General features: G+C 34.1%; 12 protein-coding genes, 2 long non-coding RNA genes and 2 pseudogenes across 16 annotated transcripts; 9 read left to right on the top strand and 7 right to left on the bottom strand.

Annotated features, from left to right (window-relative positions):
- Positions 1-8441: 8441 nt before the first annotated feature.
- LOC130655965 (coadhesin-like) lies at positions 8442-10715 on the bottom strand (annotated as a pseudogene).
- Positions 10716-14070: 3355 nt separating this feature from the next.
- LOC130653667 (uncharacterized protein K02A2.6-like) lies at positions 14071-18171 on the top strand. Its single transcript, XM_057456186.1, has one exon. The coding sequence runs from the start codon at positions 14071-14073 to the stop codon at positions 18169-18171; it is 4101 nt and encodes a 1366-aa protein (XP_057312169.1).
- Positions 18172-20987: 2816 nt separating this feature from the next.
- On the bottom strand, positions 20988-23599 carry LOC130655964 (SCO-spondin-like). Its single transcript, XM_057458789.1, has 7 exons — positions 23367-23599; positions 22920-23208; positions 22523-22707; positions 22103-22279; positions 21856-22032; positions 21488-21764; positions 20988-21404 (listed from the first exon to the last, which is right to left on the bottom strand). The coding sequence occupies exons 1-7, from the start codon at positions 23425-23427 to the stop codon at positions 21110-21112; spliced, it is 1461 nt and encodes a 486-aa protein (XP_057314772.1). The 5' UTR covers positions 23428-23599; the 3' UTR covers positions 20988-21109.
- An 879-nt stretch (positions 23600-24478) lies between these two features.
- Positions 24479-28050, bottom strand: LOC130653666 (uncharacterized; annotated as a pseudogene).
- A 716-nt stretch (positions 28051-28766) lies between these two features.
- On the bottom strand, positions 28767-36999 carry LOC130655966 (uncharacterized). The gene is made up of 3 exons (XR_008984799.1): positions 36851-36999; positions 29184-29509; positions 28767-29097 (listed from the first exon to the last, which is right to left on the bottom strand). It is a non-coding gene; the product is annotated as an uncharacterized LOC130655966 (long non-coding RNA).
- LOC130655963 (SH2 domain-containing protein 4B-like) lies at positions 35113-44624 on the top strand. The gene is made up of 7 exons (XM_057458788.1): positions 35113-35344; positions 38905-39152; positions 39426-39509; positions 41040-41269; positions 42008-42513; positions 42630-42955; positions 43322-44624. The coding sequence occupies exons 2-7, from the start codon at positions 38978-38980 to the stop codon at positions 43651-43653; spliced, it is 1653 nt and encodes a 550-aa protein (XP_057314771.1). The 5' UTR covers positions 35113-35344; positions 38905-38977; the 3' UTR covers positions 43654-44624.
- Positions 44625-45740: 1116 nt separating this feature from the next.
- LOC130655583 (ubiquitin-like modifier-activating enzyme ATG7) lies at positions 45741-60933 on the top strand. Of its 2 annotated transcripts, none has more exons than XM_057458349.1 (19): positions 45741-45929; positions 46025-46082; positions 50327-50444; positions 51727-51804; positions 52123-52236; positions 52459-52510; positions 53343-53434; positions 53529-53617; positions 53948-54072; positions 54557-54792; positions 55041-55199; positions 55483-55540; positions 55908-56038; positions 56197-56370; positions 56687-56802; positions 56988-57072; positions 58338-58418; positions 59634-59753; positions 60350-60933. In XM_057458349.1, exons 1-19 carry the CDS (start codon positions 45782-45784, stop codon positions 60395-60397), a joined length of 2082 nt encoding a protein of 693 aa, XP_057314332.1. In that variant the 5' UTR covers positions 45741-45781; the 3' UTR covers positions 60398-60933. The 2 variants fall into 2 exon arrangements, with proteins under 2 accessions (XP_057314332.1, XP_057314331.1); XM_057458348.1 differs by having other exon boundaries at positions 45742-45929; positions 60243-60933.
- Positions 60934-61169: 236 nt separating this feature from the next.
- On the top strand, positions 61170-61772 carry LOC130655584 (uncharacterized). The gene has a single exon (XM_057458350.1). It carries the CDS (start codon positions 61207-61209, stop codon positions 61714-61716), a length of 510 nt encoding a protein of 169 aa, XP_057314333.1. The 5' UTR covers positions 61170-61206; the 3' UTR covers positions 61717-61772.
- Positions 61773-63168: 1396 nt separating this feature from the next.
- LOC130655582 (protocadherin Fat 4-like) lies at positions 63169-79053 on the top strand. Its single transcript, XM_057458347.1, has 6 exons — positions 63169-67731; positions 67842-75238; positions 75333-75391; positions 75572-75864; positions 76371-76576; positions 76777-79053. Exons 1-6 carry the CDS (start codon positions 63228-63230, stop codon positions 78478-78480), a joined length of 14163 nt encoding a protein of 4720 aa, XP_057314330.1. The 5' UTR covers positions 63169-63227; the 3' UTR covers positions 78481-79053.
- An 840-nt stretch (positions 79054-79893) lies between these two features.
- LOC130655435 (vesicular inhibitory amino acid transporter-like) lies at positions 79894-83482 on the top strand. The gene is made up of 2 exons (XM_057458191.1): positions 79894-80371; positions 81304-83482. Exons 1-2 carry the CDS (start codon positions 80028-80030, stop codon positions 82352-82354), a joined length of 1395 nt encoding a protein of 464 aa, XP_057314174.1. The 5' UTR covers positions 79894-80027; the 3' UTR covers positions 82355-83482.
- On the top strand, positions 82651-87312 carry LOC130653665 (mediator of DNA damage checkpoint protein 1-like). Its single transcript, XM_057456185.1, has 8 exons — positions 82651-82661; positions 82990-83254; positions 83604-83675; positions 84558-84587; positions 84751-84817; positions 84947-85030; positions 85312-85446; positions 85559-87312. The coding sequence occupies exons 1-8, from the start codon at positions 82651-82653 to the stop codon at positions 87295-87297; spliced, it is 2403 nt and encodes an 800-aa protein (XP_057312168.1). The 3' UTR covers positions 87298-87312.
- A 4710-nt stretch (positions 87313-92022) lies between these two features.
- On the top strand, positions 92023-99104 carry LOC130655597 (solute carrier family 17 member 9-like). The gene is made up of 9 exons (XM_057458367.1): positions 92023-92311; positions 92842-93055; positions 93840-93939; positions 94055-94267; positions 94624-94720; positions 94850-94937; positions 95744-95778; positions 97036-97237; positions 97880-99104. Exons 1-9 carry the CDS (start codon positions 92051-92053, stop codon positions 98017-98019), a joined length of 1350 nt encoding a protein of 449 aa, XP_057314350.1. The 5' UTR covers positions 92023-92050; the 3' UTR covers positions 98020-99104.
- Positions 95558-96897, bottom strand: LOC130655602 (uncharacterized). The gene has a single exon (XM_057458371.1). The coding sequence runs from the start codon at positions 96645-96647 to the stop codon at positions 95790-95792; it is 858 nt and encodes a 285-aa protein (XP_057314354.1). The 5' UTR covers positions 96648-96897; the 3' UTR covers positions 95558-95789.
- Positions 99053-105238, bottom strand: LOC130655603 (syntaxin-12-like). The gene is made up of 11 exons (XM_057458372.1): positions 105086-105238; positions 104295-104354; positions 103404-103473; positions 102988-103099; positions 102828-102905; positions 102355-102408; positions 101245-101315; positions 101007-101082; positions 100852-100924; positions 99917-99999; positions 99053-99555 (listed from the first exon to the last, which is right to left on the bottom strand). The coding sequence occupies exons 1-11, from the start codon at positions 105168-105170 to the stop codon at positions 99463-99465; spliced, it is 855 nt and encodes a 284-aa protein (XP_057314355.1). The 5' UTR covers positions 105171-105238; the 3' UTR covers positions 99053-99462.
- Positions 105239-105550: 312 nt separating this feature from the next.
- Positions 105551-111020, bottom strand: LOC130655605 (uncharacterized). The gene is made up of 2 exons (XR_008984700.1): positions 110525-111020; positions 105551-106144 (listed from the first exon to the last, which is right to left on the bottom strand). It is a non-coding gene; the product is annotated as an uncharacterized LOC130655605 (long non-coding RNA).
- Positions 111021-112734: 1714 nt separating this feature from the next.
- LOC130655591 (focal adhesion kinase 1-like) lies at positions 112735-137708 on the top strand. Of its 2 annotated transcripts, XM_057458355.1 has the most exons (28): positions 112737-112980; positions 113468-113643; positions 113717-113804; positions 117476-117618; positions 117749-117803; positions 118296-118436; positions 118554-118631; positions 118710-118817; positions 120126-120243; positions 120336-120378; positions 121945-122030; positions 122137-122202; positions 122388-122485; positions 123469-123571; positions 123678-123778; positions 123874-123989; positions 124194-124297; positions 124478-124772; positions 124872-124951; positions 126118-126146; positions 127066-127105; positions 127260-127417; positions 133571-133780; positions 134553-134655; positions 134760-134821; positions 135060-135509; positions 135803-135883; positions 136347-137708. In XM_057458355.1, the coding sequence occupies exons 1-28, from the start codon at positions 112819-112821 to the stop codon at positions 136614-136616; spliced, it is 3564 nt and encodes a 1187-aa protein (XP_057314338.1). In that variant the 5' UTR covers positions 112737-112818; the 3' UTR covers positions 136617-137708. The 2 variants fall into 2 exon arrangements, with proteins under 2 accessions (XP_057314339.1, XP_057314338.1); XM_057458356.1 differs by lacking the exons at positions 127066-127105; positions 127260-127417 and having other exon boundaries at positions 112735-112980.
- The last annotated feature ends 3993 nt before the right edge of the window (positions 137709-141701 follow it).

The following is a 141701-nucleotide window of genomic DNA, read 5'->3' as shown; positions in this document are numbered from 1 at the left end:
TTATTTGATAGAGAGTCTTAGGAATCAAGGTTGTAGCATTAATAACACTTGAGAAATTATATTGGAAAATGGGGAAAATGCTGTACCTTACGCATGTGTAACGTCATTTCCGATCTTTGTGACGTCTTTAAAAGACTTTTTTACCTGGAGTGAGTTTTATCACTTAATTATAAGTAGTTTGGGATTTTTGCCGTAGCAGTAAAAAAAGTTCGGGTATAATAAGGTTAGTAAATTGCATATGCTTAGCAGGCGCGTAGGTGAAAGAGCGCTTTGGAGTCAAGGTTGTAAGAGCTCCTGAATATTTTTTTTGTACTTAACGTTTCCAATATGTTGTTCCTATATTAACAAGACTCCTTAAACAAAACAATTCGTCGTACCGCAGAGATTGATCAGGAACCAGTTCTTTACTCACAGTGAGCATTAAATTGACGTCTTTGATAAAAAAAGAAGGTAGCTTGCAATCCCTTATAGCATTGCGTAGAAAGTTTAGAGTATCTTTAGCCCATCTAATCGATACATTATTTGGTGTTACGTCGGTGGCCTTTCTAAAGACGTCTTCATCTTCTGTGATTGCCTTTTCGAGGACATGAAGAAAACATGTTTTTAATACATACGTTGTTAGAAAGCGCTCAATCAAACTATCATAGCATTTGCAATATACTTGTGGAAAATATAAGGTATCTGTTAGTGATTTCAACATAATGTATTCTCTTCTCACTTCCACTGGTATGCCCTGCATAATTTCTCTTTCACAATCAGACATTCGAAATAATTTATTCCAATCTGCATAAAGACGAGCAGGAAGTGTTTTAAACACTATACTCTGTTCAATATTCTGTGCGAATTTCTTGGCTAGTTTATTATCAAGATCTCTTAAATTTGAAAACCAATTTGGAAAATTGATAATTGGGACAATGTCCACATCAATTAAGAGGTCTTTGTAGTATGCACCAACCCATCGGAAACTGAGATTGCTTATGGATTCTATATCTATTGGTAACTCCCCCTTCGTACGTAGAGACAGATATCTTCATTTAAATCCATACTATAATTTGCTAAAGAGAGTTTTTTGTCAAGACAAAACTCTAAAAATCAAATGTACCTCCTGTTACGTCGTAAGGATTCATTTCGCATTGTAAGGACGAACTTCGAAACGTCACTGTGGATGGAGATTCTACTACAGTAGAGTACAGAAATGCAGATCCCAGTCTTCCTATTATCAAACTGCAGGTTTTTGCAACAACAAGAGAGTATGTTCTATTCCGGCAACAAATAAAGTGTATGGCAACCCGTGTTTTAGAAGTCAAGTACTCCTTCGAGTAAGTGAATAAACCTTTTGAGAAAAAAAGGTTCGGTTTAGCCCATATCGTCCCATATTTTAGCCCATATTTTAGAAAATGAAAGTATATTTTATCAAAATATTCCTTTTTTCCTTTTAAATGTATCTTTATTGCATTTATTTTAGGCCCAAACCAACTGGTCTTCGCCACAAACGAGTATGCCAAGACAAAACCATGACTATCAAGTGTGGAAGAAAGAGAATTCATATGAAAAGTGCAAGTTATGGTTGCAATTCAAGAAGATACTGCGGTTACAAATTATTTCACCGGTCGAACTGCCACGCCAAATCATCCTTGCGTGATGTGAAAATAAGAAACAATGCATTGTGAAAGCATCAAACAAAGTTTTTGGTAATCCATGCTTTCTCACATCGAAGTACTTGGAAGTGTCGTATACTTGCAAATAACATGTTTGTTGCTGCAAAATAAACATTTTGCTGTTGCTTGTAAAATCAATGTGGAGTAAATTGTATAATGGTTTCAAAGAGACAAAACTTCATATTTTTATGTGACTCATAAATATATATTTATGAGTGTTTAAATGCACACATATATAGATCTTCTTCCTACAGTACTCTGGTTTGTATTGCCCATAGTTAGTTCACCATTTACCTATGTGCCTTTTCTGGTCAGCAGCATATTTTTTGGTCAGCAGTCTTGCTAGTATTTAAGCTGCAGTTGCCTCATGGTTTTCCTTTTCAGTTCTAGCAGTTTTTCTTATGCTTATGTCTGCTGCTTATTAATCCACTTAAATCTAATCAATCAATTTGCAATCAAACCAATCTTTGGCTAATTAAACATGTATTTATCACCTATATGGATGCTGTTATATTTTATCTCACCTACTCAAACGCCAGATGGCTCAGAAGATGAAGATTCAACTTCTCAAACCTTCCAATCTGCTGCAATGTCTGTCGCTCTTGAGGAATCGTCCACACTCAAAAAGAAACGTATCCCAAAATGTCCTGGCTGCAAGGCACTTCTGGCTCTACACGACTTTGGTATTCCCAGTCGTCACTGTCCAGGTCGTCGTTCTAGCGCTACCAACACTGTCACATCAGCTGCTTCAGCACTTTCCTCAACTATCGCTAATAACCCAATGTCTTCAATCCAAAGATCTTCGCCTCTGCAGTCTCACCTAAACAACCCAAACAAATCTTCTTCACCGTCTCAGCTAGCTGCTCTTCGAAATCAGCTGGCTGTCTTAGAACAGGAAGAGCTATCCCTAAGGGAAAGTTTACAAACAGAAGAGCAACACCTTCTCAATCAGATTGCTGCTCGACAATCAGAATTAGCTAGGCTTCGCTCAGCTTCTTCCAGAAATGACTGCCCAGCACAAATTTTAAGCACTTCCCCGTTGCATCAAACTGTAAATCCAACCAATCGTGTCCAAGACAATCTCCGCCCTTCACCCCTTGACGTACAACCGCCATCTTGTTTTGCTTCCTTGCTTGCTCCGCAACAGTCCGCCAATTTGTTGACCAATCGCACTGTCTTGTCACAACAACAAACACGCTCCCTATCGGATGTTTTTCGCCAGCAAGAAGACCGTAGTTCAGAATTGTTTCTGCGCCCTGCACTTTCTTCAAACACTGGAAATGGTAAGCCACTTCGTATAGTCGATTTTGTGTCTCGGCTTCGTCCTGTGGAGCAGGAGAAAGTTATTTCTACTGATCCTGGTTCTCAAACTACGCTAATGTTGGCCATTGGAAATAAGAAGCCAAGACTGGAATCTCTTTCCATGGAACAATATAACATAGCTAATTTGAGAATTTTTTATGAATTATTGTCTTCTGCCAGATTGCCAACCTCGTCCGATTTACGTGACTATTTGTCTTATTCCATTAAGATCTTAGAGTTGGCTAGAAAGTACACCTGGGAGTCTGTGCTAAAGTATGACGATGAATATCGAATTCTTCAGCACACATATGGCTATCCATGGAGCTTTGACAATAGCCATTTGCATGAAGTGATGCTTATACCTCGTTGGGCCTCCCCTCCTGTCTGTAACCCTTCCAGTACCTTAAGTAAGGGAAATTCAGGTTCACCTGCCTCAGGATCGTCTTCAGGGTTTCCTACACATACTTCTTCCGGTGTGGAAATATGTCGTAATTTTAACCGCCAAAAAGGTTGCCAGAAAACAGAATGTAAATTCACCCACGTCTGCAACCGCAAAATTGGTAATCAGGCTTGTGGCAAACCTCATTCTGGACAAAACCACAATTCTGACAATTGACTACCTTCAGAATTTCGCACTCCTCTTAATGTTGACTTATGGACCAATGAACTGGCTGAAGACCCAGATCGTGACTTCCTCCTTAATGGAATTCACTGTGGTTTTCAGCTTCTTCCTAAGGACTCTGATTTATTGCCTGCCGAAATGAATAACTACTTTTCTGTTACCAGTCCTACAGCTCATATGAAAGTAGAAGCTACTCTGCTGGATGAACTTAAAACTGGTAACTATGTTCTTACTCAATGTAAACCTACCATTGTCAGTGCTCTTGGGGCTGTCCCCAAACCTGACTCTGATGAGTTACGCATTATACATGACTGTTCCATGCCAGTTGGAAAGGGTGTCAATACATACATTGATATTGAAAAACAAAAATTTCAAACTATTGATGATGCCTGTGCTATGATCAAACAGGGATATTTTATGGCCAAGGTTGATTTACGCCATGCATATCGGTCAGTACCTGTTCATCCATCAAACTATGCTGCGCTTGGTCTAAAATGGCGGTTTTCTGGAAGCACTCGATACTCATATCTTGTCGATACTCGACTTCCTTTTGGAGGTCGAAGTGCTCCTGGAATATTTCATCGCCTTACACAATCTGTTCGTCGTATGATGCTAAGACGAGGTTTTCCTCTCGTTATTGTCTACCTAGATGATTTTCTTGTTATTGGCCGAACACAGACTGAATGTTATGAGGCCTATAACACACTCTGTAAATTACTTGTTGCACTAGGGTTTCAGCTTAGCCCTGCTAAGTTGGTCCCTCCATGCCAGCAACTTACTTTTCTTGGAATTCTGCTTGACACTGTGTCACTTACCCTTTCTCTTCCACCTGCTAAACTGGATGCATTGAGGGAAGTAGTGTCACATTTTTTAACCAAGCAGAGAGCCTCTAAGAAAGAGTTGCAACGTCTTGCTGGTCGCCTAAATTGGGCTTGTAAAGTCGTGTATGGTGGTAGAACGTTCTTGAGACGTGTCCTGGATCTGATGAACACCTTGTCTTCCTCTGCCTCGAAGTGTCGCTTGACGCTCGAATTTCACAGGGATATAGCTTGGTGGGATCAGTTCTTGGGTGTGTTTAATGGACAATGCGATTTCTATGACCAAAGACCTATTACCAGTCTGCAAACTGATGCTTGCTCTGACGCTGTTGGTGCCTTTTTTGAGGGTGATTGGTTCTATTCTCATCTAAGGGTAGACCATTCCCCTCTTGCCTCTTTGCATATTAATTTTAAGGAAGCCCTGTGTGTAGTTCTTTCTGCTATTCGCTGGGCTCCCACTTGGCAGAACAAAACTATCCATGTCTTCTGCGATAATACTGCTGCTGTTGCTATGCTTAATAAAGGAACTACCCATCACCCTGTTATGATGGACTATTTACGTCAGTTGTTTTGGTTATCGGCTACCTTCAATTTTCGTTTGAAGGCTTTCCATGTAGCTGGTGCTCAGAATGTCCTTGCTGACGACATATCACGTCTTCATTCAAGACAACACTTATTATCATTTTTGCACTTTTTGCAGCTCAACTCACTAACTTCAGTCTGTGATATGGTTGCCATCAATCATATGTCTGCCTATTCATATTATTTTCTCATTGGTAAGTATACCATCTGTGGTAGCTAATTTTTGTATTCTCCTTCCTCTAGAGTTGCCCCCCTTCGTTTCGGAGTTGGTTCACGACGTTGTCCTTTTTCGGCAGGCCACCTATGCTGAGAATACAAAAAAGAGCTATCGCACGCATCGCAAGGCTTATGAATGTTTTTGTAGCCAGATGTCTTCGCCACTTGTGCCTGCCTCCACAGATTTTTTATGCCTATATATTGCCCATCTGGCTAGGTTTTTACTACCACAATCAGTTTGTATGTATCTAAATTTTGTTGGCCTTCTACATCTTGAGATGGGATATGCTAATCCTCTAACCAACAATTGGACACTATCCACAGTTTTAAAAGGTATGAAGCGTATGCTTGGTGTTCCGGCCAAGCCACGTCTTCCTATTACCACTGCTCTTCTTTTTGGTATTCGTTCTCGCCTTAACCTAAATTGTAGCTTTCATGCTTCATTTTGGGCTGTTTGTTTAGTTTCATTTTTTGGTCTGTTCCGTAAGTCACATTTATTGCCGGCATCTTCTACGATATTTAATCCCCTCAAACAACTAGTTCGGTCTGATTTTACTTTTCATGATGACCATATTCTCGTTCTAGTTAGATGGAGTAAGACCATCCAACTGGGACAGCGCACAATTACTGTTCCACTGGTGGCTATTCCTTCTTCTCCTCTTTGTCCAGTTCGGGCTATTTTGCATGCTTTTTCTCTCACTCCAGGTGTTCTGCCTGATGCTCAAGCCTTTTGTTGGCGCAAATCCTCGATGCTACCCAACTCTATATTGACATATCGGACTTTCATGTCCGTTATGAAAAAAGTGTTGACAGAGTTAGGGTGTTCTACCTCCCAATATGGTACCCACTCGTTTCGCCGTGGGGGGGCCACCTTTGCTTTAGAGGCAGGCGTTCCCCTGGATGTCATATCCTTATTGGGGGACTGGAAATCTGATAGTATGTTTCTTTACCTTCACATGCCCCTTGCTCAGCGGTTTTCTGCCCAACGACTTATGGCATCACACCTTGCATGACATATTTTATTTTATTTTATTTTCTACTACTACTTTGGATTTGGACTCTATGTTTTCACATATTTTACGTTGTGAGCTATGCTATGTATATATATATTTTGTTCACGCTTATTAATATTATATAGAGATGTGTTATTACCTTGGCTTTGTTGTTGCTTATATTATATATGTGTTCTACTTTCATTTCATGCTTGTATATATTTTCAGCTATTACTATATATAAATGTTTTGTAACTTTTGTCCTATCTACAGCAATAGAACTGTACTCTACAATGATGAGTTTTTATGTGTGAGTTTAAGTGACTCATAAATATATATTTATGAGTGTTTAAATGCACACATATATAGATCTTCTTCCTACAGTACTCTGGTTTGTATTGCCCATAGTTAGTTCACCATTTACCTATGTGCCTTTTCTGGTCAGCAGCATATTTTTTGGTCAGCAGTCTTGCTAGTATTTAAGCTGCAGTTGCCTCATGGTTTTCCTTTTCAGTTCTAGCAGTTTTTCTTCCTCCTCCCTCCCTGCTGCTATTATATATACCTCTATGTTTTCACATATTTTACGTTGTGAGCTATGCTATGTATATATATATTTTGTTCACGCTTATTAATATTATATAGAGATGTGTTATTACCTTGGCTTTGTTGTTGCTTATATTATATATGTGTTCTACTTTCATTTCATGCTTGTATATATTTTCAGCTATTACTATATATAAATGTTTTGTAACTTTTGTCCTATCTACAGCAATAGAACTGTACTCTACAATGATGAGTTTTTATGTGTGAGTTTAAACTATCATTAAAATTGTAATTCTGGGGTCGGGTCGTTTTATTAGAAAAAAATCTTTTCTCAAATATTCTCATTTCAATGTGCCGGTATAGTACCGGGTTTGCCTCGAATACCCGAATAGGAATCTACAGGCTTAACATAATTATACTAGATTGGTGTGGACCAAATGCTGATCTTGTTGTTAAGCGATTAAGTCCAGTACGAAAGTTCATGGGTGCAACCTCGGTGGTGTCATATCAGACTATAAAATGTATTAGAATGACAATGCTAGTAAAAAATGAGGAGATATGTTGTGTAAATAATCGTACCAATAATAAACCTCATCAAAGATTAAAACGGAGAACTATTAGATTGTCATTAATTCATAATTTTTGACAAAAATTCTATTTTACAGTTTTGTCCTGCCTTTTACTCTAAGATACATGTATTGCAAAGTCGACATTGCAAAGTAATCCACATTTTTTAAAAGTGAACAAGATTTTCTGGGATGGATTAATGTGAAAACAGTTTCAGTTATATTAAATTTTAAGTTATCTTAAACTTTTAAATCTGTATTGTTTCCGCGTGAAAACCAAGTGGTGCTACGAAAGGCACGAAATATGTAAAAAAATAAACGAATATTTACGCAACATGTATGTACCACGGACGGATTCCGGTGGATTTTACAACGAAAGAACCTGTGGTAACTGCGCCGTATTTTTTGATTTTATTTAAAAGATTCTACAAAAAAACATTTCAGTTCATTCAGAGAACTACTTTTTATTAGATGTCTTTGGTATCCTAAGATGGTTACTTCTCATCCTCAGTCCATAATACCAACTATAACAACACATCAATTGCAAAATGAGAAATTGCTTTTTGCTAAACATTTTGCAGCAGAAACCAGCAAAAATTTAACGCCTTCGGCAAAAATTTAGACAATTTCATCCTAATAACTCATACCACTTAATTTTATAACATTTTTTCCGAAGGTTTATGTTCTGATTATGGAAGTCTGAAGAGATCAAAAATTTTAAAGGTCGAAAAATTAGAAAATAACAAGGGTCCCCCGTACTGACGCTCATTCTGGTAACTATCACCCTACAAATCACTAAATTCAGGTGTTAGATAACACAGCATCGAAATCCTATATAAAGGGATGAATTGAAGGATGCGGTAGTAGGTTTCTTCTTATTCCGGTAGTCGTTATCTTAGAAAGATGGTAAATATGCCATTATCATTCGTGGTTCTTTTCATTGTATTTATGTACATGAACTCTGGTGAGACTTCATTCTTGTCTTAACCTGGAACAATAATTTTTAACACAGTTTTCTGTGTTTCTTTATCAGCAACAAAATTTTTAAGGGAGTAAAATTTGATACCTGATTTTAAGAATTAAAAATGTCTAACTGGCCCATTCATGAGGCAATGCTTGAACCGTTAAATTAGAAACCTGCAAATAATTATCTAATCCAATGAGAACGAAGTAATGAGTAAATGCTGACATTTGTCATGGTTTTGTCCTGGCATACCCGTTTGAGTTGAAGAACAATCGTCTTAGGCCTGAAAGTAACACAAGATTTGAGCTGGTAAAATATTGATCTACACAAAAAAATAGCACGTTTCTTGATTATCAATCCACTTCGCAAAAGTACTTGACTTCTAAATATTTATGAGTTCCAAAACACGGGTTGCCATACACTTTATTTGTTGCGGGAACAGAACATGTTCTCTTGTTATTACACATATTCGCAGTTTGAGATAATGAAAAATGAGATCTGCACCTCCTGCTGTAGTTGGATCTCCATTGGCAGTATGCTTGATGCGGCCGTACAGTGGATCATAAATTCTGACCATGTAGCCGGGTGCACATTTGATTTTTAGAGTTTCATCTTGGCATACTCTCTTCACCGAAACTACGAAAAATAATGTGTATTAGAGCATGTAAACAAGGAAAAAATTTGCTGGTAAAAAAAACTTCAAGGATAATTGGTACTTTAAGCGCTTACTTGGACAGGTATGTTGATTACAAGCTCGTGTAGTTGAATTAGGTCCAAGTCGTGTACAATCTAATCCTCCATATCGAGGAGAAGGATTTGTACACATTCTTCTACGTGACTGTATTCCCCCTCCACATTTAACAGAGCAAGCGCCATACTTTCCCCATTTGCTGTAACCACCGTTGACTAAAATATTAATATAGAATGGAAATATGGTGGTAAAAAACAGAACAATGCTAGTAAAATTATATTTACTTGGACAGGCATGTTGATTGCAAGCACGTGTAGATGAAGAAGGTCCAAGTCGGCACAATCTAATCCTCCGTACCGAGGAGTAGGATTTGTACACGTAATGACTGCATTCCACCTCCACATTTAACAGAGCAAGCGCCATCCTTTTTCCATTTGCTGTAACCACCGTTGACTAAGTATAAAAAACAGGCGAAAGATAAATGTCTGTTGTTTTAAATAATTATTATCAGTTCTATTAAGGTTTGGCTGTCAAATTATCAGGCTTGTCCAGTTGGCCATTTCTTTAATTTCTAAGATTGGCTTTAAATTTTTACTCCCTTAGAAATTCTGTTGCTGATAAAAACGGGTACAACCACAACTACAATTCACTGCAATTTTTTTAGTCGAAAGAGATTTCTTCACATATTTTACTACCTAATAATTCAATGTAAACTTGACTCACTTTAGCATGGTTTAGAATTGCATGCTTTTGTTAATTTTGCTGGACCAAGCCTCTTGCAGTTCTTCCCTCCAAATTTTGTAGACGGGTTTGTGCATGTCCTAGTAAATGTTTTTGTCCCTCTCCCGCTAGTTCGCGAACATCTCGAGATTTTCCACTTTGTGTATCCTCCATCAACTGGTAAATTTCTGTAAAACAAGATTTTGACGCGATATAATCGGATTTTACTGATGACGTAAATTAATAAGCAGAAAAGAAATCGGATAATTTATATTACAGACGCGCATTATTATTTGTGTATTCGTGATAAGGATGAGTGACTTTTTTACTCTATTTATACGACATTTCGCAGTAGTAATTCCAGTTCGCGAAAACTAAAAACTGAAAAAACTAACTAACCTGCAGGAATAATCAACTTCTAAATATTTCCTCGTTCCATAGCAAGGATCACCAAACACGCCGTTAACAGCATTCACGCTACACGATCTCTTGTTCTGGCACCTTAATTTTACTTCATGTAAAGATCTGCTAGAGTGCGAGTTACAACGTCCTTGAAAGAAATTCCAGCCGCAATAACTAATTGTGTATCGCCCATACATTGCTCTTTGAATTTGTATCACTTGACCTGACGGACAGATTATGTGCATTGTTGTATGCTCGCACACACGCTTTGTACTCTTTGCAAAACCTGAAAAATAAATGTTTACTTTGTGTCATTTCAACTCAAACTTCCGTACATCATTTGATACAAAAAAACAACAACAATACAATGACGTGAATACAGTTACAGAAAACTGTGTTGAAAATTATTGTTCCAGGTTAAGACAAGAATGAAAGTCTTACCAGAGTTCATGTACATGAATACAATGAAAAGAACCACGAATGACAATCGCATATTTTCCATCTTTCTAGATAACGACTACCGCAAACCTACTACCGCATCCTTTAGTTCATCCCTTTATATAGGATTTCGATGCTGTGTTTTCTAACCCTCTGAATTTAGTGTTTTGTAGGGTGATAGTTACCAGAATGAGCGTCAGTACGGGGGGTATGTACAAATAAGTTACTTCTCATTGACCATAATCAGTTCCGCACGTTTTAAATCACAAAATGCTTATTTGCGTGAAAAATATGTTTTTTCAAATCATTACTTCGCATTAGCAGTAATACTATGTAGTACAATTCCCTTGTTATTTTCTAATTTTTCGACTTTTTAAAATTTTTGATCTCTTCAGACTTCCATAATCAGAACATAAACCTTCGGAAAAAATGTTATAAAATATAAAGTGGTAAGAGTTATTATTAGGACGAAATTGTCTAAATTTTTGCCGAAGGCGTTAAATTTTTGCTGGTTTTTGCTGCAAAATGTTTAGCAAAAGGCAATTTCCCATTTTGTAATTGATGTGTTGTTATAGTTGGTATTATGGACTGAGGATGAGACTGAATGAATTTAAAAATGTTTGTGCGCGTAAAATCTTTTAAATAAAATCAAAAAATACGGCACAGTATATGATTACCACAGGTTCTTTCGTTGTAAAATCCACCGGAATCCGTCCGTGGTACATACATGTTGCGTAAATATTCGTTTATTTTTTTACATATTTCGTGCCTTTCGTAGCACCACTTGGTTTTCACGCGGAAACAATACAGATTTTAAAGTTTAAGATAACTTAAAATTTAATATAACTGAAACTGTTTTCACATTAATCCATCCCAGAAAATCTTGTTCACTTTTAAAAAATGTGGATTACTTTGCAATGTCGACTTTGCAATACATGTATCTTAGAGTAAAAGGCAGGACAAAACTGTAAAATAGAATTTTTGTCAAAAATTATGAATTAATGACAATCTAATAGTTCTCCGTTTTAATCTTTGATGAGGTTTATTATTGGTACGATTATTTACACAACATATCTCCTCATTTTTTACTAGCATTGTCATTCTAATACATTTTATAGTCTGATATGACACCACCGAGGTTGCACCCATGAACTTTCGTACTGGACTTAATCGCTTAACAACAAGATCAGCATTTGGTCCACACCAATCTAGTATAATTATGTTAAGCCTGTAGATTCCTATTCGGGTATTCGAGGCAAACCCGGTACTATACCGGCACATTGAAATGAGAATATTTGAGAAAAGATTTTTTTCTAATAAAACGACCCGACCCCAGAATTACAATTTTAATGATAGTATAAAAATATGAAGTTTTGTCTCTTTGAAACCATTATACAATTTACTCCACATTGATTTTACAAGCAACAGCAAAATGTTTATTTTGCAGCAACAAACATGTTATTTGCAAGTATACGACACTTCCAAGTACTTCGATGTGAGAAAGCATGGATTACCAAAAACTTTGTTTGATGCTTTCACAATGCATTGTTTCTTATTTTCACATCGTGACATCACTACACGCAAGGATGATTTGGCGTGACAGTTCGACCGATGAAAAATTTTAACCGCAGTATCTTCTTGAAGTGCGACCATAACTTGCACTCTTGATATGAATTCTTTTTCTTCCACAATTGATAGCCATGGTTTTGTCTTGGCATACTCGTTTGTGGCGAAGACCAGTTGGTTTGGGCCTAAAATAAATGTAATAAAGATATACTTTCATTTTTTAAAATATGGGCTAAAATATGGGACGATATAGACTAAACCGAACCTTTTTTTCTCAAAAGGTTTACTCACTTACTCGCAGGAGTACTTGACTTCTAGATATTTACTAGTTCTAAAACACAGGTTGCCATACACTTTATTTGTTGCCGGAATAGAACATACTCTCTTGTTGTTGCAAAAACCTGCAGTTTGATAATATGAAGACTGGGATCTGCATTTCTGTACTCTACTGTAGTAGAATCTCCATCCACAGTGACGTTTCGAAGTTCGTCCTTACAATGCGAAATGAATCCTTACGACGTAACAGGAGGTACATTTGATTTTTAGAGTTTTGTCTTGACAAAAAACTCTCTTTAGCAAATTATAGTATGGATTTAAATCTGTCTCTACGTACGAAGGGGGAGTTACCAATAGATATAGAATCCATAAGCAATCTCAGTTTCCGATGGGTTGGTGCATACTACAAAGACCTCTTAATTGATGTTGACATCGTTCCAATTATCAATTTTCCAAATTGGTTTTCAAATTTAAGAGATCTTGATAATAAACTAACGAAGAAATTCGCACAGAATATTGCACAGAGTATAGTGTTCAAAACACTTCCTGCTCGTCTTTATGCAGATTGGAATAAATTATTTCGAATGTCTGATTGTGAAAGAGAAATTATGCAGGGCATACCAGTGGCAGTGAGAAGAGGATACATTATGTTGAAATCACTAACAAATACCTTATATTTTTCACAAGTATATTACGAATGCTATGATAGTTTGATTGAGCGTTTTCTAACAACGTAGTATTAAAAACATGTTTTCTTCATGTCCTCGAAAAGGCAATCACAGAAGATGAAGACGTCTTTAGAAAGGCCACCGACGTAACACCAAATAATGTATCGATTAGATGGGCTAAAGATACTCTAAACTTTCTATGCAATGCTATAAGGGATTGCAAGCTACCTTCTTTTTTTATCAGAGACGTCAATTTAATGCTCATTGTGAGTAAAGAACTGGTTCCTGATCAATCTCTGCGGTACGACGAATTGTTTTGTTTAAGGAGTCTTGTTAATATAGGAACAACATATTGGAAACCTTAAGTACAAAAAGAATATTCAGCAGCTCTTACAACCTCGACTCCACAGCGCTCTTTCACCTACGCGCCTGCTAAGCATATGCAATTTACTAACCTTATTATACCCGAACTTTTTTTACTGCTACGGCAAAAATCCCAAACTACTTATAATTAAGTGATAAAACTCATTCCAGGTAAAAAAGTCTTTTAAAGATGTCACAAAGATCGGAAATGACGTTACACATGCGTAAGGTACAGCATTTTCCCCATTTTCCAATATAATTTCTTAAGTGTTATTAATGCTACAACCTTGATTCCTAAGACTTGTAATATATTTTACTAGGTATATATCGGATGCCGTGAGTTTCGGCTCGGGCTCAAAAACACGATCCAAGATGGCGTCACAGCATCTGATATCAGACTTTATGTTTATATGTGATTAGCTTCTTTTATCAGAAGAATACTTTTTATCTGATGATAGATAAATACTACAAATTGGCGACGAGGATTCCAAGAACTCATGGAGAGGTATATTTCATAATTACAAAGCAATCTCGCGTGAAACAAGACGTGTGAATTTTCGAATCAAAACAACAAATTTTGTTGACTCTTACTGTGCGAAAGGAAACTTTGCTAGGCTGTCCTTTGTAATTTCAAGCGATAGTTATACTTGTGCGCGCGCTCTGAGCATTTCTGTGCAGCTAGCATGTCCGTTTTGCAACTTCCAGCCATACCACCCTTTGACCCAAATGGAGAACCGACTTCAGTTGGTCAACGATGGACGAAATGGCAGACCAGTCTTAAATACTACATACTAGCAAGTGGAGTTAGGGATGATGAAAGAAAGAGGGCAATTTTACTCCACATGATTGGACCTAAATGCCAGGAAATATTTGAAACTTTCTCTGATCCTGGAACAACATTTGAAGAAGCCCTCCATAAATTTGATGAACATTTTTCAGTCAAAAAGAACATACCTTTCGAAAGGCATAAATTTCACCAAGCCTCACAACAAGTAGGGGAAAGTACGGATCAATTCATTACCCGTCTACGACAACTTTCCTTATATTGTGAATATGGATCAGAAACTGACAATGAAATCCGAGACATGGTCATAGCAAAAACATCGAATATTAAATTCCGCAAACGTTTACTTATGGAAACTGATTTGAATCTCCAGAAAACACAGGACCTTGGACGACTTTTTGAATCTGCAGAACACCAAAACAAAGAAATAGCTAATGGTAAACAAACACAACATGACACTGAAGAAGAAAGCTCTGAACAAATCAACAAACTACATGGGCGTAGACCACCTCATCGTAGCCATAGGAAACACAATGCACCACCACATCGGAACAACCCAACCAAATCATTCAACAAACCAGAATGTGGTCGCTGTGGTATGAAGAACCACAAAAGTCATGAATGTCGGAGATCAAGAGATAAAACATGTAACAAATGTGGTATTAAAGGACATTTTGCAAAAATGTGCCGCACCAAAAATAAACAGCAAGTTCATCAAACCAACCATGAAAACTCTGATGACGAAGATGAGGATATCTACCTATACAAGATGAACACTACGAAGTCAAATAACTTCCCCGTTCTAGTAAACAATAGCGAAATGACTGCTATCATTGATTCTGGAAGCACAACAAATATCATCGATTTTCGAACCTATAAACGCTTATTCAGCAACATCCAGCTTCAGAAATCCAATGCCCGAATCTACCCATACAATGCTACTAAGAAGCTCCCAATCACTGGTACCTTCAAAGCTACAGTTGCAGCAAATCACCATAAAATACTAGCAAAATTCTACGTAATACCTGGTCAAGGAGGCAATTTACTTGGTCACAAAACAGCTGAGCAGCTAGATCTATTACGAATTGGACCAGCTACAACACCCATCAACCATAGAACATTCCAGTTAGGTAGCAGAAGTCTGTCAAAAGGCATACCAGTATCAACAGAACAAGTCCTCAACAAAAACAATAAGGTATTCAAAGGAATGGGAAAACTTAACAACTTCAAACAGAAACTCCATATTGATCCAGATGTCACCCCCATCCAGCAACCAACTAGGAGACTGCCGTTTCACACCAGAAAGAAAGTTGAAGCAGAGCTCGATAGACTGCTGAAATTAGATATCATTGAGCCAGTTAATGGACCAACTTCGTGGGTTTCACCAATTGTCGCAGTACCTAAGAAAAATGGCAAAATTAGATTGTGTGTGGACATGCGCAGAGCAAACACTGCCATTATCAGAGAGAAGCATCCTATTCCAAAACTGGAAGAAATCCTACCATTATTAAATGGAGCCACTGTCTTCTCAAAAATTGACCTGCGAGAAGGCTACCATCAAATTGAGTTAGCCGAAGAAAGCAGAAACATTACTGCCTTCATTACCCATAAAGGAATTTTCAGATACAAGCGTCTCATATATGGTATTTCAAGTGCCTTTGAACATTTTCAGAAAAATATTGAAATGGTAATTGCTGATTGTGAAGGGGCAAAGAACATCTCTGATGATATTTTTATCTGGGGAAAAACACAAGCTGAGCATGACCGCAATCTCGATAAGGTTCTTCGTAATCTTTCTGAGAATGGCCTGCGTGTCAACCCAGAAAAATGTGAGTTTAGCAAGAATAAAATTTTATTTAGTGGATATACTCTCACAACAGATGGCATATCTCCAGACCCTTCCAAAGTCACTGCAGTCAACAAATTCAAAACACCAACAACATCGACAGAAGTCAGATCCTTTCTTGGTCTAGTAAATTATTGCAGTCAGTTCATCAAAGACTACAGTACATTATCAGCTCCACTGAGGAAACTCACCAAGAAAAATACACCATTCATATGGACAGATCTTGAACAGAAATCATTTGATTTACTCAAAGAAAAACTTTGCACTTCTGAAACTATGGCATTTTACAATCCTGAGGCGGAAACAGACATAATTGTTGATGCAAGTCCGTATGGTCTTGGTGCCATACTTACACAGAAACAGAAAGATGGAAACTTCAAGCCGGTAGCATATGGAAGTAGAGCATTAACACCTGTTGAACAGAGATACTCACAAACAGAACGAGAAGCTCTTGCAGTTGCCTTTGGCTGCACACACTTTCACTTTTTCATATATGACCGTGACTTCGATATCACCACTGATCACAAGAGTCTTTTGCACGTAATGTCACCAACTTCCACATCTCCACCACCGAGGATCCAGAGATGGCTTCTTCGCATACAAGGGTATAACTACAAATTAAAATACATTTCTGGTGCCAAAAATGCTGCTGACATACTATCAAGAGACCCTGTTTGTACAGACAGTGAAGGAGAAACTGACGACTCAATTGAATCCTTTATCAACTTTACAGCAGCAGAAGCAGTACCTAAAAGCTGCAATATCGAAGAGATACAAGATGAAACTGCAAAAGACATCATTCTTCAAAAAGTCACCAAAGCCATTAACTCGAAGGCCTGGCCAAAAGATTCTGCTTTGAATCCATACAGACATGCAAAGCATGAGTTATCCTTTGTGAATAACATTTTACTCAAAGGACAACGAATTGTCATCCCAAGCACTCTACAACAGAAAATGTTGCAGATAGCACATGCTACGCATCAAGGAACAACCAAAACTAAACTACTATTACGTGAAAAAGTTTGGTGGCCGCTGATGAACAAACAAATCGAAGATCTAACACTTACCTGTCATGCCTGCCAAGTAACTGCACCCTCCACCACCAGGCATGAACCGTCACAACCAACAGAAATTCCCAAACAACCTTGGAACACTATTGCAATGGACATTCAAGGCCCTTATCCCTCTGGTGACAACCTGTTAGTTTTGATTGATTACAGATCCAGATACCCAATAGTTTCTTCTATCAAGAACACTGGTGTGCAAAACATAATAAATGTTATGAAGCGAACCTTTAGTATTTTTGGTTATCCAAAAACAATTGTAACTGACAACGGTTCACAATTCACGTCCTTCAAATTCAGCCGATACCTTCAACAACATGGTATAAAACACCGGCGTACAACTCCATACTGGCCACAAGCTAATGGTGAGGTTGAGAGATTTAACCGCACATTGAAGCGACACAATCAAACTGCTGTCATCACTGGAAAGGATTGGCGTAAAACTCTTGACACATTCCTTTTGAGTTACCGAACCACACCTCATACCGTAACTAAAGTTCCACCTGCAACACTGATGTTCGGTAGACCGCTAACGAATGATCTTCCTGACGTTAGTCAACTTGTGAAAAGCAACAGTGAATTGGATATAGAAGTAAACAAGAATGATGAAAAGCACAAACAGAAATCCAAGGAAAACACCGACCAGAACCGCAAGGCAAAAACTGTCACTTTTGAAGTCGGACAAAAGGTATTGTTGAAAAATCTTACCGACAACAAAAACAAACTTTCACCGCCCTGGTTAAAGGAAGTCTTCACCATCATTAAAGTATACAAACGAAGCATCATGGTTCGAAACAAGGAAGGAAAAACGTTTCTACGAGCAAACGGACACGCGAAACTGTATAGATCTGCGAAGGGTAAGCAATCGAGTGTTTCTAACGCGCGAAACAGGGCAGACCCTTGTACCTGCTCAAGCAATGCGAATTTTGATGAGAACCAACAATCTAAACCGAATGATGGCCATAACAAAGAAGAAGATCTATACGAAAAGAAAAACCACAAGAACGGTGCAAAAACCTACCCGAAACGACAAAGAAAAAATACAGAGCGTTACGTCATCATCAATCCGAAGCGCAAGAAGAAGACTTAGAGAAAAAAATAAGAACGATAACAAGATAATGATAACAAGAACGATAATGATAAACGATGTATATATATAGCAGACGAACGATACGATGTATATAGTAAAAGACCGATGTGTATAGCTGAAGAACAAAAACGTTTTATGTACGTGCAGAGGAACTGAGTTGAAAAGCAAATATGTGAACATGTTATAAAACAAACAATCAAGAAATCAACAACAATAACTTCGAGAAAAAGAGGGATTGTAATATATTTTACTAGGTATATATCGGATGCCGTGAGTTTCGGCTCGGGCTCAAAAACACGATCCAAGATGGCGTCACAGCATCTGATATCAGACTTTATGTTTATATGTGATTAGCTTCTTTTATCAGAAGAATACTTTTTATCTGATGATAGATAAATACTACAAGACTCTCTATCAAATAAAGACTTAATATTAAAGATTGATTTTTAATGACCTTATTTGGATCAAAAGTGACGTCATATCAACAAGAAAGTTTACTATCTTAACGATACAGCTATGAAGGTCCGTTTTTCTACAAATATTGACGCTTACGTCATTTAACTTGGTACATATGTAGAATATGACATTTAAAAATGTTCGATGTAAGGAAAACAATGTATGTCAAATATATGTCCTTAGTAACCCCTTAGTAACCAACCACCTGGTGACCAACAACACATACTAAATTCTTCTATAACGAATACAACATTTTACTGCAATTGTACATGTTCTTTTCGTCGTCAATTTACACAAAATTTACCCCCCATCCCAAATATGCAATATCCTCCACAGAGTATAAAAAATTAAAAGTTTGAAAAAAGTCACAAACTTTTGGCACTCAACCACGTTACAAGCAAAATTTATGCCTAGTCAAACAGACAGCGGGAATTTATGCTCCCAGGTATAATAGGGTTAAGCGTGTGGGTGTGCAGAGAAGGTGCTCCCTCGGTTTGAGGTCTATTATTCGAATTTCCTTTCCTGATACACACTGTCTCAATAATAATAGATGTTAGTTTCTCTATTTGTCTGTCTGTCTGTTACGGAAACACGAAATGCGATATATGAAGGACGGGAGTGGGTTGATTTTCCCACAGGTTGACGACTAGTTTTTTAATATCTTATATTTAGATCAGACAGACAAACAAATGTTTGGAAAAGATTTGTTGACGATGTATTCGCCATAATCAAAAGATCTCATCTAGATGAGTTCCATGAACACATGAACGGCCTACATCGACAAATCAAATTCACTGTTGAGCTTGAACACAATGGAAGTATCGCTTTCCTGGACACTTTGGATAAACGCAAGAATGGTTCCATTTCAGTTTCAGCGTGTCGTAAACCAACACACACTGACCAGTACCTTAACTTCGAATCAAGCCATCAGAAATCTTGCAAAGAAAGTGTCATATCTTCATTACTGAATTGTGCCAACAGCGTAGTCAGTGACAAACATGAGAGGAAAATAGAAATTCGACGTGTAAGAAATGCATTAATCGCAAATGGATACAGTCATAAAGTCATCACGCAAGTAGAAAATAAAATGAAGAGAAGGTGCAACGGAGACAACAAGAAAACATCGGAGGAAATCATCGCGTTAGCATTCCTAACCTTCGTACCAGGTACCAGCCAGATTCTTCGTCGAGGTTTAAGGCAACACAAGATCAAATGCATTCTTAATTCTAAAGACACCCTAAGAAGCACTTTGTCTAAACCAAAAGACAAATAAACCTGGAAAAAGAAAACAATGTTGTTCACGAAATCCCGTGTAAGGGTTGTGATGCAGTGTATATAGGCGAAACAAAAAGAAAGTTTAAGCAACAAGTACAAGAACATATGCCCGCAGTGAGAAAAGGAGATGTGAAGAAAAACGAAATTGCGGACCACAGCTGGAGCAGAAGTCATCAGTTTAATTGGGATGAGAAGAAAATCATTGACAGAGAATCCAGAACAACGGACAAGAAGATTAAAGAAACCATCAACAATGTAGAACGTAACAAACACATAAACAGCATCTGGTATCAACTTCCTGAGATTTGGTTACCAGCCCTACAGAAGTAGTTACCTACATCTAGGTCCGAAAATGTCAATTACTGTAATTAGCTGTATATATCAGCTCATTTCTGATTGGTTAATTTATATGAATTTCGATCCTCTGCAATTACATAGATACATGCGCAACATCATTTTACTTTGCCCGATGATGGGAGAAGGATCTCCCAAAACCTCGCCTACTAAACTATCATGTTCAAGAAATGATAAACTTTCCAGAGTAATATAACTAATGAACAGACAAACCGAAGTAATATCTTCAATAATATCTATTTTATATTTATTATCCCTTAAGCTACTTATAACTATGGATACGATTACGCATATAACCAAACTTTGTTGGAAATTGTGACACTTGAAAATTGATGTAATCACAGCAAAAATTCCATAACTTGTTACTTTGATTTTTCCAATAAATCTTGATCTCATCCTTTTTTGTATTTATTTAGAAAGTATTTGACACATGCTTTTTTTATCAATTTTGCTAGCGCTCTAATATCAGCGGGAATCGTTTGTTTTTTTTCCAAATTAATGTTATTCTGCAAGCTCGTCCCCACGATTGTTTTTCCTAATGGCACTCGCTTTTTGATAGTTTTAGCGAAATAGGCGTCACGAAAAAGGTGCTAGGATCGAGCTTGGCTATTCGGAATAATATTAGGTAGCGAAAGCAATAAAGGACGACTTCCCCAGAATTCAAGTCAAGACTATAAAGCTAAACAGTAAGTAAGAAATTCAAGCTACTAAAGAATTGAAGAATACAAAAATTTTGTCTAGATGACATGAAGAAATTCTAGGAGATTTTATTTTTGCAAACAGTGATTACAATTTTACAATTTTAACAAGTTGTATCCGAAACGTAGCTGCGATTCTCCCTGAATTCCACATTTTATGTGCAAGCATACGACACTTCCAAGTACTTCGACGTGGATATGCATGGATTACCAAAAACTTTGTTTGATCCTTTCACAATGCATCGTTTCTTATTTTCACATAGTGACGTCACAACACGCAATGATGATTTGGCGTGACAGTTTGACTGATGAAAGATTTTGTGACCGCAATATTTTTTTGAAGTGCGACCATAACTTGCACCCTTGATGTGGATTCTCATTTTTCCACAGTCGATTGTCATGGTTTTGTCCTGGCATACCCGTTTGAGTTGAAGAACAATCGTCTTGGGCCTGAAAGAACACAAGATTTGAGCTGGTATATTTTTGATCTACACAAATAAATAAGCACGTTTCTTGAATATCAATTCACTTACTCGCAAAAGTACTTGACTTCTAAATATTTATGAGTTCCAAAACACGGGTTGCCATACACTTTATTTGTTGCCGGGACAGAACATGTTCTCTTGTTATTACACATATTCGCAGTTTGAGAAAATGAAAAATGAGATCTGCACCTCCTGCTGTAGTTGGATCTCCATTGGCAATATGCTTTTGAGGTGCGGCCGTACAGTGCATCATAAATTCTGACCATGTAGCCGGGAGGACATTTGATTTGTAAAGTTTCATCTTGGCATACTCTCTTCAGCGAAACTACGAAAAATAGTGTATTAGAGCATGTAAACAAGAAAAATATTTGCTGGTAAATAAAACTTCAAGGATAATTGGTACTTTAAGCGCTTACTTGGACAGGTATGTTGATTACAAGCTCGTGTAGATGAATTAGGTCCAAGTCGTGTACAATCTAATCCTCCATATCGAGGAGAAGGATTTGTACACGTTCTTCTACGTGACTGCATTCCCCCTCCACATTTAACAGAGCAAGCGCCATACTTTTCCCATTTGCTGTAACCACCGTTAACTAAAATATTAATATAGAATGGAAATATGGTGGTAAAAAACAGAACAGTGCTAGTAGAATTAATATTTACTTGGACAGGCATGTTGATTGCAAGCACGTGTAGATGAAGAAGGACCAAGACGTGTACAATCTAATCCTCCATATCGAGGAGAAGGATTTGTACACGTTCTTTTTAGTGACTGCATTCCACCTCCACATTTAACAGAGCAAACGCCATCTTTTTTCCACTTGCTGTAACCACCGTTGACTAAGTATAAAAAACAGGCGAAAGATAAGGACAGTGGCAAATGTCTGTATTTACTCATTAGACTTTGTTCTTGTTAGATTAGATAATTATTTGCAGGTTTCTAATCTAACGGTTGCAGCTATCAAATTTTACTCCCTTAAAAATTCTGTTGCTGATAAAGAAACAGATACTACCACAACTGCAAGTCGAAAAATGATTTTTACATATCGCACTACCTAGTAATTCAACATAAACTTGACTCACTTGGGCATGGTTTAGAATTGCATGCTTTTGAGAATGTTGCTGGACCAAGCCTTTCGCAGTTCTTTCCTCCAAATTTTGGAGAAGGATTTGTGCATGTCCTAGTAAATGTTTTTGTCCCTCCACCACAGGTGCGAGAACACCTTTGGATATTCCACCTTGTGTATCCTCCATCAACTGGTAAATTTCTGTAAAACAAGATTTTGACGCGATATAAATCGGATTTTACTGATGACGTAAATTAATAAGCAGAAAAGAAATCGGATAATTTATATTACAGACGCACATTATTATTTGTGTATTCGTGATAAGGATAAGTGACTTCTTTACTCTATTTATACGACATTTCGCAGTGGTAATTCCAGTTCGCGAAAACTAAAAACTGAAGAAACAAACTAACCTGCAGGAATAATCAACTTCTAAATATTTTCTCGTTCCATAGCAAGGATCACCAAACACCCCGTTAACAGCATTCACGCTACACGATCTCTTGTTCTGGCACCTTAATTTTACTTCATGTAAAGATCTGCTAGAGTGCGAGTTACAACGTCCTTGAAAGATATTCCAGCCGCAATAACTAATTGTGTATCGCCCATACATTGCTCTTTGAATTTGTATCACTTGACCTGACGGACAGATTATGTGCATTGTTGTATGCTCGCACACACGCTTCGTACTCTTTGCAAAACCTGAAAAAATAAATGTTTACTTTGTGTCATTTCAACTCAAACTTCCGTACATCATTTGATACAAAAAAAAACAACAACAATACAATGACGTGAATACAGTTACAGAAAACTGTGTTAAAAATTATTGTTCCAGGTTAAGACAAGAATGAAAGTCTTACCAGAGTTCATGTACATGAATACAATGAAAAGAAACACGAATGACAATCGCATATTTTCCATCTTTCTAGATAACGACTACCGCAAACCTACTACCGCATCCTTCAGTTCATCCCTTTATATAGGATTTCGATGCTGTGTTTTCTAACCCTCTGAATTTAGTGTTTTGTAGGGTGATAGTTACCAGAATGAGCGTCAGTACGGGGGGTATGTACAAATAAGTTACTTCTCATTGACCATAATCAGTTCCGCACGTTTTAAATCATAAAATGCTTATTTGCGTGAAAAATATGTTTTTTCAAATCATTACTTCGCATTAGCAGTAATACTATGTAGTACAATTCCCTTGTTATTTTCTAATTTTTCGACCTTTGAAATTTTTGATCTCTTCAGACTTCCATAATCAGAACATAAACCTTCGGAAAAAATGTTATAAAATATAAAGTGGTATGAGTTATTAGGACGAAATTGTCTAAATTTTTGCCGAAGGCGTTAAATTTTTGCTGGTTTTTGCTGCAAAATGTTTAGCAAAAGGCAATTTCTCATTTTGTAATTGATGTGTTGTTATAGTTGGTATTATGGACTGAGAATGAGAAGTAACCATCTTAGGATACCAAAGACATCTAATAAAAAGACGTTCTCTGAATGAATTTAAAAATGTTTGTGTGCGTAAAATCTTTAAATAAAATCAAAAAATACGGCACAGTATATGATTACCACAGGTTCTTTCGTTGTAAAATCCACCGGAATCCGTCCGTGGTACATACATGTTGCGTAAATATTCGTTTATTTTTCTACATATTTCATGCCTTTCGTAGCACCACTTGGTTTTCTCGCGGAAACAATACAGATTTTAAAGTTTAAGATTTTTAACTTAAAATTTAATATAACTGGAACTGTTTTCACATTAATCCATCCCAGAAAGTCTTGTTCACTTTTAAAAAATGTTGATTACTTTGCAATGTCGACTTTGCAATACATGTATCTTAGAGTAAAAGGCAGGACAAAACTGTAAAATAGAATTTTTGTCAAAAATTATGAATTATGAATCCGTTTTAATCTTTGATGAGGTTTATTATTGGTACGATTATTTACACAACATATCTCCTCATTTTTTACTAGCATTGTCATTCTAATACATTTTATAGTCTGATATGACACCACCGAGGTTGCACCCATGAACTTTCGTACTGGACTTAATCGGTTAACAACAAGATCACCATTTGGTCCACACCAATCTAGTATAATTATGTTAAGCCTGTAGATTCCTACTCGGGTAATAGAGGCAAATCCGGAATAGTTAACATTGAAATGAGAATATTTGAGAAAAGTTTTTTTCTAATAAAAGGACCCGACCCCAGATTCACAATTTTAATGATAAGTATAAAAATATGAAGTTTTGTCTCTTTGAAACCATTATACAATTTACTCCACATTGATTTTACAAGCAACAGCAAAATGTTTATTTTGCAGCAACAAACATGTTATTTGCAAGTATACGACACTTCCAAGTACTTCGATGTGAGAAAGCATGGATTACCAAAAACTTTGTTTGATGCTTTCACAATGCATTGTTTCTTATTTTCACATCGTGACATCACTACACGCAAGGATGATTTGGCGTGACAGTTCGACTGATGAAAAATTTTGTAACCGCAGTATCTTCTTGAAGTGCGACCATAACTTGCACTCTTGATATGAATTCTTTTTCTTCCACAATTGATAGCCATGGTTTTGTCTTGGCATACTCCTTTGTGGCGAAGACCAGTTGGTTTGGGCCTAAAATAAATGTAATAAAGATATACTTTCATTTTTTAAAATATGGGCTAAAATATGGGACGATATAGGCTAAACCGAACCTTTTTTTCTCAAAAGGCTTATTCACTTACTCGCAGGAGTACTTGACTTCTAGATATTTACTAGTTCCAAAACACGGGTTGCCATACATTTTATTTGTTGCCGGAATAGAACATACTCTCTTGTTGTTGCAAAAACCTGCAGTTTGATAATATGAAGACCGAGATCTGCATTTCCTACTGTAGTAGAATCTCCATCCACAGTGACGTTTTGAAGTTCGTCCATACAATGCGAAACGAATTCTTACGATATAACCGGAGGCACATTTGATTTGTAGAGTTTTGTCTTGACAAACTCTCTTTAGCAAAACTAAGAAAATAACGGATAGGATGTGAACAAAGGACAAATGTTTTGGTAAATAAAATCAGTAAGATTACATTGGTACTATCCAAAGCGCTTAATTGGACAGGCATGTTGATTGCAAGCACGTGTAGATGAAGAAGGTCCAAGTTGTGTACAATCAAATCCTCCGTATCGAGGAGAAGGATTTGTACATGTTCTTGTTCGCGCCTGCGTTCCACCTCCACATTTAACAGAGCAAGCACCATACTTTCCCCATTTGCTGTACCCACCGTTGACTAAAGTACAAGCAGTAAAAATTGATTGGGACAATAAAGTGAAGTTAAAAGTAAAAAGAAGAGCAGTTTCAGTAGCCACGACGAGTTTGTTTCAATAGGAAGATTTGCCTTGTCTATTCTTCTAGTAGATATAGGAGGATAGATCTAGGACTTATGAGGTTTCTATCGTCCCAGCTTCGCAGATAGGTGTTAGTAGGTGTGATTTAAGTTTAAAAATATTTTTTCACATATCGTTTTACCAGACACATTTTAAGCAGGCAGTACCAGTTTAGAACTAAAAGTTAACTTTATTTTTTATTTGAATTTTATGTTGTGTAATGACAGATTATGAAAAGTTTGTTAATTAAAATTTATGTTTTCACATAATGTCACTACTCACTTGGGCATGGTTCAGAATTGCATGCTTTTGTTAATGTTGATGGACCAAGCCTTTCACAGTTCCTTTCCCCAAATCTTGGAGATGGGTTTGTGCATGTCCTAGTAAATGTTTTTGTCCCTCCACCACAAGTGCGAGAACATCTCGAGATATTCCACCTTGTGTATCCTCCATCAACTGGTAAATTTCTGTAACACGAGAGTTAGAATATAAATAAAACGTTGAAGTGATGTAAAATGATTACAGAAAAGCAGTTAGAATTACTATTGTGTGACAATTATATTCGTTGAATAATAGCACATGGGTATGCAGCAAAAGTAACATACAAGAATTAACAATAAAAGTAAAATGCAAGATAAATCAATGAAGATAAGAAGAAAAACTAACTTGCAGTCATAATCAACTTCTAAATATTTTGTAGTTCTATAGCATGGATCACCGAATATTCCGTTAACAGCATTTACGCTACACGATCTCTTATTCTGGCACCTTAATCTCACTTCATATAAAGATCTTTGCGAGTGACAGTGTTTACGGAAGTACCATCTCCAGCCGCAATAACGAGTTGAGTGTCGCCCATACATCGCTCGTTGAATTTGTATCACTTGTCCTGGCAAACAGCTTATACTCATTCCATTATTCTCGCACACACGCTGAAATCTGGCAGAACCTAACAAAAGTAAAGATGTGTCTGTATTGTTTTGAATTGAAATACAAAACCTCTCAGAATAAGTTGATCACTGATCGTTGTAGAAAGCTATATCCAGCATCTACTACGTTATCGATCACAAAAATACACTGTGTTAAAAAACAGTGGTGTGGAATTAACTCTCACCAGAATTTGTATACAGGAGAGCAATCAACAAAAGCACGAAAAACATCATATTTGCTATTTCCTAAATAAATTGCAAAAGAGTTGTTAAAATACCACACAACATAGTTATAAAGCCTATTTACAGCACAAAGTAAATTAGCATTAGCCCCAAAGACAAAAGTTTGTAAATTCATTGATTTTCTCAAAGCCTTTATTGGTGCTATCAAAAATCAAAACTCATTTTCAAAGATTTATCGAAAACTAGGCAAATAAAAATTCTAAAATGGTTATAAATCTGTTAATCAACCTACCTGAAGTAAATTTGATTTTATTTCACGCCTTTATATAGGATTTCCCTGAAGTGTTCTTCTACCCCCTGCATTTACTTTTGTTGCAAAGTGATACGCTAAAGAATAAGCAGTACTACAGGGAGGAGTGAAATTTAGTAAATCAGAAAGGAAGTATATGTACCAACAATGTCTATTTATCAGTAGCAATAATTGTTGGTATGATCAATTATTAGTCATTTCGAATTACAAAATGCTATTTAGTGGTTAGAAGACATATTTTTTTCTCAAAGCTGTCACGTTGCTTTGCATTCTTTTTACGAGTGTTTTGACCTGTCTCCTGGACCGAAGTTGTCTATACTTCCGTGAACGCGATAAACTATTTTCTGGTTTCTGTTGTGTAAAAGATTGACAAATTCGAATAATCTATGTTTTGTAACTGATGGTATGAGAACGTAAGATTATAAATTAGAGAAAAATGAACATTTTTCATCTATGCTTTTCGTCCTATTAAATAACATTACACGCAGTCTACAGTCAAATCTGTATATCTTGGCGTCTTCAATAGGGGATCGTTTTATTAAACACTTCTGTGATAGACTTGGCTACCTCAGTTTTTTTTCCTACTAGTTTACATCACAACTTGTGGCATGCTGGAAAATATTTGAAATTATGCAAGCGCAGTGATCTCCAAGTTATGCAAACAGTGATGTATATTTCAATGCTTTGCTGCTTTATGCTGATTTCTTTTGGCGAAAAGCAAAACACAGTCATAATAAGATTTCAAAATCAATAATACATTCCAAAAAATTTTATTATTTAAACCACTGTTACCCGATAAAACCAGACTCAAATAAAGAAAGAAAGGAAGAAAGAAAGAAAGAAAGGCAGATATACTTCTTGAATTGTAAACTTAGCGGTCTGTGAATGAATTTGTAAATGTTTTTTATGTCCGAAATCATGCAAACAGAATCGTGAAATCTAGCACAAAACTACATCGCTGGGAGTAAAAGCGGAATATTTTATCCCGAAATATTACAGTTACCAAAAGTGTCGTTAATATTAATAGCGCTTTTAAAGGTTTTAATTTTTTGGTTAAGCACTTTTAAATGAAAACTTTTTATTACGTTCTAAAGTTTGTCACCTGACATTTGATAGGGGCCTCAACTTTTATTAATCTCTCACCACCTCTTCTCTTATGGCTTCTCCCAACTTCGTTCTCCACAGAATTCAATAATACATCTGCAGCATAGCGAGGAGGAATCAGATGTGACGTGTTAAATCTGCAGAAACAAACAAAAAAAGAATTTGCATGGAACTGCAATCTCCATAAAATTTGCCAAAAATAGGTAGGGGGGCCTTGAATAAAAGAAAAGCTTTTATTAATGGCAAATGGTCAATTGATCCGGACTTTTGCAGCTTTTAAACTTAATGAGTTAATAACTTTTGCTAAATTTGTGTTTAACAAATCAAACTGTTTTAAGTTTCTTCTTCTGTCGATAGTTGTAACACTTTATTACCAGAAAATTCTTTAAATCAGGAAATCAAGAGCAATTTAATTCATAGCTCGGGAAAGTAACCAGAGAAACAATCAAAATCCTATCTCCTTCTCAAGAGAGTCCCAGACACATTTTTTTCGTTTTTCTTAAAATACAATATGATACCCAGATCAGAGGGGCAGTAAGTTTATATATATCACTGCCGTCAAAAATAAAGAGACTTTACACTTACATGCAACCCCCGGCTTATCTTCTTTCTTTTTTTTCTAAATAAATCAATCGTTATATCGTATTTTCTTCAGTCTTCAGGGAACGAGAAACTCTAAAGTATAACATTATTGATCGTAATAGGGAAATGGAAGTTTCTGCTCTAAATAAAACGAATTGTGATACATGTTTGGCTCTTACTTTGCAATCATTTCCGATGAGCTTTTATAAAAAAAAATTGCACTCTCCTTCCGCTTCACCATTTGTTGAGAAAATCAATGAGATGAACAATCCGTTCTCCACATCAAGCACACATTTGTTGCAGTTTTTCTTTATCTTTGTTGCGTTTTAAGCATTTATTGAGCATAAACCTGGCACCTCCAAGCGTTCACAGAAAGCCGCAACCTCGTTCCCGTGGCTTTTTGTCTCTCTCATTATTGATAGGTCTGACGAAAAAGTTCGTCTCGCCGTTAGATATGCAAAAAAAGACAACAGGTCCTGCGATCGAGGTTAAGAAACCCGTATATCTAAAAATAACATTCAACCAGAATTTAATCACGCTTATGTCAAACAAGCTTCTTAACTTCTAATGGCGTTTTTTGGTTGAATTTGTTTATCGTCCAACTGAATTAACAAAGGTTTCCCTTGAACGTCCTCGCACACTTCGTATAGAAAAACAAAAGTGATGTCATGAAATTCGAGGTGTCTTATCGTGATGAAACTTAGATGATAAATCGTTAGTCATGTTAAATCACAAGAACAATCTAGGTAGAGCCAAATAACGGATACGTAACGCTCTTTTAAATTGTTCTTCGTTTAAGTTGTTAATCCAAGGCCTCCTAACTTGTACGGTAGTAACAAAAGCACGAGCATTATTTACGGAATGACCATCAGCATTATTTACGGAATGACCATTTGTTTTTGCTTGATCTTCTATAGGAACAAGAAATTTTTCCATTCCTGGAATAGTGCAAGTAGAATCAGCTAACATAACAGGTTAAAGAATCGCAATCGTGGGCATCATTGTTAATTCTCTAACCTTTAATGATTTACCAGCTTGGTACAGTACTCACTTTTAAAATAAGTAACTGCCAACTGTCTTTCACCACTAAATTCAAATATTTTGAAACAATTTGTTGGCTTTTTCAACATACTTATTGATAATCGATTTATAATTTATAAGGTTGTGGAAAGTATCCGAACAGCGGTTTTTTTTTTCAGAGTTTCCCACCATACTATTAATGTGCATTTTTTGCCGGCGTTAGGTCTCCTGCAAAAGTCTATTGTTTTTATGCCTTTATCGCATTCATCGCCATACCAATGGGATCCCTTAAGGTGATTTTTTCTTTCTAACATAGTTCAATTCCACCAATCACAAATACAATGTTGGTACAATGTTGTGAACCCCCAACTTGATCAACATTTACGGATCCTGGGTCTCTCACTTAACACAAAAGAGCAAAAGAAGGCAGAACAAGATGGCAGACGCGTATCACGCTCCGCGCACGATACTTTTTGACATCATATATTAAGAAGTTTGCATTTATGTGAACATTATAGCAACGGTGGAGTGAATGTTTTGGTAGTGCACGTCGAAGAGAAGAAAGTAAGTCAGAGAAGAAGAGGGCAAAATACCTTGCATCTATGTGTATAGTTTTGCTCCTGCTCTAGCTACAGAAACTTTAATTTTTCTTTTAAAAATATTATTCCTTCTTTGCACTGAAGCATAACCTATTACATCTAGCTTCTAGCTATCTAGCTAGCTATTTGAGTTACTAGCTAGCTAGCTACACCCATTTCCATTCTACCCTTTTTGTCTTCACTCACACCTTTCCTAGCCTGTAGGAGCTGCCTACTGAAGCTACCTAACTTAAATATTTTTTTCTTACATTTAATAGAATGAGAGTAGCTAGGTTCTTTAATAAAAGGACATCTTTTTTAAACAGAGGGTACCCCTTTTTAGTAAAATATATAGCTAGCTATACAACATCTGTAGCTAGCTATAAACAAGTTTTTATTGTTTACAACATTCTGTCACAGGTGATATACATGGCAAATTATTTATCCAACTGGCATTTGAAACATTTTAATTTGTCATACATGAGTGAATAAAAGTGCACTCATCTTTCTCAGGCTCCTAATATCTTCTTAATTAATGCCTATAAGTAGGAAAATTGTTTTTATTTATAATATTCTCACAGAAACATCATTGAGGTTATAAACTATTATCGAGTGTAGATTGATGCCTTCTGATTTATTTGTATTCATTTAAAGTCCTAAGAATGCCTTTGCATAAAGAAATGGACTGATAATAACTTTGCTTAGCCTAGCGCCCCATCATTTTACTGCCACACAAATGCCAAAGCCTAAAGAGCTTTCCGCTAAAAATGTAAACAACGGAATTCATATTGATTTTTCTCATAATCACCAAACCAGAGGCAACAGTTGCAGTCTAATAAACTTACCCTCCCTCTGCTTAAAATCACTTTGTTTTCCCCTTGCCTCAGGATGCTTTGTACTAATCTCCTTTTGGTAGTAAAAGTGAATAAACATACATACTTTTTTTTAATTTTAGCTACTCTTTACTATGAAAATACAATTTTCGCTTTTGATAAAGTAATTACTTATTTTTATTGCAAACTAGTTAATAATCATGTTCACTTTTTTTGTATGCTAGTCTCAGAATTTGTACATCAAGTGATTTGATGTCTTTATTCTTCTCCCGGTCCCCTGGACTTATTGCTTGGTGCCAGAGTCGTTATTGAGTACTTACTGACTTTCAAAGTCGTAAAGGCAAGCAACCCCGGAAAAGACGTTGCCAAGAAACAAAATTTCAATTATATAATTATTTTTGTTCTCATGAAATGCTTATGTCTTCAAAACTTTTTAAAATAAATAGTCAAATCACAGATAAAGGGAAAGATGACAGAAGGATACAAAATGCCCTGAGGATAAGGTTGGCAAATCTAAGTACTGTAATAATCCGAACAAGCGTCGCTTATTAATTTTTTGGATTTTTCGCATGGGCGCTTAATCGAGGGGGGGTTATACAACATCAATATAATCTTCCTTATCGCCAGTAAGTCAAATAAGCACCCAGTTTCTCAAGGTAGTTTTCCAATAAAGCGTCCCCTTTTATCAGGTGGGCACTTATTTGAGAGGGGACTGTCTAACTAAATAACAAAAACGCAATTTTCATGTAGCAGTTAAGGTTCTCAATGATTAACATACTATCGTATATAATCATTTCTATGTGATAGCATGCACACACACCCACACAAATGCAAATTAATAATTGATAACACAACTTAATCAAAATTGCCAATGTTTATACACACTAAAACACTGGATGTGTCAGACAAATTTCAAACGACTCTTCCACTATAGTCAGTACCTTGGTATACTTGTTGTTGATTTCTCCAATTAATCTTGACCTTAATTTATTTATATAATTTTTTAACAGTCACATGATTTAGTCTTCTCTAGCAATAACAGGTTCTTTACTGCCAACAAACTTCACCTATGCACCTATGGTGTACCATGCCTATGGCCTGTCTCCATAATATATCAATAAAGGTGATAGATTTGCTTCTACAAAGCCAAAGCAAAACAGGCAATATATTGTTGGCATTATTCCATTTCACCCCATTTTTTAATTTTGAAACTTAACTACAGTACAGTCTGAATGTAATCTACCGCGTACACGCTAATATCACACCTTTGCGTGGAGGACGGCAGTCGTTTGTCTTTTGTTATAATTAAATCCCTTAAGGGTTTTGCGAGTTTATATTTGTGTGTTAAAAACCAATGCACTCGTGAAGAAATATCTGAGCAATTATATTTCTTGTAATAGCGAGATGCATTGTTTAAATGTATTGATAAGCTATTCCCTTAAGTATTAGCATGAAGTGATTAAATAATAAAAATCTTTCGCGAAGTTTTATAATACATTGCGCAAGAATGTATTGCTGATTTAATTACTTAAAAAGATTCCAGCACGTTTAATTTAAAAAACATATGAGAAGCTCACAACTATTAAATGAAGAAGTTCACAACTATTAAATGACTTGCGCGTTTTTTTATTAAAAGAATACAACTACGGTTTATTTTTGTGAAACAAATGGTGTATATTCTGAAATAAATGCAATATCTACATTTCTTAACAAACAACGTAAAATAATCCTTCTGCATACTTTTTTATTGAAACAAATAAAAACATTTCTATTGCCGCTTTTCATTTTAAACTTTTAAAATGCGATCTAAAAAACATTTCTAGCGATCTTAAGAAACAATTCTATCGCCGCTTTTTCGTTTTTAAACTTTTAAAATGCAATCTAAACTTTTATATTTAATTACTGCAATTAAAATTTTCAAAAGAGTTCGCGCAAAATAGATTGCTAAAATTGATCTTGCAACCTATTGTGATTAAACAATCGATCGCGTGGAGTCATTGTTTATCAGCGAGGCAATTATTTTCTTAAAAAAACAAAAGCTATCGCAATGTTATTGTTCTATGTAACTATTCATGCGAGTTTCGCGTCCGCGGTACATTCAGACTCTACTGTATGTTCCATGTTAACCTAAATGAAAAAACAAATTATTGGAAAAAAAAATTCAGAGTACCAATTTAAAAAATCAAGATCGCTAAACCAGCCAAACTTTTTGTGAAACTGTGGAAGCAGTTAATCTTGGTTTCCATCTGGCGTTAATTCACGTAAGCAAGTGCGCTAATTGAATGTTTATTTTTTAATCCCCAATGAAAATGTTGACAATTAATTAGCACACCTCTGGTAACTGGAATTAGCACATTGGCTAAATATATATATTTTTTAATATTTTAATGTCCTAAAATCTTGATTGTTTTCTTTTTTGATTTTGCCTTCTTTTAATTCGCCTCATGAAAATCCAAAATAAAATGTTCTCCTCAATGGTGTAGACATATTTCATCAATGAAATTAACTATGTGTTTTGTGTGTGCGAGAGCGATCACTCGTTCCTTTTTGATAGGCCTGCTAGCTAGTTATGTAGCGAGTTAACCAACATACTATTGCTGCCAAATTACAAAATGGTTCTTGTTGCCTTTATTTTATAAACATTGTACTGTACTCAAAAAAGTCCTATGTTACCAACCATCCTATTGGCGGGAGACTTTTTACTAATCTGCTAATACAAAAGGAAAGTAATCTTATGATAATACATACCCAAAGATAATATATATTTACAATATAGACCAACTAAAAGTAGCAAGAGACATGACATAATCACATAAGATAAAAAGCTACATTATTTTTTAAAATTTATTAAATTTTTATTTTTTGGTGTTTGTTGTTATCCTGGAAAAAATGTTTGTTAATTTATGACTTTCCTATTTTCTCCACATTCTTGTAAATATAAATATATTTTATTTCACATATTAGAGTTCTATAAATCTTTTAGTCAATAAAAAAAATCTAAGATATTGTTTTAAGCATTTTGTGTATCATTAAAACGAAAAAATGCAACACAACTCAAGACTATTACAGAATTTATTGGAAGCTTTTGGAATGCGATGGAAAAATTATTAAAAGAAATGGATTTTTTAAAGGGATTGCAAAATCTGCCTGATCTGAATGCAAATAAAAACAAATAATCAAGCATTGAATATTAAATTTATGTCAGGCCTATCAGTAAGAAAATAACATCAGAGCAAAAAATCGCTCCCCCAAGGTTACAATAATTAAAATTGGGTGAGCAATCTGAGTAAATAGAATAAGTTTATAAACGCATATTAGTCTATTTTTTCCATTTTATTTTATCTTTTATATATTTTGGTTCTATTCTACTGTAAATAATAAGAAAGGAAACATTGATTTTGCTCATCCAGAAAACCTTTTTTTGGAATTTGGGATGGCTCAGCTAGTTCTCAGAATTGGGCGAGCAAGAGCAATTGCTCTCTCTTTATTGATATAGGCCTGTTATTTTAATTTGAAGATATGTTTAATAATCTAGAGATGCAGGTGGAGGGGCTATTGAGCAGTACCCTATCCTTGACACAACTTTAAGTATTTTGTATCTCCAAGCATTGGTTATTAGTGTGCACTCTTTTTTTAATATTACCTAATGCATAATATCTATGTATAAGTTCTTGGTTTTGTTTAATATATATTTTTATACAGTGCAATGTTTAAGTACTTCCTACACTTGTTTAATAAAAAAAACATGGCAGAGTTTTAGTCGTACAGATTATGAGCCGTGGTGGTGGTGGATCTTGTTGTTGTTGTTGCTTGACTAGTGTAATTGTGGCGTCAATCCTTCTGTGTTTATCATTTGTATTTTATTTTGTTGGTTACCTTCTCAGGGATCCAAATCTTGCTGGAAGTCAGGTAGGATGATGACTTAATTGTTACAGCAGTTGAAAAATTGTTTCTTTTTTTGTACATCAGATGTTTACATTCGAACTATGTAATGTTTTATAATCTATGTTTTTTATTCATGCTTGAATAGGGTTTTTTAAATACATAATGCATATTGGTGAATCATTATGGTTTTTGTTATGGGAATGTTAATTAGACAGTCTTTTCTTTTTCCTTTTGCGAAAGAAAAATAATTAGCACTATTATACTCTCTTTTGGCCTATGTAATTTCTTGTATGTTCCAAGAAAAAAAATTCTATTACAAACTTAAATGTTGCTGTTAAGTTTTTAAGATTTATATACATTTAAATTTTCTAATTTGTTTCTCCAATACTTGCAGCATGTAAGCATACGTAAGCATGATTGTTTTTTACATAAGCATATCCCAGCCTAGTTCTGAATTTTCACTCGCTTATAAAATATATTTTTAATGCTTTTGAGCTCTTGTCTGGCTTGTTTTTTGTATCAATTTTATATTAGTTGTCATTGTTTTGTTGCATATTAAAAGTTATAAACATAGAAGTGATTGAAAATTATATACATTTTCGCAAAGATAAGAAGACAAAACATTCAAAATGTATGCTATTAAGTTGCATGTATCTAACCATGACATACACTTCACAGCTTATATCTGCGTACTGTTAATTTATTTTCGTTACATACAGAGATTTGGCAGCCCCAGCTTTAAACTTGTTTGTTATGTCTATGATCAGGGTTTCTGGTGGACCTTGAAAACCTTGATTTCAGACAAAGTGATCTTTAAAAACTTGAATGTCTATCATTTTCTTGCAAAATACCTTGAAAACCATGAAATATGAAAATCTTTGTCTATATCTTCAATTGCCTAGCCTTTGATTTATGTTCGATCTAATGTTCTATTCTTTACTGAATGTCTAGAAATCTACACAGGAAATCCTGAAATGTCAAATTATTATAATTATTAGTATTACTTATGTGCTTAGCAGTATAAATAGGTTTTTGCTCAATGAAAGTATATTATGTTTGCATGTGGATGTGGATGTCAAAGGCAAGACAAACAAAACAAAACAAAATTTCTGCACGAAATATATTTTTATATATACATAGCATTTATATATAAAGCCTGTATGTACAGACAAGACAGTCAGACTTCTTTGATTTCAGAGTCGTGTAAAAGTAATTCTATTCTTTGCAGAGTTCTTTACAGACTTAATCCGTATAAACTCTATAAAGTAAAGCTTTTATGGTATATCACCTTAGTTAATAAAAATAATTTCTTATTTTTACTCTTTAAGAAAAACCTGGCTTTTGTATAAGTTAAAAAAAAATTTTTTGTTATGAAGTCCCTTTCCTAAACTATATACTTTTCTTAAAAATTTACAATTTAAACAAAGAAACTTTTTGAAACAAAAATTGATTCATTTTTGTTATGTGTCACAATTATTATGGAAACTAATTGGAGGCATCATTTTAATTTTTATAGCATATAAAACATACCTGTGAGTTTGGGATGTGACCAAAAATGTGCACTCCTTGATTTGAATTTCCACTTCCTTTTTATTGTGACTACTTTTGTTTCACAAAACCTTATTCTGAACATTTTATTTCTCTGTTGACGATTTAGTTGCATTTATAGCTTTCCTCAATTTAATGTTTCCATTGATAAAACATTTTATAAAAAACATGTTATTTTAATAGAAGTGGATTAATTATTAAATAACAAAAACAGATTTAATTTTTTAAGGAAATGGCTGATAACATCTGTTTACATGTGTTTTTACTGGGAGTTAAGCTTTTTAACTGATAAAAGTTTGTGGGTATTTTTAATTTTTTTATGTCATATAAGGAGCTGTTTTCCAAGTCCATGTAAATATTGAATATTATTATTCAATTTAAAGAGAAGTTATAGACTCATTAGGTCAAATGATATCACTGAAAGATTTGCACGGTCTAAAACATATCATAAAAAATAATTATTGTAGCATTGGATTCATAAATACATGTGCAGTTGGGAGTTTTTACCTGGTCTATACTTCATATTCATATAACATGGTTGTTCATTGTTGCTCTATCTGTTGTTTGTTTGTGTTGTTGTTGTTGTTCAAGTCTATCACTCAAACATCTGCTTAACTAAAATGTTTTTTCTGGCACAATGAAAATTTCCTAATTAACTTTTATCAGTACCTCTCTTTCTTGAACCTTTGTAACTCAAACGTTTTTTCTGGCACAGTGAAAATTCCTAGTAAACTCTTATCGGTACTTCTCTTACTCGAATCTCCGTAACTCAACACTTAGTACTTCGAGCAATTATTTTTTTCCTGTATAGTATTTTTTCTCTATATATTTGAATATTGTAACATGAAGCTTGACATGATTTCAGTGTCATTTGAACACCATAATTGTGTTGCATAATATTTGTAAACAGTTTTTCTTTGTTTTGACATTATGGCATGGTTGATCTTTGCAGGATAGGAATGTCAGTTGAGTAAACCATTTGTGTCACTTTGTTTATCGAATACATTGTTTAAATACGTTTTAAAACTTTTGAAACTTCACAATCATAGCTTACCCAAAACCTCGAGCAGAGAACAAATAAATAAATAAAGTATAAGCACTCAAGGAATTGAAGAACTCTTCATAAGGATCCAAAAATACTTTATCGAACAAATCTTTAATCTTTTCGTGCTGTCTCCAAATTAAATCAACACTATATTTTCTGTAAAAAAAAATTGCGACTGCAAAATCATGGTAGATTGGTAATATTTGTGAAAAATTCCAAAAATATAGCTTTCTATTGCTGAAACACTCTATAACTTGAACAATTTTTAATCCACATTTGTATTTGGGTTACGCAGAATCTACTGTATATTTATTGTTTACTTAATTTTTGTTTTTGTTACCTCATCTTGAAGTCAAAATAAATTGTCCTTTATATCAAAAAGAATTACAAAACTTATTTGGAGTGGTTTTAATAAGACTAAAAATAATCTTCACAGGTGACCATCACTACAGGCAATATAAAAGCTCCCTGATAAAGTGTAAGAAAATCTATGCTGCAAATTAATAGAAGCAGCACCATTGCTTTCTCCTGATAACTAAAAAAGTAAAGTGAATTAGGTTCTCTTAAAAAGTTTGAAGTGATCGTAAGATACTTTAACTTTAGGCAAAACTGTTGTCACTCTTACACAACTAAGTATATATGTATATAAACTTGCCATAACTTTGATAGGAGTATTAGTTAAAAAAAATGCCCTAATTCCTTGAGTATAAAAGTGGAAATGTAGAATGTTATTCTAGTCATTTTGGTTAAAATTAAATGGACCCTAAAATGAGATTGATATTGTTAGAAATCATGTAATCACTAATAAAGCAAAGACCAGAATGACTGTTATTAGAAGTGCTTTCAGCCTGGGAATAAAAATCCAATAAAACTCAATGCAAGGTTTGAATTTCAAATCACATACATGTTTAACATGGTTGTATAAAGAATAGTTTTCACTTAGTTCTATGTTTAAAAAAAGTATACCGTTATTAAATCCTTGTGTTTTTAGATCAACAATTCCTGATTTGCAATTAATAACACCAAGCAAGTTTCTAGTATTTTTTCCTGATAACACCTTCAAGATGTTGCAGCAAATTTTAAAAGACATGTTCATTGATCCAGAGCTGCTGGAGGAACTCTCTGAAGAACAAAAACAAATACTCTTCTTTAAAATGAGGGAGGAACAAATCCGAAGATGGACAGTAGAAGAAAAAAAACTTACAGAAGAAGAAAAATTAAAACCTAGACCTAAAAAAAGTAAGCGCATAATGTAGATAAAAAAAATAAAAATTAATCAATCTTTTCACAAATCAAAGTATTAAAATGTTTTATCGTTGTCCCCTCCCCCCACCCCCCCCCCCCACCCCCACCCCCCAACAACGTTATAATTTAGATGTCCTAGATTTTGATTTCGATATCGCTTTTTGTAACAAGATATGGTGCTAATACTGCCGGCTAAATTAAACAGATGCTGTTATTTTCAGGTTTGCTATGCGATTTAAAAAAACATTTTTTGTCCTTTATTTTTAGAAAGTGCAAAAAATGTCCGCTTTTATTGTGATGATGAGGACAAAGTTATTGTAGATATTATTACAGATGAAGTGGATGTTACAGGTATGTTATTCTCACTATTCAACATCCTCTTTTTGTGTTTGTATTATATTCAAACATTTGAATCTAGGCTACCTTAGAATCTGAACAACCTGATCGTAGTTTAGTAGAAAAAAGAGCAGAATTTTAAAGATGGCAACCACAAGCAATTAATACACCATTTTGTTTAAATAACGCGTACTCTGCACTTATCAAAAGTTTGTTGTTCACAGTGAATTGGAAAAAAATCTTTTAAATTGTGTTAATTTTTGTTGAAGTCAGCACCCGTATATTCTCCTACTTTTTTTTACCTTTACGTACCATAGAGCAGATTGTTCCATAATGTGAACATAGTAAAAAGTTCAGCTGGACCATTTTCAATGTTGTTTACATGGAGTACACCTCGCTCAAAGTAAAGCTGTTGCAGCTTTTATGGCTGCAGAGTTCTGGCCAAATGATGTTGTTTGGTCCTTTTGAGTAATAGCTGAAAAACAACCTTTTTTACAAACACAAATATGTTCAGGGTTCAAGTTTTTTAAAGGAGGTTTTAGAAAGAACAAAGAAGGGAGTCAAATTGAGTAACTTAAAGAAAACCAAAGTGGATAAACTTACTTATCTAAAAGTGTATCTAAGCTGTTTTGTATGAAGTACACAAGGTGTCTGTAAGACTTTAAACATTGAATTCAAAGTAGATGATCTCAGAAGCTCGGTATTAAACTAGGTGACCTTGAAATCCGTGAGATCAGACTATAATCGTGTTCAAAGCGTTATTTGAATAGATTTTTAATTTCAAAGATCGTATGCAGCAACATTTACGACCTTTTTATATTAGAGCCACGCATTTTAAACTTGTCAATTTTCACAGACTAAGGGTTATTTGTTAGACTCTAAACCTTAAACTGTGATATTTCTTGCTGACGTGAGCATAGCCTATACTATTGTTTAAAAGAAATAACCACCTGGTAAGGTTGGCTGTAAATCTGTTGTTTTGGGTGCAATTGTGGGAAGAGTGAAGTCTAGGAAAGGACCAGGATTTTAGATGAGAACCCTGTAGTAGAACTAGCTGACCTTCAAAACATTAAATATTCATCATTTTGTAGATAAGAATCTTTAAAACTTCAAAATATGAATATCTAAAACGATTTTCTTAGTTATGCCTAGAATTTTTCCTTGTGTCTGTATATTTCAGAACCTTATTGCAAACATACCTTAAAATGGGTAAAAGTGGGGGAGGGGACATTGAGAATTTTGGCAGCCACCCTTGGTAGAAGCATTACCTAAAACATGTGTATTTGTTCTTTCAAAACGATTTTCTTTTAAGAGAAGTTTTAAAGAAGTTTCTAATATGCTTAGTATTTCCTTGTTTCTCCTAATTTTAATTTAAAAAAAAAATGTGTACTCGTGTAAAACGAACTGTGTATAGTCAAGTGACATTAAACTGAGTCAGTAACGGCAGTATGTCCTGTGTATCTAGTTAGGTGTTGCAAACTCATAGCCTAAGCGGAACAACCAATCACGTTTGATTTGAATTTTTTTTTGTCTTTTTGCTTTAAGATTTTAAGAAAAAGCAAGAAGAAGCAGCTTTGAAACGTGCAGAAGAGCAAGCGCGTAAGGAAGCTGAGGAAAAGCGAAAAAAAGAACTCGAAGAAATTGAAGCAAGGAGAAAAGCCGAAGAAAAGAAACTAAAAGAAGAGGAAGAACGCTTGAAAAAAGAAAGGCAGCAGAAGGAAGCTGAACTGCGGAGACAAGAAGAAGAAGAAGCAGTAAGGTTGAAATCTATCAAGGTAATGTATCTTTTTTTAAAAACGTGATCCATTAGGAGTAAAAATACTTATCTGTTCAGTCATTGTCATTGAATAATATAAATATTATCATGTCATAAACAAGCGAGTTTATTCTGGGTTAGAATTATAACTCGCCTGGAGTACTTGCTTGTTCATGACTTGATCATTAGTTTTAGCTTTCATGTAATTAATTCTACAAGAGTGACTAGACAAGCAGCCTAAGTTTATCAACCTACGCTACCCACAGGTTCTGCGTCTAGCTAAATAGTTATCTCCTAACTTTACGAATACTGAGTAATTTTAATGTCTCGTGAAATACTAAATACTAAAGACTTTAGATGGCGACTTTACGCTTCCCGAATCAACAAAAATTTGTAGAAATTACGCGCGAAATATTTCGTACCCGTCATATTTACTTTACGAAGAAGTTGCATTTCGTCACCGTTGACAGTCAATCAACTGGATATAACTGCAAGTCGACATACAAGTTGTAATTTTTCTCTCATTTCCGAATTTCCGATGTAACAAATCCGTTTGTAACCCTCTTGGGGTTTGTAAGGTCATGGGTCTGCTGTCCAGTCACTATATTACCTTGGCTGGACTTACCTATTGTATTTCTGCCTCTGCTGTTTGAAGCTGTTAAAAGTAGAAAAGAATTGTGTTGGTTTTTTACTAAACAGTTTTTTTTGCTATGTTTTACGCCTTCGTTTTATTTTTTTGTTTGCAATTTTGTTATAGGAAGCGCAACTGCAGAAAGAAAAGGCTAAGCAAGAAAAACGCGAAAGAGAGGAAAGAATTAGAAAAGAAAGGCTAGAAATGGAACGCAAGCGATTAGAAGAGGCGGAGCTAAGAAGGAAGAAAATGGAAGAAATTCGTCTTCGGGAAGAAGCTGAAAAGAAGAAACAAGAGCAGGCACTGCTCGAACAAGAAGCGAAGAGAAAGAAGGAGTTGTATGAGAAAATGAAAATGGAACAAGATGAGAAGCGAAAAAAAGAAGAGGAAGAGGCTAAAACGATGGAAGAAGAGTGGCAAGAGCGCGAAAAGAAAGCCAAAGAAGCTGAAGAGCAGCGAAGAAGCTCGTTCTCTCAAACACGGTCGGAGATGCAAAGGATAAGAAAATTGTCCATGGAAAGGGCAGCTTTGAATCAGTTTCGTATGAGTAATAAGCCGCTTGATGAAAAACCCGAAAAAGAGAAAGCTCGCAACGTAGTGTCCGTGGCGTTAAACAATGCCCCGTCTTCAACGTAAGTATTGCATTTTTTTCCTCAATGTATGCCATGTTTTCTGTCAAAGTCAATGCTACGTTATATATTTTTTTGGCTTACATTCAGAACTTTCTTCATTCCGCTTTGTCTAATAGTTTTGCTGGAACTTATTCGAAACGTGGTCACATGCCACCTAAAAGGCCGCCATTACCACTTCGCCCAACTATTTCTGTTCCTGTAAATGTTAGTACGACTCAAGCACGAACACCTACAATGCCTGTTAAAAGAGACATTGTAAAACCAAATCGACCTCCGCCAATGCCGAACAGGCCCAGTACACCTCAATCGGTTGTAGATGGAAAACCGAAACGTCCTCCTAGACCAAAAAATCGCTCCGAGGTGGCGACTTGGTGGAAAGAGGTGGAATATGATAAGTGTTCGGGATTATTGGAAAATAAAACACCACAAGAGTGGTTCCACGGTATGTTTCTTAAAAATATTGTCTATACGTGAAAGTGGGTTTATTTGAGAGTTTTGTTTGGTGATACCTTTGGAAGTTTAGAGTCTTTGCAACGATCTATCACGGCTGTCATTTTTGTAAAAATGAAGCTACAATCAGTGACAGATTTTGGCGAACCGATGCTTTTCCTTAGGAAAAGAAGTAACAGTATCATTTAGACTCCTTTCCCTGATATCAATGTTTTCAGCGTTCATGGGGATAGAGGACCGTCTAAAAGTATTGATAATAGGGGAAGAGGGAGGGAGGGACAAAAATAGAAAATATGGTTGAGTTCGAGCACAAATTATTTATAGTCTATTTTTAATATTAAATTGCCTTCCTTTCTAGGGATTATATCTAGAATACAAGCAGAGAAATTATTGGAAAGCGAGAAAAAAGGTACTTTCATTGTTCGCGTCAGTGAACGTGTCTGGGGTTACACGGTCTCGTTCAAGGACGTGGGTCGCTGTAAGCATTTTCTAATCGACACAACAAGCAGTGGCTATCAGTTTTTCGGTACCGAGCAACGCATACACGACTCTTTAAATGAATTAATTATTTACCACCAATCGAACCCTATATCTGTACTAGGACAGGAAATACTTCGTTTTCCACGTGGGCAAGTAGAAGGACAAAAAGCTGACTATGCAGAATTATTTGAAGAATGCACAGCTATATGATGTTACATAGCGGTTGCCTTTAACCTAGGTTTATATTTTTTAGTTTAAATTAATTTATTTTTTAAAAATTAGAAAAATATAGTCTTTCTTGGCAATTAGGTTTGTGTGTTGCTTCACAAAAGAACGCATGCGCTCTTGCGACTTTTAAATGAGAATGCTAGTAGCTAATACAGAAATTCTACATTTTTATTGTTCAATTGCTGTCCGTCTGCTTATTAGACTCGAAAGTTTCAGTTTTTTGACTCGTTTCTTTCATTACTGATAGGTGGTAATATTTTTGCAAGCGTTGCATTTTACAGACGGTCTTTGGAGCGACTGAGCGAGAGTTTTTGTTTTTGTTTTTTCTGTGAAAAGAGTTTAAAAAAATTCCTATTGTTAAAAACGAAGCCGTTTTGATTAAAAATTTATAAATAATTTTAAGCACTTATTTTTTGTAAGATTACGTTTTTAATTTTTATTTGTTTATTTACGTTTTTGTTTTGTTTATCTAAGCAATAGAATACGTCATCATACGCCAAATCAACCTAGTTTCTGGGCCTTTTTTTGCGGCAAGGGTCAATTCACTGTAAATTACGTTCTCTGTATAGTATTTCTTCTAAGCAAATCTTCTCATCACAGAAAATACCTTAAAATATCAACAGTGTCTTTTTATTCGACCAGCGAAAAGTGACGTCAGACGTCAATTTATTATGTTTATGGACTGAGTTACCTCTCATTATTGATTGACTTAATTTTAGAAAGTAAAGCTTTAGCAATGTATACAGCTCAATCTCGGGTTGTTAAAAGAACCTTAAGGGGTTGATTTGCTTTTTACGCTCATGATATCTCAGAGTTATCAAGAACTTCTCAGTTTACTTTGAGTACTTACTCGGCTAGTATTTCTGTAAACGAAGGTGGGTCATATTTTAAAGTCGATGTTCTTTTTTTCTGAATATATGACTAAGAAAAGAATATTTTTTAAAATTGTAAAATTTTTCATTTCACTGTTTTTATATATGTCCCATTTCATAACTTTCTGCATTGACTGGACCCAGTCCTTTTCTGCCAATTTTACTTCCTATTTTAAAAAAGGAGTTATCTTTTACCAAGCCAAAGTGAGTATTAGCCTTGGTAAGCAATTTGAATATAAAGAATTACGAATCTTAGCATCCGCTAACGCAATAAAAAAGTGACTCTTTAGTCAAACACGCATTTTCTGTATAGAGCGCTTTTTGCTCACGAAATTTTGACAAAAGACCTACACAGTCCCGGTTCAAATCTTAAACAAAATAGAAGATTAGCTTTTAACACAAGTAATAAAAGAAGAAGAAGAAGCCTAACACAAGATTTAAAGCATAGAACAACAGCGAATTTGGGAGTGCGTATGTTTAGTATTTGTCAACACGCGTTGACGAGGATTGTAGCTTAGTTTATGAAAATATTTCTAAAGGTTTCGATGAAAAATTCAACCTCTTAAGCCTCTTAAGAACATTTCCAGTTTCAATGAGTACCACGTACTGTAAGATTAAACGGTGTATTTTCAACATGGAGAAAAAGAACGTGGTAATATTAATGCTACTACACGTTAAATTGTATTTTGTAGACTATAATTCGGACTAAAAAATTCGTTTTGACCATTTGGAATAAATTTTGATCGTTTCCGGATATCACCTATGCACTCAAACTTTTTAGTTGGAATTTTTGGCCAAGATGGATCATGCCATAAGGGACGGCTAGATGTATTCGAACATGTGACATATGAGCTTCAGGACGCTAAAATTGGGGCTGTGCTAGATTTCGCTGTGAGATAAAAAATGACTTCCAATTTTAAGGGTATTTTAACTGTATGCACGAAACTCTTCCCCGCCGCATGAAATTATGCATAATTTTACATTCTTGAGAACATACTGTCTATGAAATAAAGTTTAAATTAATTGCAATGGTGGGACCATAGGCTCACACTTTTTCTGTGAGATAGATGATAATAGTTGTGTTATGTAAGATAATTTTTGTCCGAATGTGGGATTCCTGTGCTATTGCTCCGCTTAGGCAATGGCATCATCGCGCAACAGCAACTGCTCCGTGTTCGTCCGTCGCAGAGCGTGGAACTTTCACGAATGACCTTTAGTGTTTTCTGGACAGTAGGAACATGGCTGCGAAAGATGCGAAGCTGCTACAGTATTTGCCATTTGCAAGTGCTGTAGACATAGGATTTTGGCACAAGTTAACGAAAAATAAGCTTGAACATTATAAATTAGACGATTCAGCTCAAAAGATAACAGGATCTTTCGTGAATAGTAAGTGCAAAAGTTTAGAATGATAAAAAACCAGTCTCTCATATTCCTTTTAATTTTCTTCTGTTTGTTTTTTTTGTTTCACGTGAATCGCGTAGATGATCCAAATGGTTTGCCTTGTCGAATTAACGTAGACTTCACTGCCTTCGACGTCGAGTAAGTATAGTTAATTGCTCTAACAGACCTTGTAATATGCCTTTTCAGAATTTAGCACAACCATGTTTAATTTTCCCACAAGAGATGGTGCAAGTTAGACTTTAAAACCCTCTGTTTATGGGAGCGAAGTATACAAGAAGTACTACTGCTGAACCCAACACTCAGGGTTGCTGGCTAGCTATGAACTTAGTTAGCCAGCTATGATCTAGTTAAACAATTTTCCTAGCTGAGTAGGGAAAACAAATAGACCACTTTTCACATGATGTAGTTATTTTGATTTCATTTTAAGAACTATGAGCATTCATGCACTTTTATGTAGGTAAAAAAGCAGGACACTCACAGGGTTAAATGACTATTAATAAAGATTAAAGATTTTTGGGTAGCATAAAATCCAAAAGAAACTAGAATTAAATTTTAACTATATAGATAATGTTTTGATTTTGGATACAAAACAATGGACATGTGCAGACATGCGCGCAGGCAAGATTTATAAAGAACAGACCCAAATGATCATAGAAATCAAGTTAAAAAAGTAACTTTCTTTTTGAAATAATTAAACCCGATTTAAAAAAAAAGAGAAGATGATAGTTACGAAAAACAAATTCCAGATCGTTTTATATTGTTTATTCCTTAAATCTTTAAATTTACAGAAATAGTTGAATTTTATGTGGTCCTTTTTTTATTGCCTGTAAAGATGCATGTGCATATACCGAACTTTGTAAACATTTGCAACTCATTTATATATTCTTATAGTTCTTCTTTTAAAAATTTCACTAATTTTAAGTGAATATTCCTTTTTTTGGATGAATTTCTTAGTTTAAAGGAACATATACATGGTCAGTCAACATATATATTTATATGGTAACATTTCGACCTCCGTATTAGAGGTCTTCATCAAATTATACAAAGTTTTTTAACGAATTTCTTACTTAGTCTGTTGTTTATATTTTTATTACCTACAGAAATACTTGCGCATCTGCAAAAAAACACAAACATTTTGACACAAACATTGGCGTGTCATCTATATAAAAACCACACCAGTCCCATCAAATGAATTCTGTGTTTCAATATATTAACCTTTATGCAGTGCAAAGACTGAAGTTAAATGCCATAACTTTTCTTTTAAAAAGCTTTGATTGAACAATAGCAACTCTTTAGATATCGTTTTATAATATATATTATAGTTATTTTTTTCTAATTCCTGAAGATTCAGCGTGGTTAGTCATTTAGTCCTGGAATTGTCCAGAAACCTTAAACAATTTGCCTGAAAAAATGTCCTGGAATGTCCTTGAATATATATCTTAATTTTCTGTGGTCACCATGATTTGAGCTAATTCTGTTAATTTTTATAAATTGTCAAAAATTGAACAGAAATTCAAATTTTCTTCAAGCCTCATTTTGCTATGCTTACTAATGAGGTACTTGAGACAAACCAATAAAAGGTTGAAAAGAAATCAGAAATAAAACTGGTAAAAATGTTGATGCGACGTGATGTGAAAAACAAACCTGTAGTTGTATGCTGGTGCTAATGATGATGTTCTCAAAGCAGTTCAGTTTTTTTGTCAATGTGAAAAAATTGAATTAAAGGCTGCAAGTAATATGCTTTGGTGTTCGTAGCATTATTTCTACGAAACCGTCGAAATCTAATATTCCTACCTCCATTCAGGTTGACGGTAAACTTGAGACAAACCAGATTGATATTGCCAATAGTTTTAATGACTTTTTTACATCCATAGCAAATTCTATTAGGAACAAAATTCCACCTACATCCAAGAGGTACTCTGACTACCTCAAAAACCCAAACCCAGACTCAATTTTCTTATCACCTGTTACCCAAGAAGAAATCATCGGAATTATTGGCAACATCTCTCCAGGAAAATCTTCTGGACCAAACAGTATTCCAATCAAAATTCTAAAATTGTTGGAAAATGATATTTCCAAACCTATATCAATTTTGATCAATCTTTCGTTTGAATCTGGTATCTTTCCTAGATCTTTAAAAACATCCAGAGTGGTGCCTGTTTACAAAAACAAAGGTTCTTCTATAGATGTGTCAAATTACAGACCAATCTCATTATTGTCAAACATTGATAAAATCTATGAAAAGGTTATGTACAACAGAATCATAGGCTTTCTCAACAACCATGATATCCTATATCCCAAACAGTTTGGATTCAGAAAACAGCATTCAACATCACAGGCTGTGCTTACTATAGTCGAACGCATTAGACATTGCCTTGACAAAGGTGAGCTTGCCTGTGGAGTGTTTGTCGACTTACAAAAAGCTTTTGATACTGTTGACCACAAAATCCTTCTATCCAAGCTAAATCACTATGGTATTCGGGGGAAAGCAAATGATTGGTTCAGGTCTTATTTAACTGGTCGTCTCCAGTATGTCTCAATCGGTGAATTCAAATCTCAACTTAAAGCCATTCTACATGGTGTGCCTCAAGGCTCTGTTCTTGGTCCGCTGCTGTTCTTGTTGTATATTAATGATCTGCATAATTGTATCAAATCGTCAGAGACCTATCATTTTGCTGACAACACTCATCTGCTGAAATTCTCAAAATCACTAGAATCCCTTTGTAGAGGGATGAATGCTGATCTTAAACGCCTTGTGTGTTGGCTTAATGCCAACAAAATATCACTCCAGCAAAACAGAGTTTCTTGTATTTAGATCCCAATCTCGTAGGCTTGAATTTTTACCTTTTTTAATTCTATGCGGTAAGCACATTTATCCTAGCAAAAGTGTGAAATACCTGGGTGTTCATGTTGATGAACATCTTTCCTGGAAGTATCATGTCTCATCTGTGGCTACTAAACTTCAAAGAGCCAATGGGATGTTATCTAAAATTCGTCACTATGTTCCCCTAAAACCCCTGCTAAACATTTACCATGCTATCTTTAGTTCTCACTTAAGCTATGCTTGCCAAGTATGGGGCACTCGAGACACCACGGTAGCCCACAGAATACTTACCCTCCAAAAGGCTGCCCTTAGGCTGATCACCTTCAGTGAACCAAGATCCCCATCTTTGCCTATATTTGCAGAACTTGGAATTCTTAAATTCTTCGACCTAGTTAAAGTCCTTAACATTCAATTTATCCACAAATTCCTAAACTCTAACCTCCCATCTGACACACTTACCTCACTCAAATTTGATCGAATCTCACACTCTCATAAAACTAGATGTAACACAATTGGTTTGCTTATTGAACCAACAGTTAACACATCGACGTTTGGATCTTTTTCATTCTCTAGAATCTCCACATTACAGTGGAACAATCTGCAAAGAAATTATCCTGATACTAACCTCACAAACTGTAAATTAAGCACAATCAAATCCCTAGCTACAAGTTTCTACATGAGTCAATACATCAACTAGCTTTCCATCTTCATTATTTTGTCTCATTACTTTTTTCTATTTGACTATATGGTACTGAATTTTCATTTATACTAATTATAATCAATAATGCTTTTTTATTTTAATCTTTGTAAACTTACAGTATTTACTGACATATGAAAATATTTCACATTTTTCTTGGTGGCTTTCTCCTTTGTTTAGCCTTGGCTATCGGGAAAGTCTCCTTCCTAATTGCTAATTTATTCTTTTAGTAATGTAAATTGTCATTTCTTAGGTAAATAAATGTTTACTTACTTACTTACTTTGGTGGTCACTAAAGGAAAATAAAGCTAGGTTTTCTATCTATAAAAACAAAGTGTATGCTTTTGCTTCTAAAAAACATTTAAGTCTACAGAATCCATGTAATATTGTCTTTTGTAAGGATTGTGATGCTGTTTTTATTGGTGAGACAAAATTAATGTCCAATCATTGGGTCCTAGGCAACACTGAGACAGACAAGAAAAATATTGCAGACCATAGCTGGAAGAATTATCATATTATAGACTGGAATAATAAGAGTCTGATTATAAAGAAACTAGAAATAGTATAGACAGAAATCTTCCAGGAATGCACTCTAAAAAGTAAATACTTAGAAAAGGTTCTTAATCCAATTAAAGACAAACTTACCAGAAAGCATACACTTAAAAAAAGCTATTTTTTCTATCAACCCCAAAAATAATTTCTTTTATTGGTATGTTCTGATTGGATTATTTTTATTCATTTCGATCCTCTAATTATATTTTCAACTAATAAATAGCCAAGAATAATTTCAATTGTTACCTAAACTGGCTTGTTCATTTTCGTTTACGTGTTTGTCAATTCATTAAATTTTTTCATCTTTAGAAAAGTCAGTCATGTCCCAAGATCTTTCAAGTGTCCTGGTTCAATCTTCATCAAGAACACTACAGAAGAGTTTAAGAATTGTGACAAAAAATTGTTAGTTAAAGATGCAGCAAATAAGGTTGGTTTTTTAGTTTTATCGGGGAACGTGAAATACAATCAAAGCTGCTTTTCTGTTCATCTCCATAAAATAGTCTCTCTTTACCTCGCTACTATGTACTAATGCTACTACAATATAAGAAAAAAACGAAACAAAGCCAGTGTTAACAAAAAATTGCAATTAAAACACTTGTTTATTTTTTCCTAGCATATACATGCTATATATTAAGCTATATAAATACATGGAACAAGTCAAATTACCAGATATTTGTTGCATATGTCACTGTGTAGGCATACAATTGCATTGTCTTACAGAATTTTATGTCATAAAGATTATGTGATTAATAAAGGATGACAAATTAATAAAATGATGTCAAACTTGTCTTGTGTAGAGCTTAGCGCTATAAACGAGGCATGCAATAAGTATGTACGGGGAAGGAAGGGAGATCACAAAAAAACAAACAAAAGTAAATAAATAAGGAAAGCAGACTCATTTGTTTTGCATGTTTGCTTTGTAAAAAATAAAAAATCCTCTGTTTTTCTTTGCATTTATTTGATTGATTGTTCATGGTTTTTATTCATGTACAAGTTTTCTTGAAATTGTCTCAATTGTTTTGTTTTTGGCATATTATAGGGGTTAAAAGGAGGTTGGGGTGACAAGTGACAAAAACGATTAAATTTAGTAATTTTCCTATATGAAATGTTATTACTTATATTTAACAAAAATTTTGTTATGGGAATAAGCATCTTTTTCTCCCCATGGTTCAGAATTAATTTTGCCCCCCCAAATAAAAAAAGATGTAGTTAGCTAAACATTTGAACAACTAAAGATTAAACTTGTGGTTAATATGACTCCTTGAAATAAAACATAGTCCTTAGTGTAAGATGACCACAACAACATGTAGGCGTAGATGTCTAGTGCATCTGTTTTTATTTTGTTGTCCCTTGTTTTCATGGAAACAAGTTTATAGTTCACTGTACATAACACTTCAGGTTAATTTGGTGTTGACCTTATGTAAGTTTCATGATTTACTTTAGGCCATAATCAAATTAAAATAACATTAACATTTATCTTGATGTCAATGATTTTACAATTTGTGTTACTTTTATAGAATTAGAGTGTAATAAAACAAAATATATATTTCTAGAGAAATCCTGTAACACACAAAAGAAATTTTTCCTGCAAAAAAATGTTAATTTTATCTCAATAATAAAATCGTCTGTTGGCTGAGTATCAACCCTTTCACTTCAACGTCTAATAGTTAGATTGCAAAAAAATATGAAATTTTGCTTTCTGTATATAGATTGTGTCAGATATTAAATCTGGCGCTGTTGAAAAGAATCCTGAGTTGCTGAACCGATTTCTGGTTCTAACATTTGCAGTAAGTACTTTTAGACAAAACATATTATGCATATACATATTATTACGCTATACGTAATATCAATCAAGTGCATTCTTAATTTTTTTTAAAACTTTGTTTTCTTTGATTAGATTAGTTTATTTTTTTTTCTTTAACATGGAAATACTTGTATTGTGATTATAAACAACATTAACTTGTCTTGCTTTTCCTTGGCAACCTTTGTCATTTGCAGCTGTCAAAAATGTCTCTTTTGACAAAAAAATCATGCCTCATTTACAGTGTGTCAGATCTTTCTTTTGTCTTTTAACTTTTTGTCATTTATTTACTTTTATTTTAAAGGATTTAAAGAAATACCATTTTTACTACTGGTTTGCATTTCCAGCAGTATCACTTAAAGAGAATTTTGTGGTTGCTTCACAGAAAACTATTACGGAAGCTTGTAACAAAGAAGAGGTTGGCCTTGAACGATTTATTTTTGTTTTGTTTATTATGTGCTTTTGTTTTTAAAACTGTGATCTATAGTTAGCCACTGAAAATATTTATTCACACTCTTATAAATGTTCCACTTGATATTATGCAAAGTCTCCTATATAAAAATTATTGTATCATCTGATTCCTTTGAAATTTTAATACTTTTTTATATGTAGATATTTACACTTCTCCTTTTTATTAAAGTTGGCGTCATTACAGACATGCTATGACTCATTGAACCAAATTTTAGGACATGGTAAGAAAGTTTGTAACATTATTACATTTAGTTTTTCTACAAGATGAATACATCTTTAGCAATATCGTAGGTTCTTGTAAAATTTGTTGTTGTATCTTTTTAAATTAAGGGCACATGGAATGGGGTTTTGAAGCCATTGGATCACTTTATTATCTTGCAAGGGTGTTTCAGTGTCAAATTAGTTAGAAAAAAATATTACAAGATTTTGGTGTAATTTGTGACGACTGTCTGTAGGCTGTGATTGTTTTCGTAACAGTCTGTTTTTATTTAGTGTTATTTCAATGCTTTGAGATGACTTTTCCAAATAAAAGTCAATAGCAGGGATTCAGTAATTTCTCTCAGAAAACTACTTTTCTAAACAAAAAAAATTAAGAAAAATAGATTCAAGAATATTAAAGCAATTATTTTGACTTAAATGCTTATTTTAAGTGAAACTGATTCACCCATTTACACTAGGCCATTGATATTTGAAAGTTTGTTTATTGTCAAGCATCATGATCAGCTCTTTATCAGCAATATTACCATTATAGAATATCCTAATAAGAGCCTTAAAATGTTTCAATTTCTACGTTTTTAAAAGTTTTGTTATGGTCGTTGAATAATTGCATGATTTTTTGGTTTTATATCTTTCTTAGCTAAACGTCTGCTTATAGTGCAGAATTTATAACTGCTATAATTTAAGTGCCTGCATGTTTGTGCAGAATAAATTGATGTGAATGGTTAATGCTATAATTCCCTATCTCGCACCTTTTTATTTGCGCCCTGTTTCATTCCTTCCTTCCTTCATTAAGTTAGTTTATTTTTTTAATGAACTGAGAAATTTTTATTACAGATCCATCTGTGTTTTTGCTAAAGAAATCAAGCAATGCATTTTTATCAGCACAACTTCATGAATGGGACAGTTTTTACCAGAATGATAGTGAAGTAAGTTTGTGTTAATAAAAGAAAACGTCTATATTTACCAGTTAATTTTCCTTGTAATACATTGGTCGGGTTGTTTTTTTTCTGCTGTTCTTAGGTCACTATTGGATTTTCTGACCCAAGTACGTTATCAGAACATCCCGGCTGGCCTTTACGAAACCTACTGACATATGTGGCATATAAAAGGTAAAGTATTGGATGGATAAAGTCATATAATCATGTTTTTGTAATTTCATTGTAACTAAAAGTGATTGTTGAATGCTGTACTATAATCAGTCATATGGGTTTATGTTACTGGCTAAGTTTTCCCTTGTTTGCTAGCCCCCTGCCTTTATACCTGGGCCCCAGCTCCCATTAGGGTAATACATGATGAAACAGTTTTAAAACTACTAGCCTCTATTATATTAGCTGACTTTTTGATCTGTGAAGCAAAGTAGCAGCAGGCAAAAACCCCTTTAATTTCATAAAACATGACAACAACATTGATTAGGAAATATTTTTGCTTTTCTTTTCTAGAGGCAAAAATATAAAAAAACTAACAGTGATATGTTACAGAGATCGTATCCGTGATGGTAGAAGGGAAATCGAACACAGTTTAGTTATAGAATTTAATGAAATTCCTCAAATTGACTTAAATGAAGGTATGTAACTTTTACACAAGGTTATGTGTTTTTATTTTATGAAGCAATTCTTTTGAATTGAAGGAATTAAATCTCCCCTATTTAAAAAAGTTTTTAGCTTCAATTTTTGAATTGTATCCTAAGACTTAAAAAGTTTTCTCTAAGGTGATGCTACTAAGTTTTAAAATGAAATTGCAAACGTTTGATTTGCAAAATTTATATTTTATGCTTTACAGAATCAATGCAAATATTATATGTAGAATAAATATATGTGCTATAATTATTTTAAACAAAAGGATAAGGGTTATAAGACCGACACTTTTTACACTGTGTGGAAAACGTGAAACTTTGACAAAGTATTTTGAGCTTTAAGTGAGTTCGTCTTTTATAGCTTTATTAAGTGGCTTATTAACTACACTAACTGTTTTGTTTTCCTTTACCCTGCAGAGCGAACAGCTCTAAACTGGCATATGATATGTTACCTATTATTATGTTTATTGTTTAGATGAAACAGTTGCTATTGGATGGGAAAAGAACCAACGAGACAAGATGGGCCCACGAATGGTAAACTTAAGCTCTACTATGGATCCAGTGAAACTTGCTGAGTCTGCAGTTGACTTAAACCTAAAACTCATGAGATGGCGTTTGGTGCCGGATTTAAATCTAGAAAAGATCAGTGCAACGAAATGTTTATTGTTAGGGTCTGGCACATTGGGCTGCAACGTGGCCCGTTCACTTTTGGTTAGTTTTTAAAATTGCTTCTGTTTTAGTTAAGAACGCAACAACGAAAGTTTAATTTTTAAAATAAAAATTCCTAGTTTGACAAATGCAGTTAAATTGCTATTTTGTGTTATTAGAACCCCTGTGGCGAATTTTGTGCAGACATTTTAGCAGATTATGAAAATTCTATTCAACTAATAGAAAGAAGTAGCTACATATTGGAGTACCATTCTTTTTTGTAGAAATTGATATTTTATGTTCTTCTTCAGGGGTGGGGTGTCCGAACAATCACATTTGTTGATAACTCAAAAGTATCCTACTCAAATCCTGTTCGCCAAACTTTGTTTGCGTTTGAAGATTGTTTAAATGGAGGTAAACCAAAAGCTCAAGCTGCAGCAGACTCATTAAAAAGAATATTTCCTGGCGTGGTAAGTTTTGTAATTTTAAAGAAATCTCACAAGTATTCCACTGTAAACTGTGGCTTGTTCTGATTAACTAAGTTTTGGGATGCACGTTCTAATAAGTATTTTGTAGCAGATTTAATCCTTTTGCTTTCATCTATTTTTGCTGGATGAAAGTAGTTCACCCATAGTTTGCAGACCTCGGATTTTAGTTTAGAGTGTCCAACATTTTTGTTGTATTAGCCAAACAGTTTCAGAGGAAGGTTGATTTTTAGATAAAAATACTTGACTGAACTTGTTTATTATTTAGAACTCGAGCGCTTACGAATTAAGCATTCCTATGCCTGGACATTCTGTCGTTGAAAAGGGTATGTGAAATTTTCTTACATAAAACACTTCTTTGTACAATTCTAATCTATATGCAAAGGTTTATATAGAATCTACGTTTCACAATAACCAAGATTCTGTACCTTGCCATTCTATCACGAATGGACAAAAATAAAAACAAATTTAAATATTGGCTTTAATGCCGATGCTTTAAAGTCCTCTGAAACCCTTTAAAATATAATCTCCTGTGTATCGTGATCGTATGTGCCAAAACGATTGCGTCAAACTTATGAATCCTGTAAAATATTTTTTGCTACTTTTGAATGGTGCTTCCTCGCTGTGTCTAGGACACTAATTTTAGATTTTAAGCCAAAACCTAAAGTCACTTCGTTTTTCTTTTCCATGCAGATGAAGAAAGAATAAAACGTGATGTTGAGTTGCTTGAAAAGTTGATCGAAGAACACGATGCCATCTTTTTGCTGATGGACACTAGAGAAAGTAGATGGTTGCCAACTGTTATTGCTAACTCCAAAGAAAAGGTATGATGTAGCAGAAACAGTCACGGTGGTTTTGTATTTTGTTGTTTGTTTGTTTGTTTGTTTGTTTGTTTGATTCATCGAGTAAGTGTAGCATGAATGAGTAAAGAAATATTTTAGTCTTGTTTTTGTCATTTGTTATTATTTTTATTTACTTTTAGATATTAATCAACGCTGCTCTTGGATTCGATACATTCATGATCATGAGACATGGTTTTCGCACGAAAACGAAGCCAACTGAATCCAGCAATGAAACTCTTTCATCGAAAAGCGTTCGAATGTGTGGAAGTCAACTTGGTTGTTACTTTTGCAATGATGTAGTTGCGCCAGGAAATGTAAGATTATTAGTTTTATCTTTTGCGTTGTCCCATATTACTATCGTCTCCTTGACTGTACCTATATCAGTGCATTCCCACCATAGACTTTCGAGGAATGTGACTCATTTCAAACAAGATATTGTTCCTTAAAGGGAGTTTTATAAAAAGAACGTTACTAAGAAAAAATCAAGGACGTTAAGTGACTGACTTTATTGTATCTTGACTATCAGGACCAAAAAATTGTATGCATAAGGGTCAAAAATTTGTCTGTAAACTTCATAAACATCAACGAGTTAGATACAAGTTTTTATAATGTTGATATTTTTCTTTATAGTCTATGCTTGATCGCACATTAGATCAACAGTGCACTGTATCAAGACCTGGTGTTTCCATGATGGCCAGTGCTTTAGCAGTCGAACTGCTGGTGTCCATCTTACAGCATCCACTTGGGTAAGCTTCGTTCGTTGTGTCCGATCGTTTTGCTTCTATGCTGTTATGTATTTGCTTTAGATCTTACAACTCTAAAGAAATGCTAATAGAAATTTAATTTCTCGGATTTAATTTCTTGAATTTCAGCCCAATATGAGGTACTAACGTCTTTTGTGAACTTTTAGTTGTTAGTTTCTTCTTTTCAGACCACTGGCACCAGCTGAAACAAGTGCCAATGAAAATCATTTGACAGCTGAGTTTGAAACACCACTTGGAATCATACCTCACCAGGTAACTTCTGCTATAATGCTAACCTATTTTTAACCTCCTTTTCTTGCATTTACTGACTGACCCACTCTGTGTTTAAATAATTTTTGTTAAGTTGTGATTCGTTTTTAAATTTTTCTTTTTTTAATTCAACCTAGGTCAGTTTAGTTCTTTAGTGCTAACAGTGACATTTGTCGCTATTATAAATTCAGGAGCGGTATTGGCATCCCGAATTGGGGAATTCTTTTAACGGTTGAGGATTTCATTTTTTTTTGAAGGGTATGGAATAGGAAAAAGAAGTATATACGCAATAAGGATTTACTGAGCAAACGTTAAAGAGAAATTAGAAATAATACTGAGCCAAATTTTAAAATTAAGAAATTTGTCTAATGTTGTGATTTGCTGTTTTTTCGCCAACAATTTATACCTCCAATGATAAATGAACTTTACGTATAAACGTTATAAGTTGGATTGATTATTAAAAGTAAAACTCCACTGTGTGATTTTTGAGCTAATCAAATTGTCAGCTGTCAGTCGAGTGGGTGTCATACAGAAATACATACCATTTATGAAATTATATTTATTTTTTTATTTGTTTAAAATACTGCGTAGGAACTGATAGAAAAGAGTAAATCGCATCTTGATCGTATGTTGATGTTTGTCTGATCAAATGGCGACCCACTCATGATTGAAATGATAATCGTGCTTTTTTCACACTTTCAATGTTTGTTTAACTTGTATTATCTGCATTATCTGCCTGCTTTTCATCAATTTTATATGTTTAATTAAAAGTATCTTTGATCTTTTTATTTCTCCTTTGTATTGTTGACATTTTATCGAAAAAGTTATCACATTTTTTTAAAAATATTTTTCGTGTGTAATGATACTTAATATGCGATGGTTGTGCTATATCGCTGCTAGTGACGCCTTGCGTGGTCTTGTAAGATTTTTTTGTGTCTTGAATTGTGACCAGAATATTTTTTGTTAACAGTTAGTTGGGTGTAATTTAATTTTCGAAACTTGACATTTAATTCATGGCTGGCTTGTTTAATAATAACAGGAAAAGTGTTATAAGAAAAGGGCTAATTTTTATTCTATAGTTTTCTTTACTTAAGAACACTTCGTTTTGCGAGTTTATTATGCGATTTCTAATTTCACAACTTGTTGTCCAGACCTTCATTTTTTTTCTTGAAGTCGCTTTAGAGTGTTACCTGATTTTTTTAATTTCCTGTGCTGTCTTGACAACATACTAAGGGGACTAATTATATCTTTTGTTTTATTTTTTTCAGTTGAGATGTTTTTTATCACGTTACCACACTGTGCTTCCAGCCACACTTGCGTTCGATAAATGCACTGGCTGTTCACCCTTGGTAAGTCTGTTATTGCTTTATTTATTATTTTGATTATCGATGTGATTTGACAGACCGGTTTATTTGTTTGTTTTTGTGTGTGTTTTTATTTAATTTTTTAATTTCACAACCTTATGCGTCTTCCTGCCTAAAGGAAAAGTTAAAAAATAATTCAGAGTTTGTCACTTTTGGTATTTTATTTATGTAGCTGTTTTTTAAAAACGCCGTCGTTTTAATTTTTGCACAACAATTCTGTTATATCGTAAAACAAAGTTACATCGTGAGTAGTTGGTTCAAAGATAAAAAAAATTTTATTTGGACGTGTGTAAATTACGATTAAAAACTACTAAATCAGCCGTAAGTTTTATATCCCGATACATTCTCTTTTATAAATACAATACAACTTGAATGACTAATTTAAGACACTAGCCTCTGGATATAGCAAAAAAAAATTCTGTTAGGTATGGGTACAAGGTTGTTGTTGTCAGTATTACCACAAGGACTAAAGAACATCGTAAAATGTTTGCTTTTGCTATTAATCCTTGGGTATTTTTTGTCACGAAGTTTCTGAGATTAGTTAGCTCATCGAGTTTATTTGCGTCCCCAAATGACATCACATGTTCTAAAAATAATTCGTGTGGTGAAATGTTTTGAAGTGTGGCGGCGCTTACATCAATAGATGTAAGGTTTTGAAAATTGTAAAAAGTTGGCTGTAACAACCTCTTGTTTCCTGTGACAACCTCTTCTTTCCTGTCACGTTTCGTTCAGTGCAAATAAATCAATTCAACGTTTTATTTTCGGTTGTCACTTGCTTGCTGACGACAAAAACTCTCTGTGCGCAATTTTTTCATGTCAACTAATACTGCTTCCTGAATCTTCCTATCTATTTTCTTTTTGACGATTTTATTAAACAATTTAAACAAAGATATAACTTTAACTATTAAGTTCTTACTTGCTGCTACGAAATTCAAGTTATATTGCAAGTTACTTGTTCGTTTACTATCGGTTAACTGTCGGTTTACTATCGGTTTTATTATTATGTTTGAGGTAAAATTAAGGGGGCTGAAAAGGTGTTTTTTTAAAAAAAATTTTAAGTGATTATCTAGTGGCTGTACGAAGTTCAGATTCACAAACTCAAATTTCGTTTTTCTTTTTTTATTTAAATTTTAATTTAAAGGAGTATCTAGTTTTAAATAACTGTGTTATATTATATATATTAGTAATTGTTAAATTTAGGTCATCGAAGCCTATGAGAGAGAAGGCTTCAAATTTTTGAAACAAGCTTTTAATATACCCAAGTATATCGAAGATATGACAGGTCTAACAGAACTTCATAATTCTATCGTAGACGCTGATGTAAGTTGTTTTTCTTTATGTGCGTTCTTGCTTCACTGTTATTGTTGTTGTTGCTGCTGGTGTTGTCGTAGTTTTTGTTATTGTTATTGTTGTCGTTATTTTAGTCGTTATTGTTATTGTTGTCGTTACGGTCGTTATTGTTGTTGTCGTTACAGTCGTTATTGTTGTTGTCGTTACAGTCGTTGTTGTTGTGGTTGGTGTTGTCGTAGTTTTTGTTATTGTTATTGTTATTGTTGTCGTTATTGTTGTTCTTATTGTTGTCGTTATTGCTTTGTCGTTACCGTCGTTGTTGTTCTTGTGGTTGTCGTTATTGCTTTGTCGTTGTTGCTGTCGTTGTTGCTGTCGTTGTTGTTATTATTGTTATTGTTTGTTGTCGTTATTGTTGTTGTTGTCGTTACAGTTGTTGTTGTTTTTGTTCTTTGTGTATTTGTCAACATTCATGCACAAACACTGTCTCAGTACCTTTTTTTTTATTTGTCATTCATTCAGGTTGAGGAATTAAGTGATAGTGATGATGACAACGTTGACGTGACAACTGATGACGTGTGATGACGCATGATGACGCATTTTTGTAATATATTCGTTCTTCTTGATAGATATGGGAATTAAGTGACATGGACGACGACGACGATGATCGGGAATAATTTGTTGTTTCAATGGTGCTCAACTTGCTGCATCCACCTGGCTGTGGGTATCGTTGGAATGCATTGTACGATGAACGCTATTCCCACGTTAAAGAGATATTTTAATACATTTAAAATTCGTTTATACATGATCCTTTATGAATTCTAGGACTTTCTTACAGAAAAAAGACTAAGAAAGGATTTGAATATAGAAATTTGTAGTCCATCGTTCGGAAGATCTGTCTTAAAAATAAGTGGTCGTTGTTTGAATAACCGCCACAAATAAGTTTTCCTGTTTAATGTTCTTCTTTAAAAGAATCTAAGTACCAAAGTTCTTCCATTAATTGTATAAAATAACAATAGAAATTTAAAGTTATAGTGAATTATAAATATCATTTTTTCTATATTTGTTAACATTAGTACTCACACAGCCATTTTATTTAATTTATTCAATTTTTTTTACGAGTTTTCGAATTTTCTGCTAGCATTGTTGTTTGCTAATGTTGTTACTGTTATATTCGTCGTTGTACGAAAAAGGAGATTGCCGAAATCTTTAACGTATGTTGTTACTTTCCTTTAACAAAACATTCAAGTTCAATTCCAAACTAATTTTTAAAATTCTGGATTTTCTGTCGCCTATAATTTTTCCGCGAAAATATTGAAAATCAGGCTGCATTTTTTTCCGTTAAATTTTTGTCGTCACAAATTTCGTTCTAAATGTGCTATTTTTGCAAGTGGAAATCCGGTTTGTTTGTTTATTTGTTTGTTTATCTTCTTTCATACTTTTTTTTATTTACTTTTTGTTTATTTGTTTGTTTTTAGCTATAAATATGAATAATACAGAGTTAACTTTCCCCATGAAGAAAGATCGTGAGCCGAAAGTGATCGTTTTTCAAGAGCCTGGCAAAAACAAAGCAAAAGTAAAAGCTAAGAAACGTTCGAAGAAAATCGAAGCCGAAAGCGAGGAGGACGATTTTATTAGCGTCGCTAAAGAAGTCAAAGAATTTGGGATTACCGGGTTCACACGAAAAGAACAAAAAAGAAACCAACAAAAATATGCAGAGTATTTAGGCGCACACAAACAGAAACAACAAAAAGTCCCCTATCCTATGTTGATGGAACGAATAAAGAAACGCAAATTAAAAGAGACGAAAGAAAAGGAACTTGAGAGAGCAATGGGTATATTTAAAAAGAAAAAGAAAACAGACGACGTTAAGTTGACTACAAAATTAAATTTGGGAAGGTGGGTGGACAAATCAAATTTAGGTAAAATATCTGCGACGAGCAACAACAAAATCAGAGTTAATAAAAACGATGTTTTTAAGAAGAAACCAAAATAGCAGTAGTATCTTTCTTATTTATTTTTTTTCGACAAATTGAACTTAACACCTACTAACATGTTGTTTTTAATGTGTACTAACCCCCTAACTAATAATTCATAACTTGTTCAGGGTTCGTGCACGAAGAGTTTTGTCGGGAATTTAATTATCCAGTTTTGTACAAAGACTTTTGTCGGGGATTTAATTATGCGGTTTTATACGAATAAGGTAATATGAGGCGAAAGTGAGGATTTATTGCATGACAAATTTAGTGTACTATGCCTAGGAGAAGATTACTCTAGTGTTAATGGATTTTAAAACTATGACAGGAATGCCATAAGTAATGTGTTGTTTTGTGAAAATTTTGGGACAATTGTAGAACTTGGTTTGTCTTCAGCATACCAGTAGGTCTGCATCCCACACCCTGCAACCCTGTTTTTGGCACAATTGAGCATTAAAAGGTTAATTCTTTCCTCGATTTGTAATTCAGGGTGGCCAATAATCTGGCAAACTTGGAAAACTCGAGATTTAAAATTGCAAAGAGTCAGCGAAAATTAAGAGAATTTGGTAATTTTTTTAAAAGTCAGGGAATTAGCTGGGTGAAAATCGAACAGTCTTGACATTTTGTTTTTTGTGAGCAATTTAACATGCGAAAATTATGGAGATTGGCGGATAAGTCCAAGAAAATAAATTGACCGGCCCCTATGTAATTGCGTTTCATTCTCTACCCCAGAGCTCTTTGAGATATAAACCTCGACGGTTTCAAGGTTTTAATCTCAAAGAGCTCTTGGGACGAGAATGATTGCCTTCGTATATCTACAAATGTGGCATAATAGATGGTGTAAATCTCAACTGACCATACACTTCATAAATTACAAAAATTGCTCTCATTACAAAAATTAGCTGGCTATTCTTATGTTGTACTTAGAGTTTGTCAATCTGCTAACGCCCTTGCGAATAATATAAAAGAGGACTGGGTATGAGCAATGCAAGGACTCTTGATCTGCAGACAAAGTTGTTTTGATTGGTATTTAAGACAATTTATTCTCCACAAAAGTAATCAATAATGTTCGAGAGGGAAGAGTAAAAGAGATAACTCCAATTTTGAAACATTTTACCACCTATTTCAATACATTAACATTCATTAAGAACCCTCTTGTAATTACATTAACTAAAAGAAATTAAAAATTACCGCAGCTATTGTTGCCACCTCTTATTTATAATCTTAGAATATGAAAATTCACACCCTCTTCTCCCTCCTATAAGATTACCTCATCTTCCCTTCGCTAGAAAAATGATTCTAGATGTGACTGCATATCAACCTCGTCCCTAGGGGCTCTATCTGACAACATCGACGTCCGAGACTGTAAGAAAAAAGAAAAAGAGAACTGGGGACGTGGTTGACTAAAAGAAATATAATTTTGAATGCTTTTCGACCATGTTGATATTCTAGTTCTTAAAAATTATATATCATATATTCTACGCATTTGTCTATTTTTATTTTATTTTAGTCATAATTTAAAAAGTTAAAAATGGAGAATTGGAAAAAAAGAAAACGAAGATTTGGAACTCTCCAGTGGACAATACTTATGTACTTTCTCGTAAACACTGTATCGGTTCGTAACGCCGTTACGACAAATCTTACTTATGATTTATATATCGTTGAAGAAGAAGATTCTGGCTTTGTTGCAGAAATACCGGAAATAAAAAATAACAGAGTTATATTTGCCGATCAAATCTCAGAGAAATATCTACGTGTAGATGTAGCTTTAGGAGTGATTTTCACTAGGGAGAAAATAGATCGCGATATTCTAATAAAAGATACTATGCACTTTGTTGTAATTTCTGTTAACAAGCCTCCAATTGAAGTTAATATTCATATAAAAGACATAAATGACAATCATCCTACATTCATATCTGCTGCTCAAAATTTCACTTTCGATGAGTCAGCAAATATTGGAGATAAAGTGCTAATTAGCCCAGCATATGATAATGATGACGATCTAAATGGTTTTGTAAGTAATTATACAATACAAAGTGCGGACAGAAACCATGTCTTTCGTGTTGAATACGATATCTTGTCTAAAAGTTTTTACCTGGTTCTTACAAGCAAACTGGATAGGGAATATGTGTCAAACTACCTTTTCAAATTGACGGCGTACGATTCTGGAAGTCCAAAGCTGTCTGGCAGTTGCTTGTTAAACGTTGCAGTAAGAGATGTGAATGACAATACGCCGATTTTCGAGAGTTCTTACATGGAACTAAATTTGATGGAAAACACAGCAGTTGGAACTCAAATCACGTGTTTCAACGTCACTGACCCGGATGAAGATACGAATTCCATGGTCAGTTATACCTTGCACGGCACTCATGCAAAAAACTTTTCAATAAATCAAAATGGCTGCTTGAAGTTAACAAAGCTACTTGACTTTGAACAATATCAAGAAATTGATTTAACTGTTGTTGCCAAGGACCATGGAATACCTACCCTACAATCTCATGCTATTTTAAAACTGCACGTTATAGATGTAAACGATAACGCGCCAATTGTACAAATAATAAGAGGCTCTAACATCACAATAGACGAAGGAATATTACCAACCATACTTAGTCTTATCTCCGTTCATGATGCTGATAGTGAAATAACCAATGGAAATATCACCCTGGAACTGACCAATCATCGCGATATATTTAAAGTAACAAAATTTGATCTTTCTGTTTCACGCTCGATATTTTCTCAGGAAACTTTTACTTCAAAAAAATTATATTTTGTATTGCGAACAAGAAGTATTTTAGACAGAGAACAACATGCTCGATATAATTTAAGCTTGCTAGCCTCAGATGGCACCTACTCTACAACAACGTCCGCCATTATTAGTGTTGCTGACATAAATGATAACGCGCCAAACTTTATCAAAACTGTTCGACGAATGACTGTAGACGCTGTTTCACCGATAGGATCCTTTATTGCCCTTCTTCGCGCTGTTGATACAGATGAGGGCTTAAATGGAGACGTGACATATGAAATCGAACACTTCTCACCCTGCAACTCATTTTTCAAGATAAACAGTCAAACAGGAGTTCTGGTTACCACTTCTGCGCTTGATCAATGCAAATACGAATCGTTTGTTTTAACTATCTCAGCCAGAGATCATGGCTCTCCTCCGTTGAAGGGAATTTCAAATATTTCCATGACAATAAGTAATTTTAAAAGTGCATGTATACCGAAATTTACCCACAATTCTTCGCGCAATTTAACAGTGGTCGACAACACAAGTAGTGGCAGTAAAATTGCTGAATTTACAGCAATATGTGAAAGTCAGGGTCATATTGTTTCATATTTCCTTGAAGGCGAACATAAAAGTTTCTTTTCTCTTCATCCTATAACTGGTATTTTATATCTACAAAGAAGATTTAAAAGTGACATGTTTATTACACTAAATGTAATAGCTTCAAACTTACGTAATCCGAAGTTAAATGACACGCTACGTATTTTTATAAATGCTGTGCGGACCAGTCATCATACATCCATGTACCGCTACAAACTTAAAGTCATACATTTAAACAACAAAAATTATACGAACATAATTGGAGCATTTGCTGTTAATAAAAGCGAAAAATATGGAAAAAAATATACTTACAATATAACAAAAGGTAATAATGACAATGCATTTCTTTTGAATAACACCTCCGCAGAGCTGTTTCATAAAGAAAATTTCAAATTACAACGTTGTGCATTGCTAGAAATTACAGCAACGGATGGAAAATTGTTAGATATCCTTAATGTTTTTGTATTGTTAAAAGACTGGCCTAACACTAACATCACGTTTACTAGAACTTCCTATACGTTTTATGTTCAAGAGGGTACGCCCATGGGCGGTGTAGTCGGACACACTAAAGTAACTAAAAGTGACGACAAAGGAGATTACTTTATACAGTCCGGTAACGAACTTGGTTACTTTTCAATCGATAAAAACGGGTACATCATTGCAGAAAAGAAAATATTGCACCAAACTGATCAGACCTGTAACTTAACAATTGTCTATGTGACCGATTGCATCAAAACAAAAACTAAAGTCATTGTTGTCATCACGGATCTCAACAACCATGTCCCTGTGTTTACCTCTCGAAACATGGTAACAATTCCTGACACCACTAAAATTTTCAGTGTCATATATAATAGCTCTGTTGAGGATGTGGATGTTGGTGAAAGCGGGAAGATCTCTTTTGAGCTGCATACAGATCATGAAAAATTGTTTTGCATCAATAATGAAACTGGGCAGATTTTTCTGCAAGGATATTTAACAAGAGAAGTTTATAACCTTGTAATTGTAGCGCGCGATCACGGAAGTCCCAGTCTTCAATCTAGCATGATATTAACTATAATCGTTAACGAAACTCAAAATAGAGTCCCTGTGTTTACATCACGTGATATCGTCATTGTTGTAGATGTCAATCAAACTATTTACGAACCCTTTTATGAAGTAAAAGGAGACGATAAAGATTCAAAACAGAACGGAAGAACAATGTTTTATATTGACTCAGAAGAATTCGGTATTTATTCAAACGGCTTGTTATATGCGAAGCAAGATCTGCAGACGGTAAAATTCTCCTTTTATGAACTGATAATTTATTTACACGATAGTGGACAGCCATCACTTCAAGTTAACATCTCAGTGCTCATATACATCGACTGTCACACTTCGTCCGCCATATTTACAAACTCGATATATTATATCAACATAACTGAAAATATCGAATTAAACACAACCATTGGATATGTTCCATTACAACCTTCCATTACAAATACGAACTTTTTCTTAGAAACCAGAAATCGATACGTTGATCTCATTGGTCAAGAATTGGTTATAAAAGATGAAATTGATCGCGAAAGAATCAACCAGAGGTTTGGTAACAACCTTTTAATCTTACGTATCCATGGCAGCAGAAATACATACAGTGATACATGTTTGATTGTCATTCGTGTACTCGATGAAAATGATCACCCACCGAAATTTGTTAGCAAACAAGCCTGCGTTTCTTTAAGCACATCTGACAGGTTAAAAATTTTAGCAGAAGACGATGACATATATCCGAACGATATTGTCCGATATAAAATCATTGACGGTGCGGACAAGAACCAAGTAGTTATAAACAACACCACTGGAGTAATAGATGTTGCATTGTTTTCCACACCTCACAAGGAAAGTGAATTCGTTTTGGAAATTTTAGCTTATGACCCAACAAAACCGGAATTTAATGACACCCTTAATTTGACTGTATTTACTTCCACAGGTAGAAACGAATATCCTCCAGTGTTTTCTAACCAAGCAAATGTCACGATAGAACTTTACGAAAACGAGACATTGGGTTCAATTGTCGCTATTTTAAAAGCCACCGACGCCGACGGATATTCATTTCTGACTTATCATATCAAACACGGCAATTCCAACCGACGTTTCACTATTCATCCAATCACAGGACAGCTGCAACTTATTGCCCAGTTAGATTTTGAAACCTGTCAGCAATACGATTTAAAAATAACTGTCGAAGACGGCATATTTTCTGATTATACGTACGTCAAAGTAAGCGTAAAGGGCATCAACGATAATAAACCGTTGTTTCCAAACTCATCCGTAATTTGGAACATTGATAACAATGCTGTCAGCGGAACAAAAGTTGGCGCATGCGCAGTTAGGGATTTAGATGAAGATGACGTGTTGGTATACTCGTTGAAAGGAAATTCAAAAGACGCGAAATACTTTTCAATTGATCAAAATAATTGTGAAGTGTTTTTATCAACAGACGGCATCAAACTTGATTCATCAGAAGTGACGTTATCCATATCTGTCACTGATGGTTTACATTCGTCAACGCTTGACATTACTGTCGTTCAAAAGATCGTCACACCGCCGATCATAGCGTCTTCACTTGCTGCTGTCGTTAATTCTGATGTTAAACCAAGTACCACTCGAAGTATTTATGACGTTCGTGTTGAAGAAAAATTTAAAAAAAATTCACAGTATTTCCTTGCCGGTATGTACGTTTATTTATTTATTTGTTTGTTTGTTTGTTTGTTTGTTTACAATCTAGTTCTCAGGCTATTTAACTGTAATAACCATACATACTTTTTCCGTTCACTTCAGGTGGTGTATATGCAAGTATCTTCCGTGTAAATCGTTCACATGGTCACTTGTATCTTGAATCAGCATGGCCATCCAATACTTGGTGCATCATCTTACAGTTAAAAGTGGTTTCGAGCAATGGACACGAGACTTTGTTTTCATTGTTGCTGTTCAAAGCCACGACGCGTGATATAAAATTTCAACATTCACTCTACTACGCCTCAGCTAAAGAAAACAGTGGCAGCGAAGTATATCTGTTAGAACCTAAGGCGATTAACAGGAGAGACATTAGCAAAAATTCGTATATCACATACCACATAACTAATGGTGCGTATCAACATTACTTCAAGCTGAATCAAACAAACGGTCGCATTTTCATCGCCAAAGAACTTGATCGAGAAAAGTTAGGCTCTACCGTTGTGTTAACAGTTTTTGCTGTCGACCTAACTAGTTCTTTATCGCAAACTGCTTTTACAACTGTCCATATAACAATTCTCGACGAAAATGACAATTACCCGATTTTTAATAATCCGAACGCTGAAGTTACAGCCTCTGAAGATTTCAAAGTTTCATCGGTCGTTGCCAACATGTCGGCTAGCGATGAAGATGCAGGCTCGAATGGCGAAGTTGTTTATGTCATAGTCTCTGGTGATCCAAATTCAACATTCAGCATAAACGCATCCACTGGAATTGTCACAGTTGCCGTTCCTCTAGACCGAGAAAAAATAGCTCGATATATATTAAATATCTCTGCTTCCGATAAAAGCTTGAAACCGAAAGTGTCTTATACAGCGTTGACAGTGACGGTAGCCGACGTTAACGATAACAGACCAACATTTAACCAATCTACCCTACATTTTTCTCTTATTAGCACTGCAAATGTCAGAACAGTGGTTGGAATTGTCACAGCCCTAGATGAAGACAGAGGAATAAATGGAGAGGTTTACTATAAAATTACCGCTGGTGATTACGGGTATTTTTCCATTGATGGGATGTCAGGAATAATAACGACGAAAAAGAACATCAGCTTTGAAAATAGACAGCTATTTATGTTGACTATAACAGCATATGACGGTAGTGAAGACGTACTGAGTTCCAACGCTACCGTATTTATTACCATAAATGACGTTACTTATCATCCGATACTTTTCCGTCAAAGCGAATATCATGTCGAAGTGCTAGAAAATGCTACACAAAATAATGTTATCTTTTCGCTTAAAAATGAAGTTGTCGGATATAATGGTCACACTTACCTTGAAGTTATAAGTGAAAAAGATGTGTTTGGAGTTTCTGCGAACGGAGATTTGATTGTGAAAGATAAATTAGACCGAGAACGGAAGAGCGATTACATTCTTCGTGTATCTGTTTCCAACTTCAAAGAAGAGAGTATTTGCCCTAGATCGTGCACCACTGTTTATGTTAGAATAACAGATGTGAATGACAATTATCCTTATTTTAAAATTCCTCCGTTCATTTCTGTACGAGAAAATACTCCCCCTGGAAGTATCATTGCACGATTGAAAGCGCGCGATGCCGATAGCGGTAGTAATGCTGTACTAAGCTACAAACAAGTTAATAACAGGAGTGTGTCTAGCGTTGACCTCAGTGGCCAAATCAAGCTACTCACATTTTTAGATTATGAATCCAAGAAAGAACACGTATTTACAGTATCAGTGTGTGACCATGGAACTCCTCAGTTATGTTTAAACCAATCAGTTCGCCTTGTGGTAGAAGATGTTAATGACAATTGGCCGTTTTTTGTAAAGCATGATCGGGAAATATATTTGACCGAAATGGTTAATTCGAACTATCCACTAATGACTCTAAACGCTGGTGACAAAGATAATGGCTTAAATGGCCAACTTGAATTTCAGATTTTATCATTTGCGAACCTATTTAGAATTGACAAAAATCATGGGGTGTTGACCTTAAAAAATGATCTTTATATTCCCAATAACAAGTACGATATTCACGTGCGCGTTTTTGATCACGGTATCCCGCAACGCTCAAACACCACCCAATTTGTCCTGTATGTAGATATACTATATCCACCAAAATTCAAGAAGAAATTATACAGCTTAAAGCTGAGGGAAAATATTGGACCAATCAGCTTTTTTGCGTTGGTAGAAGCAGTTGTCAATCATACTAAAAACATTTCCAATCTCATTTACTCGATTAACAACAGCAACTACAAAGACTATTTCAGTATAAGTTCAAACACAGGAGTTATTTCTCTTTTAAAACCGGTAGATCGTGAGGAAATTCAGTCCTTTAATATGACGGTTAAAGTCGAGGATGCAAGCAAACCGAGTTTGTACGACAAAACTTTCGTCTACATCTCCATCCTAGATGAAAACGACAATACTCCATTCATTGATAATACTAATTTTAACGCTACAATAAAAGAAAACGTCAACGGTGGAGCTTACGTTCTTGCTGTAAAAGCGTTCGATTTAGATAAAGGAGAAAACAGCGCGTTGAAATTTTCATTATTAAATTTTTATACTTTATTTTCTATGGATCAAAACACTGGCGATGTAAAAACAATTGTGTCTCTCGACCACGAGCACCAAACTAGTTATCAGCTTACGGTACAAGTAAGCGACTGTGGCACACCCAAGCGGAGCTCATTTGCCAATTTTACAGTTTTCATCTCAGATGTAAATGATAATCCACCAATGTTTACACAAAAACGGTATCAAATAAACATCCAGCCTGGACTCCCTGTGGATAGCTTTGTTTTTCAACTTATGGCTCAGGACAAAGATTCGTTAGAGAACTCATTTATGAAATATGATATGAAAAACAGTTCTATGTTTAAGTTACATGAACTCACTGGGATTATAACAACAAAAAAGTTCATACCCAAGAAACATGTTACCTTTACCTTAGAAGTCACTGCCTTCGATCCGCTAATACCACGCTATCTCGACAAAGCAGTCATTGTTGTCGCTGTTTTGACGTCAGGTCGGTTTCCTGTCGTGTATCCAACGGTTGCTTTTGTTCAATTGTTTGAGGAAGACGCGACATATATTACACGTTCGTTTTCACAAGTAAACGGCTCAAGTCCTCTTGATGGGATAAGTGGTTCGGTAAAGTACTTAATAGCAAATTCAAATGACAACTTGTTTTTGGTAACAGATGGAAAGCTGTTCTTACGTCACGAACTTGACTATGAGAAACAATCACGCTACGTAGTATGGGTAAGAGTATCAGACTCACAACAACCTCCGCTTTATTCGTATGCTAAATTTATTATCTACGTCGTCAACATCAATGACAATCCACCACGGTTTACTCATAAAATGACCAGATTGAAAGTTCGTGAAAACGAGCCAAATGATACGACAATACACCAACTTCGTGCGTATGACATTGATGATCCAGACACTGTTATCAGGTTTTACTTAAATGACTCTATCAATTTCTCAATTAACCAGACCGATGGGAAAATTTCAACGAGAGTTATATTTGATTACGAGATTAAGAGTTGTTATTCTGTCTTAGCAACCGTTTTTGATGTTAGCAACGCGAATCACACTGATACAACTTTATTGGTTGTTGAGATTGAAAACGTAAACGATAATCCTCCAATCACAAAAAAGCAATATAATATTACCGTACCAGAAGACTTTCCTGTTAGTAAGCCGTTTTTAACAATTGAAGCAAACGATACTGATAAACTCGGTAATCTTAAGTTTTCAGTAACGGCTGTCAATTTCGCTGTGGGTGCTACAACTGGAGATTTATCGTTGACGTCGACTTTGGATCGAGAGAAAATTGATTTTTATGAATTTAATGTGACGGTAACCGATGGATTGCATTTGTTAAACTCGACCATTCGACTAACTGTATCTGATGTTAATGACTGTCCTCCACGTTTTGAAAATAACACCATTGCATTGCATGCGTATGAAAATTCCAGCCTAAATACAATTATTTACACAATAAGCCTCTACGATGAAGATCTTGGTAATAACTCCAAATCACTAATATCTCTATCACAAAGCGATCCAGTCATTAACGAATATTTTAATCTGACGAAAGATGGAAGTATAATACTTTTAAAGAATTTATCCTTATCTGGAAAGCCAAGAAATTTCACCTTTTTTATCACAGCACAGAACATTAAACCACCGCAATACAACGCTTCGGCTAACGTAATAATTAATGTAATCGATGTGAACGATCATGCACCTGTATTTAACCAAAGCACCTTCACAGCGTACACCTTGTATTTAACACGTGTCGGAAAAATTGTAACGTCAGTCGTTGCTTACGACCTCTATGATCTAGATGACAATCAAGTCGTGTCGTACGACATCGTCGAAGGTAATGGAACAAGTTATTTTGTTATTGATAACAAAGGTGACATTCGCGTCAAAGATTCATTGCGAAGGCACATAAAATCATGGCTGTATCTGGCAGTTGTGGCGCGTGATGACGGATATCCAGCAATGAAATCGCATTGTTTAGTAAAAATATATATCGAGGAAAAAAACGTCTTCCCTCCGGTAATACGAAATACATCGTATGTGAAGGTTATACCGGAAAATGCACCCCCACACCGCGAGGTCTTGAAAATACACGCACAAGATTACGAATCCAAATCTGACCTGACTTACAAAATCATAAGCGGGAGCGCGCGTAACTGGTATATATCTCAAAATGGCGTCCTGATGTTTAAGAATCCGTTGGATTATGAAGTAAAACAATCTTATAAATTATTAGTTGCTGTTTATGATCGAAATTTTTTAAATCAAAAATCCTCAACTGCTACATTTTATATAACCGTGACAGATATCAATGATAATAAACCTATATTTAACCAGGGCAGCTACATGAAGACCATATCAGAAGATTTTCACATTAGCAATGTAATTATCACAGTTTATGCAACTGACACTGACTCGCCTGTAAATAACAAGATATCTTATCGAATACAAAGAGGAGATTCTAGATTCCTCATCAATTCACACAGCGGTGAAATAACGTCAACGAAAAAGTTTGACTATGAAACAAAATCAGTGTACTCGCTTGTGGTTACGGCAACTGACAATGGCTCTCCTCCGTTATCATCGGATATCATTGTTACGTTGTATATATATGGAGTGAATGAGTTTGCACCTAAGTTTACCGCCACTTTTTATAACTTTTCAACGATGGAGAGTGTTACTGAAGGTACTGTTTTAGGACAAGTTAACGCATTTGACAAAGACAAAGGAATTGACGGTTTATGTTCTTACCTACAAACGATACCCCCTGAATATGGTATTATTGTAAACTCCTCCACTGGATCTATACAAAGCGCCATGAGATTGTCACCCGGTAAAATAACTTTTGATGTTGTAGTGCAAAACTATAATTTTGATCTCCGTTTTATTGATCTTACCTCGGTAACCATCGACGTTCTGTACGAAGGAGAGCATCCAGTTTTCAACAAACAATTATACCGAATTTCTACATATGAGAATACATCAATTTCTACGCCACTGATAAAAGTACAGGCCACAATTACAGAGGTTAATAATAGTCTCATAGAATACAACATCCATAATGCGTCTTCCATGTTTAGCATCGAGAAAAATACTGGTATTATAAGACTAGCTAAAGTCTTGGATCGAGAACTTGTAGATTTTTACAACCTTACGTTAATCGCAGCATGTAAGAATGGAACGTCAGTTCTTCAAGGTTACTCTACTTTGTCAGTGACTGTGTTAGATATAAATGATAATCCTCCAACAGTAAGCAATTGTTTCGGTACCGTAAGAGAAAATTCACCAGTTGGAACACCAATTTTGTTGTTGCAAGTTGAGGATAATGATACGTTACCCAATGCGGAACCGTTCGTCTATCACATCGAAACGTTTAGAAGTATATTTTCAGTGAACGAAACAACTGGTGTTTTATTAAACATGGCAGCCATTGACTATGAAACAGATAGTCAATACGAATTTTTAATAACTATATCTGACAATGGAAGACCAAAGTTATCTTCTCAAGTTAAGTGCGTCATTTCCGTGCTTGACGAGAACGACAATCCTGGAAAAGAACGACACTCAAAAGTAATCGTAAATTTTGGTCGAAGCAAAGAAGATTTTATCGTGAATAAAACAAATACGATGTATGTTGGAGATCTCTCCCCAACTGATGTTGATGTAAATGATACCTACTATTGCAAATTGAGAGACACCACACAGAAAGGTCTATATTTCCAAGAAAACACATGTAAACTGTATGCCTCAGTGAGCCCAACTGTGTCCAAAGAAATGTCCATATGGTATAATGGGAGTGTCGGAGACGTCAAGACCGTAGTCTGCTCATCTAAGATTCAATATCATAATATTTCTACAACAAGATATCCTACGCATATCATGCTCCATTTAAATGATGTAATGATACAAGATTTCATAAACTCCAGTTTGATTAAATTCGAAGAACATGTCAACTTAAAAATAAGTCATTCAAAAGAGCAACTTGCAAAGATAATTTCTGTTCAAGATTTTAACAAGGGTCTTAATTTGGTTTTTGCTGTAAGCGCTGCAGTAAGAAAAGACGCGTTTGTTCAATCCGTGGTTTCTAATGCTGATGAACTTCTACATATCTCTCGTAGCAGCAAAATTGATATTGACGTAAATTTGTGCTTAACAAATTCGTGCAATATAAACTCCAAGTGTGAGTTCAGTCTTGATTTTAATGGAAAGAAAATTATCGATACCGAAAGTGTAATCTTTCACTCGCTCGTTCATACTGTAAACAAAACATGTTTATGTTTGCCAGGCTGGGTGGGCGAGAAATGCAACCAACGTCCACAATCATGCTTTCCAAATCCTTGTCAAAATAGCGGAACGTGTGAAAGCAAAAATGTTAAAATAAGGTGCGTCTGTGGGAAGTTTTTCACTGGAAGATACTGCGAATTAGATGTTAACGAATGTAATAAATCTCCGTGCGAAAATGGCGGGAAATGCATAAATAAATATGGCGGATATAAGTGCGTATGTAACGATGAATTTACCGGGGAGTTTTGCGAAACAAAAATTACGGCGTGTCATTCTAATCCATGTAATAACAATGGTCGGTGCATACCAGTAGGAAATACATTTCAATGTGAATGCCAGTTTGGCGATTATGGAAAACAGTGCGATAAGCAAAGCTTAAACTTTGATGCTGTCAGTTACATGAAACGAAATTCAATAAACATGATGAAGCAATTCAGTTACTACGTGGAATTTGCATCCGTTGAAGCGTCGGCGTTGTTATTGCTGCTATACTCCAATGGATCCAGCATAGCAGTCCAAATAAAAAATGGAAGACTGGAGATGTCTCTTTCAAATATGAAGGAAGTGTCTCACTTAACAAACAATGTTCATGTTTCGGATGGTGTGTTTCATTCTTTTGAAATTTTGATTACGCAAAAGGTGAGTATATCTTTAGATTATTATTATTTGTTGCATCTCTTTCTTTTATTTTATTATATATATTTTACATTCTTTATATATATTTTTTACATAGATTGTTTCTATGATCGTGGACAAAAGGTTTCGAGTATCAACAAGTCAAAAACTATCGAGGTACTGTCAATTGATCAATTTTATAATCTTTTTAGCTTTTTTTTGTGAGGACTGTACGTAACCATTGCCTAACTATTTATTATTATTGTCCCTTCCTTTATTATAGTTCTTTCCTTGCAGCTAATCTAAGATGTTATTTGCCAGTTACTTTAAAGATAATCTTACTATTTCTTTTTTCAGTATTTCAACTAATCACACATTAACCATCGGTGGGATTGAATCAACCGATCTAATCTATCGTTTTGCAAGATATTTATCGGCGATAGACTTTATCGGCTGCATGCGCAATATTGTAATGAACAACGCCACGAAGACCAAATCTGATTTTTTTGCAAGTAAGGGCGTACGAGCTGGGTGTAGAAGAACAAAAGGATGTGATTCTAATTCGTGTGGAGTAGGGCAGTGTATTGATTTATGGTCAGAAGTTGAATGTCGTTGTGAAGATGGATACACCGCGAAAAGTTGTCAAAAAGGTGAACTGTTGTTGTTTGACGTATACGTCTTTCCTCAAGAAATATTATTTTTAATAGAATTTACTATCTCTCTTACTTTTATCTCATTTTGAAAGCCATGATAGATTTCATATTGGCAGTAATAAGAAAAAATGACGTTAAATTTTTCTATTTCGCTGATCTCTACAAGCAAATCGCACGTCGTTTCAGTTGTTACATCGGTATTACTATTGTAATTTTTGGGGACTGTGTCTCTTTCGGCGCCAAAGCAACATATTTCCGCAAACCCAAGGTCAACATTACTACTACAAAGTATACCGCACATTAGCGCGTTTTTTTACCTACTTCTTACGTGCATTTTACAACAATGACATGTATATATAAAAATCAAAATATTATTTTTGTCTAATTAATCTGTTATAAAAAAATCATTAAGAACATACTTGCTACACATTCTCAGAGGGCTGCACAAATAATAAGAGGTTAATTATATCTACTTTGGATAAAATCCATTCTGCTTTTTCTAGCTTACAAATCAGTGAAGTTGCAGGATTCTCCCATACGTTTAAAGCTAAGCGAATCCTATAAACGGAGAATGTTGTTAAACAAAGATATTCGAATTCGTCGTGCAGCATTGATAGAGAACAGCTCAATTTTGATACAGTTTAGAACAAGAAAGAAAGAAGGCGTTTTATTCAATTCTATGTGCAACCGAGGCTACACACAGTTATACGTAAGTGTTCAGAACACCTTACAGAGAAAGTGTTAGCATCGATAGCTTTAATAGATAAATAAACCATAACTAATTTCGTCGTGGTTAGTTACTAAGAGTTTATTTGCATTTTGATCGTTTGCATGACTGTATTTACTGCCTGCTGTTAAAGAATCTAATGTCGACTGCTTTTTTACAAGTATTTTTCTTTTCATGTGTAGCTCAATGATGGTAAAATACATTATGCATCAAGTTTAAATAATATCACCAGCGCTACATCGTTGTCAGAAGCGTCTGTAGCAGATGGGAAATGGCACAACGTATCAATGTTGGTCCGTGGTAGTATTGTCTCGATTGTTCTCGATTTATACCAATCCACCAAACATATTTACGGCAACAGTTTGCATCAGTTCTTTAGCATGGAGGTTAACGAGATTCTTTTTGGGAAAGAGTTTGAAGGCTGTCTAGGAAAATTGAAGTTAAATGAAAACGCATTATATCTGTCCAGCTCTACGAGATTATTTGACGTGAGCGCGTCTCCTTTAGTAAGTTTAGGATGTGTGTCCACAGATGTGTGTCAATCGAATCCATGTGAGAATAAGACGTTGAAACATTGTGTCGACGACTGGGAGGCGTATTCCTGTGTTGCACCTGGAATATGTGTAAACAAACCATGTAGAAACAAAGGACGGTGTCGGCCTGTTGGGACAACCTCGTTCTCGTGTGATTGCAGTAGAACAGATCACGTTGGTCGGGTATGTGAAATATCGAGGTTATGTGTACCGAATCCATGCAAATTGAACGAGATTTGCTCTCTTGAAAACAGCAATTACACTTGCACTGTAGAAAAAGTAAAGAAGCTGGAAAACGCCTTTCTTGATGAGGAAATCATCATAACCATCACGTTATGCGCGATAGTAGTTATCTCTACTGTGATTGGTTGTTTTGCTGCTAGGCGACGTTGGCAGGGTAAAACGTTTGTAAAAGGGACTTTTGAGAAAGGATTTGATAATCATGGACAAGAGTTGGATGATTTGGATCAAATACGCCGATGCAGGGAAAAGTCTCACTTAAACAGATCAAATCTATCGCTACCAACGTATGCAAATGAACGAGACCAACTTAGTGGCTTGTCTCGATATAAATCTGTTGACATCCCGTTACAGAAGTTTCGAAGCACTGACGAAATAGCGAACATTCAGCGAGGTATATCATCTAAACATGTGACGTCGCAAGAGCCACCAGGTGATAGGTTTACGCTTAGAACACATCAAGTCACTCCTCCTATTGAAAGTGGATTTGAATCTACTGGAAGTGATATCGCTTGTCATCGACAAAATAGTGCACTTGTTATCCCAGAAGCATACGATCTAGACGACGCTAGTATTGGATACAGTGAAATGAGTTTTCGTTATGACAATGGATCATCGACAAACCTTCCCACAATGCCATTTACAATGGATGATGTCTCAGTCATTACAGATGCTGTGTTTGGATCAGAAATTAGCGAGGCAACATACACAACGGAGAGCGATTCTGACGCGTCTTTCACATGTAGCGAATGCGATTATGGCAAATCAAGTTACAGCAGAGGTCGGCGAAATCCAGCCTACATTTTTTCTTTGGCAGAACGCTCGAAAAAAAGTACAATGCGCGAAGAATGTGAACACTTCTCTGATACGTCCTCATATAACACGTCACTTGCGTCGTTTACAGCGAGCGAAAAAACGGCGCGCTCTCGTCATCGCAGTCTACCAAGCCGACATCGAAGAAGAAAGCGAAGTATTGACGTGAGACATGTTTTAAACTCCCATATGTTTTTACACAACAGTAATATTCATACCTCAAAAGAACATCTCGGACATGATAATATATGTTACGAACTAGAGAAGGTTCCAGAATCGGTGAATGAAGAATATGTGTAATATCTCTTTAGATACAGCCTAATCCCTTACTCAAATTGTCGGTGCAATTCTTATAAGCCTCTGGTAACCCACACTACAAACCCTGTAGATCGGCCAGCCTACAAACCCTGGGGACAAGCTACTGTTTTTAATTTTTTAGTTTGTTTTTGTTATTTTTTTGGTTTTTTAGACTGGATTAACTTAAGATTTTACTTTTAATATTATGAGCAGGAGAGTTAATAATTGTGTTCCTAAAACTACTACTGATCTCATCCATCTGAATCACTCACTCACTCCTATCTTCTTAAAGTATAATTACTACTTCACTATACTAGTTGAAATTTAATAATTCTTTAAATTCGTGATTTAAGTCCAATATTGACCAATTATCATTTAGGAGGTGTGAAATATTAAACAATAGAATAAGAATTGGTCAGGCAATATAAAATTTGACACTTCCTTTCTGACACGCCTTAGCTAGTTTTGTAAATTTATTTAAATTTTGTATAATATAATAGTTGTAAATCTCCTATTTTTTAAAAAGTTATTTTATTTTTATGAGAAATATATGATAATATATGTTTTATGAGTAAATTTTGTTCCATGATTTTTTATTTCTTTGATATTCAACGTTTATCTTCGCTAATTTCTCTTTCTCATTTCTTGGTCAATTCTCTCTGCAACGCTCTTGCTATTTTTTAGTTATTCTCACATGAACTAGTAATCATCCTGCTTGGCCTCCTTTTCATGGAACCACAGGGAATGCTGAAGGCAAACAAAATGTCTACACGTTTTTTAACTAATCAACCAAGTTGCTAAGGGCTGAGCCTTAAATTTGGATAAAAACGGAGCAACTCGCCAGGCTGAAAGTAATTGATTATACCATATTTTTCGAATTTTTAATGATTAGGACAAAAAATATTAAAAGTCTGCTTTTCTTCCAAAAGTAGAAATTTTACGATAAATTACGAAATTTAAACGATATTTAAATAAAAACCTTAATTTTTCGCTTCAAGACGAGGTTAGATAATCACTTGTCCCCAGTCTACTTCGATAATAAATAATCGCGTCCACGTCTCTTTTCCTCAAGCTAACTGACATAATATAACAGATTGTTTCACATGTTCCATGTCAGAAAGTGGGCTTTAAAGTAGGGCGAACAGAAATTATAATATTCAAAAGACAGGATATTATATATCAAAACATATGTCTTTAAACAGTTAAAAACAAAACACGCACAAATACGACATAGAAAGTGTTATATTTAAAGATATATTTCCTTAGTATTTGAGATGCCGACATTTATGTTTTTCTATGAAAAAAAAGAATTGCTCAAGATACTTTCGTTATATTTCTATTAATTAATTGTTCTTGACAGATGGTAAAAAAACATCTTTTTTCTCGACTTTCTTATAAATATAAGGGAACTAAGATAGTTTCTAGCCATTTATTGTTTGGGTTAAATCCTTATATTAAGAAAAAGTAATTGTTAAAAAGTATATAAAAAAAGGCGGGGATGTGCACTAATCTGGAAATATGACCATTTTTTTCTGTCGACTTACAAAGAAATGTCGGTTAAGAAGCTGTGGGAGAAGATTCTCCCAGATAAAAACCCCTACAAACCAGTTGAATCGGTTTACGAATCGGAACAAGAAAGGTGCGTTGAGGAAGCCAAAAATGTGGAGCAGAAAAAAATTACATCATTCAATGCGTTCTGGAACGTCTCCAATTCAATCCAAGGTGTAGCCATACTAGCTATGCCTTATGTCATTAAAGGTGGAGGGTGGTGGAGTGTAGTAGCCATTATACTTGTAGCCATACTATCGAACTATACCGGTCAAATACTGATAAAATGTCACTATGATGACGTCATCGACGAAGCCACAGGAGAAACAGTTAGCGTTAGAACAAGGTTGGTAATTATCTTACGTGAAACTAGCTATTATCTTTAATTATTAGGATTACTTGAATAATTTTTTTTGGAAGGATAAATCCTTCCCCAGCGCCCTCCCCTGACAGCATATCATAGGCGTAGAAGAGCCCTGGTAATGAGGTTGTTTGTACCCTCCCCTTTAGCTACAACAAGAGGTTTGCAGCGTTTGTTTTATGGCTGGCTATTTCGATCCTCTGAAAAACGTAATTGTACATAAGGTGAAGTCTTGAATTGACGGACGCAAGTGAAAGACGCAAGTGAAACTTTTTTAACATACTCTCCAAATAGTGACCATATAATTGGCAGACACTTCAAATTAGCAGACACGTTTCTTCACCTTTGGAAAAAATCTTTTAGTTTATTTTTCTTTCAAATCAGCTGACAAAAACAAGAAGACAACGAATACAAATATTTCATATGGTATCTCAACCATTTTTTTTTTCAATTTGATTTTATTCACTCAATTATTTTCTTCATTCTCGTGGTTATTTTATTGTGTTATTTATTATATGCAAAAGTCAAAACATCTCTTCACAAATAAAATTGTTATTTGCCCAATGCCATTTTTTTTACTGTCGCACAGTTATTACGTTAATAACCTAGAAAGGATAAGGTCCCCCAAAATATTAAACTTTTAAAAACGACACCCCCAATTAACTGACAAAAATTAGTTACTCAATGGTATGCGCAATCTAGAGGGTCGACTTCCTTCAACAAGCAACTATCACAACCTCGTTCCCACGGTATTCGTCCAGTTGTCAGAAGAGGTAATAAGATGCCCTTGGGACGAGTTTGAAACTGTGATTTTCAGGGCTTATAGGCTATTGATTGAATCCAATATAATTACAACTCAACTTTGCCCTTTAATTATGTTATATAGTTGTAAAAAAAATATTTTTTATTACATATAGGTCATCCTATGCCGAAGTTGGTGATGCCATGTGGCCGGTGTACGGCAAAAACATTGTCTTGTTCATCCAGGTACTCGAGCTTCTGTTCATGGCAACGCTCTACCCTATTGTGTTTGTATCTGTTACGCACACGCTTTTCCCACATTTCGGGTTATCTTCTGGAGTATGGGTGCTGATTTTCGGCGTGCTGATGTTACCAAATATATTTCTTCGACGACTTTATCACATATCGATTATGAGCTCATTGACCGTCGCTTCAGCTACATCCGTCTTCTTTGCCGTGTGTGTTTACTGCTTCACGGAAATAGACGCTTGGGACGTGCATAACCTTGAAAAGTTTTCCATTAAGGAGTTTGTTGCTTCAACTGGCGTGGTAGTGGCTAGCTACTCTTCCCAGATGTATTTATCCGTGATCGAAAGCGATATGAGGAATCCGTCAAGCATCGGCAGCGTGATGAATGCTGGGTATTTTGCCATGACTATTTTAAAAGTCGGTATCGGCGTCATCGCTTACATGACGTTTGGAGATGCGACATCGCAAGTAGTGACTTTGAATCTGCCGGCAGGAATTTTACTCACAGCAATTAACAGTATTGTCTTACTACTCGCAATGTCATCTTATACCCTACCCATGTTCACCGTCTTTGAAATTCTCGAGAAAGATTCAAAATGGTTGATTATTGGCAACTCTTCAGAACTTGGAGACGATAAAGAATCCCGGAATTATGAAGAAAGGTTGATCAATGTAAGACGAACAGCCATACGCTTGGCTTTGATGTTTATCACGCTTACAATGGCCATCTCTGTTCCTCACTTCTGTATGGTGTTGTCTTTTATTGGAAGCTTCACAGGTGCCTTTCTAGAAATGGTATTCCCATGTTGGTTTTACTTGGCACTGAAGCACAAGACGTTATCAAAAAGTACAACAATAGTAAATGTGTTGATTATAACTTTTAGTTTACTTTTTATGGGTGTTGGGATGTATTCTTCAGCGTTTGATATGATCAAAGCATTTAAACTCCATACAAAGGAGGTATGGACCATAGACTGATGTGTATGTGCTGATAAAAATGTAAAAAAATGAAAATGACCAAAGGTGACAAGTTGTATTAATTAACATGCAACTCTGATAAGTCCATAGTGGTATTTTTGTTCTGGTTAAGTTTGCGAAAAAATTACAAATAGAACAGAATTACTTCTGAAGGCTAGTACAAGAGCTAATCATGGCTATTTTCGACTACGCGTTTTTTTATAAAAAGCCCCTTTATAAGAAACTGACAAATCACCTTACAAAAAATTGGGAAACTTTTGATACTTCTAAAAATGTGAATTTTTTCCATCATTTCGATGAATATTGAGTAGGTTATCGGAAAACTGGTATCATTTTTGATGACGAATTTAAGGCGAAAGGGCATCATTATTTCATCTCTTCTTGTATATATTTGTTGCACTCTTTGTTGCATCGAGATAATGTTTTATATTGACTATCCCTCTAATAGATCCCGTCAAATTTAAGAAACTCGTTATAAACTTTTTTTCTAGCAAAGAGTAACCTCTGAGTTGAAACATTTACTGGTTGAACGTTTGGTTGCTTTCCAATAAAAGAACGTGTATAGTTTGAAAAATATTCAATTTTACTTGGTTAGTTTTTTGGCATGCAATTCTATTTACATTTTTTGTTCATAGGCGATACGTTTCTATATTTTATAAGTTCAACCTGTTGCTTACTTCAACCTCGTTCCCAAACTGTTGCTTACTGAAACTCGTTTCCAAACTGTTGTTTACTTCAACCTCGTTCCCAAACTGTTGCTTTTTTCAACCTTGTTCCCAAACTGTTGCTTACTTCAACCTCGTTCCCAAACTGTTGTTTACTTGCTACTTGTTGACTATCTACTTACTAGAAAATAAAATTCACGTGTTTACCTGTTTCGTTAGGCTTCCGTTAAATTATGTTTGTCTTACTTTTTCTCTTTGCAACTTTTCTACGAAGAAATTAAACCTTATAGCAATGCAAGGTTTAAATTTATGACATGTTGAAAAAGCGTGTAATCCACAACTGTGATGACTATTGGGGTTGTACAATTTTTATTGATAGGTTACATGTTACATATTTAGAAACCGGATGTGATTACAAACTGATTAAGAAAAAACATCTGCAAATATCACTTCCGTCAGCAAACGCGTAATTTAATATTCTTCCTATTAAAATATTTTGTAGATATCTAGTTAATTATTATTTACCAGAAAACCAGTACAAGCTAAGCTGGCGTACAGAATATGCTTCATCCTTATATGTTTAGACTAAATTATTAACTTTTGCTGTCTTCTGGTGTATTTCCAGAGAACACTCTTTTATTGCCCGACTCAGTTCGGTTTACTGAGAGTTTTCGATTTGTTTATTAATAGATTTCGTATCTCTATAATAATAGCCGTATTCCGTCTGTCTGTCTCTGCGCGGACCCCGCTGAGTTAAAAAATTATGTTACGGAAACACGAATATCAAGTGCGATATATTTTTATCCACTTTGTTGCTGCGGTTAAATATAAAGGACGGGCGAACCCGTGGATTTTTCCACGGGCAACGACTAGTCTCTTTAATAATAGCCGTATTTTGTCTGTCTGTCCGCGAAAGCCGCGTCCTGTTACGGAAACACGAAATGCGGTATATAAAGGACGGGCGACCCCGTGGATTTTTCCACGGGTTAACGGCTATCTATATTATAATACCCGTATACGTCTGTCTGTCTGTCACGCAAAATGGTAGCTTAGCTGCGCGAGTAGCAAGACGCACGCAATGCGGTATATTAAGGACGGGCGAACCCGTGGATTTTCCACGGGCTAACGACTAGTTCTATAGTATTCTCGGGTATCGCTTTTAGGGGTTGGCTATTTTGATTTTGCCATCCCGATAGACTATAGTACAAGGCAAATGCTGTAACTACAAAACTTGGAACGGTAACTAACCAAAATGACAGAGATGATTTGACATAAAGAAAACAATGCAGACATAATAAGAGTATTTATTGATGACGTCATCGTTTTTCCTAGAAATTGGGTTTTTCCTTTTTTCTCGATTTTTATTTACCTGCTTATTTAGATTTGCCGTTAGAAGTGTAATAATGTGAAGTATTTCTAACTACCAGTCCCAACAAAGTCTAAAAATCCCACTTTTGTTTTATTAAGGACAAAATCTTACCACGTCTTCCTAATAGGTAAGAATTAAAGTCAATTTTTTTAACTTATACCTTATCTAGAACATTCCCCATCCTCCCCAAAAACGTAAGGTATGTTTTTGTTTTGTTTACCATTTGATTTCGCTTTATGGTGTATTTTTTAATTCGTTTTGTAAGGATTACAAAGCGAGCGGTCAATTGACGAGATCGCGTGTTGCATGAACATCAATATGTGGCAACAAATTGTGAGATTCTTTAAAAAAATTCCCACCAGGTAGCTGCCGACACTTCCAATCCTATATTTAAGGTTCTTTCGCCATTTCTTAACCGGATTTACTGTCGTCTGTCTAGATATCTGCTTCCGAATTCTTGATATCGGATGTTCACAAGAACAATTCAAGTCTTTGTAATAAAATGATTCAGCGAAAACTTGCATAGAAATTATATAACATGCGATATTGTATAATTAGAAATTCACCACGCGAAACATGCTAATACCTGTACGATACCGTCCTTACACAAGAAGGATGAAGGTAAACAAACGAAAGATGTTGGTAATTAGACACTACCTGATTAACAAGGTTGATTATCTCCTGACTAATTAAATTAATTAAAATTCCACTGCAGTTAAAATCCGGCGCTTTACTTCAGTATCCGTGCAAAACATGCCTTTTTGCCGTTTCATGTTTTTCTTTGTTTTTGTTGTACCTCTTAAAGGATACGGTCGACTGTCTTGATGTGTTTTAACGTGGACTTTGTTTTGTAATTTCATTTTCCTAAAAAAAAATAATTTCCTTATTTGGCAAACGTAATAGGTATTTAATTTCTATAAAAGCGTCCGCCATCGATGATTCCCAACAATACAGGTTGGACGAACTGAACAGAGGAGAAGACGGTGACGTAAAGATGATCCGAATCACGTCATTGGTTATATCATGTTTGTTATTTGTATCTAAACTGTCCGCACAAGGTTCGTTTGTCTGCTTTTTTCATAAAACCTTCATGTAGTCGTCTAAATGGAACGTCAAAAATGCTTTATAAAATAATTATTTCCATATCATAATTGCCTCATATCTCTTTAGGTTTGTGTCCAAACGAGTTGGTGACGATCATTGATGTATCGGGCACTATTAGCGACGAAAAATTTCAGAGAACTGTCGACTTCACTATTGAAATGATTCAGGCGTTAAATTTACCTTACGATAGAGCTGGTGTCGTGTTGTTCTCTGAGAAAGCCATGACTGCAATCGAGTGCAACGATTTCACGGATAGTATGGCATACAAAAAAAGATTAATGGAATTACGAAGAGATGGTTTAGGAGATTTAACAAACACAAGCGCAGGCCTAATGGAGGGCGAAAGAGTGCTCAGTTCAAATGGGTGTGGTCAAAGATCTAATCTCAGTCAAATCATGGTAGTTATAACTGACGGAAGGGCAAATCGAGGTAAGAACCCTGTTCTAGTAGCGCAGACGATTAGAAGAAAGGCAATACAGATTAATGCTATTGGACTACTTCCTGCAGTAAATGTGGAAGAGTTGGATGGTATTACTGGTGACAAAAATAGAGTATGTATTAAACATTATACTGACTCACTCACTGATTGTGTCCCAAATTTAACAAGAAGGGATTGTGTTAACACAGTAGCTCGTTCTCCTACTTCCACAACAACAACTACAACACCGACTACAAGTACTTCTACTTCTACTTCTACCTCAACGACAACAACCACTACAACAGAACCAACCTCAACCACAACTACAACAGAACCAACCACAACCACCACTACAACAGAACCAACCACAACAACCACCACAACAGAACCGACCACAACCACGACTACAACAGAACCGACCACAACCACGACTACAACAGAACCAACCACAACCACCACAACAGAACCGACAACCACCACCACTACAACCACAACCACCACAACAGAGCCAACCACAACCACCACCACAACAGAACCGACCACAACCACAACCACTACAACAGAAGCGACTACAACCACCACTACAACAGAACCGACTACAACCACAACACAACCGACTACAACCACAACCACAACAGTGTCGACTACAACTTCGACCACTGCATCGACAACCATTCCTACTAAAAAGGGATTTGCACCAACAAAACGCCCAGTGACAACTAAACGCCATTTTACCGCCCATACTACACACAAGCCGATGTTCCGTCGTCATTATTACCGAATTCGCACAACAAAGAAACCTGCGCCAATAAAACCAGTCATGATAACTAAACGCTATTACACTGCCCACACTACACACAGTCCTAGGTTCCGTCGTCGTTATTACCGAATTCGTACAACTAAGAAACCTGCGCCAAAAAAACCAGTTATGATAACTAAGCGCCATTACACCGCTCATACTACAAAAAAGCCCATGTTCCGTCGTCGTTATTACCGAATTCGTTCAACTAAGAAGCCTGCGCCAATGAAACCAGTTGTGATAACTAAGCGCCATTACACCGCTCATAGTACAAACAAGCCGATGTTCCGTCGTCGTTATTACCGAATTCGTACAACTAAGAAGCCTGCGCCAATGAAACCAGTTATGATAACTAAGCGCCATTACACCGCCCACACTACAAACCAGCCTATGTTCCGTCGTCGTTATTACCAGATTCGTACAACAAAGAAACCTGTGCCAATGAAACCAGTTATAATAACTAAACGCCATTACACCGCCCATAGTACACACAAGCCCATGTTCCGTCGTCGCTATTTCCGAATTCGAACAACTCAAAAACCAAATCGACCGCTTGTGCTTCGCTGGCAGATAAAGAAAACTACTTGACCATTCCACCTTTTGAAACAATTTCACAAACCAAAAATTATCCGGACAAGACTTAAAACGCACTCAATATATTAATTCTGACGGGAAATAGTTTGTTCTACTTCTAATTTATGTTAATTATGCTAATTTATTTAAAAAAATGTACATTCTGCTTGATAAAAAAAAATGTTTTTTAAAATATTAGGTTGCGTTATTACTTGATACAAATTAACTTATACGATATAAAATGTCACAACAATAGATAAAGAAGCTCACGACCGCACTTCCACGCGGCCTCAGTCTCAGATCTTTTCTGACATTGTTAAAAATAGCTGCAATCTTTTGGCAGGTTGGTATGGCGGACTATAGACCGGTAGAAATAACGACAATTTGGCAAAAACTATGTACAATTATGTAGGGAATTACATGATATGTGTTAGAAAGAAAAACAAAATTAAAATCAAAATACGAAAAACATAATGTAACAAAAAATACAAAAATACTTGATTCGACTACTGACTTTAAGTACTTTTTTAAGTACTTTTTTAATTTTTAAGTAAAGGCAAACGTGATTAAAAAAGCACGAAAAAATCATACAAATACGTGCTCTTTTTCCCGATACCGATAGTTTCGAATATTAATAAGAAAAGGTCCAGTCCCCTAAAACCATTAAGTACCCTCTTTATCTGAGAGTTTTCTAACTTTTTTATTTTCATCGAGTAAAATTGTGGGTGGGGATATTTCGTCGGGGAAAACTTTCACACTAACAAAATTATTACGCCACACCCTTACGCCACAATTTTTTTCTATTGTGTGTGGTATGCATTCTGCCCCCCTCCCCACTGTCACGTGGGAGAGAAAGCACGCTCCTACTACACTGTGCATTATTCCACATTCTGCTCTCAGCACACTCTGTTTACAATCTGTTCACGATTTGTAAGCTCCAATTCATACCGCAACTGTTGTTTTAGGATAGGAATAGAAAGTGGGAAAATACCGCTGTCATTTTAAGTACGTATTCTACGTATTTTATGATTACTTTATGAATAATACTACAATTTGGAGTTTCCAAACGTTTTTGGCAACTAGAATTCTTATAACTCATTGCTTTACCTATAAACTCAGGAACATAGAAATTTCTATCCTCTAGTATGAACATGGAGATATATTATTTTTTTATATATTTTATATCTCCATGCTATGAACAGAGATATTTTGAAGCTTTTCCATCTTCCTTTGTTCAAATTTTCCGCTCTTCATGCTTGTATTAAGTGTTCGTGAAGAATTTATTCTAAAAAGGTGGATAATGATTCCGCCACTAATAATTAGTGGCAAATACAAATTTTTAAAAATAATTTTTGTCTTTGTGCTAATTAGAGATAAAATCAGTACATTGCTTTTAAGTTGGAAGATTTTGTTGCATAACACATATAATAAAACTAGTAATAGTACAGATTTTAAATTGGGTTTTTTTCTACAATTTCTCTTTTGGCCATGTTATTAGAGTTATACTGAAGATTTTATTTTGTACTTTTTGATAAAAAAATCGCGAAATGTTGAAAAATGAAACGAATGGATCTAATTTTTGTTTTATTACTTTTATCGCAAATATTTCGCGAATTTCACTTTTTAGCGTCATGAATCGTGAATTTTTTTCTACACTAGCAATATGTAGTGGTTTTTCTACACCGCAAAATCTTGTTTTCTCAAAAGTAGCAGAGTTTTTAAAGTGAAACGGTTTAAACGGTTTAATTAGCCTAATGCTTACTATCTAACACTATTGTAAACAATTAAAAAAAGCATTAAAGAAAAGTATCCTACTTATTCAGGAAACCATACTTTTGTTATGCTTCTTCCTTGCTATGTACAAAAATCAAATCTGCATACACGAAATCTAGCAAGGATCAAGTTTCTAATCCTGCATCCACAATTCCAAGTGTTTATTGATGGGTTCCTTAAATATATAATTTTTGTAGCAAAAATTGGATATGCACGTCAAGTGTGCATGTATTTTATGAGGGAGGAGAGAACTGTGTTGTTGAACTACCGTCTTTTAGCAAGTTTTTTAGTTCATTTTAAAATTTATTGTACAGAGAACTACACGGTTTTTATATTAGAAAACAGGTTGTTTAAAAAACTTTTCTCAAATATATGAATTTTTAACATAGTGGAAACCTTTTCCGTAGTGTCAGTAGGGATCAGGGGCAGAGTTTGTGAACTGGTTCTGCCGCGGATTTACGAATTCTGATCCCTGATATACCGTCTAATACTACAGCGTACTTTTCATTAGCTGATATTTTCGTTGCAGCCATGATATTTTTCTATTTGTGCATGTGTCGTCACTAAAACTTTGAGGATCGTCGTAAAAATCATCTAGCTCTGTTCTGCGTGCGTTTGCTATACGCGACGATACGACAGCCCCCAACCCACAAACAGCGTAAAGTACCCGAAGTCTAATACACCTTTTCCGAATTTATTTTCTTTGATGTGCCGCAGCTCATTCTCAACTTTTTTAAAGAAAATGAATGTAATTTTCGAAATCCTCACATGAAAATTGATAAATCGTGAAATTTTCATATTCATACATCAAACAAACAACCTGCTACAACAGTTTTTTTAATTTTGTACTAATTAACCGTTGCTCGAGGCTTATTAGTACAAGTCGAAAATTAAGAAGGCTTTGACCGTAACAATGATGCCACCAAAACAGCATTTTCCCATGTCGGATTAAGTTGAAAATTTATACACACACCAATTTACTGATGCTGAAAATGATGTTAAGGTCAAAACATTAAAATTCCAAAATTTAAAAAAACATGTAATTCGGGAAACGTGTAGTATAATGGTAGTTTATCAGAGTGATGGTGGATATTGCTGTGTGTAGGTAGCTATGTTGTATGTAATCAGTTTTTAGTCATTTTTATTTTCTCGCAATATTATTTTGCATCAGCCTGGCTGCTTAGGACCTTCTTTCACCTCTCCTTTTCAGAACAATCTAATAGAGTGACCATGCCAATAGAATCTCTCTGCTATAGCTCAACAATTCTAAAAAACCTTCAGCTAGCTAGCTATATATTCTCCTTCCCCTACTAGCTGCACAGAGTCTAAGACAAAAGAGGAGCAGTTACAAATTAGACTATGGTAGTCATCATTTAAAATTCTTTTTTCCATAGACTATAAACATGTTATTTTCAGTAACAAAAACTGCTAAAGGCCACCCTAAAGGCCAGGATATATATCTTACAGCGGCTGTATTTGTTAAGGTAAGGTAAGTATGTATTTCGTTTTTTAAGACTGTACATTAAAAGTTTATGCACAATAACAACCATATATAGGCTTTCTCGAGGCTTGCATAAAATATATGTATTATTAACCAAACCATTTTAAATAAAACCTTTACATAAAAACTATAGATAGCTAGCTAGCTAGCTAGCTAGCTAGCTAGCTAGCTAGATAGATAGATAGATAGATAGATAGATAGATAGATAGATAGATGTGCATATTTTACATGGCTAGCCTTACAAATATTGAGAGATATACCCTGTCTATTATTTCCAGGAGGGGCCATGGCTTAGATGGAGAGTCCTAGAGTATTTGATGCTCATTTCGAGCTACGCTGACCCAATTAGGGCCCGCGCTCTACTAGACAACTCCCGGCAACATCCAACGGCCAACACAGTGTGCCAATTTCCCTCACATGGCTTGGGTTAACCCGGGGCTATGGTAACATTCATTCGGCCATGTTGAATCACTGTCAAGAGGAATCGAACCCCGGTCTCCCGCACAGAGTACAAGAGCTATAACCACTAATCTACGGCGCCATAAGGAGCTATAATGCAAAAGAAGAAAATTTTACGCTTTACACAGTTCACTGAGAAAAGTTTGGGGGACATTTTACTTCACTATGAAAATGGTGAAGTAAATTAAATGGTAAGTAAATTAAATTAAAATGCCATCCTATAGCTATGTTAGTGGTAAATGATAGCAAAATCCACCAGGTGTGAATTAAGTTTTTTTGAATTTCTATTACTTTTCAATGTAGCACATGGTCTGTATTTTGTGATTATCTAAACAGCTTTAGCGACGATCTGGAAACTCTGCTTGCTACATAAATTTATGGTTTAACTATATATAGGTCATCCCTCAAAACAACTTTGCGAAAATGCGGTGAACATTGCAAATATTTCCATAGGTTCGAGCAAAAAAGGAATCGGCAGAAACGTCCTAGTTGTATGAGGATTTGTCTTAATCCTGTGTTGTGTTTATTTCAATGTGAGATCTACTGGAATTATTTCTAAAGCCTGTTTTAAGATTAAAATGGTTACAATACTAATTGTCTCAGATGTAGCTGGTGGCTGCTACAAACATCACCATGTATTTTTTCCAATTGTGCAAAAAAGAGACTTGGCATAAGGAAAACTTAGTAAGCAGATCTGTGGGGAGCACATGCATTATTGTTCCAATATACTCTTGCATCAACTGCTGGAGAAACAAAACAACCTTACACAATACTTTTTGACATTGAGTTTGTGGTTAGTCTATGTTAAAATAAATATGACAACTTAGTTTTTGGCAAAAATTCTCTTTTTAGTAAACTTTATGTAATATATTTTTAAATTTTTTGGTATCCTCCACGATTTTTACACCTGCCCAGGCTTTTCAATGTGTAAAATAAATTTGGTTGTGGAGTTATTCTTTAATGCTTTTGAGGTTATATGACTGCATGTTTCTCTTTATGTTTTTTAGTCATTGAAATAAGATAGAATAAAAAGCAATGGATGAAGAAACAGAAGATGATGACTTTGAGTTTGTCCCACTAACCGAAATTTATCATGAGAAAGATACATCAAAATTAATAAGAAATATCAAAGAAAGGGACACAAATGAAAATCCTCAGCATTGGAGTAGAAAAGGGAGGATAAAATGGACATTTACATTATTTTTTGGATGTTTTCTCGCTTACTCATCACGAACAACAATGAGTATTTGTGCAGTTCAAATCGGAAAAGATTTAGGATGGGATAAAAGATTATCAGTAGGTTTTTTTTCTTCTAAAATTTCAAAATTTATTCAATATCTGGAGATGCACATGCAGACTTGTTTACAAGAAATATTGCATGGTTCAAATAACAGTCAGGAAATAATGAGCAAATTTTTTAGTATGTGTAATTGTGAGAGGAAAAGCGAAACAAGTGTTGATTTATTCTTTTTACCACAAAGAACAAGGTCAGCTTTGTTACAACTGCTCAATACAAAATTAATAGTAGGTTTATCAGGTGTCAGTCTTCTTATTGAGTAAAAATAGTGCATTTAAAAGTTTTTATGATTAACTTGTACTGTAAAAAAATATATTTCAAATTTATATTTTGTCCCTCCAAGGTATTCAATTTTTCTAGACTAATATACTTGTGTTTACATGTTTTATCACACTATAGAATTTTGTTTTATTGAAGTTGATGTTGCTATTGCAGTTATAGAATTTCCTGAAATTAGTCTTGCATTCTTGATATTGTCTTAATGTTGTTTCAAGCTAATAAACCAGTAACACCAAATGTTTATTATTAGGGCATTGTATTATCTTCATTTTTCTTTGGATACATCCTGACACAAGTTCTTGGTGGAGTTCTAGCTGATCATTTTGGAGGTGAACGGATGTTGTATATCTCAAGTGGAATTTGGTCTGTGGCAACATTCTCTGTTCCATTTATCACAAGAATATCCTGGTTCCCAGTCACAATTGGAATCATGTTGGCACAAGTTATTTCAGGTGCAGCACAAGGTATAGCATCATGAAATTTTAAAGCAGCATTTACACGATTCAACTCAACGTTGACAAATGTACATGTAAACAGCCTTTCAACTTAATTTTAAAATTCATCAAAGTGCTCTCAGTCATGAAAGAAAAATAAACTCAGGATTACTGATATACCACCCCCGATTTAGCAATATAAAAAAATATAATAAATACAATGGTTTTAAAAATACAAAACCTGTTATAACCCAAAAAATTCTAAACTTTTATCTACTTTTTACATTTCAATATTGCCCTGTCATGCAGCAATAAATCTTTCATTTTCTTTATTTTTCAATAAACTTTGTAACACATATTCCTGAGAAAGTTCTTAAAAGTTTTAAAAACAGTTATTTTAATACATCAAATGGGATACCTGAGGGTCTTATTAACTCTATTTAGCTAAAAGGCAGTGGGTGATTTTGAATTTGTTATGGTGTTCAATGTTCTGTTTTCATTTCCTAATAAAAGTAGATCCTTAGGCCTAGAATTTGGGCCTACAATGAGTATCCAAGAATAAATTTTTTTGATGTCTATGTCCATGTTTGGACATTGTGTTAACCTTGTCAAAACCAAAACTTCCTTAATTATAGTCATCGTTAATAAATTGGGAACTTTAACTAAAGTTGACAATTTTGCAGTAATAAGATAGACAGTTAATGTAGTAAGATTGAAATTTGGAGAAAGATACTTAATGAAAGAAATCAGGAAAGAAGAGCGGTAGTGATGAAATCCCTTTAATTTCAAATAAAGTATAATAACTTTTATATAGGCGTACATTTTCCAGCTATAGCAAGTCTTCTGTCAAAGTCTGTTGCCATCGAGAATCGAAACACAGTTTTTAGCTTCGCTGCTTCTGGTACAGCTGTTGGGTAAATTTATATTTTTGTATTTATTTTTCTTCAAAATATATGCAATATTTTATATCACAAAAGGGAGCATCTTTCAATCGACAAATGTGAAATTGAAATTCTATATTCTTTTTAGAATGATATTTTCTGGTCTAGCTGGATCAGTACTACTCGGTTTTTCTGGATGGCGGAGTGTTTTTTTTCTTACTGGCGGTCTTAGCATCTCTTGGGCACTTCTGGTTGGTATTTTGATATCACGAGAAAATGTTTATAAAGAACGTGAGATAGCAAGTTTTGATAAGAGAGAGTCTGTGCCCTGGGGAAAGTTCCTTTGCTCAAAACCATTTTGGTGAGTGTTTTTTTTGTAACTATATGATTTAATGTTTTTCCTTAAGGTCTTTGTTTTTAGTTTTCTAACTATTTTTTCTAAAATTAAATATCCTAGTTATCCTCTAGTTAATGCTGCATTGGAACTGTTAAAACATATAAATTTTTTTCTTCCTAATTCTGAATTTATTTGAGTAATTTAATGGGTTATTTTAGAGGATTGATGTGCATTTCTGTATGTAAAAAAAGCTTTTAGCAACGTTTTATAGATGTAAACATGTTACATGGTGAACCCCTATGTCAAATAAATTAGAATCGTGTCTGCTATCCAATTTAGCGTGATAGTATATATTGAACATAGCCAACTCTTGTTTTTAGGGCGTTAATGATATGTGCTACATGCGAATCGTTAGTATTTACAAATTTGTTGTCATGGTTACCGACGTATTTTCATGACGAATTTCCAGAAAGCAAGGTAGGTGTGTAATATAATGGAGATGGGTTATTTAGTGGTTTGTGGAGATGAGTCGTCTGTGGAGATGATTTGGTTTAGTTATTCATTGGAAGGTATGCGTTCAATATAGTTTGCTTCTGTGTTTTTCAGGGTTGGTTATTCAACGTGTGTCCATGGATTGCAAGTTTTGTTCTACAAAATGTGTGCGGTATGCTTTCGGATAGAATGGTAGTTGGAGGTAATTCGTTCAGTTGAGACTTCGATAATTGCAGGATAATATAAATTGCACTTCCTTGACAACCCAAGAAATTTTCGCAGCCAATAATAAAAACGTTTTTTCTTTTTTTGAGTGAAGCGTTCAGGGACTTATTTCAAAAGATTATTGTGAAACGTGAATTTTTCCATTCGCTAAATTGAGCTTTCTGGACATATTTTTTTGAAAAGTCGTTATATACACCGACAGTTAATTTCTACGAGTTTATACAGTTTATTGCGCGACTAAAATGTTCTGACTTAAATGTTCATGTAAAATGAAAATACTATAAGGCAACAAGGTAAAGTCAAACCTATTAGCCATCAACAAAAGTGACGCGATCAACGTTTGCCGGACGGGAAGTTTGCCGGGATGATTTTGTCCCACCTTTGGGCTGTTTATATGAGAGGCGGGATCCCGCTCTTATTAATAATTATACTAAAAATCATTTTGTGTTTATATGGAAAACTCACATGTTAAGCAAATACCACAGTATTTTTAATATAAAAGAAGGTTTAAAAACAGAGCAAAGTATGCTCTCCAGTGTATGAACGAACAGAAGAGTCTGCGTTTAATGCATTGTGCTTATCGAAAAAAAATATTCATCAAAACTTGTTTTGAAATTTATTTATTTACATTTACATGATCTAAATAACATGTTATGTACCATCCTTTCATTGCTTGAGAATAAATTGGCAAGAATTTTAAAATGCTTCACATAATGTTGGCTTTTCTCCAGCTCTCGAAACGTCTATTTACGCGTGTAAATCTTGCTTCGTTTATTTTGCTAGGTGTATCAAGAACAAAAGTGCGCAAGATATTTGTGGTAAGTTTTTTTCACAGTATGTTATTTAAACTCACTGGTTGTGCTGTCAAACATCGGGGAATGAACTTTGCTGTTGTAGATTCGAAATCTTTTTCCGTGATATAGTCGTCGTATTTTCCCCGCGATGTTTTTAAGTCACGTGATAAACTTCTTGACTCGTTTAACAGTATAGGACCAATTGAACGAGATCTTGGCCGCGTGTTGTAGTCATTTATGATATAAGTAAGCGAGACTGGAGGTAATGATTGAGCCCTGTTTCGATGGATTAACAAATCCTGTGGGTTGTGCATCCTGGGCAGGTCTATGGATTGGTTAACATCTTCCACTTCTGTTATCGCGACGTCGTCAAAAGAGCGGATGCTTTCCATATCCTCAGCAAAAGCAATCAAAGATTTTCTCGGGATGTCCCTCAATATTCTCCGATTTAGCTTAGGAAGATAAAGGGAAGTTCTCTGTTTACTTCTGGTTTGTTGCTGAGATTGGCTCTCTTTTGACTTGTTATTAGTTTCATATAAAGGTGGCGGTATTATAACCGACGGTTTCCGCTTGTCCGGCACAACCTCTTTTTTCGATGTGTGAACTTTTTTCGCAGTTAATTGTGGTTCTAAATACTTCCCGTTCTCTTTTTCTATCTCAAAATTTATCCATTTTCTTCGCATGTCCTCCATTTGACAATCCATTTGGTACAAATTGATTTTTCTTTCTCTTGCTAAATGTTTTATTTTTTTGGTATAGTTTTGACTTTCGTACATATTCGACGCATAGAGCCTTCCAACGTTCCATCGGTCACGAAATATTAAGGATTCGTAGTACGCTCTCTCTACTGGGGTGCGGTGGCTGCTGCTACTCGCTTCCGTGTTTTTCCTCATCTCAAAACGCCAAAGAAGTCCTCTTCAAAATGTTTTCGTGACCGTTAACATTTCTGTTCCCATTAAGTCGTTTTTTCTCCCGCTTCTCAAATAAATGAAAACTTAACGTTTTTATGTTTTATTTAAATCAAATTACGTTTGACTGTTTGTTTATTTTTTACTCCCACTCAACAAATTTGTAAATAACTATCAGCGTAAGAAATTGTCAACTGAATGATTTTTTTACCAAAATTTTAAATTCACGTTATTAGACCATGGATAGTTTGGCGAGCGCAACAACAGTGTAAATATTGACTTAATTTTTATTATTGTGTTTACATTTTCAATTTATTACTGTTAGAAACACCTATATGAGTTTCGTCACGATTGTATTGTTTTCGTGTTGTAGAGTATGGCCTTAATCTCCACGACGGTATTATGCTTGATATTGAATCAGGTGACTAGCTTTTCATTGGCTTTGCTTTTAATGACATCTATCATTGGTTTACTTGGTTGCAACAGCAGCGGCATTGGGATGAATCCACAAGATTTAGCGCCTAAACACGCAGGGTCGTTGTTCGGAATCATGAACACTTTAGGAGCTATCTCAGGTGGGTAGGTTTTCGTTGCGTTATGAGACGAGTCAGCCAATATTTTAGTTCGGAAAGTTTTTTACCTGTTAGCATTACGCCTGGCTGTATAAAATGTAAAAGTGACCAGAGAAATATTTGCGTTTTAGCGATTGGTTTGAATAGTTCTAGTAATGCGGCACCGTTCTTTATTGTTAACGTATTTTTTGTGAAAGGCTACAGTGGAACTCAGATTTTCAACAGAGGTATTGTTGCCATGCTAGCATACCAAATTCCGTCCCTCTTTCTTCACGGTTCCCACTAGGACTTAATTCGCTCTTTCTAGATAGAAGGTAATCCTAGCGTTATTTAACGTTAGTTATACGAGCGAAAAAAATGAGAGGCTTCAGGTTTATAAAAATATATCGACGTCGTAAGCATTTTGGTTCCAATAATCTTGCGTATTATTTGTATTTTTGTGCAGTAAAAAAATAATTCTCAGTCAAATAATCTAAATCTAAATCCCACACCTTTCACGTATGATCACTTAAAAGATAACTCGTATCCCACGTGATAATATTTTAAGTTGAATTTATAACCATGCAGTGGTAGTAACCAAGAACAGAGAAGGATAAATCTTCCGGAGATAACAGCTTATGCATGGATTTTTTTTCCTACTTTCAGGTATGGCAGGAGTGTATTTGACTGGTCATATATTACACACGACCAAGCAATGGTCATCCGTTTTTCATATGACGTCAGCTGTGTCATTAATTGGCGCTGTTTCTTTTCTGCTATGCGGGACTGGTAGACAGATTGGCTAAGTGAGACAAATCACGAATGTGTGGTCACAAAAGTTAGTTATCATCTTTTTTATGTTCATTTAGTTTTGTAGAATTTTTACCACATTTTCTTTGACGATGTTTAGCAGACGTATTTATACATAGTTTTTTAGGATCAATTAATATTGAAATTTTAAAAATTGATTTACATGTTATTTACCGAGGTTTTATTTCATGCATTAAAAAAAGCAGAAAAAAATATTTTACTTAATTCTTATTATGCATTTTTATATTTATTTATCTTGATAGAATTTATTTATTTATTCCTGCATACTCCACTGCGTTTTGCCATCCTTGAGCTCTTCTTGTTGAAGGGCAAAAGCCTTCGAAAGCTTTTACAAAGAAAATTTTGCGAATATGGAAATGAATTTTCGCGAAACACAAATTATATTTTGCTCGCGAATCGAATAGATTTCGATTTGTCTCGAGAAATGGTTTTAGTGTATAAATGATAAATTTCGTGAATTAGGTGCCCTGAAGGATTTCCCCAGTATCAATTTCGCAAAATGAACGAAAAAATCTTGCCCTAAAGCTAAATCTCCACTGGACGATATTCGCGATGATTTTTGTGACGAGAAGTAGAAACCAATTCAACTTTTCGTCATGACGAAAATCGCGACCAATCAAATTCGAGTATAATGACAATCGTCGTAAAAATCGTCCCGTGCAGATTCGCCTTAAGATTACTGCGGTAAAATTATTAACGCATGTAAAAAAAAGTGTGTTTAAGTATAACAAAGAACGCAGTCAAGTTTGTCGGTTGTTATTTATAACTATAGCCTCTTATATTTTATTGTCATTTTGGTAGTTTTTACCAATCTTCGAAGACCAACGTTTTTTTAACCTGGGCTTAGGCTTTTTAGTAAGAGAGCCCCCTACAATTTTTAGTAACGTAATTTTAGGGGTTATTATGAGGGGGGGGGGGGTTATTATGGGCAGGGTGAGTTTATTTTAAATTTATGGGGTAAGGTGGATGTGTTAGGAAACTTTGTGCAGGATAAATATAACACAGACATAATAATAAAAAATTGTATTTTTTTCAATGAATTATATAAATACATATTTGAGTGTTGTATTTCTTACAAAAATATTGAATCCTTGAAACGAAGGCTATTGTAAAATACAAACCGAGACGATTCCTTAAATCTAAATTAAGAATTTATTGTAAATCGCGAAGAAAACACCCCAGTTCTGCTAGGGGGCGTATTATTGCTACAAAGAAACGATTTTTCTCGCATTCATCAGTTTATCCGCGAAAACTACCCGCTCCCATGTTGGCGAGAGTTTAGACGCGTTACGAGTAACGTAAAGAGGTAAAAAAAATTAGTATATTAGTACCATCAATATCACCATCTAATTGTTTTATAATATTTACTTTCAGTGCGGTACCTAATCACATACGAAGTATTTGTTCTCTTTAACTTTTTATTGCGTTGCAGAATAAATTATAACTCCCAATATAATAGCAATAACAATGACCACTACTGCAATAATACACATTTTCTTTCTTGCGCTTTTCTATAAAAGTAATAATATATTGTAATGGTTATGAATCCTCGGGTGGACATGTTACTACCAAAGTCTAATTAGTACGCCCTTCTAATAATACAGGAACTCGAAATACAGCGTTTATCAGTAAGAAAACCCGGGTCAACTGAAAAAATAGGACATAAGCCGTTCGGGTTTTAATTCAAACTCAGTCTTCCTGTTGTTTTAGCGCCACCCTCGGGTTAGCTTTTTACACTTATAAAATTTATCAGATAAGATAGGACGTACGGGATTTAAAATTTTTGACTCCTGTCATCGAAAAATGATATGGGCTTCGTTTCAAAAGATATAATTTAACTTTCGAAAGTATGAACATGACTTCGTCTCTTACCTGGTATGATTTTGCTCTGACGAGTTGTTTATTACCCTCCTCCACATGCAACGCAGCGTGTTCCACATGACTTTCAATTGAATCTGAAAAGAGAATGTTTGCGTTAAAAAACTTGTCATTTTGGTCAGTTACAATATCTTTAAATATTAAAGTTTACACTATGTTGTATTATGAATAGACGTATTCTCTTGGCGGTGAGAGCACTGCGACTTTTTGGTTGATTCGTCAAATAAATTCTCGTAAAAATATTATTCTGGACTTACCAAAAGCAAATCGAGAATATAATAATTGTTAAAATAACATGCTTTATTCAAAATTTATTTAAATACATCTTAACAGTAAAAAAAAGACCGGTATCAATTTTTAGTCAGTAAAAATATTAGTCACTTGCGCAAACATAGTCACCTTTTGCCTACCTTAAGGGAATTAATTTTCGCGGGAATTAAATTTCGCGGATTTGGCGGTTTTTGGAAAAATCCAAATGTGCTTCATCCGCGAAATTAAATTCCCGCGAAATTTCGAAAACACGTTCATCCGCGAAATTAAATTCCCTTTTTTCCGCGAAATTTCCTAAAAAAAACCCTGCGAAATTAAGTTCCCGCGAAAATTAATTTCCTTAAGGTACTTACTCTTGAAAATACTTGTTGAGTTCGTAAAACACATATTCGAAGAATTTAACTCAAAAGATAAACTGAAAATACCCGTCCTTTCTGTCCTCCTATGTCCTTTGGTTCTTATGAGATTAAAATTGAAAATATCGGTATAAATGGTTGGTTGGGGAAAAAATTGGTACTGAATTTTGGTACAAGCACAACAGTACCAAACAAGTAATAAAATAATTGAGTCAAAATTTAGTCATTTTCATTGACTTCTTTAGGGGGGAAATAATCGGTCTGCAAAAACGGCACAAAATTTACAATCTTAACATCACCTACCGATTGCCTCTCCTTGTTCGTGAACCAAAGCAGCAAGATCTTGAAATATTTCGTTGACGTTCAACATATCTTCCTGAAATCACCAAAAAAATTGTAAAAACAAAAAAAAATAAAGTGCAGCGTCGTGAATGATGGACTTCAAAAAAATTTCCAACCTCGATTTGAAGTATGCGCGCTTCTCTTTCTTTCGCTTGTTCCAATTCTTGCTCATGTAACATCAGTTGTTGTGCACTAAGAGATTTATAATTCATAACCACTTCACACTACATGTTTTATAAAAAAAAAATTCTTTTTCTGCGATAGTGAAATGTTCTGATGCTGAAGTGGACCGCATTATTTGTTTTCAATTCTTCAGCGTTGATGCTTACAACAAACATAAAGTTCACTAGATACCTTTCTTGCTCCTGAATATCAACAAGTTGTTCTTTATCATCATCAACTGCTATGCTAATACTGGACGTATCCTAAAAGAAACAATCAATTGTAACCAGCAATACAGTTTATTGCGCACTAAAGTTCTATTGACGTTTTAAAATGCACACTCTTAATATTCCTGTTTGAAATCTCTTGTGTGTTAAACAACGCTTACTTTTTTCATTAATTTATTTTTCCACTTTAAACAATAAGATTTGGTTAGCTACATGTTTGTGAAGTTACACGATTCTTTGTTACTGAAGATCATCAAAGGATGTTGAAAGTGATGAACTTTTAAAGTAAGCCTGCATAATACCAGGATTGACAAAATGGGAAATCTCACGGCTAAAAAAAAAACTAATGAGCTTTTTTTTTAAGATTTAAAAAAATAAAAATTCCCATTTTTACACTAGAACATTTTGTGATCTGACAAAAGAAAATTCTCCTAATGAAAATAATTATTGGGGGTATTTATTTTCGCGAATTTTTGTCAATTTTGTGAAAATTAGTTTCCGCAAATTTACATTGTTTTTTTTTGGAATGAATTTACACCAATTTTTTTATCTAATTTACCTAGAATTTACCTATATAAAAAATATATATATATATATGTGAATTTTAACTTTAGCAGTCTTTATTTAATATCTCCTACATCCTTGAAAAACAGTATAAATTGAGAAACAAAATGTCATCAAATCGCGAAAATCGTAAAATTTAATTGTCGCAAAATATTAAAACTTGCCAACTTCGCGACAATTAGTTCTCGCGAAAATTAAATTTTATTTCCAAATTACTTCTTGCAAAAATTAATTCTTGAATGATTCAGTAATTTTATTAGAAAAAAAACTACTCTTTCGCCTAACGTGGCTGTTAGAAATAAAGGTATTTTAAAATAAGCAACAAAGAACTCAATGGCCTTGGTCCTACAGATCGAAGTGCACAGACATAAAAAATTTTGCAGTGAAAATTGTTTCCGATGCAAGAAATGAAAAATCTTGAGAAAAGAATGGTGACTGATTTAATAAGGTTTAGAGGAAGGCGTATAAATCTTCTCGAAGTAAAAGATACACATATTATTTTTGTACCTACCTGAGTGAAACTTACTTCTTGCTCGATGTGTGCTTTCATTTTTAATGATAAAACCTAAAATAATTACCAATGTATAATTCACGTAAGCGTAATCGAGACAGTATGACAAAACGAAAGTGTAGCGTTGTATAAAAAGAAACCAAAAACATCTAGTGTTACAAAAAGTATTAATTTCCCCTCTATCACAGAGGGGAAATTACTACTTTTTGTAACACTGAAAATAATTCTGGATGTGTTTTTAAAAAGTATTTTTTCTAAGAATGAGGGATATATTTTTGAGAAATGGGAAATTTTATTTTAACTCCAAGAAGAGCATAGCTTTTATTCGCTACATTTCCACGAATAATAGAATTGATAAAAGGTAAAAACAGATATCAAGGAAATGCCTTTATATTTCTTTTTGCCAAAATTCCTTTCCTTGAAATAGCTAATAAGTATTTTAAATATTTGTGATTGTCCAAAAAAGTACTTACGTTTTGAATGGCGTGGTATCTTGATAGAGCATTTTCGAATTCCTTTCTTAATTTGTTCTGAAGAAGGTTGTACTGACTCTGAAAGCAAACAAATATTCATTGCACAAATATGAATAAAATAAAATAAATATAAAAATTAAAGAAAAATTAATAAATATACATATCGTGGATCATGTCTATCAAATCTCCCAACTCTCGTATATTCTGATATTTCTTTAAATATATTCTTTGTCTCTTTTGCTAATTTGTTCGTTTCTTGTGATAATTTATGACTGAAATGCAGCGAATAAAGTGATTTAAAACAACAAACATCAACAAAACATAAACAACAACTACAACAATAACAACAACAAACACACACAAACAAGCAGACAAAAACACTAACAAACAAACAAACAAACAAACAAACAAACAAACAAACAAACAACATTGCGTTTGCCCTCTGTCCTGTCACTATATAACATGCATTAAAATTATCTAAAGTGACGTCACTATAATAATTAGACACATGGCCAGGTGTAATCAGTCATACCATACATAATGCATGATAATTAAAGAAATAAATCTTTTAATTACATTTTAACTTCGTTTTCCTTTTCATCGACATCATGATCAATTTTCTGTGAGAGGGTTTCAAGTCGAGATACTAAATAATTCAAAATTCATTATAACAAGAACGGTAACAAGGGTTGAGTAAACATGGTGTGGCTGTTACTTTACTTTATGGTATACACATTTGCGTTTTTGAGAAAATGTCTGGTCACTACTGGATGTGTATTTCTTTAGATTTACAGTCAAGGTAATAAAATTCAGTTACTAATGGATAAAATAGATACACAAAAATTGTTTTCTTGACTAGATTCTAGACATTTTTGTCCTTCTGATTTTAGCTCTTTCATTTTATCTCTGTAAATTAGATTTTAAAATAATCCGTGCGATTCTAATTTCAACAGAAAAGGTCAATCAGGAAAAACAAACAAGGAAGAATTTTCTCAGAGCATTCATTCAATATTAACTTTCTTTTCCTGACATTTCTAATGTTTTGACTAATTTTAATTCCTGCCATTTTCTTTGTTTTTCTAGCTATGTTTTCCTGAAACTTCATATTACTTAGAACCTCGGATTACCCTAAAATTGTATATTTAATCACAAAAATATTAATATGAGTGCTTGGTTTCAAGAGCAAATCTGAAACTTAATGCTTGGCAACATTTCAGAGAAATGAAAATAGTTCTGATTGACTATTTAAACCTAAAATTTCTAATGTACCAAGACATTGCTTATTTTTTACAATTCCTGACTTTCTATTCAGCAAAACGAATCTGTACCTTTGAGATTCATCTAATCAACTGTAATTTTTTTCTTATTTTCACCACAATTTTAAAGCTTAAATTCAGGAAGCAGATTAGTGCAAATATAAAATTTACATAAAACGTTTATGAATAAAATTGAAACTGTGGTACTTACCATTTTTATTTACAATAAATATTTTCCCGCTAACACTGTCACACAGACTGTTGAATTTATCTAAAAAGTAAAGTTCAGAATCTTCACACAGAAAAATAAACTAGTAAAATTGCATTCGCCTGATAAATCCCGGCCTGTATAGTCGAATGTATACAAATAAGTACTCAGGGATTAAAATCATTTCCCGAATGATTTTTAAAGTTATTTCTTCACCACTAAAACCCATGAGACTTGTAGTTTTCAAAAATGTTTTCATTTTTGATGAGACGCCAAATGAAAGCAGTTTAATTGCTGCCAAACGAAAACACACGATTTCCTGTAAATCCCAGGCTCGGGCCGTATACAAAGAAGATACAAAGAATGTATACAAAGACAGTATCCAGGGAGTAAACTCATTGCCCAAACGATTTTTAAAATTATTTTTTCACCACTAAAACCCATGAAACTTGTAGTGCATTCACTAACATATGGTATAATACTCTTTATGAGGCAAAATGGCAGCTGCGAGTAGCTACCATTTTGGGTGGTGAATTTTCATGGAATTTTTTACAGGCCAGCGACTAGTATTATAAACTTCCAAAATAATGTAGCCTGTCAGTGATTTCTTTTTTTTAGGGTATGTTTTCTTATGTGCATTGTTAGCATTTGTTTGCAAAACAATGAAAAAATCAATTACTGATTAACTTTGTCTGGGTAAGTTTAAGTCGCTAAATGCTAAATCTTGAATCAACTGTTGTTAGGAGCTGATATGGTACTGTGGTAAGCTATGCAGATAAATTTATTGAACTTACCCTTCTCTCGTGCTGACTGTGTTCGATGATATGAGGCTGCTGTTGAACCATATGAAGGTGCTGCACCAAAATCTCCACGATTCATAATGGGAATGTATATAAATTTAAGTTAAGTTAAAAACTTGGATTTTTCCATAAAAAATATTCTTATCTAAAAGAATTTTTATTTTGGAAAATTAATACACATATGCTCCCTTTATACAGTATAGTATACAAAGCTAGTTGATATAAGCCTGTGAAAAAATCCAATAAGGCAGAAAGACAAGGGGAAAACTGGTCCTAGACATCAGCAATGACCAATTGATGCACAAGTCTTGTTTAGAAATTTGTTTACCAATTCACTCTATTGGGTAGAGCTTGAAATGTTGATTAAGGAAATATATAGTATCACATGCTTTTGATGAACAATTAAAAAAAAAATTGTTTTTTGATCACATCATTAACTGATCTGTTCTGAAATGGGTGTGTTGACTTATCAGCCTTATGACATTGGTTTCAGGTAGCTACACAGATAATGTTATTTTCAAGTTTTTTTCAAGTTACTTGGCCTCAAACTTACAGCTGCACTGCAATGACAGCATACACCAAAAAAAAGTAAACAAATGATGCATACCCGGTTAAAAAGCAAACATGATGGTTTAGCAGTTTTGCAGAATTAATTGAACCCACTGTTTTTGTAAAGAACGTATTTTGTTTAAGCATGCACCTTTTCTTTCTTTTTTTCGATTATGAATGACTTATAGATTAAAAGTGAAATGCAACATAATCTGACAGCACAGATTGTGTGAAGCTAAACTTTTGAAAATTTAGAAATGATTGTTAATTGCACTGCTTTGTGTTGTCAATTTCCTGCCTCGTTCCCAAGGCATGTTGTCTTTTTTTTATATCTAGACATCAAGATAATATTCCCTGATAATTTCCCAATTTGCTGTGAGGAGTCAGGGTACTGTGCATTGATAAAGGCGTTGTATAGGCTGAGATTAACCAAGAAAACATTGTCTTCATAATGAGCAACATTGGAATTTTCATATCGAGATGTCAGGTGGAACTTTTCTCCATCTAGATGTAAAAAAAAAGAGACAACAGGCACTAGGAATGGGGTTAAAAGTTATGTTCTTACTAACTAGGAGGATAACTACTAGGCTGAAAAAAGCTTCAAAAAAAGAACAACACCCTGCAAAACAGATTTTATTGACTGTCATAAAAAAGTATGTACTCACTTTCAACAACATTGTGGCTAAAAAACATCAAAATTGTATGATTTAATCATTTATATGCTCTTTTACCTGTTTTTAGTAACAAGTTATCAACCTCTTCCCTAAATCTCTTTTTCATTATGTTCTGGGACTATGTTTGTTTTCTTGCATGAGGTCCTTATATAAAAAAGGAAAAATAACCCTGGGTACAAGGTTGTCAAGCCATTTCTTGGCATTCATATGTATCCTTCATTTCTATAGTTAGCAATTTTATAAACATTTTTACTGAACGTGACAAGATGCAAATTTAAATCTCGACTGATGAATAATTAAGAGTCTATCGCAATCTTTCACAGAGTCTATGATTTCGCCACCACACTGCTACACTAACCGTGCAGAAATGAAGACCATAAGTGGAGAATATTGTTAACTAAAATGAGGAAAAGTAAAAATAAATAAATAAAAAAACTGCTTCTGAAGTTCCTCTTGAAATACTGGAATAATAAATTGTTGCATTATTGCACATAAATGGCACTCCTTCCTTGTATTCCTTACGTACAATGTGTGAGTGTAAACAACATTTTTCCCAGATCTTAATAGTTTTTTTGTATGCAGAGACAGAAACATGAACAAGAAAACCTAACAAACGAGCCCTGGGGACGAGGTTCTTGAAGGAAGAACCTTTACTGTACTAAAATAACAGCAAAATTTCAGAAATAAACTTTTGCAGTCAAGTCTTTTAAGAAATTTTCATGACTATAAACACCTAACCAAAATTTCAGCGTGAATAAACCAAATTAACCACAAATCATGCTAGGTTTTGAAGACTCTTAAATGACTCTGGTCAGTTGCTAAATAAAAGAACATTTTGGACACAATGAAAACTTAAAACGTCTAGATGTAGCCACTAAGTTTGCGCACATTTAAAGCAGCTAAATAGGGCGATCAGCGATATAAAAATAATTTTTTGAGGAAATGATTTCAAAAATGTGATGGTTCGTTGTACACACGCTTCAAAATTCAAACCGGGCCTGGTCATTATTTTATTTCCCTATTTTTTTACATTTCTCACTATTTTTATAAACAATAGGCCTACTTTTTAACCTGAAATACCAGCAAACAAACCAGATTCTTATAAAAGCGTGATGATAACTAAAATAAACAAAGGGGCGGTGGTGGTTATCCAGACGAGTATTAAGAGTTGATAAAAAAAAAGCAAAATTAGGAAAACAGTTGGGTAGGAAAGCTTTAAATAAATTAAGAATAGTGTACATCTCCAAGTTTTTTCAAAGTAAAAATATAAGGCTATAGTTGAGTTACTTTGTCTATGCCTAATGTTGGCTGGCATAAAAAAGGAAAGCTGGGAAATTTAAGACTTTAATGTACCCGGTCAATGAAGTGGACATTGTGTTCAGTAATTTGAAGTAAAAATTAACACCATGTGCTTGTGAAGTGGTAATCCACATGCGAAAGTATTTCCCATTGTGAGAAACTGCAATCATTAAATCAATGCGAACATAAATCCATGTTGTTGAGATGTATTTTTTACAATTACAGAGTTCCTACTCATTTTGCAAGTATTTTTTAGGAAATTCTTTCAATAAGTGGGGAAAACACATCAAAAATTTAGAAGATTTTAGGAGATTTATTAGATTAATAATTTATAGTGATATTGGATAACTGATGCAGAATATAAATATTTATATTCCACAAAAAAATTCATTATACAATAGAGTTCTCTGAAAGATTTAGGTGAATTTTAGGAGTATTTTCAAAAAATCAGGAAATTTTAGGATATTTTATGATTAATTAAAAGGATTTTATATTTTTAGGATTTTTTTAGGATTTTAAATACCTTTTTTCAAAACTAAAGTAATGTTAATGTATATACTTTCTGACACTAAATTGACAAATTCTATAATATGTTCTGCACGTTAATTTAATTGTCTTTTCAATAATTTGCCGACATTGTTGTTTCTGTTTTCTACACAACAGAATCGTCATTCCTATTTTATTCTGCACACAGAAGCCGGACAGTACTTAGAATTACGATGGCCCCTATGGCTCACTTCTCTTCTCAATAAAAACACTTTTCTTCGTAGTCAAAACACTTCTCCTCTATATAACAACACTTCTCTTCTGTATAAAAAACATCTCTACTTTGATACCCAAAGTTCTCTTCCGTTCGAAACACTTCTCTTCCAAGTGCGAAACACTTCTTCCCAGACTGAATCTGGTCCTTAATATTAAAAATAAAGTTTTCAAAAATTCTTACGGGGGCATATTAACGTTTCTACAAAATTAGATTTTTTGCGGGAAAAACTTTGCGAAATTTCAAGCTATATATTCTTATACGGTCCCAGAAACGTAATATTGCTTTTTTTTTATCTAGTTTCCACTAACTTTGAACTTTTATAATTGCAACCTGTCTTTTGAAAGTTGTGACCAAAAAGATTCGATTCTTTGAGTAGCTGTTGATGTACCAACAATAAAACTGCCAGTGCCAGCATATTCATCATTATGCTGAGATCTTAATGCAAACTGAACAGCTTCCTAAATACAGTTTTCAGTACCATCATCAGACCTTATTCTTGTTGAAAAAATATGTCACATGCCAAGGGAACTGGTCCCTTGTAATAAACCTCACAAAAGGTTAAAACTACGGACCAATGATGTAAAATTGCGGGCCAGATTTTAGAAATCAAGTTGTAAAAAACCACATGCAAAAAAGTGTTAAGTGCAGAAGGGAAGTGTCAAAATACTGAAGAGAAGTGTCAAAATACAGAAGAGAAGTGTTTCGTTATATAGAAGAGAAGTGTTTTTGATTTGGAAGAGGAGTGAGCCATAGGGGCCATCGTATAGAATGCTTTCCAATCACCTATTTTTATGATAAAAAATTGTATATGTTTCGCTCATAAATTCACAGACACACTTAGATGAAATGTTCTGTTAAGGTTCTGGTTAGAATCTATCTAGGAATAACTGCTGACTATTGCATAAATAGTTGAGTAAAAAATAATATAAAAAAATATTTCTAAATATGCTTATTGTAACACCCTCCTCCATTATGAATTATAAGGTTTAGTCATTTAATAATTATTTTTAGCTTTTTAATGATTTCTGATCTCGGAATCTTGTGATGTCACACAGATAATATCTCCTTTGCTCAGTATTCTGTAATGGTGGTTGTCAATGCTTGTGGTTGTGTCTTTTATATTTATGAAATAGCAACATTTCAGGCAGGATAAAAGTTGTTTTCTTAGGTTTTGATATATTCTAACTTTCAGAGCTAAATTTGTTTTTGCTTGGAATGTAACCTTGAAATGAAATTTTTTTCATGCCATAATGGAAAAAGTTTGTTTTGCCTGTCAAAGTTTTTTATTTTGGCCGATGTATTCTATGATTTGCCCTGACTGTAAAAGTTTCCTTTTCTAGAGGCTGGAATTCCTCAGGGGTTTAGGGATCGTCTCCACGATTGTTTCAAAAATAATCGTTTCAATTCGTATAATTTTTTTAGAAACAATCTCTATACGAATTTGAAACAAATAGAAAATATTTTTTGCCAAAAAATCGTTTTAAATTCATTCCAATTCGTTTCAAAATAGTTTAAAATCATTTCATTGTAACAAAAATTGCTTCGTATTTGTTTCCTAATCGTCTCACAATATCCAAATCAAATCGTTTTAACAGTTTGTTAAATTCGTTTCAAAATTCCTTTTAATTTAACACCATTATTATTACTATGTTTATCACATGCATCAAGAATTTTGCTACCACATAGTAAGTTTATTTTAATTTTTATAGTTTTTTGAATCATATTAGTGTCTGTTTTTCTTTCTTTTTTCGGGCATTGTTTGGCCTATGTGGTTTTTTTTGGGGCAAATACTTAATTTTTTGTCAAAACGCCAAACTCGCTCGAAAATGTATGCACTTTTTACGGCATATGCGGTTTACCGGCACCCTCGTAGGTAAATAGTTTTTTTAACCAATCAGATCTTCTAAAAAGAATTATTAGCTAATTGAATTGCTTTATTTTGACAGCCAAAAAAATAAAAACAAAAAAATTATCAAGATAGCAAGTCATCGTAAACATTCGCAATTCATCTTATAACATATTGAAGAAATCTCTATATTCTTGCCCACTATCTATTATAGTGGTTCAATAATTGTAATAATGGCTTATAAAACCTTGGATTAAATAGCTATTTACTTTTTATATCATCAAAGGAGGATATAAGGATACCTTAGTTTCCGTAGTGGCAGTTTCGGATTGTTGATGGATGATGTGCTGTGCTCCTATGAATAACTTTCAGTGGGCTACATATTTTGACCCGTATCCAAAATCTCTATAAGGGTGCAACAACAAACCATGAAAAAAATTATTTTTATTAATTTTGCTGCCTCGTTTGCTAAGAGCGCCACATACGTTTTGGTCATCCAGTGTCTAAGGAACGAAAATAGAAATGCTTTTTCGTTTTAAAAACGTTTCCCACTCCCTCTTTATTTGATAAAAAAAGTTCTAGGCATAGCTATTTTACGTCGAAACCAGGGACCAAGCCCGCTGACCGCTCGTTTCACTGGATGTAAGGAGAGCGAGAAAAAACAACATTGGAGCAAATGGCGTTCGATCGAAAGTAGTTTAGGAGACACAGAGCGAGAGGAGATTCAACATTGAAACATCCCTTTTCTTAGTAAAATTTGTACACAAAACAGTACCTATATATCGTATAAAAAGAAAGTGTAATATTATATGCTATATAACACATGTTTTATACTTTCTTTACTTTTAGGATTAGTTTCTTTTCCGAATAAAATTAAACACTCGCCCAAAATAACTAACTCTAACCAGCTAGCTAGCTACTATTGTAGGTGGTATGACAAGCTATAAAGCCTGCGTAGCTAGCTAGCTACCAGTTTGTTTTTTCCCAATTGTAATTTCAAAACCGATAATGAAGAAGTAGGGCTTGGTTAACATCTCAAAAATATCTACCCCACTGAGTTTCAGCAGAACACTCACACTGTCATTTGGCAATTAATTATTGTTAAGTGAACTTAGCTAACCTTTGCTGTGACATCCATAAATGTTGAAGAACAAAGTTACTAATCATACAGTCTTATTTTTTTACGACTGGCTAAATTTTTTTGTAGAGTGCATTTTAACATCGTTTTTTATCTAGTCTTAGCTATATACTTTTATACTTTTTTTTTTCAAGTCTTTAACATTTTACAAATTTTTAATTTTGCCATAATTTCACTAGTTTCTTTTAATGCTGAAAATACGCTTTACAAGTGTGAATTGAAAGGTGGCAGGTAGAGCCGAAAGCAGGATAGAATGTTCCTGTAATAATGCCTGTTCCACTCATGTGCTCTTAATGGGGGTAATTAAAAACAAAAGTGATTTTACTTTATTTCTCTTTATCAGCTTGCAACCTACTGCGTGCGATTCTAAAAAAATAAATTTTCAAGAAGAAAAAGCAAGAACAAAATCCCTTTACCCCTGTACACAGCACAGGGGCTATTGTTTAGCCTTAGGAACATACAAAGAGCAGGTTCCATCAAACTTTTCGATTGGGAATTTAAACCCATGGGGGGGGGGGGAAAGGGAGTAAAGTCATTAATTAAACTTTGTAACTGCTTGTAGGACAAACAGTATTTAACGTAAATTAAATTACGGAAAGTGGGAGTGCTGCTAATAACCATTATTAACATTACAATGGTAAGGATAGACCATGAAATTCCGTACTAAAATAATTTTTCTTTGCTATTAATTTTACTATTTTACTATTAACTTATTTTGCTTTAGTTATTTCTTAACTTATTTCTCCGAAAGACAATTATAAATATATAATATCCAAATTATAGGATCAAAAAAACGCTAGTGAACAGAACATATAAATATTAGCCGTATTCCATTAACAAAACATTTAAAATTTAATCTGAACAAACTCAATACTTATGGCCTTACTTCACTTAAGTGCTTTATTATTCTCTGTTAATAACGATTTTCTTACTCTCTCTAAAATACCCTTCTAGAGATCAATTTTTCTTTTGTGTTGAATGTTATTCAAATCTATTTATATATTTGCAATCACATTAAGCATATTGAAATGATTTGCTTCTTGTATTGGAGCAGTATAGCAGGTACCATTTTTAGGTGTTGTTGGCATAACCTAGTGCTGATGACTAAATCGATAAATACTGTTAAAATCAGTAAAAAATGTTAAAATTCAATTTGAATGATATTCTTCTTTCTTTTCATTTTTTTTATATGCTACTTTTAAACAATAGGAGGTCACAAAAAATGTGAAAAAAAATTTAAAAAATACAATTAATAAGGGACATGAAACTTTAATCTTAATCGCACGCCTCTCACGAAATGGTCTGATATTTTAAATTGGTAATGTTGGATAAATTTAAATTAGAATAGGTAAACTTTTATCTGTTGCATGCATATGTAATTTCATATACACATTAAACATTTTAGATGAAAATGTTAGTATATTATTGGGATATTTTATGATGATGTGATGTATTCAAATGGTCACAATGCCAGAGGTTTCCACTCAAAAGAGAAACTCAGCAGGGATTAGTCCCACGAAACTGGAACGTCATCAATCTGCCCTTAAAACAACACTGCATGTGTTTCTTCCTAATGGGGAGTTTAGGGCTGTCAAGTTTGGGGATAATTCAGACTTAAAGGTTTGTTTACATTTCATTTTTATTATGATTATTATAATTGATATAATTTTACACACAATTGGACATTCTGATTTCCTTGCCTCATATATGCCTGTTATGAAAGGGATGTTTTGCGAATGCAAGTATTTTTATCTATTTGTACACAGAACAATTTTTGAGTTTGTTGAGGTACAATGTTTATTTCGTAAAATGCATGTTGTGGTTTTAAATACGCTTTATCTAACACTATCATTTATTTTTACTTATCATTTTGTTTTTTGTTTGTGAGTAAGTTATCATTGTATTACTGCTGCTCCATAATATAAAAGAATTCTTAGAGAAATCCAATTATTAACCTGTGACAAGTGCAAGTAGGAGCCTATAGCTTTAATACAAATGACATAAACTCTACTCCCTTATCTGTTAATTGAAATTCCTGATTGGATCCTATAAAGGATCATAAAATGTTATTTTAGGTTCATATTTTAATTCAATATACCCTTTTTAGAGTATAATTGACATCGTCACTCGAAGACTAGGTGCTAATATTTCACTTTCTTCAAAGTTTTATGGTATAAAATTTGAGCATGTGGAAACAAAAGCATTTTTTTGGTTAAATCCGGCTTTGACGATGACTGATGTTAAAAATAAATTTGAAAATGAACACAAAGATGAAAAATGGAGGTATGCTTTTTTGCAGATGTGTAAAGTTAAATTAATATTCTCCCAGTATAGTTAAGCTTATATTCCTTTCTAGATATAACTTGCGGATTCGTTATTTACCAATTGTTTTCAAAGACCTGTATACCATTGATAAAACAACATTTTATTTTTTGTATGACCAGGTAATTTGTTTTTTAAAGTTTTAGTTTCACTGCATTGATTTAAAGGGATCCCAAGGTACTTTTACAAGTTGGACTCATCTAAAAGATTTGCATGAGAAATGCTAAATGATATATTTACTTTTTGTTAAAACTTCATGTAACTACAGATATAGCTTTTTAAATATTTATTTTTCTTGTCGCTCAACCGCCATTTTGGTTATATTCAACCTTCTTCTTTGTTAAAAAAATTTCATTCTAGCTCCATTCTTTTGTAGTGGCACGTGACCTTGTTATGTATTGTTTCAGTAGTGCTTTAATTATCACTTACTTAGTCAGAACATATACCTCGCACAGCAAAATGAAACGAAAGCTTTCTACGAACAATTATTTTTTTAAAAAAAATACAAATAATTCCGCATATGTTCTCACATAGCTGAGCAACCAAACGAAAAATAAAATTTGCATGATTTTTATTTCAAAGGACTTTTTATTTGAGACGCAAGTTGTGCATGATTTTATTTCAAAGGACTTTTATTTGAAACGCAGATTGTGAAAGTTACTGATCATTCAACATGTCACACATTTGTGTATGGTTTTTATTTCAAAAGGATATATTCTGGAAGTCAAATATAAGTAACAAAATATCAAGGTGTGACTATAAACCCATAAAAAGTTATAGAAAAAGTTAAAGAAGGAAGGGAGAGGAGGCTGCATCACCCCTCCCCCTCCAGCACGAATAGGATTTAAGGTGGTTACAACCTTTGTGATTTAAGATGCCACTCGCACTTGCCGAGGTAATTACCAACATATTTTCAAAACATGTACCTTCGCGTCGGCAATTATTTGACGTGGTAAGATCGCACATAAAAAGTCCCTAGGCCTTGTGCGATCAGACGTGTAAAAAATAGCCAAAGATATAACAACAGAAAAAAGTATTTGTTTTCCACAGCATAGTTCAGTTGCCTCCTACGGTAATGCACGAACAACAAACTCTTAGCAAAAAAAACACTTATAATAATTGCTGCGCTTTAACTGCATCATTAAAAACAGTTTGTCACCAACGTAGTTTGATTAAATATATTTAATAAAATGTCGTTTTTTTTGTGTTGAACTTTAATATTTACGCAATTAACTATTATTATTATTGTAATTTCTTATTTTTTTTGCTTTTCTCTGGTAAAAATAATATTTTTATTTAGGAGGTAGCTAAAACATTTTTTGTGTTTTTTTAAGTTTAAAAATTTAGAAGCTGCCACAGTATTCTAATAACTGCGAATATACCTACAGCAGTTAATTGTCGATGCTAAAAATGGCCAATTATAAGGGTCTCGTTGGACATTAATGTATGATGTATGCTTTTAAAAGGTCTAATCATGGAGGTGTAGAGCAGCGTTGATGTTAGACAGGATAACTGTCTCTCTTTTTTGCTCTCGTGCTTCAATGTCTGTCCCGCTTTTGTAACCCTGCTTATTTTAACGCGCTATCGCTAAAGGGAAAAATGATGAGTTTAGTTTAATAGACTACGTTGATGTTACATATTGGAAGAATGTCATAAAAACAAATTTAATTAGACAGTAAATTCTGCCTCTCTCTGTATTGTGGGATGAATTAAAGTAGTATTCTTTTCTATTAATTTTTTAATAAAAAATATATCCATCTACGGAGTAACTTAGGCAACCTTGTCCCCTAGGTCGACAGGTTATAGATCAGTAATTTTTGCAACCTGTTTGTTGAAATAAATTCTTTTAAATTTGAAAAAAAAAAAAACATGCACACACCTGCTGGTAATGTATTATTTTGTTGTCAAATCGTTCGTACAGAGATCAATGTGGAAAGTATGTTAATTTTTTTTAACTTTGTTGCAATAGTATATTAATTGTTTTTGGCTATGAAAGTCATTAATAATAACGAGTGAAAGTCATTAATTTGTGAGCGCTACTGAAATACTAAGAATAGGGTCACGTGCCACTGAAAAGGACTGGAGCTAGTCAAGGCGGCAAGAAAAACAAATATTTAAAAAACAATATCTGGGGTTACATGAAGTTTTAACAAAAAGTAAATATGTCATTGGGAATTTCTTATGAAAATCTTTCAGGTAAGTCCAACTTGTAAAAGTACCTCGGTATCCCTTTAATGACTTAACTTTGTTTATGTTTTTGCTCTATTGACCACCCTTCTAATAATTTTTGATAAAGAAGTCTGCATATTAAACATGAAACATGGAATTTTAGAACCACCAATTGGACTTTTTTTCTTTCTAAAACTATCTGTCACTATTTTTTGCGTAATGGTTACTGAAACGATCACTGTCAAAAATGCGTGACATTTGCAAGGCAACAATTTCTGGGTATTTTTTGCATTATATGCTATAAGTGTGGCTTACATTAATAAAAAAGCGAAAATTTGCTGAGTTGGTAGAATTTTTCAATATACATAGGCCTAGTAACTTTTTACCTCAATTATGGGATTTCTACTAGCATAAAACCTGAAATTGTATAATCTTACAGGAAAGTAATGTTATATGTGCATTTATGTGGCTTCAATGCGAAAACAATTCATAGCTGTAACACTTGAATTCTAATCCGTTTAAGTTAATAAGGTTTAAGCATTAAACTATGTACTTCAAGAGAACTATCAAAGAAAAAATCCTGCTACAAGGGTTGTGTTATTATTTTTGGTATACAGTCTAAAGATTTTGCAGCCAATTTCAACAAATGCATCTACCAATAATAAATAAACTATAACAATTGTATTTATACAACAAATGGATTGAGCTCTACATTAGCAAACATTAGCAGCAATGTTAAAACAAATGAAATATATTAAAAATGGATACAAAGAAAACATCTGTAAACTACACCATATGTATTTAAATGGCTTTATGTAAAAGGTTGTGGCTTGATGATGTCCCAAGACAAGTACTATAGATGATTTTTGAAGTAAATATGCAGCCTCAATTTTTTACTTGTAAATGTTTCATACTGATGGTAGCCCATAAACTGCACTCAATGTTATAAATGTTATGAAAACCAACTAGCAGGTACTATCAATAAAGGATAAATATGTGCTAGGGTTCATTTACAATATCAGGAAAAGTAAATTAAAATTCTCATGTCATAAAAAAGGCATTGCAAGCCTCTGAAGATCACGTGAACATGATTTATTTCTATACCAATTCTCAGCTGAAATGTTCATGAAAAAGTGAGTACACTTCTCATACTATAAAATTTTTTTAAGAAAATCACGTTTTCTCACATCGAACCTTGCCAGCAACACTTTCATACATTTTATGTTTAATTTCATTTTGGGTCAACGTTTAGTTGGAATTTTAATGAAGACATTCATTAGGAAGATACAAGCTTTTAAATTGGCTTCCTGTTGTTGGCCACATAAAAATTGCAGCCACATTTTTTCACATGAAACAAACAGTCGTAAAACATTCCTATGGAAGCCACTTCTTTTTTGTTTTAAAGGTGCATTCCATTGCTAAGTCACTATATAAAAGTGTAAGCTACATAGTATCACACTAGCATCTCTTCTTTGAAGACCTTGCTCAAATGTCACAAAATAGGGGTTTGTTTTTGACAGTGATCATACCCTAGCCTTCCCCACTTCCGCGAAGTCTTTCCATTTCCCTTACCGAGGCTTATTCATGCATTTACATAAATTTTGTTGCTATTATATTTTAACAGATTCGCACAGATTATATGAAAAATATAGCAGAAACTGTTGAAACAAGTTTGGCTTTTCAATTGGGAGTGCTGGAAATGAAGCGCTTTTTTAACAACATGCCACAATCTGCCTTGGATAAAAAATCAAATTTGGATTTTATTGAGTATGTTGTAATATTAAAGTTACTGTAAAATATGTTAAATATGTAATGTTTTCATATTGTTATGCGGTGTAGCTTAATTTTAGTTGTAAAAATAAAAGTAGAAAAATTTAAAACCAAAAATTTATTTTAGGAAGGAAATTGGTTTAGAAAGGTTTCTGCCAAATACAGTACTGGATCATATGAAAGTTAGTGTTTTTTAAAATTTTCTTTTATTTTTGCACAGTAAATATAATCGTTTTTTCCATTTTTAGTTTGTGGCTAATAGTTAAGTTGGGTTATATTAAATTCACAAACACCAACTATACTATACTCCACAGTTAAGGTTTCATTTTTGCAATATCTAAGTTTTGCTTTTCACATTCTATAATATGTCTACATTGTAGAGCTATCTCTATCACAACTCTGTAGGACGCAGTAGGGAAATACTTCATGTTGATGTCATCAGTTAAAGCCATTTAAGATTTGTGTCTAATGATCCTGAGCCTGTGATCATAAGTCTTAAGTCCATCTGTGACTTGTATACCTAATTCAGAAAAAAATAAGATCTTTAAAATTTAATACTTTTTTTAGTTTTAATGTTTTTTTTATTTTAATATATCTTATTCCTTAAATAAAAATGCCAGTTATATATTATATAATTATTGATCATAAGTTTTTCTTTTGTTATTATCTTGTAGAACAAAGACATACGCAAGAAAATACAGACGCTTTTCAAGCAATATGCAGATTACAAAGAAGATTTTTGTTGCTTCGAATTTTATAAGTTATTATTGAGTGTACATAGATTTGACTTAGAAGCATATAAATGCTCCCTAGGGGTAAGTTATATTTAATAATAAACCTGCATGTTTAGCTGCACTTCAACTGCTTGTTTTTTTAGAACTTTTTTTATTAACTATTTGTATTCTTGATGTTTTTTATATGAATTTTTACAGAGTGTATGGTCAATTGCAGTAGATGTTGTTATTGGTCCTAATGATGGAATTAGCTACAGACCTGAACAGGGGTCGAAAGTAAGAAATAATAAAGCAATAAATTTATATTAAATTCTGCAATGTAATGTTTCTGATGGATTTTTTACCCCTGTTTAGATCACAAACATGGCACATTTTAAAGATATCCGTTCTATATATACATCTAAAGTTGGTGCCATGCCTGGAAAAGCAAACTTAAATATACAAGTGGAAGGAAATAATGAGGTAAGGTATATCAAAGTGTAAATGAAGAATTGTTATTGTACCAAACATTGTTTGATCGATTTCCAGGTTTCATTCAAATTTGGTCTGGCATTGTTTTTATAAGCTGGACATTACTGCCATACAGGGTGGTTACTATACTAGCAAAGAAACACATGTGAGCCTGAAATATAAGAGGAAATTATAGCATGTGCACATATTAATTCTTTAAGGTCCCAGTGCTTTGTCTAGCAATGTAAGCATAACATATTGTTATTGGTTTGCATACCCTAAGTATACTGGGGAGGGGGGATTCTGCCCCAATTACCCCCTCCCCTTGTCTGTTTTTTGTTTATAATTTTGTTTCTCTTAATGTTTTATAACTATGATATACTTAATAAGGGGCTATTTCTTTTGCACACGAGTCTGAATTCTGGATGCTCCAAGTGCTCAATTTTTCATTTCTTTGGTAATTTGGGGCAGTCAGAATGTTACTACTGTCTAAGCCTTCTAGCCCATTTCTTTGGGTTTTTTGTTTTGTTGATGAAACCCTTGCAATAAGAAGACATTTGGAATATTTTGCATTGATTAAAAAAGCACAGGGGATCCGAACTACTTATGTAAAAAACATAACTAAATTAGATACTTTACAGAATAGATTAAGTTAAATCTACTTTGATTTCATAATTATGCGAGAAAGCTAAGCATACATCTTTAAATTATGTAACAGATTTTGGAGATTTGAATTTGTGCTGTTTCTTTGGTCACTGGAGTACTTTGAGCTGTTGGAGTATACAGATTTGAATCTTAGGCGTGAAAGAAATAGCCCATAAGTTTTCATAAATATCTATTACATGCTGTCAAGTTTTTAGATACCATACCTCAAAAAGCCTGGTTATTAATCAAAAGTAGCCTTTAAATTTCAATAAAATCCCTGCAATCAGTCAAATGTAATAACTTTATGTTATGGTTAAGATTGCCACTTCAAACTTACACCATAACCCAATCACATCATAGGGGAAGTATTGTACGAAATTTTGACACATGACAAACCCAATTTTCATCTTTTTTCTCTTCTTTTTTTGACTAGGTAAAAGTTAGAAGATACCTCAACTTTTAAAAACTAAGGTTTAAGTAGACAGTGTATTTTGGACAAATTTTAAGCTTTTGATGAGGTCACAGAAAAGGTGCTAACATCATCAAAAACATATTGATATTATTTTGTTCCCTTTATAAATACTACAACTGTGCAAGTGTGATTATGGTTTATTATATATGGTTTAAGTTCTTGCAATGAAAAAAAAATTAACCGTAGTAATTACATTGTTATAGCCACTCGTTTTTCTGGTTGATCCGATTTCAAAAGCTACAGAACTTGCAGATTTGATTGATGGTTACTGTAGTATTGTTAGTTTTCATCAACCAAAGTCATTAATAATAAAACGTGCTGGTATGTTATGCATTGTTTGCTTATATTTGCGTCTCTATCTACTTTTTTGATTGTTTGTTTTTAATTTTGTTTAATTTTTGTGTATACTTTAGATAGTTATCGAACGTTGCCGTCAGTGCCTAAAGTTGCAGACAGGTAAGAATATTTATATCAGGCTGAATATAAAAGAAGCTCTGTATGTTTTGGGGTGCTATGATGTTAACTCTGTGTATCACACCAAATTTCAAGTTGCTACCTTTTTCTTTGTTTTTTTATTTACAAAAAATAATAGGTATGATTGATTGCAGCAACTAGTTGCTCAGACCAATCAGAGCGACTTATTTTACGCAATAGTTCAAACAAGATCTTTGTTCGCCTGTAAGCATAAAGTAATGAATACACTATTATAGCATAGTCATATTTAATTTTCCTGCAACTCCTGCTCTCTGTAGCAAAGTCTACAGAAAGTGCTAAAATTGTGAAGTTGTTTTAAGAGATTTACAGTTTAACTTGAAATATTTTCGCTTATTTTTTATATCAGCATTATTTAAAGCCTCTTAGGTCTTGCTTTATAGCAAAATTATATAAAGTTGCCAAAACATGCCAAACTCAAGGTGTTTTGGAAATTTGTGAATTACAACACGATACGAGGTCTAGGATTCTAGGATTTAATACTCATGCCCAAATGTAAACAAAAACATACCAGGACAGTCAATAAATCTCTCAAAGAAGTCTATACTTGCAGAAAAATGAAATATGGCGAGTTAATTCCGAAAAAGGGGTCAAAATAAGGAAATTTTATTTTGCGGAATAGGTTTTCATGGAAGTTCCAAACTAATGAACATTTTAAATACAATCACATCCTACAGTCTTCTGTTATGAAATTGTAAGCAAAAACTTAATGTATCTGTTAATGTATCCGAAAATATTCTGAATTGCACAGATTACCTGTCATTGGATTAATAAATTTTGGACTTTCACCCAAGCTTAGAATACAGTAGATGATGCAGCCACCCAGCTATATTCAACATAAGAAAAACATGTAAAGATTTTATATAGATAAAACTATATAGAGAGCTTTTCATCTAATCATCATAAATTTAGTTTTTCTTTATTTAGCTCAAGTTTTTATAGTTTCACTTTTTGTTTCCAAAATCTACTGAGCTAGACTAAACAGCTCAAGTTGTCGCAAGTTTTTTGTTTTTTTTTGAGTAAAAAGCTTATGCTATCCGTAAGTAAATATTGATTAAAAACACTATTTGTGTTGGTTCGTTAACAAAAAAAAAATAAGCTATGATTAGGAAGATTCATAACACGTTTAAAATTTAATGTTTTCTAATGTCTGCACTCACTCTTCCAAATAATGAAGGAATGATTTAAGCAGACCTTGCAGCTTTTATTTGGTTTGTTGTTATTATTAAATATTGGTTATAAAATACAGAAAAATTTAAGCTCCATTTTTTAGCAGCATTGTTATGATTTTATACAGTACAGTACAGTATTTTATGCAGTCATGATTTAATAAGAAGTATGACTTTGTGCATTCGATTTTGTGGCAGAAAAATCCACTTAGGCAGAAAAAAAAAGGGATTATAGAAACGACCCAAAATATGTGTTGACAAATACCATTTAAGACTTACCTGAAAGTAAAGTTTTTAATTCTGAAAATATTTTATGCCACCAGGTGATTTTACAATTTCTAAACTTTTTACTTTTTTTCAGTGATAGTTCGAACACAAGCTCTGTTAGCATCATCAACCCACGCCTGTCGCAAGGTTCTTTGTTGTACAATAACAGTAAAAACGGAGGTATCAGATATGTTGTCTTGTTTTTTTCCCTTGATTTTACTCTTAAGGCAAAAAACACTTAAAGAGAATGTAAAACTGATGTTAAAATTAATGTTTTCTCTTTAAGATTTTAATGATTATGCAGAAATTGCGGATGATGATGATGAAAGTGATTATGCACACCCAATGTCAGGTAATTCGCACCATCAACGAGTCAAACATTAACAAGGATTATAAAGAAAAATGAAACTAATTTGGAATTTTAAAATGACTTTTTATGATTATTTATGTTTCTAAAGTCATATTTCTTGTGTGATGTTTTGGTATTGTTTTTTGTGATGCATGACTTCACCTTACATTTGTTTCATTTCTCTAAAGCAAAAGACTATGAAGTGGCTAGAGATGATTTGACATTAGATGAAATCATAGGTCAAGGTCAATTTGGTGATGTTTATCAAGGCACTTTCAAATCAAAAGTAAGCAGACTTACGTTTAAGATAGATAATAAAGCTGTGTGGAATAAAGTTGTTATTTGAATGTTTTTCTGTGCCAAATAATTGTTGACAACATTATGCATTTTTTGACTAATTTTAGCCAAATACTGTTGTCACAGAACAGATTGGGTATCACCAGAATATTTTCTATTTGTTTGACTTATTTTGTACAAACTTGTTTGCAATCAAACCTATACATAAAGTATCAATGTTTGGTTTAAGGAGCAAAATTTTGTTGCATAACCCTTTTTTACTTAAATTATAAGGTAGCATTTTAATTAAAGCCGATGGCCAACATTAAATCAAGGCACAAATATTAAGCAATGCCAGTGTGTTAGTGGTAGGCATAATGTCATGTCACTAACCAAGTGACGTGACATTATGTTATTGTAAGCTGTGACTGCAATGTTATCAAGCTTTCAATACGAAACTTGTTCTAAAAAGCAGGAAAATGGTAGTCTAGCCAGAATCCTAATTTTAAAATATAAAGTTTTTGTTTACAGAAAGTTATTTAGAAAGTTATAATTAATTTCATGACAATGAGTTATTTGTGTTTGCAAATTTTTTAGTGTTACTGACTTTTAAAACAATGAGTTTAATAATTTATGATCAGACATTTTTATTTTTCTTATTTTGCCACAAAGTAATAGAACTGCACCAAACTGTTTTATATATACTGTATGTATTTTACTCTTGTCATATAAACAAATTTGAATGTAGATTCCAGTACCTAACGACCGTTAAAACATAAACATCAAGCTTTTAAAAAAAGTTTCTAATAGTGTATAATAATAAATATTATATTCCTTTTTATGCCTTGAACAATTATGTATGTAGCTAATACAGCTTCACAACAATGGTGTGTACGCAAAACACAAAGCAATAACGTGGTCAACGAATGTAAAGCTGTTGACTATTTTAAAACTAGTAATCATGCATCACTTACCTTTCTGTTTCATGTTTAGATTAGTTCTGCTGAGATCCCTGTTGCAGTCAAAACGTATAAAATTGAACTTGACAAAGAGCAAGAAGATGGTACAAGAGCAGAAAAGTTTCTTGAAGAAGCTTGTAAGTTTTAATCACAAGTTTTGTTTTTTAATTAACTGTTACAATTTACTGCCCACCAGGCACGTGCTTGATTATTAAATTTGTTTCTATAATTTCTTTTTGTTAGATCTGATGCAACAATTTGATCATCCACATGTTATTAAGCTAATTGGAATTGTATCAGACAGCCCAAGTTATATTATTATGGAGCTGGCTTCCTATGGGGAGGTTTGTATTGTTATGGAAAAACTTTTCTAAATAACAAAAAACAGCACAACTCAAAATTAAAGTGTTGATAACACGTTTGTATTCATTTTTCTTAGCTACGTTCATACCTACAACAGTACAGAACTCAAACAGAATCTGAAAGGTTGCTGACATACATATATCAACTTTGTACAGCGTTGTCTTATTTAGAAAGTAGAAATTTTGTTCATAGGTAAGCAACAGTTCATTGATACATTTTTATCTGATGTTTTGCATTGAAGAAACACTCAAAAGTTTATTTGAAGGGGTATTTACAAAAGGGGTGTTCATCAAATCATCATAATAGATTCTGTTAGTTGTAACATAGTTTATTTTTTTTAAAATAGAAATGATAAATTAAGTTTAAATGCCATGATGATTATTTTTGTTATTATAGAGACATAGCAGCTAGAAATATACTTGTAGCAGACCCCCATACAATTAAACTTGCGGATTTTGGACTTTCTCGATGGATTGATGAAGAGCAGTCATATTATAAAGGTATTTTCGTGAAACTTTTACCAGAATTTTTGGCATTAAATGCCTCCTCTACTTTTTGTAGTTTGTGCAATAAATCTGTGAGTTTTAACTACTTTTAACCAACTTTATTTTATGCATGTTAATTGTTTTGATGAGAAAAATTATTAAAATTAATATAGTTTTACACACCTACATTTTTAGCGTCTAAGGGCAAATTACCTATAAAATGGATGGCTCCAGAATCGATAAACTTTCGTCGTTTCTCATCTGCATCAGATGTATGGATGTTTGGTGTTTGTTGTTGGGAAATACTCATGTACGGTGTTAAGCCTTTCCAAGGTGTTCCTAATGAGAAAGTAATTGGAAAAATAGAGAACGGTGAAAGGTTACCACTGCCTCCAAATTGTGCACCGACTCTGTATCATCTGATGACAGAATGTTGGCATTATGAACCATCAAAGAGACCCACTTTTCAAGAGCTGAAATCAAGATTATCGTAAGTGAGCTTATTAAAGAACGGTGTTTGTTTGTTTGTTATTTGGGGTGGGTGGGATTGAAAGTTTTTTGAAATAAATTACTTGTTTATTATTATCAGGCAAATAAAATACGAAGAAAGTTTTTCAGGCCAGGAAAGAAAGAAAAAAGAAGACAGAAGAATTAAAATGAATTCATTTGGTAATGTTTTAATTATTATTATATTAAAAGAAGATAATTTTATTTTTTTTGGAAATTTAAATTGTGTTTTGTAATTTTTTATCATTCTTATTTACTTCTTTTTTATAAATTATTTATTCCTGATAACAAGCGAATAACAAACATCTTTAAAAGAAGAACTCAGATTAAATAAATTAATAAAAAGAAAGAGAATTCCAATATTTCAATCCTAAAATTGTTTTTGGCATAGTTATTGTAAAAATCGTTGTATCTGTCATTGCAAATTTAAAGGCTTCTACAATAAAAATTAAGTGATAAATACTATTTTCTTGAATGTAAACAATTTTTAGCTATTACTCATCCTTAGCATGTATCACTTATTCTTTTTATACAAATAAGCTAATTAACCGATAATTGGATGACAGATAAACTCAACGTAGTACGGTCTAATTAATTAATATGTGGTGGATTACTGCCAATACAGTAGAGTACCACGAGGCTTAACCGTAATTAGAGGATACTATTATTTACCATAATTTAGTTTGTGTGCATCTTGTTACCATGATTCAAGATGTTGAATTGTTACATACCAGAGATTAGTTTTTATTTAGTAGTTATCACTGAATTGATTCCATGTCACTTAGCTTAGTGGTTTGGCAGCCATGTTTATTGCTTTGTCTATCTAATTAATTAGAAGGTTTTTTCTTCTGATTTTATCTCTGTCTTCTGGCATTGTATATGTGTTTTTCATTCTTTTTATAACAACTAAGAAAGTATTGCAAAATCGTGCCTTTATGCTTTGAGAGATGTATTCCTCCATGTTTTGCACTTTTCTTCAGAAAAATAGAGAAAATCAGTAAAAGTTCAGCTTTGCTATTGTTCTTATTTTGCTCTTATTTCTTACTTTTCTCCTGCCTCATATTCTTATAAAAGTGTTCTTAAAGAACAAAATTTAAGCATTTTACACGAAACTTTTTTTAGCACCGTAGAAAAGTTGTTTTTCCTTCACTCACTTTCCTTTGCAGGCACACAGAGGAACAAAAAATGTTTTATGATATCAAAAAAATTTTCAGTGCACTATATACTTTTTTCGTCAATTATTTAGCTCAGTTGTTTTGTATTTCAAGATAAATTTAAATTTGTTTAAAAATTATATTTTTTGTTGAGTATCTATGAATATGTTATAGGGAGTGACGAAGCATTTGCTCCACCGAAGGTATGTTTTTTTAAACTGTTGTTCATTTGAATTGTTGTGATGCATATCTAACTAATTGTCTTGGTGATAATCTTGATAACTCGTTGTAAGACCATACAATATATCATTGAAATATATATTTAATGTCGCGAAACAATAATATTAGCTATGGTATTAGAGGAAAATTCCAAACAAAATTAAGTTCAAATGCATTTAAAACGTTTTAAATTTCTTTTAATTTAGATATAAATTTGTCATTAAGTAGCTAACACCAGTTACTGGTATAAAAATATCTGTGGTTTACTATAGAATGTGTTTTTTCTTCTTCCAAAACCAGTATCGTACTCAGTTCAGGAAAACTTCCATGAAGGTTGAGGCTTGCCAAAAAATTTTTTAAGGGGAAGGAGCAGGGGGTAATAGCTAGAAAGAACATTCACAATAGAGTCGAACCGTAAACTAGACTACTATAAAAAATGTGATACTTTCTCTCTTCACAAATAAATATTTTCTTGCTGCAGGAGATGGTTGTTTTAAGGAATCTTAATAATTTCTCCTCTGTCAATGTGGAACTGATAACGCAAAAGCGATTTCAAATATAATTTTTGAGACATTAATTGTAGATACTAAAGACACTTAGCGACTGAAGATCGTCTCCGTCAAAGTCGTTTAACTGTTAAAATTTATCGGTCTGTTTATTTTCCGTAAAATGTTGATGGTAGAATATTTGATAGAGAGAACGTGCACGCCACTGTAAAAACATGAGTGTGTAATTTAAGCTTGTATGGCCAAGAACACCTACAGGTGTATCTTCTTGTAGAGTTTAAGTTGCTTAAAAAAATTAATTTCACTTTGCTTTAATACACACCTTCATATATGTTGATTCTTTATTCTGTCATTGTTTTCTTTGTGAAGAATGGAACCAGTCTAATTTTGCATTTAGCCTGCGAGACCAACTGGTAGGATTGAACCATTGTTTTTAAGTATGTTTCTTTATTACTTCTTGGCTTTGAGTAGCATCAGTTTTGTCTCACAGTACTTAAGCTGTAGATTTTACATAATTTTTTTCTAACCTCGTGACTATAAAACCTCCCTTTGATTCTATGACATTATGATTCTATGAAACTGTGATTCTAGATAAATCGCAAACGCTTCCAAGGAATTTGCGTCAATCACCAGAAACCGCGCTTACAAGTATGAGCACTTCGACTTTACCACGACCAGTTACAAAAAATGAAAGTCCTTTTATTGTTCAGAGATTATCATGGTCTGGTGCAAGGCATCATGCCAGACAGGTTAGGCTGCGTTTACTTTTGTTTTTTACTTACTCTGCGTCTTCTGTTTTGTTTGTTTAGATCTAGAAAAAATAATTGCACATTGTAACATTGTACTAGTTTCCATGTTACTTGACTTACTAGTTTTCACGTTTCTAATTTTCAACGTCAAAATAGACCGTAATAGACACAAAGGAAATTTTTGTTTCAACGCCGTAACATAGACGAGAAGAATATGCTGTCAAGTGAGGCTTTGTATATTAATCACAACGAGCTATTTTCTTCAAATCATCCCATGTGACTAGAAAATCAGTATCTAAGACTTGTCGACAAGTCCTGTGTTAGTGTTGACAACACATCATGCGGAACAAGCGCTTAAACAGATATAAGGAATATTCAACAAAGACAAAGTTCCAATTCACTTTGCCAAGACACCAATATGCTATAGGTGTCTTGGCGATTTCTCCTTTTTTACAACAATTTTTTAAACTTATGCCACAAGAATAATCCTTATATTCCTCTTATGCAACCAACAATCCTGTTACCAAGCAACAACCAGTAGTGCTCTGTGTTGACCTGTACTTATCACAAGTTGTAGAAAATCAGTGACAGATTAGTTGTTTCAGATGTTTGTATGACATACAAGCTTATATAACTGCTGCTGCTATATCGAGAATTACATTGTTGTGTTTCCGCCCGTTGGTACTGAGTGTGGAAGAATGGAAACTGTAAAAATAATCATTGCAACAAGTGCGATGTATTCGGTAAAAAAGCGTGGTACCATTAATTAGAGTTAGTCGATTTAAATTTATATTAATCATCGTTTTGAAAATTCATTGTTTGATGTGAAACAGGAATTTTCGTTTGTCTTCGTCGTCGTTCAATACCTACATTACTTTTCTATTGGCTGTACTTATTAGAACGCAATTGTCTGAACAACAGGTTATTACGTGTGATGTCTGTGGTTAAACACGTGACTGGTATAAATTTTCTTATCGCTTGTGTTTATCATATTTGTGCGGATTTTATTGGCTCTTTTGTTGTCCGTTATTTTTCTTCAAGAACGAGACGTATTGAAATTCAATATTGTGATTTTATGTCGCGTTTGCTCTCTCTCTCTCTGTTTTTCATGTGCTGTTGTTACTGTGCGTCTTCGTCTTTTCTGGTTGCTACGTGTAGAGGGGACTTGGTTGTGTTTAGAAATACCAGTGGTTTTGGTATCATTTTATCTTGATACATGCTGTTGTACTGATTCAGCAAATTTTGTCAAAGACGCTTTTTTTCGTTTAACCGTTTTTTTTAACTATTGTTTTATTATCATTTCATTTTGATTCAATCGGACTCAGCAGAATTTGACGAAGGCGTTTTTTTAAGTTAGTTGAACTTTTATCTTAATGGACACGATTGTGTAATTTGCTTAGTATTACGATTTGTGTTGAAAGATATTTAATCTCATGAAACCCGTGACAAAGAATAGGACTACTTGTTTCTTTCTGTTTCACTAAAAAGACCTGAACGCTAAAGTTATCAGCTGTTAATTAGAACAACGTCACAGTACAATGGTGACTGGAATGTATCTAGACATTTACGTTAATAAAAAAAAAATTAAAATCGTTTGCGTAAAATTAATTGCCAAGAAACTGTTTAAAAAATTCAAAGTGTTAATTATGATATAGTTGACTGATCATGGAAGGTCACTGCGGACGGATTTAAATTTTCATGCGCTGTTTGCGCTAAACACTTTAGAAAACAAAACAAAGACTTATCCGCGTGTTTGAATGGAAAAATTTTAAAAATATTTGTCTATCTATATTTAAATAGTTTCAGGAAGAAAGCGTTTAGCTAAGCTCTTTAATTTTTACATTGGTGTTAAAGATAATGTTTTCTGCAGTTTTTCACGCGAGTTTTTTTAGAATCTTAAGTCGATGTGATTAGCTATTGAGAAATTTCATTGACATATTAAGTTTCATACATTGGATAACTAATGGTTTTATGACGGAATGAAATAAATTTACCAAAATATGGTGGCAGTAACTTGTTGTTAGAACGATAAACGTGTTTTGATGGTGCACTTATGATGAAAGGGATACCGTCATTTAGAGATTAAAGCTCTATATTTTGTTTGGGATGTGTTTTGTTTTTTTGTTTGTTTATTAGAGTCGTATAACGGTTTGAAGGCTCTATAATAACCGTTGGAAATAGGATGTACACACTTTTTAGCGCTTTCATTCAACTCGACTTTAATTTTTCTGTGGTATTTGATTGTCGTTTATCAGTTTTCTGCTTTGATTTCGGTGTTCGATTACATGATATAACATGACAATCCCGCAGTTTTTATTTACGCTATGCTGTTCTCTTCCTGTCGGTTTGTTTACTGTATATAACTTGTACATGCAAGTTGGAAAATACTGTCCAGCTTGTTTGTTAGTTGTCCGAAATGAAGCTCCAAAATGGCTTCACTGAATAAAATAAGATTATATTTTAAAGTCTCCTTCAGTAACGGGTTTCATAATATTCAGTTGGGTGGGAGAATTTATAAAAGTTCTCTGTAATGAGTTAAGTCACAATCATAACTAGATTGTTTTTGCATAAAGCTCCTTTAAAAATGAAAATAACAAATCAAATTACGTGGTAAAAATGTAAGAAGGTCTTATAAATATCGAGAAGATTTAACAAATTTTGTTTACAAATACAAATTTTGTTTAGCTGCAATAAAATCTTGATAAAACGTAGTTTTCGTCTGTGTATACGAAATTTTTTACTTTGGTATCTATTATTATGTCATGAGAAACAAGTGAAGTATAATTGACTGACACACCTAATCGTGTTATCATCTTTTTATTTCACCGTTCCTAAGCTTGATTGGTTCAATTAATAAACAATACAGCTGCATGAACAGCGCAGGGAGACGTGTTTAAAATATTTTTTCTCAGTAATTAAGTTTCTCTTTGCTTAGCTGTAAATTCGTTAAGAAACGTGTCCCTCCTGAGGGATAAGTTTTTAACTCTCTTTGAATGCCTTCTTCTGTTGTAACTTTTCCAATCCAATGGGAAATCAAGCAGAAATTCGATTACAATTCTGACGCTACAAAAAATGGTAGATAACTACAGATTACAGATGGCAAGCTAAACAAAATAGATTATTATTGTGTTCAGAACATGCAATTTGAAATGCTCAGGAAACAGCTATTTATTATGTAAAACGGATGATTAGAGAAAAAAAAGTTTTGTTTGTGATTTCAATGAGGTTTAGATTGTTTTGTTAGCTCACATGCTGCATGTAGAAAATAGGTAGATTATTTGTTGAACGTTATAACGGATAACGTTAACTTGAATGTTGTTTGGATTATGTGTATGGTCTATCGGTGTACATTTTAAAGAAATTAAAATTTTACACTTTCTAGTGTTAAGGCACTTCTTTGGTGATATGGTTATTTTCTGTTTTTCATCAATGCTACTTGTTATTCTTTTGGCTATGTACTTTTTTATTACATTGTGGTTCTCTTGTGGTGTAAATTTAAGCAAATTGCTCGTTATGAAGAGCGTGTATTGGTTATAAATTTTTATCCAGCTAACCAAAAAAAAAATCACCATTCCTCTTTTAGCTTTTATTTCATTCAGTGTTCGTGTGATGTTTCCAAGCACTAGTTATGTCTTTGGTTTGGATTATGTTTGAAACTTAATTACTTCCAATCATTTCTTCAATGGTAAAAACGTTTATGCGTCTGCGCATGCGCGTAGCTGATTCATTTGACTCTTAATTTTAATTTTTATTAAGTTTTATAATTTAATTTTTTTTTTGTTTTGTTTTGTTAAAGTAAACTTGAGTTTAATTCATAACATAAACTTAAAATTGTGTATCTGGTAAAGTCCTGAGATCAAGTTGTTCACTACTACTCAAAATTCAACTTCTTTTTTTCTTTTTTTAGCCATCTGCCATTTTTAATAGTTAAACGTGGTCGAGTTAATCTGTGTGTCTTATGCGCGCTAATCTTGTTATAGAAAATTAGTTTTTTACCAGTCAACCGTGAAAACAGACAACTGTTATACTTAAATAAAGAAACTTTTAAACTGACTATGTTGAGCCCATCATATTTTGCGCAGAATTTATTTTTGCTCGCCATTATTCGTGCTTCTGTTAATAAATTTTTTTTAGAGCTGCTTTTAAGCATTGCATGTAAAAGGCAAATTTCTAATGCGCGAAGTTTAATATTATTTGGTCACTTCGTTAAAATATAAATTTTAACGAAGTGACAGCGTTGGTATTTGAAGCCATAACTCGGATAACCGAAGCGATCATAGCTACTTTAAACCTTTTTGAAATGTCATCGTTAAAGTGATTATATTTTTGTATATTTCGTGTCTCCTTTTCTTTGTTTATACTTAAATATATTGCAGGAGCATTTTAGTTGAGTACACAAGTCAATCAGGAGTGCAATGTTCGAGTTAAATTCAATTAGTTGATGTTATATTTAGCTTGATGATATGCGTGTGTCCTTTTTTAATATTTTTCATACTCGTGTTTTGCTTGTCAATGCATGCCATGTTCTGCCTATTGTTAGCCTCGATTAGTCTACTTATTGTTGCCTCGATTGCTGATTAGATTGGATGAATCAATATTTTGAAAGGTTATGTGCAGCATGATTTGGCAGTTATAGTTCATATCTAACCAATCATACACCTGGACTCGTATTTTCAATTTGCGCTTGATTTCGCCCCCTAGGCTGCTTTTTTGTTTTGTTTTTTGAGTTTCATTATAACGGTGGTTTTTGTTGCGGTTTGAAGATGTTGCCAATTAGATTAACGACTTCCTAATGCTAATGACAAATTATTGTTTAAAAGAGTTTCTGATATCTGTTGATAGTACGCTGTGTGTCTTATTCGTCTATAGTTATGTTATGAAGAAAAGTATAGATAACTAAATAGAAAATGGAAGTCATCAGTCATGACCACATCGCTTTGAAGAACTTAAATCAATTACTGTCTGAAATTAGAACTAGCTTTGTAACAGCTGAACGTCGACTTTCATATTTTAATGAAATGGCGAAACCGAGCGATGCATTGATAAGCAAAAACATTGTGAAATTTCTGGATGCTACTTTGTTAGAACAGAAAAATATGCGGAACTCTCTTGCTTGTATGGAAAGTATACGTATTAATAAAAACAGCAATGTTGATAAAAACAAAGATGTATTAAAACGGCTTAACACATTGGATGATCGTAACGTTATCGGTAACTATCGTACTAATACTGGTAATCGTAATAGCAATGCCGTAAGTACTGGTAACAAAGTACCTAACCGAAACACGATTACTACAAATCGTAACATCGCAACAAAGTTAAAACAAACGGTAACAAAACCACGAAAGGAACTTTCGCCACCCTCTGAAGACACTGATATTCATATTATTGACAAGCTTAACAACTTAATGGAAGTGCTGGAAAGCAGTTTCCAAACTTTCACCCCCTCCACTGATCGAGTTTCTGTAATCGGGGAAAGTGGTCCTGAATTTGTTAACGGTGGGATACAAGACGAACGTTATGTCTTGGATGATTTCAGTAGATTCATGTCGAAAAAATATCCCAGCAAAACGATGCCTCCTCGCAGAAGACGTTCCGACTCTGATCTCGAACAATCGCATAATAGCGACTACATGTTACACACCATCGACCAACATTCGACGCTTTGTCGCAGGCTTAAGACAGTCGAAGCGAGTTTTGGTATTACTTTAAAAAAACAACTCCATTTTTTCATGAAAAAGAAAATGAAAATCATGAATGTTTCCGGTTGCGTTTATTGCACGTATGCCTTTTACGTAAGTATCACGTGTTCATGTGGTTGTGTTGGGCTAGCGACGCGGTCTGCCACATGGTATATTGTTAACATAGTATAGTATAACCAAGGTATTCACCTAAAAAATAGTTAATTATGACTAATGGAAAATGCGGTAGCTTAATTGCTCAAACTTTTTTTTATTGTATTGTAATTTAAGAGCACTATTTTTTTGTAACGTAGTTAAGTATCCTATTAACGCATCTGTGTCAGCGAGTCAAAAAACAAAGCAAAATTTTGCTCATTTTGCTTTTAGGCGAAGTAGATGGTAAGGCCGGAGATATAATATCTAAAGCCATTTTTAACATAGTTGTTTATCTGTAAATTTTTCTTCCTTTTAGGAGAAGCAGAAACGCGAAGCAGACGACAAAGCGAAGTTGATTCGCAAAACAAGAGCGGAGCAAGAAAGTCTTCGTCGCAAATTAAATGAGCAAAAAGAACAGTCTGATGCAGACAGCCAGTGGTTGATGAGCGAAGAAGTCGCCAGCTACGCCGAGGTGCAGCCTTCTGCTGATGATCAAAACTTTCAGAGGCATAGTTGGAAAGATGGGGTGAGAATTTTGTGTGTAATAATGAAAGGATATAATTGAATCACACAAGCATTTGCTTAAATCATTTTATGCGGGGTAAGTGTTAAGAAAAAATGAAAGTTTTTTTTTCAAAATTTTAAAAATACATCAAGGGAACTTCGTCTTGAGAAAGTGAAATGTTTGAAGACTTTCAACGTAGCGGCAATGCCACAATAACCTCTGGCATGGAATTGAGGGAAGACTTTTGCACTTCACATGCAAGCTGGTTCATTGATTTCAAATATGAAAACATAGAATTTAGGAAAGATGTATGTTGCTAAGCACGAATAAAAAATAAACGAAGGAAAGAGATATAGTTGTCTAATACAATACAGAAATATGCACGATAAAAAAAATTTGGAAGGAATGTCACTTTTTTTAATCCGATTATGTTTCCCGTTCAATGCTGCAAAAATGTGACTTGAAATAGCAGAAAATCTACAGACTGTATTTCAATTGTTATTATCCAGCAACTTGTTATTATCCAGCAACTTGTTATTATCCAGCAACTTGTTATTATCCAGCAACTTGGTATTATCCAGCAACTTGGTATTATCCAGCAACTTGGTATTAACACAGTAAATTGTTTTCTCGTGGTCAAGTCATGCTCAGGATATCGTTCAATTTACATATATGTCGCGGTGCTTATAGATGTTTTCGAAGCCATCTTTCCCGACAGCGTGAATAGCAATTAAAGTTAAGAAAAGTAATTTAGAGAGTATTTTTGTCATTACCGGTTTTCCTTTGTATTTAGTTACACCCAAGCGGATCCAAATCCGATTCGGAACAACTTGGTTATGATTTATTTAAAGAAGATTTTGCTCGGGATATAATCGAAAAGAAAGCGAAAAGAAACTGTAAGTATCTAATTACGATGCGTAAAAGATTTTTTTCATATTTTTCAAGTTAAACGAACGCTGTTCATTTTGTATTGTTAACTCGTATTTTATTTCCATACTAGCGACCTTACGAAGAAGCATACCACTATGGGGATTCGAGAGAAATGATTTCACTAACGAAAAGGTATTGCTTATGCACCCTATATTTGTTGTCTTAAGATAGGAGATAAGAAAGGAGGGATGAAATTTATATTTATTAAGTGCAATGTACTGTTGTGATTAAAAGGAGCTTTTTATTTTTATTTTTTAAGGGGTAGGGTTTTTGCGAAGAAAGCACCTTTCACAATGTTGTTAATAAAAAATGTATTCAAACTTATTTGTTTTTCAGTTTGCTTTTAAATCGTTAATATTATTTTTTCTAGAAACCTTCTCCCCTTGCAAGAGAAGATCCACCTCCTACGACCCCTCCAGGGAATGAGTCGGCAATAGAACCATCATCACCTTCTGTAATAAGTACTGATAATGTACGTGATGAGGACATACAACCAGTAGCCGATGTTGTTGACAGTGCTAAACCAAAACTCTCCCGAAGCAATTCTGCTTCAGATACCTATGCTAAACCAATTAAAAAAAAAGATCGTCTCGAGGAAACAATTCCCCGTTGCAACACAACTGGACAAATTGAAAATAAGAACAGCTCGCCACGTTTGAGAACTAGGTCGGAACAAAAACCGACTAAGAAGGAAAAGCAAGAAAACAAATCTACAGTGGATGTGGTGTACCAACATACGACAAGCGTGGTAAAGTCAGTTATTGAGTTAAATACAGGTGTCCAGCATGCGCAGCCTGAAGAATTTGTTGACTTAGTCAAAGTATGTACCATTTTTTTTAACTAGCTCTTTACAATAAGTGATTTTCTAGGTTACAGTGCGTATGTGTAGAGTTGTTGTAGTTTGATGATGTTTATTTGACGAAACAGTGTGTAATTTCTCAATCAAGTTTTTCAGAGAGGTAGTGTTGCCGTGTAGCGTGGCAGCCTAATGCAATGTCTAAAGCGAGTAACGAAGCAAACATGCAGTTGAAAGGGAAAGATGCCTTCCTTTAGGATGAAATCCGAGAAATATTTCAGGCTAATTTATGTATTTATTTCACGTTTCTAATTTAGGTTGTCGGCTTAAATCTTCGCGACCTTCTTGCCGAAGTTGATAAAGAGATTCAACTCGTACCTTCAATATCACAAAAAGAGGTATTTTATGACTGCTTAAAACTGAACTCTGTTTTCTACAATATTTGTTTGTGACTGGGATTTCTATATGCTGTTTGCATTTGCAGCATTTATGATTGTAGTTTGTTTTATTCCCAACATCGGTTGTTACTAATTGATATTACAACGACATTGCAGTTACTACTGTTTGCTGTACACTTTCTTTTTTTTTTCATTGGTGCGGTTGTCAACACTGATCATGGTAAAAGTGATTAGAACTGTAAAATTTATGCTCTATGTTTCGAGCGATGTCTTTAACTTGTATATAAGATTTTGTTATTCAACCATCTTGTTTAGTTGTTTATTGAGAACAGAATGTAGTTTATTGACAGGTTTGTCGAAGGTTATAGGTACTCACGAAATGTGTTTGCATCCAATGTCAAGTTTTTACAACAAATAAGGCAACTATGTTCGGAAAACTCTATATTCTTGATCTTTCTCTTAGATCGAAATGGCGCATAAAGTTTTATCCTCAGACATGGCTGAACTGGTGAACACAATGAAACTAGCGCAAAAATATGCAGACACAACATTAGATCAGCAATATAGACGTAATATGTTAGCCGCTGCCCACGCGCTCGCCATAGATGCTAAGAACCTTTACGATACTTTTTCGAAACTTAAAAATAAAGTTCTTGAAGAGACGGAAGAAGAAGAAGAAGAGGAACAAAAGAAAGAAGTGGAAAGTTTAGTGGAAGAAGCGTTACCTAACTAAACTTGACTGTAGCTAGTGTCCAGCTTGAAGCTCACTATATAATGCAGTCGAAAGAGAAGTGATTCCTCGAATGCTTTAATTTTAGACAAGTAGAGAAAGTATTGAGGGTCTATTTAAAAGTAAACTTGAACTATAAGTTTAACAAAATCATGCGTGAGAAGAAATACGTCTTTAACATAATTAAGCAGTATTTGTCTATGCTTTTGTTTACATTCTTACAATTACAATACCTCATAAAATTGTATCGATTTGTACCGTGTGAGTATCGATTTGTTTCGTATGGCGTCTTAAGCCCATTTTTCAACAGTTGTTACATTTAAGGTTGAGTAAAATGCCTCGTCTCCAATTAGGAGAAGAAAAATGTCGTATTTCGTGAAAAGTTTGATTGTTAGGAAGGCTTTTCCCAACTTTAAATGTAATTTTTGCGTCAAGGCAATCATTGAAAATGTCGGTTTGTGTGAAGGGTTAGTTTTAGGAGCTTTTTTAATTTTCGAAGTTGTACAATTTAAATCTATACCGATGATTTATCTGACTTTGCACAGTTACAAGATCGTCTATTTGTTCTATTTATATTCATTATTCACCGTTTGTCTGTTTTTAGCATTTTTATACTTTAATTTAGTATTTTTAAATGATACAGCCGCGCCCTGGGTGATATTAACATACAACATTGGCCCTCGTTACGCTCGCTTTAATGGCAGGTTTGGTCATGAGAGCTCGACTGTGAACAAAATTACGTCTGTAACAACGGGCGCCAATTTAGGGCCAATGGGGTAGTAGTGCCAAGACTCATAAATAGGTGAATTTCGTCTAAAGTAGATTTTGTTTGTTCTTTGTCGCACAAAAGAAAACAAAGCCCGTCTTAAATCTTTCCCTGGCGTCTGCACGAATTAATTTAACTTGCTTTAAATTTTGTTATTTTACGAAAAAAATTAACTATTTTTGTAGCACGACACGTAATCTATTTTTATGGAAACTCTAACTAAACGCGTGTTCATGTGTATATAATGAATGCAGGTTAGCAAGAGAAGTTACCAACAAAAATTATTGTAAATATATTACCGAAAAGTAAATAAACTTGAGAAATTAAAATGGTATTTTTAGTCATGTTGTGGACAGATCAGCTCAAATGTTTTTGTCTGCTTCAAGGATGTCAATATCTCTCCTCCTTTTAAAAAAATCTACAGATATGAAAAGATTTCCTGAGGGAAAAAATTATTTTTTCAATCATTAATTTAACCGTTGGAGTACTGTCAACATTTCAGTGTTATTTTCTCTTTTAAAATTAACCAACAATTTCTGGGGACAGGCTTGGTAGCAATACATCATCTACACAAGGAAGCCTTACTCCTCTTTGTGTTACCAAACTTAATAAAGGATGACCATGTCATTCGGATGGAAACATTTTTGCAAATTTCAAACAAGTGAAGGGACACATTATGCGTCAAGATTTTTGGTCAAAAGTTTTACTTTTAAAAGTGAAGGTTTAATCACGAAGTTGAAATTTTTCTGGTTCATTTTGAGCCGCCGCTTTTCAATTATCACAAAGTACAATTTTCTCACTGTTCAGGGACGTCCAGTTGGATGGCGCAATAAAATTCCTACCTTACAGCCTTAAAACACGAGGGTACGAAATTTTCAACTTATATATACCTTAGGAGGCGAATTTTTCACTTCAAAAAGTCGATCTACATTGATCATTGTAAACAATCCCAATTTTAAAATGGCCATTTTTTGTTTATTTTTGCAATTTCAAGGGACAAAAATGAAGAAACTTTGCTAAATTAAATACCTATAAAATTCGTGAAATTTTTCCGCTGAAATAAAACATTGTGTCTGAAAGTTTTTCCGCCGAAATTTATTTTAGTTCTTAATGTAGTTAATGTTGGATAAGTTTTTTTTTTGATTTTTTTTGCAATTCCATGGCAAATTTTGTTTGCAGGATTTGCTTTATCGTATGAGCAAATTTCGTAGAAATTAATTGCTGCAGATAATCAGAAAAATTTATCATGAAATAGGTGATTATATCATGAAATATCAAGATAAAATTCATACAGCTAAGACAGAGTAGGTGCCTTAATTAGATTGTTTCTGGTTAAAATACCCTAACAACAGACTAGAAGGACTCACCAAGGCTGAGCAATATGCCGAGCCTCTTAAAAAATTTACCTATCTGAGCCTGAATATGCTTGAATGAAGAAATGTCTTTTCTTATTTTGTGGGCTTAATTTTGCAAATTCCCCGAAAAATTATTGCCACACGATCTGAGCCAGTATCAATCCTCTTAAAGTAGTTGTATATAAAGTAAAAAAACACAACATATTTCAAATTTATTTTATTAAAATATATTCACAAAAAATTGTTGCTGGTTTGTAGCTGGCTATCGACCTTCATTTTTATCTAAAAAATCAAACAAAAAGGCTTTCATACAGCATTTGTAATGCAATACAAGCCATTAGATTTTCAATATAATAAGATCAAAAAGTATAATTTAAAATTTTTTTATATAACCTCAGAGTTCCTTATATAGATATTTTTAAAAGAGAACATGCTATGTTCCAGCGCATAGCTATGAATCACTTTTATTTTTAACGTTAATGAGCTCTTTGCAAATAACTTCATCTCATAAATTTTTCCTGACTAAATTGAAAATCAGGCAGAAGTGGTACAAGCATCTACAGCAAATAAATACCTAGCTATACAATAGTATATGAAACTAAATATACATATACATATCTACTACAAGATGTTACCTTTCAAACAACTAATTTTTTGGATTGTTGACGGCAATATAGTGATAAAAAACAACCATAAGGAATAAAAAAGCACCCAAAAAGTTTGCAAAAACTGCCAGTTGGTGATCTGTAATCATTTTGATAAGAAAAATACAATTTCAAGAATCTAAAACAAAAAATGCACAACATATGAACTTAAAATTTTTAAAAACACGCAAATTTTGATTTACGTTCAACTCCACAAAGAAAGATAAAAGTTTGTACCTTTGACTTTTTTCTCTATGCTCTAAACACAATTTCAAAAGGAAAGGGAAATCGACGTGGAAAGCATGTTTGTCTCGCTCATTCCAGCAACAACAAGGACAGAAACAATCGAGATCTGTTTTGATATTTTTTTCATTGATTTATTTTAAAAACAGCGCACATTGCTTAATTTCTTTTTGGGTTTGGGGTGATGTTTTTGCTTCGTTTTCTTTGTGATTGTGTCTTTTTTATAAAGCAAATTAAAACTACGTCATGAAACCTAGTACTAGTACTATGTAGGACTGTAGACACTTTAATACGTTGTGTCTTTTTTTGTAAATGTTAATACTCATAATATTAACACAGCTATGAATAAGTTTTCTCCATTTGTCCTTATTACTCTCAAAAGAAGATGAGTATTAAATTTAGAACAGGTTGCATGTACGCTCTTATCCACATACATATTCCACAATGCACAAAAGAAACCCTGCTACTAGCCTAGTTAACTAGGCTTTCTTTGAGGATATCAAATTCTGTTTCTTTCAAATAAAATTTTTCCCACTTTAACTATTCTGATTTTCTTGTGGTAAGACAAGTTATATGCTGGGTCCCCTGGCAACTGTGCTATGCCAAAAGTGGATCCAAACTCAAAGTCAATGTTGGTATTAGTTTAGAAGAAAAAAATATGTTTAATCGTCTTTGAAATGTTTTTGTCCAAGGATCTGCACTCTATCCTACATCATGCCTAACCCAATTATTCCAATGTGCTGCTGTAAGACCCAGGGTGATAGCCTCCTGGAAATGGGATCCCACCATTATTAAAACCTACAATATTAAGACTTACTTGCTGCAATGAAAAGTCTTGCCTTTATAGCAGCACATGATCCTAACATATAATGACTTATGTAAACATAAGTAAACAAATTAATGGTATATATCTCTTCACAGAAGCTATGCTGGACCTTGGTATCATTTTAGAAGAATTCCCTACATTTTTTATGTCTGGAAAAACTGCCTTTCCCACATCACGCAGTGCTATAAAGCATACTCTTAATGCTGGCTATTCAATGGCTTCTGGTGACCCTGGCAATGACTATTCATGCCCTCTCCAGAGATACCAAAAGAGTTGTCAATTGGTTCTAAACGAGACAATAACACTTGTATGAAGGTTTAGTTATTAGAGCACTTTGCATCTTCAACCATCGACACTTGTCCTCCCTGCCTGTTGATTCACATGACCGGCTTGTCAGTGGATATACATCTTAAGGATTATGTTATTAAGAAAGCTGTCTACACTACAGAACTAATTCCTATTCCCTAGCAAAAGCAAGTAAAAGAAGACCTTTGCGATGAGAGCAGGTTCCATATAGTGAACCAGTAACATAATGCCATTGCATGTTTGTCACCAGAAAACATGATGGAACTTCACGCTGTATGGTTGATCTATCACCACTTAATAAACATTGCAAACTGGAGACATTTTTCCCAGAATTACCATTCGATCTGGCTTAGGGAATCCCACCAATGTAACTTTGGACAACAGATAAAGTAGATGTGCTTACTAGAGTACAACACTCGTTGTTATATCACTCAAGCAATAAGCTTTCAGGTGCTCTGTGTACTTGGCTAGATTGTCTAAGTGGAACAGTTACTACAGGCAGATTGTCTAAGTGGAACAGTTTCTCCATGACAGTATCTTGAGAAAAATCAACTGGAGAAGTAGGTGTGGTGTCAATAGAAGGTTCGTTTGTGCTTTTCTCCGTTAGAGATTCAAGATGTCGAGTGGATACTGTACCTTCTCGATTGTCTGGAAAAAGAACAAGTACGTAGTGTTGATTAGCATCCAGCATCTTATTTGTCAAGTGGGTTAAACTTACGTGTCTATGTTGTTCAACAAGGAATGGTCCAGGAATTGTCAACCACAAAGGAATGGAAGTTCCGCTTGTATACCTGCGATGAAACGAGAGAAAGCGCCCCTTAGGTGTTTCGTTCGTAGCGGTGCAGATCGGGGTTGGTATTGCGTGCAGAGCATCTGGTAGAACTACAATATTATTATCTCAAGATTTTTTGACTAAGTTCTTTTGAGCAGAGTCTTTTGAGCATTTGC

The sequence above is a fragment of the Hydractinia symbiolongicarpus genome, chromosome 8, assembly GCF_029227915.1.
Source record: "Hydractinia symbiolongicarpus strain clone_291-10 chromosome 8, HSymV2.1, whole genome shotgun sequence".
Taxonomy (NCBI): Eukaryota; Metazoa; Cnidaria; class Hydrozoa; order Anthoathecata; family Hydractiniidae; genus Hydractinia; species Hydractinia symbiolongicarpus.
Note: the sequence above shows the minus strand (reverse complement) of the source record. Positions and strands in the feature narration are given on the sequence as shown.

What these genes read in the sequence shown, in the direction of transcription:
- LOC130653667 (XM_057456186.1), top strand. Translation starts at nt 14,071, where the DNA reads ATGTCCGTTTTGCAACTTCCAGCCATACCACCCTTTGACCCAAATGGA.
- LOC130655964 (XM_057458789.1), bottom strand. Translation starts at nt 23,427, where the DNA reads ATGGAAAATATGCGATTGTCATTCGTGTTTCTTTTCATTGTATTCATG. An exon ending in TAATCAACATACCTGTCCAA is followed by an intron (nt 21,765 to 21,855) that starts GTAAGCGCTTAA and finishes TATTTTTCGTAG; the next exon opens with TTTCGCTGAAGAGAGTATGC. An exon ending in GAAGTCAAGTACTTTTGCGA is followed by an intron (nt 21,405 to 21,487) that starts GTAAGTGAATTG and finishes GTGTTCTTTCAG; the next exon opens with GCCCAAGACGATTGTTCTTC.
- LOC130655963 (XM_057458788.1), top strand. Translation starts at nt 38,978, where the DNA reads ATGTTGCAGCAAATTTTAAAAGACATGTTCATTGATCCAGAGCTGCTG. An exon ending in TAAGGTTGAAATCTATCAAG is followed by an intron (nt 41,270 to 42,007) that starts GTAATGTATCTT and finishes ATTTTGTTATAG; the next exon opens with GAAGCGCAACTGCAGAAAGA. An exon ending in AACAATGCCCCGTCTTCAAC is followed by an intron (nt 42,514 to 42,629) that starts GTAAGTATTGCA and finishes TTTGTCTAATAG; the next exon opens with TTTTGCTGGAACTTATTCGA.
- LOC130655583 (XM_057458348.1), top strand. Translation starts at nt 45,782, where the DNA reads ATGGCTGCGAAAGATGCGAAGCTGCTACAGTATTTGCCATTTGCAAGT. An exon ending in GAACCAAATTTTAGGACATG is followed by an intron (nt 52,511 to 53,342) that starts GTAAGAAAGTTT and finishes TTTTTATTACAG; the next exon opens with ATCCATCTGTGTTTTTGCTA. An exon ending in TTTACCAGAATGATAGTGAA is followed by an intron (nt 53,435 to 53,528) that starts GTAAGTTTGTGT and finishes TGCTGTTCTTAG; the next exon opens with GTCACTATTGGATTTTCTGA.
- LOC130655584 (XM_057458350.1), top strand. Translation starts at nt 61,207, where the DNA reads ATGAATAATACAGAGTTAACTTTCCCCATGAAGAAAGATCGTGAGCCG.
- LOC130655582 (XM_057458347.1), top strand. Translation starts at nt 63,228, where the DNA reads ATGGAGAATTGGAAAAAAAGAAAACGAAGATTTGGAACTCTCCAGTGG. An exon ending in TTCACAGTATTTCCTTGCCG is followed by an intron (nt 67,732 to 67,841) that starts GTATGTACGTTT and finishes CGTTCACTTCAG; the next exon opens with GTGGTGTATATGCAAGTATC. An exon ending in GAGGCTACACACAGTTATAC is followed by an intron (nt 76,577 to 76,776) that starts GTAAGTGTTCAG and finishes TTTCATGTGTAG; the next exon opens with CTCAATGATGGTAAAATACA.
- LOC130655435 (XM_057458191.1), top strand. Translation starts at nt 80,028, where the DNA reads ATGTCGGTTAAGAAGCTGTGGGAGAAGATTCTCCCAGATAAAAACCCC. An exon ending in ACAGTTAGCGTTAGAACAAG is followed by an intron (nt 80,372 to 81,303) that starts GTTGGTAATTAT and finishes TATTACATATAG; the next exon opens with GTCATCCTATGCCGAAGTTG.
- LOC130653665 (XM_057456185.1), top strand. An exon ending in TTAGGCTTCCGTTAAATTAT is followed by an intron (nt 83,255 to 83,603) that starts GTTTGTCTTACT and finishes TTATATGTTTAG; the next exon opens with ACTAAATTATTAACTTTTGC. An exon ending in ATCCTCCCCAAAAACGTAAG is followed by an intron (nt 84,588 to 84,750) that starts GTATGTTTTTGT and finishes AATTCCCACCAG; the next exon opens with GTAGCTGCCGACACTTCCAA.
- LOC130655597 (XM_057458367.1), top strand. Translation starts at nt 92,051, where the DNA reads ATGGATGAAGAAACAGAAGATGATGACTTTGAGTTTGTCCCACTAACC. An exon ending in GATGGGATAAAAGATTATCA is followed by an intron (nt 92,312 to 92,841) that starts GTAGGTTTTTTT and finishes GTTTATTATTAG; the next exon opens with GGCATTGTATTATCTTCATT. An exon ending in GCTTCTGGTACAGCTGTTGG is followed by an intron (nt 93,940 to 94,054) that starts GTAAATTTATAT and finishes TATTCTTTTTAG; the next exon opens with AATGATATTTTCTGGTCTAG.
- LOC130655602 (XM_057458371.1), bottom strand. Translation starts at nt 96,647, where the DNA reads ATGAGGAAAAACACGGAAGCGAGTAGCAGCAGCCACCGCACCCCAGTA.
- LOC130655603 (XM_057458372.1), bottom strand. Translation starts at nt 105,170, where the DNA reads ATGAATCGTGGAGATTTTGGTGCAGCACCTTCATATGGTTCAACAGCA. An exon ending in ACAGTCAGCACGAGAGAAGG is followed by an intron (nt 104,355 to 105,085) that starts GTAAGTTCAATA and finishes TTTACTTTTTAG; the next exon opens with ATAAATTCAACAGTCTGTGT. An exon ending in GATACCACGCCATTCAAAAC is followed by an intron (nt 102,409 to 102,827) that starts GTAAGTACTTTT and finishes TAATTATTTTAG; the next exon opens with GTTTTATCATTAAAAATGAA.
- LOC130655591 (XM_057458355.1), top strand. Translation starts at nt 112,819, where the DNA reads ATGGTCACAATGCCAGAGGTTTCCACTCAAAAGAGAAACTCAGCAGGG. An exon ending in AAGGCACTTTCAAATCAAAA is followed by an intron (nt 122,486 to 123,468) that starts GTAAGCAGACTT and finishes TTTCATGTTTAG; the next exon opens with ATTAGTTCTGCTGAGATCCC. An exon ending in AATTTGTTGACTTAGTCAAA is followed by an intron (nt 135,510 to 135,802) that starts GTATGTACCATT and finishes TTTCTAATTTAG; the next exon opens with GTTGTCGGCTTAAATCTTCG.